This window comes from Taudactylus pleione, unplaced genomic scaffold (genome assembly GCF_031769625.1).
Source record: "Taudactylus pleione unplaced genomic scaffold, aTauple2 ptg000176l, whole genome shotgun sequence".
Taxonomy (NCBI): domain Eukaryota; kingdom Metazoa; phylum Chordata; class Amphibia; order Anura; family Myobatrachidae; genus Taudactylus; species Taudactylus pleione.
In genome coordinates, this window is record NW_028284578.1 from 2,810,632 (window position 1) to 2,954,810 (window position 144,179).

General features: G+C 46.8%; 1 long non-coding RNA gene across 1 annotated transcript; it reads left to right on the forward strand.

The window, feature by feature from the left end:
- The first annotated feature begins 214 nt into the window (after positions 1-214).
- Positions 215-77,936, forward strand: LOC148520519 (uncharacterized). Its single transcript, XR_015878868.1, has 4 exons — positions 215-303; positions 15,573-15,656; positions 42,172-42,282; positions 76,025-77,936. It is a non-coding gene; the product is annotated as an uncharacterized LOC148520519 (long non-coding RNA).
- Positions 77,937-144,179: the final 66,243 nt, after the last annotated feature.

Consider the following 144,179-nt stretch of genomic DNA (forward strand, 5'->3'; position numbering starts at 1 on the left):
AAATTGCTGATTGTCATTTGCTTTCATACCTTATCAGATTTTCATTCCAACCAATCAACTAGTTGGTGGTTGGACACAAATTCTTTACGTGTGTAGGCAGCCTTTATACTACTACTGACTATAATCTTACTGAAACCAGTTTTCAAAAGTAGGCAAGTATGTGTATAACTATATAAACAGCTTGTTCTGTAACCGCCCATTTGTCAGTGTCAGAATTCCTGTCCTAATCTCTCAGCTCATCATTCATCTTTGTGCAGAGGAAGAGCTACAGCAATCAGCATAGTCTCCGGACTTCATTCACAGGTAACGTCAACTTTTCTGCATCTTACTGTCCTCTTTTGTCATGTTTTTATCTATTTTGTTTTCCTCCATATTGTCTTATGCTTTTCAAGTAGGAGCCTTGAAAAGCATAAGATAGATATTGTGTGCAACATTTTATATATTAGTTTTATTTTGCACAAGGTTCATTCTGCAATCCCCCTTCTCTCTATCAACAAGTACGACATTATTTACAAAACGAGAATCATTTGCACAATTGTTTGTTTGAAGTTTAGTCACACCATTTATTTATGTTTCCATTTTCTGTGTGTATGTAATTCTCTGTTTGATTGGTGGCTAGTAGTGGAGTATTTCTCCATTACCGCTGCTTCAGGTCTGTTTGCGACCTTTGCTCAGTCTCCAGGAGCTCCTGCAGTTTTTCTAAGAGCAGAAATATCATCACTTGTGGGCTTGTTGCTGCATGTTCTTGCTTACGACAAGTAAGCTGAATGATCTTTTGATTATTCTTGTGTATTTAGGGCCTGATTCAGCTAGGAACGCAAGTGTGCGCACGCATTCGGCCGCTGCGCATATATGCTAATCAGTGCATACACATGGCAACTGCAGCATAAGATGCAGATGCCCAGCACTACTCAATGCCACCCACTTCCCTTTACTCAAAGCCTGAGTAGTCCGCAAGACAGCGGAAACATCGAGAATCATCGGAACCACACGCCTGTGTTTGCCCGACTACCCCCCGTCACCACCTACAAATGGTACTTCCTGTCAATCAATATCAGAAGAGTCTGCATACACACCGCGTTACCCGCTCGCACTGGCTAGTTTGCACACATGCAGTGTGATGTATACACATGCGCAGTGCAAAAACATCGGCTGGGTGCGTGCAAATTCTCATCTGTGTTCCTTGCTGAATCAGCCCCTTATGTCCTACTGTCTGCATTTCAAAAGACATTGATGGCTTTAATTTAATTAACACAACAGAGAAAACATTCAGATTCTAACTGTCATTTCTCTAGCACAGTCTTTGAAATGACAGAAGCTGATTGGTTGCTTTGGGCAACTTCTCCACTTTAACTCTCTCCAAGGCTTGCTACATCTCCCCCTGTGTTTGAAAAAAACTGACAAGCTGATTGAGTGGTACTTTATCTCTCTCCAAGGCTCGATAATTCCCGACTTGAATGTTTAAGACATGCTGTGTTCATCTAGAAGTGCAGGGCAAATGTAGCAAGATCCAGTACATACTGTATATCTGCTCGTGACAGTTTACAATCTAGAAAGGTGGCTCAGGTGGAGACAGTGGAATGAATGGGACACAGCTTGTAATAGGGTGAGAGTTTAGAAAACAGAGTGTTTAGCAGTAAAACTCTCCCGCTTTTTAAACTCGGCCAATGTAATAGAGTTGGAGAACAGGCAAACTCTCATCCAGATGTTTTCCCATTTTAAAGATAAAACTTCACCAATGTGAGAGGTTACTGCTAAACTCTCACCCTATTACATTTGGCCCCAGAGCTTTGAAGGACCCTGGGGGGGGGTACACAAACGTAACGCATCTGTAGGCAGTGCTGCGCATGCGCTGGTTTTACAGATGTAACAGCGCATGCACAGCACTGTTTCCAGATGCGATAAGGTAGTGTAGGCAGGGAAAAGTATCTATTTCCCGAAAAGCTGTCATCGCAAAAATTACAGCTATTCGGAATAAATACTTATGGAGAGGTGGAATGATGAATTCCACCTATAATTAGGTAGAACTCCATGCGAGTTCTAAAGCTAATTATCTCTAGAGAATTTTAAGGTTTAATGAATAGGCCCCCCAGAGAATGCAGGACAATGTAAAAATTATCTTTTTTGTTAATATGTCCCATCGATGTAGAACAATAGGCATCAGTGGAATGTGAAAAGGAGGTTAGGCCAGACAGCTTGTCCTTAACCAGGCTTGCAGGCTTATGGAGGAAAACAGCAGGAACAGATGCACCATCAGGCTGCTTACTCACTGTGTGATCCAGCGGGGTGCTTGAGCATCTAAGCGGTGATGAAACAACGTATAACCTCAGCCCTTTGGGCTGTAAAAATGTCCAGAGCTTGTGGGGCACATCCATGTACCCAGGACTGGTATACTGGTAGGTTAATTGTACCCAGAACGGAGGAAGACCTGCATGCGCAGTAGTGTAATCAGCAGAGCGGACTTGCTGTGAGAGTTGCGGTGGGTCGTAGTGTCCACCGGCTCTGGGCCAAGTGACAGAGGCAGCACACAGTACTGCTCTCCAAACAGCTTTGACTTTAGTAACAGTAATTCATTGGTCAGTTTAGTGAGGATACTGTAATTTTAGTGGAATGAAGAGGGAGGAAACTAAGGCCTGGATTAACAATGCGACAGGTGGAGATTCAGCTACAGGCCACCCATAAAAATGGCAAATAATACAGCGTGGAGGGCTCCGAGGCCAGAGCAGATGCAGGAGGAAGTATTTGAGTGCGGGGCCCTGGGAGCAGCGTGTGTTTGTGTCAGGCCATGGGGGTATTGTGTGTGAGGCTATGATTGCATTGTGGGTGTGTGAGGCTATGAGGGCATAGTGTGTCTGTGTGAGGCTATGAGGGCACAGTGTGTCTGTGTGAGGCAATAGGGGCAGCGAGTGTGTGTGTGTGAGGCTATAGGGGCAGTGAGTGTGTGTGTGAGGCTATAGGGGCAGTGAGTGTGTGTGTGAGGCTATAGGGGCAGTGAGTGTGTGTGTGTGTGTGTGTGTGTGTGGCTATAGGGGCAGTCTGTGTGTGTGGCAGTGGCGGAACTTGCACCAGGGCCCGCTGTGGTGCAGGGGCCCATAGCCGCCTGCATCCATCAGCACCGCTAACCCACCGCCAGTGTCCCCCGGCCCCACAGTATTTAAGTGTAGTGTGGACCGCAGTGAGAGCGGTCAGCACTACACAGTAACAAACACACCGCCGCCAGCGGCGGTGTATTTGTTATAGCAGCCAATGAGAGTCAGACAGACTATCATTGGCTGCTGCGTCCACGGAGGGAGCCGGGCTGGAGCTCACTCATGAGCTCTGCCTTCCAGCTCCCACAGTGGGTTATGGGAGAGATGTCATGACGTCTCTCCCATCGTGCAGAGCGGGAAGACAGAACAGCTGATGTTGGCAGACGCAGGAGCGGGGATTCAGGTAAGTGTTTTTTTTGTGTGTTTGTCCTATATATGTAGGGGGGCACTACATAGGGGGGGCACTGCTGAGGGCACTGTATAAGGGGCAGTACTAGTAGCATTGAATAGGGGGGATCACTACTGGGGGCACTGTATAGCGGGTACTGCATAGAGGGGACCATTACTGGGGTCAATACCTAAGGGGGGGGCTACTACTGGGGGCACTGCATAGTGGGGACCACTTCTGGGGCACTGTATATGGGGGACCACTACTGGGGGCACTGCATAGGGGGGACCACTACTGGGGGCCCAAAGCATATTTTGCACCTGGGCCCACCACTCTCTAGTTCCACCACTGGTGTGCGGCCATAGGGGCAGTGTGCGTGTGAGGCCATGGGGGCAGCGTGCGTGTAAGGCCATGGGGGCATAATGTATGTGTGTGTGTGTGTGTGTGTAAGGCTATGGTGGTACTAAGTATATGAGGGGCAGTGAATATGTGTGAGGTTACAGAAGTTGTGTGTGTGAGGCTATTGGGGCAGTGTGTGTGTAAGGCTATGGGGGCATAGTGTGTCTGAGGCTATTTTGGCAGTAAGTATATGATGCTACAGTATGGTGGCAGTAAATATGTGAGGCTATGGTAGCAGTGTGTGTGTCTAAAGCTATGGGGACAGTGAGTGTGTGAGGCTATGGGGCAGTGTGCAGGGACGGATTAAGGTTTGTGTGGGCCCCAGGGCAACTAAGTTGTGGGGGCCCCCTCCAAGTCACACAGAGCCTACCCCCTCCCCAAAAGCCCAACTCCCGGCCACATGAAGACAGGGGCAAACGTAGCATTTTTTTTGTGTGGGGGGGGGTGTCCTGTGTATAAATATATATCTTCTATATATTATTACTACATTTTATTTATAGGGCGCCACTAGAGGTCCGCAGTGCCGTACATACAGTAAAGGGTACACAGGACATTACAATACAGTAACCAACTTATAAACAGAGCACAAGTAACAATTAGCAACACAACTCTCCATACACAATACAGCTGGGAAGGTGAAGGCTGTCATAGAAGTGCTAGAGAAGAAGGCCGTGAGTCAGTGGGGAGGAGGACCCTACTCCTAGGAGCTTACAATCTAGGGGAGTGTGTGTGTGTGTGTGTATATATATATATATATATATATATATATATTGCGATAGGATCACTGGTAAAGTGGTCTGTGGCAGGTACATTTGTCCCAGATACCTGTCTTTTGTGTTTTAAACCCCCAGGAGAAAGTCTGCAGTATAGCAGGCTTGAGTTTCGGCTTTTTGAAAAGCCGGTTTTGGGACCTGGGGGTTGTGGGTGAGAGGAGAAGGAGGGCTCCACCTACGGCCACTCCAGGTTTTGGTTCTCGCAGCCTGGTAACAGGATTGTTAGTTTTCCACCTGAGAGTGGCCAATATAAGCCTAGTTTGTTTAGGGCTGATTGTCTCACCTGGGAGAGCAGGCAGGGAGTTTGCTCAGAGACACTTGGAAACCTAACCGTGAGTGTTGTGCTGTGCTTTTGTTGCTGGCGAGGGCATTAGGCCCTGCCAGGTTCTGGTAGTGAGGGAACTACCTGTGAAGTTAGTGCCCCGACAGGGCTAGGATTTATATTTATGTTTTCTTTATGTTTCTGGACATTGTACAATAAAGACTGGCGCCGACCAGCTTGTACTTGCATCCAGACTGGTGTGCTGCTTCCCTTTTGCTGTGTGTGTGTGTGTAAGGAAGGAGTCCTCTACCCAGGAGAGGGACCCCCTAACCTAACTGTGTCACAATATGGTGGAGAATGCAGGCACCCACACACACTGAAGTCTGCCAGGGGACACCAGTATATTCTGGTCATAATGGATTACGCTACCAGGTACCCGGAAGCGATCCCGTTGCGCAATACGTCAACCAAGACCATTGCCAGAGAGCTAGTTCATGTCTTTAGCAGGCTGGGTATACCTAAGGAGATACTAACTGACCAGGGTACACCGTTTATGTCCAGAGTCATGAAAGAGTTATGCCGCCTGTTTAAAATCGAACAGTTAAGAACTTCGGTTTATCACCCCCAAACCGATGGGCTGGTCGAGAGGTTTAACAAGACGTTAAAACACATGCTTAGGAAAGTGGTCGACAAGGATGGTAGGGATTGGGACTACTTATTGCCATATTTATTGTTGGCCATAAGAGAAGTTCCCCAGTCCTCCACCGGGTTTTCACCCTTCGACTTGTTGTATGGGAGACACCCAAGGGGGTTACTAGACATTGCCAAAGAGACATGGGAGGGGCAGTCTAGTCCTTACAAAACGGTGATTGAGTATGTTTCTCAAATGCAGGAGAGAATTGCTGCGGTAGTGCCGATAGTGAGAGAGCACCTGGAACAGGCTCAACAGGCACAGCAGAGGGTATACAACCGCAATGCTCGGTTACGCAGCTTTGCTCCTGGGGACAGAGTGTTAGTATTGGTTCCCACTGTGGAAAATAAACTTTTGGCTAAATGGCAAGGGCCCTTTGAAATCTTAGAAAGAGTGGGGCAGGTCAATTACAAAGTTTACCAGCCGGGGAAAAGAAAGCCGGAACAGATATACCATATAAATCTGTTAAAGCCCTGGAAAGATAGAACGGTACTGTCGGCCATCCGAGACCCTCCAGTAAGTCCAGGGCCCTTAGTTCCCGAAGTGACAGTGGCAAAAACCCTGTCGGCAATTCAACAACAAGAGGTCAAGGAGTTTCTGATTAGAAATAGGGTGCTGTTCTCTGACGTACCTGGGAAAACCTCAGTCATTAAACATGACATCATCACTGACCCAGGGGTTAAAGTTAATCTAAAGCCCTATAGGTTACCAGAAGCACAAAGAGAATCGGTGTCGAAAGAAATTAAAAATATGCTAGAGTTAGGGGTTATTGAAGAATCACATAGTGAATGGTCAAGTCCCATTGTGTTGATTCCAAAGCCCGACGGGAGTGTGCGTTTCTGCAATGACTTCCGAAAGTTGAACAGTGTTTCAAAATTCGATGCCTACCCGATGCCAAGAGTGGATGAACTGATTGAGAGACTAGGGACGGCAAGGTATTTAACCACTCTTGACCTAACCAAAGGGTATTGGCAAGTACCGTTAACCGAGAGCGCCAAACAAAAGACAGCTTTTTCAGCGCCAGAGGGCTTGTTTCAGTACAAGATGTTGCCCTTCGGGCTACATGGGGCACCTGCTACCTTCCAAAGAATGATGGACAGGATTCTAATGCCCCATAGACGGTATGTGGCTGCTTCTCTGGATGACGTGGTCATTCATAGTCCTGATTGGCAGTCTCACTTACCCAGGGTACAAGCAGGTTTGACAGCCAACCCAAAAAAGTGTTGTCTAGGCATGGAGGAAGTAAAATATCTGGGATACACCATTGGCAGAGGCCTGATAAAGCCTCAGCTCAATAAAGTTGATGCCATAAAGTGGGCGTTAGAGGTTCTCAGGTACTACTTGGTCGGAAGAAAGTTCAAATTGATCACTGACCATGCCCCTCTGAAGTGGATGTCTGAAAATAAGGACAGTAATGCGAGAATTACAAGATGGTTCTTGGCGTTACAAACTTTTAAATTTTCAGTGGAACACAGGCCAGGAAGCCAGCTGGCCAATGCTGACGCGTTGTCACGCGTTCATTGTTTGGGGGATTCAGTTGTTCCGCCCCACAGGTCGAAACAAAGGGGGGGGAATATGTGATAGGATCACTGGTAAAGTGGTCTGTGGCAGGTACATTTGTCCCAGATTCCTGTCTTTTGTGTTTTAAACCCCCAGGAGAAAGTCTGCAGTGTAGCAGGCTTGAGTTTCGGCTTTTTGAAAAGCTGGTTTTGGGACCTGGGGGTTGTGGGTGAGAGGAGAGGGAGGGCTCCACCCACGGCCACTCCAGGTTTTGGTTCTCGCAGCCTGGTAACAGGATTGTTAGTTTTCCACCTGAGAGTGGCCAATATAAGCCTAGTTTATTTAGGGCTGATTGTCTCACCTGGGAGAGCAGGCAGGGAGTTTGCTCAGAGACACTTGGAAACCTAACCGTGAGTGTTGTGCTGTGCTTTTGTTGCTGGCGAGGGCATTAGGCCCTGCCAGGTTCTGGTAGTGAGGGAACTACCTGTGAAGTTAGTGCCCCGACAGGGCTAGGATTTATATTTATGTTTTCTTTATGTTTCTGACATTGTACAATAAAGACTGGCGCCGACCAGCTTGTACTTGCATCCAGACTGGTGTGCTGCTTCCCTGCTGCTGTGTGTGTGTGTAAGGAAGGAGTCCTCTACCCAGGAGAGAGACCCCCTAACCTAAATGTGTCACAATATATATATATATATATATATATATATATATATATATTATATATACATACACACTAATACATACACACTAAAACATATATACATATACACACAGTAAACACAACACATATACATATACTCCATGACACATACACACAGAATCACTTACATTCATTCACAGACACTGAAGCAGTACACAAACATACCTTCACTTGATGCTGCAGGAGGTTGCAACAGGGCCGGGGACCTCGATTCATTAGGCCCCACCCCCTCGTAATGCCGCAATTTGCGAGTATATATGTCGTATGGGCTCCGCCCCCGATGTGGTGTCTAAGGGAGGGTTTCTAGGCATCCGCTAGTGTGGAGCCGGCCCCTCTCCTCCCTAGAAGAAAGCTGATGCAGCAGCACTGACTGTGCTGCTGCATTCAGTAGAACAGCCGCTGCTGCTGCTGCCGCCAAGCCTCAATCCAGGAACAGGAGTCGCTGGACATCTGTTCCTGTGTGGGGACCCCTCTTTGTGAGGGGCCCCCGGGATGACCGCCCCTGTCGCCTCCCCCTTAAACCGGCCCTGGCAGTGTGTGTGTATGTGAGGCTATGGGGGCAGTGAGCGTGTGTGAGAGGCTATGGGGCAGTGAGCGTGTGTGAGAGGCTATGGGGGCAGTGAGCGTGTGTGAGAGGCTATGGGGGCAGTGAGCGTGTGTGAGAGGCTATGGGGCAGTGAGGGTGTGTGAGAGGCTATGGGGCAGTGAGCGTGTGTGAGAGGCTATGGGGGCAGTGAGCATGTATGAGAGGCTATGGGGCAGTGTGTGTGTGAGAAGCTATGGGGGCAGTATGTGTGTGAGAAGCTATGGGGGCAGCGTGTGTGAGAAGCTATGGGGGCAGTATGTGTGTGAGAAGCTATGGGGGCAGTATGTGTGTGAGAAGCTATGGGGGCAGTGTGTGTGTGAGAAGCTATGGGGGCAGTGTGTGTGTGAGAAGCTATGGGGGCAGTATGTGTGTGAGAAGCTATGGGGGCAGCGTGTGTGAGAAGCTATGGGGGCAGTGTGTGTGTGAGATGCTATGGGGGCAGTGTGTGTGGCTGCCAATCAATTGACTCCTGTCAGAGGAGTAACAGAGCTCCCAGTGTGCTCTGCCCAATAGGTGATGTGGATAATGCCTCCCCTCATGGCTCAGCTGTTTCATTCCCACTCAGAGGAACCTCCCCGACTGGACACTAATGGAGTAGACTATTCTTACACTGACCACCACTGTGTAACATAAGTAAGTAAAAAATATAATGGTGGAGTTTGGTGGGTAGTCAGGAGGGCAGTGACAGTGGCAGTAAACAATTAAATAATAAATATACATAAAGTGAGGGCAATAATTCAATAAATATACACAGAGCTGGAGGGTCACTCACAGGCTAAAATTGTCTGGTGCTCAACAGGCATAGGAGCCATGAGCTGGACACACCATGGGGTGACCTGGAGTGACACCGTAGGGTGGTTTGGAGTAACGCAGGGGGTAGAACTGTAGTAATGTTGGGTGATGATTGCGGTTGTGAATGGGGAGCACAGCAAGACCACACCTCCTTCCATGAGGTTACATCCCTATCCAGGATCCCACATGTGTGTGTGTGGGGGGCATCAGCAAAAATCTTGCCTAGGGCACTAATTTGGCTAGGGCCGGCACTGCATGTGAGGCTATGGGGGCAGTATGTTTGTGAGGCTATGGGGGCAGTGTGTGTGTGAGGCTATGGGGGCAGTGAGCATGTGAGGCTATGGGGGCAGTATGTGTGTGTGTGAGGCTATGGGGGCAGTGAGTGTGTGAGGCTATGGGTGCAGTGAGTGTGTGAGGCTATGGGTGCAGTGAGTGTGTGAAGCTATGGAGCAGTGAGTGTGTGAGGCTATGGGTGCAGTGAACATGTGAGGCTATGGGGGCAGTATGTGTGTGTGTGTGAGGCTATGGAGCAGCGTGTGAAGCTTTGTAGGCAGTGAGTTTGTGAGGTTAAGGGGGCATTGTGTGTGTGAGCAGGCACGGCAAGAGCCATGTCAGGTCCAAGTAAAAGGGGGCATGACCTAATCATGGGAGGTGTGGCCATGTCCCCTTAGGCAAAAAAAAATTATAAAGATAATATTTTCGCTGGGGAGGGGGGGCGCTGTGACTCCCTTCAGCTCGGCGCATAGCCAGTGGGGGGCGCGACCAGTGTGATCGCTACCCCACAGGCATAGGAGACTGCTGCAGCTGCTACTTAGCAGCCACGAGCAGTCTCCCAATGCAGCCCAGCATACAGCAGCGTGGGCTGGGCTGCTGTGATGTAAGAGAGATGGGGGGTGGCTCCGGGGGGAGGTTAGGGTTAGGCACATCCCTCAGGATGGTTAGGTTTATGGTGCAGGGGGAGGTTAGGGTTAGGCACCCCCCTCAGGATGGTTAGGTTTATGGTGCGGGGTGGAGGGGGTTAGGTTTAGGCACCCCTGGGGCAGGTTAGGGATAGGCACTAGGGGGTGGTTAGGGATAGGCACCCCTAAAGGAGGGTTAGGGTACTTACATCACGCTGTCGGGATTTCCATCTGTCGGGCTCACAGTGTCGGGATTTGTACAGCCGCCGGCATTACAATCCCATTCCAATGAATGGATAAATATTCCCTGTAAAGCGCTGCAGAATATTTGTGCGCTATATAAATAACTGTTAAGAAATAATAATAAACGTTCTAGGCCATGTGACGTCACATAGGTGCCGTCCCACCACGTGGTAAGAGTGAGCTCTGTGAAGATGGCCCAGGAGCTACTATAGTCAGGACCAGTCCAAGACTTTCAGGTTCTTCAATTACAAAAACAGTCTGCTTCTGTAAAAGTATGCAACATGCTTTGCTGCTGGTGATGTTAATAATAACCCCACAACACCTTGCTTATTTGTTATCAATATTATGTCTTATAAAAAAAAAAATCGGACCTTGTACACTTTGTTTGTTTTTAGTTGTTTTCTCTGATCTGTATGTGTGTTCTTACTAATGGAATGTTTTAAAAATGATCTATCTATCTATCTATCTATCTATCTATCCCCATTAGCCATAACATTAAAACCACTGAAAGGTGCTCTGATACGCTAACTTTTAGTCACCATAAGTCACTAAGGGGAGAGGGTTAGGTATAGGGTGCGGAGGGGAGGTTAGCTTTAGGCACCAGGGAGGAAGGGTTATGTTTAACCCACAGCCTATTTAAATCCTAGCCAATCGCAGCAATATAAAGCGAGGGAGTGTGGCTTAATGACACAAATCATCAGGCCCGCCCCCAATTGCCACCATGCTGCTTCTCTTACCCGGGAGCAAAGCATGACATGTATGTTTAATTGTTTATAAATGTATAGATGTGTCCTCACACATCTTTGCTTCAGTTACACCAAAAAGCCCTTCTCGGTGCACAAGGTCCAGCGAGACTCTGATAGCGCCGGGCGTCTTTTTCACATCTTTTTTTTTTTGCTAAAATGTGTCTAAATCACAATGCGATGCGACTAGGATGCACCAGGAGACTGTGCTGATTAATTTGATATGTGACACTTTTATATCTGTGTGCGACTTAAGCTGGCCACACATCTAAAGATTATCTGTCCAACCAGCCAACTTGTTGATTGGTTGGAATGAAAATCTGGTAACGTATGGGAGTAACTGATGATCAGCAATTAGGGATGTGCGCCGGACCATTTTTGCCGGATTTGGTTCTAATTCGTCGTCCAGCTTTGGATTTGCATTTTTTGCCAAAATTCGCAAAAAAATCTAAAATGACATAAATTGGGATTTTTTTTCTTCCTAGAGTGTTATTTACCTCAATAACATTAATTTCCAGTCATTTACAGTCTGTTTAGACTACCTCACAGCTTAAATTATTGTTTTCACCATTATTGGCCAAGGGTTGCAGTGAGCTGACTGGTTACCAAGCGTCAGAGCAGCGGCGCAGTGGCACAGACACCACAGTTTAAAGCACATCTATGAAACTATGCCACACAGCAGTGGCAGAAATGAAAGGTAGTGCTAGATGGAATTGTCCTTGGGCTCTCCCACCCACCCTTATGTTGGATCTTAAAAAGGACATACACACTTTAACAAACCAAGCATTTCAGCGACAGGTACTGCTACTTTGTGGCTGAAGTGCTTGGTTTGTTTGGACCCCCACAAAAAATCTTCCAATCTACTAAAGGCAACAGGTCTACAGTGGCATGATGTCACCATCATTGCCATCCTCACCCTCATCAGTGTGTACATCATCCGATTCCTCACACAATATCAGTTCATCCCCGCTGGAATTCACCATTACAGAAGTATCTGTACTGTGACGTGATTGGCGGGAAAAATGGGCTTATGCCCTGTCACGGAGCTTGTATAATACACACAGTGGGCTATGCCCTGTCACGGAGCTTGTATAATACACTCAGTGGGCTTATGCCCTTTCATGGAGCTTGTATACACACAGTGGGCTATGCCCTGTCACAGAGCTTGTATAATATACTCAGTGGGCTTATGCCCTTTCAAGGAGCTTGTATACACACAGTGAGCTATGCCCTGTCTTGGAGCTTGTATAATACACTCAGTGGGCTTATGCCCTTTCATGGAGCTTGTATACACACAGTGGGCTATGCCCTGTCACAGAGCTTGTATAATATACTCAGTGGGCTTATGCCCTTTCAAGGAGCTTGTATACACACAGTGAGCTATGCCCTGTCTTGGAGCTTGTATAATACACACAGTGGGCTATGCCCTGTCATGGAGCTTGTATAATACACTCAGTGGGCTTATGCCCTGTCACGGAGCTTGTATTATACACACAGTGGGCTAAGCCCAGTCACGGAGCTTGTATAATACACACAGTGGGCTAAGTCCAGTCATGGAGCCTGTATAATACATACAGTGGGCTAAGTCCAGTCACGGAGCTTGTATAATATTATAAATACACACAGTGGGCTAAGTCCAGTCACGGAGCTTGTATAATACACACAGTGGGCTAAGTCCAGTCACGTATCTTGTGGCTGAAGTGCTTGGTTTGTTTGGACCCCCACAAAAAAATCTTCCAATCTACTAAAGGCAACAGGTCTACAGTGGCATGATGTCACCATCATTGCCATCCTCACCCTCATCAGTGTGTACATCATCCGATTCCTCACACAATATCAGTTCATCCCCGCTGGAATCCACCATTACAGAAGTATCAGTACTGTGACGTGATTGGCGGGAAAAATGGGTTTATGCCCTGTCACGGAGCTTGTATACACACAGTGGGCTATGCCCTTTCATGGAGCTTGTATACACACAGTGGGCTATGCCCTGTCACGGAGCTTGTATAATTCACACAGTGGGCTATGCCCTGTCACAGAGCTTGTATAATATACTCAGTGGGCTTATGCCCTTTCAAGGAGCTTGTATACACACAGTGGGCTATGCCCTGTCTTGGAGCTTGTATAATACACACAGTGGGCTATGCCCTGTCATGGAGCTTGTATAATACACTCAGTGGGCTTATGCCCTGTCACGGAGCTTGTATTATACACACAGTGGGCTAAGCCCAGTCACGGAGCTTGTATAATACACACAGTGGGCTAAGGGCCTGATTCAGAGCCGGACGCTATTTGCGCTCGCTCGTTCAGAAAAAGGGGCTGGCTATTTAAATTGACCGTTCGCTCTTTGCGGTCTGGTGACGCCTCTATGTCTGAACAAGCGAACGAAACATGCGGACGTTTTTTTGTAAAAAACGCCCCCTGGCCGCTCGCATCATACGTCATCTCCGCTATTTATTAGATTAATCGAGTACATCGAAAGGCGAATGAACTGCTCGCTATTCATGTGGTTGCATTTTCCTACCGCAATCATGCGAGCTGTTCTGGCTAAAAGACACCCAACTGACGTGGTCGATGACGCTGCTTTGTTAATTATGCACACCCTTAAAACGCCCGTTTTGACCTTTTGGCACGCCTGCGTTCGGATCTCCACTCCCCGTTTTCAAGCACCTTCCCCTGTTACCACCCACAAACGCCTCATCCTGTCACTCAAATTAGCAGGCATTCGCTATTTTGCGAGCACACGATTTTCGGCCGCACTGACTGGTTCGCGCATGCGTACTAAAACCCATACGCATGCGCAGATGTGCGAACATCGCTCGGAACGAACGAGCGGCCGCTTACGAGCGGCTCTGAATCAGGCCCTAAGTCCAGTCATGGAGCCTGTATAATACATACAGTGGGTTAAGTCCAGTAACGGAGCTTGTATAATATTATAAATACACACAGTGGGCTAAGTCCAGTCACGGAGCTTGTATAATACACACAGTGGGCTAAGTCCAGTCACGGATCTTGTATAATACACACAGTGGGCTAAGCCCAGTCACAGAGCTTGTATAATACACACAGTGGGCTAAGCCCACTCACAGTGCTTATATAATATAAAAACACACAGTGGGCTAAGTCAGACTTGCCTACCTTTAGGCTGTCCCTTCCGGGAGGGGACAGCCTGGACCACGCTCTTTACACATCAGGTGGGCGGAGCGGGGGGTGTGGCGGCTCAAAACGTCATCGTGGCCCCACCCCCCGCTGTGCAGAGCCCGTAATACAGACACTGTACTGCGGGGGGCGGGGCTTCGATGACGCGTTTTAACGCGAATCGCGTCATCTGATCCCCCGGGCTGCATACTATGTGGCCGCCAACGGGGGGGTGCGGGATGGCTGCAGCTGGTTCCGGGAGACTTGCCTGCCTTCCCGGGAGGTCGGGAGCGGCACCCGATTTTCGGGAGGCTCCCGACCAAATCGGGAGGGTAGGCAAGTATGGGCTAAGTCCAGTCACGGAGCTTGTATAATACACACAGTGGGCTAAGCCCAGTCACGGAGCTTGTATAATACACACACAGTGGGCTAAGCCCAGTCGCGGAGCACACAGTGGCAAGAACTACTCTCTCTAACTGTAATCTAACTCTAGTCTCACTTTTCCCCTCTCTATCACTAACTAACTAAGCGTGACTGTTCCGTCTGATACAGTCACGCGAAATGGCGCCGACAGCCGGGCGCCGCGCCTTTTATAGAGGCCGAACGTCACCCGGCTCTCGCGAGGTCTCGCGAGAATCCGACGCCGGCCGGGTGACGTTCGGCCTCAAGGTGGAATCCGAGTCAGGCGGGAACACCTGAACTTACGTTCGGGTGGACTCGGATTCCACCTGTTCGGAGCGGTTCGGATTCCTCAGAATCCGAACCGCTCATCACTATCAGCAATTTGCTCCTAAATGCCAGAAAACAGATGAAAATGGTCGTCAGACAAGTTTGTTAAATGTTTGATCTATACAATTTGTTCAAACAACAGTTTTTGTCCATTTTCCGGCATTTGGGAACAAATTGCTGATTGTCATTTGCTTTCATACCATACCAGATTTTCATTCCAACCAATCAACTAGTTGGCTGGTTGGATGAAAGTTGGTCTAGAGCAGTGTTGGCTAACCTTGACACTCCCGATGTTATGGAACTACATAACCCAGCATGCACTGCTACAGTTTTGCTATTAGGGCATGCTAAAACTGTGGCAGGGCATGCTGGGATATATAGTTCCACAACCGCTGGAGTGTCAAGGTTAGCCAACACTGGTCTAGAGTGTGGCCAGCTTTAGTCTCTGAATCTGTATGCAAAGTGCTACAATGCAGCGACTGCAGCTTTTTTCATGACAAGTTCCGTTTACAGATTCAGTCATGCACAGATCATAGTGACCAATGACTCCAGGGGAGTTATAAAGTGCTGTGAATCATGCAGGTGGCAGGACAATGCAAGAATGCCCCAGAATGGATAGGAGGGGAGGCATAGACGTAACTGAAAAACTCGAGTGTCTACATTTTAAATCTTTTTTTTATTATTTTTATTTTTGCAGCTGGCTGACGTGATTTTAATCCCATAAAAATGTCTGGCGATAAAAAAAATATACATTTTAAGAAATTAGCTGGAATCAGTAAAGGTAAGTAAAACAGGTACTGTCATTTTATTTATAACATCTTTAACTTTCCAATGAAGTTTGTGGATGTTAATATCTGCAAATAAACTACATAGCTCTGAGCAGTGGCGGTTCTAGGGGTGGGCTAACAGGGCAGTCGCCCGGGGCGTCGTCCCCTAGAGGGCGCCACTGAGTCCCCCAAAGGTAAAAAAAAAATAAAAAAATTCCCATAATAAAAAAACCCCACAGTGCCGGTCCCCCCTGCGTTGCCGGGCGCCCGCTGATATTTGTTATCAGCGGGCACCCAGCTCCCTCCCTGCAGCGGCAGCCGAAGCTCCCGCATAGAGCACTATGGGAGGGACGTCATGACGTCTCTCCAATAGATCCATGGTGGAGCCGCGGTCAGACCGGAGGGCAGCGGACGCAGGAGCGGGGCCTAAGGTAAGTATTGTGTTTGTAATTTTTATTTTTCAGAAGGGAGGCATGGGGGCATTACTACTGGGGGCATGTCTATAAGGGAGCATTACTACTGGGGGCATGTCTATAAGGGGGCATTACTACTGGGGAAATGTCTATAAGGGGGCATTCCTACTGGGGGCACTACTATAGGGGGCACTAATGGGGACATTCCAACTTTGGGCACTACTATAGGGGGCATTCCTACTGTGGGCACTACTATAGGGGGCATTATTACTAGGGATGTGCGCCGGACCATTTTTGCCGGATTTGGATTTGGTTCTAATTCGTCGTCCGGCTTTGGATTTGGATTTGGATTTGCCAAACTGCGGTGACTGGCTTTGGATTTGGATTTGGATTTGGATTTTTTTTTTCTTCCTAGAGTATTATTAACCTCAATAACATTAATTTCCAGTCAATTTAGACCATATCACAGCTTATAATATTGTTTTCAACATTATTGGCCAAAGGTTGCAGTGAGCTGACTGGTTACTAAGCGACAAAGCAGCGGCACAACGACACAGACACCACAGTATAAAGCACATCTATGACACATTGCCACACAGCAGTGGCAGAAATGAAAAGTAGTGCACCCACCCAGTGGGGTACGGCCAGCAGAGTAACAGTACTTGTTTACAAAGTGGGCTACGGCCCTAGGAGTCACAGTGCACAATCTTATTCGCATTACACCGCACATAGGGCCTGATTCACATTACACCATAAAGTAGTGTCTCTTATTTATGTTACGACACACAGTAGTGCCCCTTTTACACAATGCCCACAGTAGTGACCCTTTTACACAATGCCCACAGTAGCGGTGTCCCTTACACAATGTCTCCCAGCAGTGGTGCCCCCTATGCAGGCCCCTTAGTAGTAGGGTCCACTATGCAGTGCCCCCAGTAGAATGCCCCCCAGTAGTATGCCCCCCCAGTAGTATGCCCCCCATTAGCATGCCACCCAGTAGTATGCCCCCCCAGTAGTATGCCCCCCATTAGCATGCCACCCAGCAGTATGGCCCCCCCAGTAGTATGGCCCGCCCAGTAGTAGGCTGCCCCAGTAGCAGCCCCCCCCAGTAGTAGGCTGCCCCAGTAGTAGCCCCCCCTGTAGTATGGGCCCCCCCTGTAGTATGGCCCCCCCTGTAGTAGGGTGCCCCAGTAACAGGCCCCCCCCCAGTAGTAGTAAGCCCCCCAGTAGTATGGCCCCCCCAGTAGCAGGCCCCTCAGTAGTATGGCCCCCCCAGTAGCAGACCCCCCCCAGTAGTATAGCCCCCCCAGTAGCAGGCCCCTCTGTAGTATGGCCCCCCCAGTAGTATAGCCCCCCCCAGTAGCAGACCCCCCTCAGTAGTGCAGACCCCCCCAGTAGTATGGCCCCCCCGCACCCACAGTAGCAGACCCCCCCCCCCAGTAGCGCCCCCGGCCCTTGCACAAATAAAAAAATAAAAAATAAAAACTTACCTGTATCCCCGCTCCCGCGCCGTCCGCTCTGTCACATGCTGAGGAGGGAGCCGGAAGACGGAGCTCATGTGTGAGCTCCAGCCGGCTCCCTCCGTGCAGCAGCCAATGAGAGTCTGTGTGACTCTCATTGGCTGCTGTAACAAACACACAGCTGCCGCTGGCGGCTGTGTGTCTGTGTCTGTGTAGGGCAGAGCGCTATCACTGCGCTCTGCCCTACACGCGAGGAGACCTGATGTCGGATTCTCTAGTGAGAATCCGACATCAGGCGGCCACCGTTCGGCCCCGAACGGGGATCCGAGTCAGGCGGGGAACACCCGAACAGGGTTCGGGTGGACTCGGATCCCCAATGTTCGGAGCGGTTCGGATTCCACAGAATCCGAACCGCTCATCTCTAATTATTACTGGGGCACTACTAATGTGGGCACTACTATAGGGGGCACTACTACTGTGGGCATTGTATTAGGGGTACTACTACTCAGCACTGTGGGCCTTGTGTATAAGGGGCACTAATTTGGGCATTGTGTAAAAGGGGCATCACTGTGTGTCATAACATGAATAAGGGACTAATGTGTGGCGTAATTTGAATTGGGGATACTGTATTATAAAGGGGATTACTGCATGTGGCATAATGTGCTATACAGGGCAATACTGCATGTGGCATAATGTGTTATACAGGGCATTACTGCATGTGGCATAATGTGTTATACAGGGCATTACTGCATGTGGCATAATGTGTTATACAGGGCATTACTGCGTGTGGCATAATGTGTTATACAGGGCATTACTGCGTGTGGCACAATGTGTTATACAGGGCATTACTGCATGTGGCATAATGTGTTATACAGGGCATTACTGCGTGTGGCATAATGTGTTATACAGGGCATTACTGCGTGTGGCATAATGTGTTTATACAGGGCATTACAGTTATTCGCCACGAGGGGAGAGCTTGGGGTAAACCCACAGTGTGATGAATTGGGGGTGTTCCGCAAGGACACGCCCCCTTTCCGGAAGCGCATGTGCTATCAGCGCGTGCAGAGGAACGTCATCTACAAAAAGTTTTTTTTGGGGGGGGGGGGGGGAGGGGGGCGCAACTGTGAACTTTCGCCCTGAGCTCCATAATGTCTAGTACCGGCCCTGGCTCTGAGTCATACTTGCTAACTCTCCCTGATTGTCATGGAAACTTGCTGAAAAAGTTATGTAGCTGTTATATTTAAAAAAACAGAGATATATACATTCAAATTAGAGATGTGCAGGTTCGGTGTTATTCGGTTCTCATTGCCAAATTAGGGCAAGATTAGTTTGGATTTATCTCATTGGCTATCCAAAACACGTGAGAGTCAGGTAGCCAATATGATGCTGTTTATGAGATCCGAATAAAACTGAACCGCACATCTCTAATTCAAATGGGATCATTAGTATAAATTCCCAGCATTGGTCATAAGGCACAATGGCCCTCATTCAGAGCCGCTCGTTAACAGCAGTACGCTCGTTGCGTTCCGATGTTGAATAACCGCGCATGCGTCGGTATAACACTGCGCATGTGCGTACTGCAGATTGCGAGTTTTTTTGGACTCGTTCCTAAAATAGCGTACAGGAAGTGACATGTCAAATGTGATTGACAGAACAGGGCGTTTTAGGGTGTTGACGAGGGTGGAGATGGAAAAACGCAGGCGTGGCGAGGCGTTTTTGGGGCGTACATACATTAGCAGATGCGAGCGTAAAATGTGTACGGACCGACTCCTACGTCACTGGATGATCCTCTTTCCCTTCCAAATGCTCGCACAGCTTAGGGTCTGGATTACTCGACCACATTGGCGATGGCCTTCTCCTCCGTCCCGGGACTCCACGATGTTGTTGCGATTAATCGCGGGCGGGCAGAAAAGCAATTAGTGTTGGATTGAGAACCGGCTTGGTATGTGTTTTGAAATCAGTTTTTTGGGATAGCACAAAACGTACGCAGGTGGAACTCAGAGCTGCTAATGTCAGGATGACACAGTCAATTTGCGTACATTTGGGGGGGTTTATTTGGGCAGCAATTTGGTGGTATGGGCCTATTGTAACAATAATTTCATCATGTTTTCAGTTTCGCACCATTTTATTTGTGCCTCTTGAATTTGCCTAATTATATGATTTTTTAAACTTTCCTTAAAGAGCCCCTTTTTTTTTTTTTTTTTTTTTTTTTTTTTTTTGGCCGAGTTTTTGCCTTTTGGCCCAGGATTAAATGTAACCCATTTGTACAATAATTTCACAATCCAATGTCATTGTTTAATTTCCAATTTATTGCTCAAACAAAAAATCTTTTTTAAAAAATTTTGGGGACATCTTTTTTGCCCAAAGATATGTTCCCAAATCAAACAAATTGGCCCAACATAACTGTTGACATAAACATACATCAAAAAAATAAAAACATTTCACAAGAAAGGAGAGGGAAGTTTTGACCCGAAAGGAATATGAGCCAAGCACAGAAGGATTGTGGGAAAAGTCACCATTGCTGTCACCGTTTTTTCACCCGTTTGGATGGGGGAGGGAGGGCGCCAGACCGGGTCCGGGATGTCATCGGGCTGGCCTGTCCAGAGGCAGATGTTGTGGCCTCTGGACTAGGCACAGGGCTAGGCACATTTGGAGGATTGGCTGATGTTGTGCCAGAGGTGGAGGATCCTGATGTTCCGGCAGGAAGGGAGGTCGGCTCCACCATGTGCTGGCAAACGAGCTGCTCCAGGGCATTGGCGATGCGGATGTTGGTCCTGGTATTTTCCGCCAGGGCCTGACCAATGGTCTCGTTGGCCGCAGCATTTTGCTCCAGGGCCTCAGCCACCCGTAGCAGACTGGCGTCCATCCTCTGCAGAATCTCCGTATGGGAATCCGATTTGAAATTGAGTTCTGTGAGGAGGGCCACTGCCTGCGAGGGGGATTGTCCTGGACTGGCTTCTGCAGGGTCCTCAGCCGGATGTACTGGTTCCTCCCCTGCAGAGCCAGCAGAAATTCGGCGGCCAAGGCTCCCCTCTGGAGCAGACTCATCCGCCTGTGTCTCTGTTAGGAAAAAAGAGAAAAGCCTCACATTACAATCTACATATTGGCACAATAACATTTCAGAGTTGATGACATCCAAAGATTTACCTGGGACAACATGAGGAGCCGCAAAGTCTGGCATGTCCGTATCCATGTTGGACACGCCAAACACCTCCACAGGCTGCACACACCCCTGTGCCAGCTCTTCTAAATCCGTCAACTCCAATGACACAGGGGTGGGACCCCCACCTGTCCCCCTTGCATGCCTAGCCCTGTCCGCGAGTTTTTGTTTTAAGCGATATTTGAAGTCGCCCCATCTGTGGGAAAAAATGGAAGCCATTATCCTTTGGTTTAAAATGGGGTTTGTTTTTAGGGGGGGCAAGGGTTTACTTACCGCCGTTTGACATCCCGGGCTAGACGGACATAATCACCCACCCTATTGACAGCAACGGCTACCTCTTCCCACATTCTCCACTTCTGGCTTAGACTCATATTCCTGTCTGCCTGTGGCAGGATGTCCACACACTTCTGGATCAAAACCTCCATCTCCTTTCTTGTGAAATGTGGCTGCCTTTTTTTTTGGCCGCTTTGGCCGGAATACTGGGCCCAGCAGCCTCTTCCATGTCATCCTCCTCACCTATTTGTGTAAATTTACAGAATTCACAAAATCACAACTTGCCTAATCTTATGTTTCAAATTAATCATTGATACAAAATGCATGAAAGACTTACCGCCTGACTCTTGGGCATTTTTTCCCTGGTCTGTCGCCATGTCTGAGGTCCAAACAAGAAATACACCAGAATTTGAATGTGTTTTCGTGACGTATTTATACATGCGTCCTTATTTTGCGGCCGCATCATTGATTGTGCGGCCCTATGATCCCTCCTTAATTTGTGCGGGAAACGAAACACTATTTATGGCTTGGTGTGTCTCAAGTCGAGGTGGCGTTTTTGGATTGTTGGAGGTTATCTTGGCTGGAGTTTATTGATTGCGTAGAAAGGAGTTGGCGGTTGGAGATTCGTTTGTGGGTTAGATTTGCGGGTTTTTTTTCCGTTATCTTTGTTGGTTTATATTTTTGGGACCTCGTTTCTTGATTTGGTAAGTTTTGTGAAGTCTAACTTTGGTTCAATTGTTGTTTCATTGTGTTTCTTATTTTTTGTAATTTTTGGATCCATAATTTCTTCTATTTTAGATTTTGTTTATTTTAGACCCAAAAGACCTTTTGATTTTGACTCTTATATATTTGCTCTTGGTAAGTCCATTTTTTATCTTGTATTTGCAAACTAATTAGCGCATTTTTAGTAGTTACTCTTGTGACTTGTATTAGCGAACTAATTAGCGCATTTTTAGTAGTTACTCTTGTGACTTGTATTAGCGAACTAATTAGCACATTTTTAGTAGTTACTCTTGTGACTTGTATTAGCGAACTAATTAGCGCATTTTTAGTAGTTACTCTTGTGACTTGTATTAGCGAACTAATTAGCGCATTTTTAGTAGTTACTCTTGTGACTTGTATTAGCGAACTAATTAGCGCATTTTTAGTAGTTACTCTTGTGACTTGTATTAGCGAACTAATTAGCGCATTTTTTGTAGTTACTCTTGTGACTTGTATTAGCGAACTAATTAGCGCATTTTTAACAGCTTAATAATCATTCTAACTTTTTGGTGGTTTCTCTTTCGCTTTTTGTGCCAACATTTCGACCCATTTTGATGTACTGTGTTAAATGTCGCTTTGCTGTTTTGCTAAATGGGTGTTTGGCATATTTTAACTTTGGTCTAGCACAAAATTTGTAAACAAAAATGCACAGAGTGAAATGTGTCAAGTAATTTTGCTGTTTATTTTCAGTTTGGACGTATCATGACAATACCCCGGCATGTAAGCAGCAATGGATGGTATCATCAAGCTAAGTTGTTTTAATATAGTTTTGGGGTGGGTCAAAAGCCTTACTTTGAAATCTTTGAATTTCAGGTTGATCTGGGGCGGATTGTTCTGGCCATGCTCCCGGAAGCCGACCAACCTCAATCTCGTCCCAGGCATAGGCATCGTAGGCATGCAAGGCCCCAGATATTTAGAACACGTGTCACCCTTTTTGGAATGCCCGATGATGAGGTTTTAAGATGCTACCGTCTACCTCCCAAAATCATCATAGACACTCTCTCATTAATAGAAAGTGATCTTGAGCGGCAAATTGACAGTCCAACAGCAATACCACCACTTACGCAATTTATGGCGGTGTTACATTTCTGTGCCTCAGGATCGTTTCAAACAACGGTGGGAATAGTGGCGGGCATCTCCCAATCCTCCTTTTCCCGGATCCTGAGGGCAGTGATGGAGGCACTTTTCAAGCACCTCCATCATTTTATTCAAATGCCTTTGGATATGGGTGCCCTTAGTGTGGCCAAGGCCAATTTTTACCAAATAGCTGGCTTCCCACACATCATAGGGGTTGTGGATGGTACTCACATACCACTTCAGCCTCCAGCCCGGCTGGAGGCCATATTTCGAAACAGGAAACACTATCACTCCCTGAATGTAATGGTGGTATGTGATGCCTCCCTCCAGATCCTGTCCCTGAATGCTAAGTTACCCGGAAGTGCACATGACTCCTTCATCATCCGGCAATCAGGGATATGGCACAAATTAACCAACCTACAAGCTGGTGATGCGTGGCTTCTGGGTAAGTGGAGACCTTTAGTACATAACAATGTTAAGCTTGATACACAGTGTTCCTGATGTTGTCAATTCTTTTCCATAGGAGACAGTGGATATCCTTGCATGTCCTGGCTGCTCACTCCTTATTTGGCTCCCACACCAGGCCCACCAAGTGCATTTAATTCCGCACTTACAGCCACCAGGCAAGTGGTGGAGCGCTGTATCGGCCTTTTAAAAGGCCGATTCAGATGCCTCCACCGCTCTGGTGGCGAGCTCATGTATTTGCCGGATATGGTGTCGAAAATTGTGGTCCTGTGTGGGATATTTCACAACATCGCCATAAGGAGTGGTGTCCCAATGCAGCCAGAGGATGCCTTACCTGAGGATGGCCCCCCCGAGGTTGGTCGGAGGTCAGTATGTGGGGGGCCATACGCGATGATGTGGTGGCCAGATTTTTTAGGTAAGTTTTAACAAAACAGTGTTTAAACCAAATGTGTTTGTGTTTGTTTGCGAACATCTAATTTTGTTTTCTTTTTTTCAACATCTTCGGTTTGTTCACATAATCTTTGGCACTACAACGCTCACTACTTCATGCTACCCTTACCAAACCTGGATCTGGTCATTTTGGGAATATATTCTGGAACCCATATCGCAACGCCATGTTTGTGGAATCATTTTGGCATGGTCCTTCCTCAACCAGTTCTTGATTTGGTTTTTTTTGTTGTTTTTTTATTGGGTATGTGTTGTATTTGAGATTATCACTGTGTGTTTTTTTTGTGAGTGACCACTTTGATTTCTCAGTTATGTTGTGAATAAATGTTTGGAGAGTTAAATGTTCTTCCTTTTTTTGGACGTTACCAGCAAGTTTAACCAGGTTAACACACCTTACATTTGACTAAGGGGTAATCCAGTACTGACGCCAGTTGAGCAAAAATGAAATATGTTTTCAGGTTCCCAACCCACACCAAAAGGAAGCCTGTCCAATCATTTGGCTTTGTAAGATTCGCCTAAGCAGCTTGCCCACCAACTAGGAACCTGTAAAATGTAGAAATATCTAATTGACACTACACACAAAAAGGAAAATGACATTGTAACTGTTATGTGTTTCTTGAGGGTGTTTTACATACAAATACAAAACCCAATCTAATTTTTAAAAAATGAAAAACATTGCAGGAACAGTCTACTTATGTCAGGGTTAACTATCTTTGGTTTTGAAAAAACGAATGAGGCAGAACGTATATTAGAAATAAACAATTTATTTTGAAAAAGATAAAAACCAAAAAAAACTACTGCCGAAGGATGCCAGACAGCCGGTCAAGGGCCACAAGCACCCCAATTACATTTTGGCGCATGTGTGCCACACAATCTTCGACCTCTTGCCGACGCCTCTGTTCCTCTGTGGGTGAGAAAAGTGTGTGGATTAATCAAACAATAGGGAATCCACATTAAAAAAACAAAAACACAACGAAATCACTCCAAAACCAAAATTAAAAAAAAAGGGGTGCTGCAAAAATTACAAGGCCTATGTAGAAATACCCACAGGTGTGATATGTGTATGTTGAAATCAGCAGGAAGAGGTAAAGGCAAACTGCTAAATCACCAAAAACAACCCAAAAATCACGAATAAAGGAACGACACATGATTACATACAAACAGTTTGTGGTTAAAAAAAACGCAAAAGAAAAACATACCGGTAGCCAAAACGGCAGATCCCGAAGTCCCTCCATCTTCATCCTCGGAGGAGCCTTCATTCCCCAAAGAACGGGGCGGGGTTATCACGGACTCCGGGGAGGGGGTAATTGGAAGAGGGGTGGTTGGAGGAGAGGGGGAAGGGGGACGGAGGGGAAGGTGGCCCGACAGTTCCGGGAGAGGGTCTTGGAAGGCTTGGGAGGAGGGGGGAATAGGGGAATTATTTGGGGTGGAGTGTTGGCTGGGGGTGGGTGAGAGTGGGCGGGACTGCCGTCTGGCCGGACGGTGACGGCGTAGTCTTGCCTGTCCCCCTAAAAGATGTCAAACAAATTGTGGTTAGTTTCTGGCAAAATCCTGGCCAAATAACATTTTAAAATCACCCACCACCAACAAAAAACATGCAAATATGAGTAGAATGAATATATCAGAAATAGAGGGAAAACATGGTCATGCAGATATGAGGAGAATGAATAAATAGGACAGACATAAAAACATGCACACGCAGATATGATGAGAATGAAAAAATAGGACAGACATGAAAACATGCACACGCAGTTTGCCCCACAAAGACAAACATGAAAACCACAATACATAACACTTACTTTCCACTATCTGCATGCGAAAGCATGCCAGCAAGCGGGGCGTTCGCCGTTGCAGGTCAGACCACCTGCGCTCCAGCTGGCCGATGTTGCGGCGTGAGCCGAAGGAGCGCAGGCGGGCCCGTGCCTCCGCATACGCGGAACGCTTCTGCCGGTTGGTGATGGGTGGAGGCTGGCTGGTGATACGCCGATCCATCACCTCCGTTAGCACCAGCAGCTCGCGCCTGGTGAATGCGGAGGCTCTCATGATGTCAATGGTGTTTTTCTTAAAATTCATTTTTGATAAAGTGTGCCAAAAATTTCTGATTGGCTAATGTATCTTGGAAATTAACAGGAGCAATTTGATTGGTTAGTGTATGAGTCATGTGTTCGACAGGGCCAGAAATCTCTGGAGAGTTATGATAGGCTTGATGCAGTGACATGCGTAAGCAAATTTAAATAAAGAAATGAACCCCGGAAAATATGCGGGGATCCACAGCAATAGAACAATTGTTTCATTGTGGCTAACATGTTTTTTGAGCAATAAAAGCGAATGTTTAAGCCGTACGTATTCTGCGGGTAAACACAAACACGGACAAGAGTAAAGTTTCTTGCATTGTGTTGAAAAAAAAAAACCATTAAGCTAATTGATACATTGATTGGCATGATACGATTGATGGAGGTAGGCAGAATAAAGGAGCAGGTAATCGACATCTGACATGGCCACTTCCGGTTTATACTTGTGCGTGCGTTCCCTTCAAGCCATTTCGGGGATGTACGCTCGCTATTTCGCACGCTCGTTAGTTAGAGGAGGGGTCGTCTGAGTTTGGGGAGGATTTTTAGATGCGATCGAAAATACGAGCGAGCCCTTGAATTTAAATATTTTTGTACGTACGCCTAACGTACGTGCGCCCGCTTGCGAGTGGGTCTGAATGAGGGCCAATGATCCCTATGGCTAAATACAATCTCCCTGAGATGCTTTTTCAAATGTGGGCAAGCATGGCTTGAATGTATGTTACGGTAGTACATAAAGAGGTGCTTGAAAATGTATTTTTGAAGTACAGCGTGCTTTTGAATTCCACAAAAATGTAAAGAGCAACCTTGAGACTATTTTTTAACATAAACCTGTCATACATGTATATCTATGTGATCCTTTAAATCATATCTAAGTCAGGGCTAGGCAACCTGTAGTTCCCCAGCTGCTGTGAAACTACACATCCCAGCATGCCCTGCCACAGTTTTAGCATGTCCTGGGCCTGATTCAGCAAGGATCACAACTGCGAATACGCACGCAATTGGCCGATTGTTGCGTTCTGTGCATGCGTATGCATTGTAGTGCGTATACGCAAGCACTCCACTGCGATCGGGACTGCAATCGCAGTGGCTACGCAGACTCATTGCAGAGTGATTGACAGGAAGTACTGTTTGGGGGAGGTGACGGGAGGATGGTCGGAGAAACACAGGCATGCCAGTGCACTTGAACGCTGTTGCAGGGGCATGCATAAATTATCCACTGCACTGCCATACGCACAGGGGCATTTTAAGAGAGGAGGGACCCCATGTGCAGCCTCCATTTGGGCCCCCTCCTCTCTGTCAGTGGCTCAGCACGCTGTAGATTCTGGCTTTATGCCAGAATCTACTGCGCATGCGCGGGGCCCCGCGAAAATGGCACCCACGCCTACTTTCCCGGGGACGTCTTTTCTGCGGAGGTGCAGATCACTGGGAAAATGGCCGCCTCCATTTTCCCAGTGAGTGTTTGCTGCTCTACAGCGCCGGTCCGACGCTGCGGAGCAGCACTTCGGGAACTACAGAGAGGTAAGTATAAATACCTACGGGTGCAGGGTGTGTGGTGTGGGCCCCCTGCACCGCACACCTTGCACCCATTATAAAGACGCCTATGCAAGTATGATTTACGTAGCAAATCCTGAATAAGGTCAGAGCTTGTGAAAGTGTGCGTGAGGCTGCGATTGTACTCAATGTTACCGATGGTTTAGCAGTCTTGCTAAGTATTATGGATGTGTGTAAGGTAAGGTGGGCGTCCTCATGTTGTGCTGCGATGGCAGAGCGATCGCAGAAGATTAGCACATCTTCGCAGTGAGACTGACCCCCTAACCGTATAACTGTGGCAGAGGTTGACTACCCCTGGTGTAACCAAATTTTGCAAGTTCCAGTACCACATGAACACTTTGGGGCTGTTGAACGTAAACTAGCTTGGGGATCATACAGTATTTTGCTTCTTTTTTTTTTTTTTTTACTCGACGTATGCTCTGCAGCCAAGGGCACACAACCGTGGAGCAGAGTCCTATCTACACTTGATACACCTGAAGTGTCAGAGTTCAGCCTAGGATCGGCTATCTCTCACCTCTGTGCTGGCTTCCCCTGACTTTCTTGTGGTCAGATGTCTGGTGCAGTGAGGGGTGAGATGCTGAGTATTCTGTCTTGGGTGCTTTTGCAGACTTCCATGGTCGGCTGTGTGTTTTGGGGATCGGAGTTCCCATCATGGGCGCCGCCATGACAGTTCCCATCATGTGACAATCCTCCTAACCAATGGTAGCAAAATCTCAGTCAGCTGATGCTGTGCTCCAATAATCTGCTACCCCTGGGTATAAATCCGCCCCCAGAACTTCAAGTAACTGCTGTTCAACTTCTTTGTTCCTGTGCCTGTGTGTTGCTTCAGCCTGCTCACAGTTCTCTAAAGTCTCCAGCATTAGCTTCCTTGCTATTCTCAGTCTGAGAGTTAGTTCTTTCCTAGTAACCATGTTTTTCTATGTCTGTGTGTCTTTGTATATGTGCTACTGAGGTGTCAGATTACCTGCTAGTACTAACTAGCTCACAGCTGCCTCTTTCAGCATTCCCAGCCAGTCTACAGCTCTATGTTTGTCTATGTATATCTGCACCTGCATATGTAATTATTCCCAGTATATGAATGTGTCCAGCCTGCTCTGTGTTTGTCTGTGTAAGTCAGCATTTCTAGTTTTCCCAGGATCAGCCCTTGTCCACTCTGCTTTGTGTTTGTCTGTGCAGCCAGCACCAGCATTTCTAGTTTTCCCAGTATCAGTCCATGTCCACTCTGCTCTGTGTTTGTCTGTGCAGCCAGCACCAGCATTTCTAGTTTTCCCAGAATAAGCCTTTGTCCATTCTGCTTTGTTTTTGTCTGTGCAGCCAGCACCTGCATATTTAGCAAACTCCAGTACCTGCCAGTGTCCACATCTCCCTGAGCTGCTGTGCTAATCAGTTCCTGGTTTTCTCAGCGATTCTCAGTACATTTCTCAGTAATCTCATGCAAGCCGGTGATCAGGATTTCTAATTGTGTTCCAGTTTATCTCCAGTGTTCTAGCAATAACTTCATGTAATATAGTTTCCGTTCTTCTGCCATTCCCAGGTACCTGTCCAGAGGGCCGCGACCTGCTCACTTGGTGCAGCAAAAAAACATCCCAATTGGAGGGATCACTGGAGAAAACCACCAAGTGAGTTAGACTCTGCGCCTCTGGGCAGGTCTAGCCAAACCTGGGTTCGGCCATAACTAGGAGACCTAGTCCAGTCACTCCCCTAGTCACCCGAACCTCCCGGCTCACCGTCCTCTGGAGGAACACTTGCATCGGATCGTGACAGTTTGAACAGCCATAATGCAAGCGCCGGGTTCCAGGGTGAAGCAGGTTTTCAGGATTTACTCCTTCGTGTGACTGCACAAGAGACAGCTCTGCAACTCATGAGACAGCAGCTGCAAGAATTTTCTAGTCAAATGATGGTTATTCATTTGGTTCTAGCTGCTTTGTCCCCAGACACACCACAAGTTCTGCCAGTGAATTCTCCAGTTTTGTTCTGAAGTTCCAATTACCCCTACTGATGAAAAATTTTCTGTGTATGCTAGTGAACCTCTCAAGTGTCCTCTGGTTCCCCAATTATCTGATATTTGTGACCTTAAACCTTTCAAGAGTTTCTACTGGCTTCTAGAACAATTACAAAATCTCCATCCCAAAATTTTTCACGTTATTCCCAAGCTTCCTAGTGTTACTCGTGACTTGACTAATAGCCCTTCCAAGCAAACTACAGTAAAGCATCAAAGTTTCCTGCACCCTAAACTTACTGAGGTTGAACCTCAGCGACGCCGGGAACTGCATCTGTGTTTATATTGCGGTTATGATGATCACTTTCTTAAGGACTGTACTCTGCGCCCACTGAGAAGTGGTGGCAAGTGTGTGACTCCCAATGTCTGCGCTTTCAGTTCTCCCCATCATCCATCAGTGATTTCCGTTTCTTCAGTTTGAGATAAGGAGGTGATGTCCACTAAGCAAAAGAAAGTTCAAGTTTTCGATTGGGGTCCAGTTACAAGATGTTTCAACCCTCGTCTAAGAAATATTGGGTGGATATTTCAACCTTCTAAAGTCCAGGACACTACTCATTCCATTTCTACTGGTCCCAGCCTGGATTCTGCCTGTTCCGGTCCCAGCCCGGATTCTGTTTTTCCCAATATGGGACTCCAGTCAGTAGCCCCAGGAGGGGTCCCAACTTCCTTACCCCAAGTGAGTGTTTCAAGTCTCGCACCCCAGCAGGGGGTCCAAAGTCTCGCACCCAAAGAGGGGGTTTCAAGTCTCGTTCCCCAGGAGCAAATTTCAAGTTCCACACTCTTGGTGGAAGTTTCCACTGTCCTGTCTAAGAAAGAACATCAAGTTTGGCTGAATCATCCAATCATTGCGTTAAAGAATCTGTAAGTGGTTCCTTCTCAGTTCCTGAAAAGAATGCTGTAACTCAGGATGCCATAGTGTCCATGACCTTCGACGATGATGTGTCCCAGTACACTATATTGCTTAAGCATTATGATGCCCTAATGAAAAGCGACCCATCTTGTGGTATTACTCACACCAACCTCGTCAAGTTTCTTTTTATGCACTTTAGAGGTAAAGCCTTGGAGTGGGCTAACCCACTCATTGAGTCCAAGGATCCAATTCTACAAGACGTAATAGCTTTCAGTACAGCTCTGCTTAAAGAATTTGCTCCTATGTGTCCGTCTTCAGATACCTTTTCTGATAAAAATTCTAGAGTTGTTTCAGCACCTTCAGACATTAAACTCGCATACACCATCTTACTCCCTTCTCAAAATCATATGGTACAGGATCAATTAGTCCGAAAGAAGAAGACTCAAAGAACTATCAGAGACCAACAACATGATACCATGAGAATTGGTTATGTTTCCCTCTGCCAATCTTCGGAGTCCTCTAGGTTTTCAAGTCATATTAACTCCTCTGATCTTCCTTTGGACATGGATTCTGATTCTGAATTTGATCCTGTGCATGACAATACTTCTTTCCTTGACAACCATTTGGTATCAGACCATATTCTTCCTAGTTGTACGTTTCCCCAAGAATTACCAGTAAAGACTACTTTGCTGCAAAAGGAAAGTTCTTCAGCTACTGTTCTTAACACTATGTAAATTCCTCTAGGGACAGAGAGATGCTTGAAGGGATTAACCTTTTTGATCGTGGGATACTTGGAGTCCATAGAAAAGGAGGAAGCCAAGTTGTTAATTGAGAGTTATGGAGGCAAAGTTTCCGAGAAGATATGCAGTAAAATCAATTATCTCATTAATGGTCGTTTCGGTGGAAAATCCAAGCGAGAGAAAGCAAAGAGTCTTTGGGTCAAGGTTATTAAGGAAGAGGGCTTGTTTAAGTTGATTGACCTTATGCTCTCCAAGGAAATTTTTTTTGAGCAAATCACCTCAGGAAACAATATTTCAAACACCTTCTAGAGTTCTCAAAGTTTCAAGTTCTTGAAGATATCTGACAGGCTGAGCCAAGTTTTTAGAAGTTTTTCAAGTTTGCCCTGGAGTTTCAAGTTTTTTGGAAGCTTTCTTGTATTTCTGGAAGGAAATTTTGTGCAGGTTTTTGGTTTCCGGAGTCCACCCTAAAAGGGGGGGTACTGTCAGGGTTCAGCCCAGGATCGGGTATCTCTCACATCTGTGCTGGCTTCCCCTGACTTTCTTGTGGTCAGACGTCTGGTGCAGTGAGGGGTGAGATGCTGAGTATTCTGCCTTGGGTGCTTTTGCGGACTTTCATGGTCGGCTGTGTGTTTTGGGGATCGGAGTTCCCATCATGGGCGCCGCCATGACAGTTCCTCTAATGTGACAATCCTCCTAACCAATGGTAGCATGATCTCAGTCAGCTGATGCTGTGCTCCATTAATCTGCTACCCCTGGGTATAAATCCGCCCCCAGAACTTCAAGTAACTGCTGTTCAACTTCTTTGTTCCAGTGCCTGTGTGTTGCTTCAGCCTGCTCACAGTTCTCTAAAGTCTCCAGCATTAGCTTCCTTGCTATTCTCAGTCTGAGTTAGTTCTCTCCTAGTAACCATGTTTTTCTATGTCTGTGTGTCTTTGTATATGTGCTACTGAGGTGTCAGATTACCTGCTAGTACTAACTAGCTCACAGCTGCCTCTTTCAGCATTCCCAGCCAGTCTACAGCTCTGTGTTTGTCTATGTATATCTGCACCTGCATATGTAATTATTCCCAGTATATGAATGTGTCCAGCCTGCTCTGTGTTTGTCTGTGTAAGTCAGCATTTCTAGTTTTCCCAGTATCAGTCCATGTCCACTCTGCTCTGTGTTTCTGTGCAGCCAGCACCAGCATTTCTAGTTTTCCCAGAATAAGCCTTTGTCCATTCTGCTTTGTGTTTGTCTGTGCAGCCAGCACCTGCATATTTAGCAAACTCCAGTACCTGCCAGTGTCCACATCTCCCTGAGCTGCTGTGCTAACCAGTTCCTGGTTTTCTCAGCGATTCTCAGTACATTTCTCAGTAATCTCATGCAAGCCGGTGATCAGGATTTCTAATTGTGTTCCAGTTTATCTCCAGTGTTCTAGCAATAACTTCATGTAATATAGTTTCCGTTCTTCTGCCATTCCCAGGTACCTGTCCAGAGGGCCGCGACCTGCTCACTTGGTGCAGCGGAAAACCAAATCCCAATTGGAGGGGTCACTGGAGAAAACCACCAAGTGAGTTAGACTCTGCGCCTCTGGGCAGGTCTAGCCAAACCTGGGTTCGGCCATAACTAGGAGACCTAGTCCAGTCACTCCCCTAGTCACCCGAACCTCCCGGCTCACCGTCCTCCGGAGGAACACTTGCATCGGATCGTGACATAAAGCAGCGTAACTGGGCTGTAATGACTAAGGCAATGCGCAGAGAAGGCCTGTTGATGGATTTGCGGGCTATGCATAGACCAGTTATGTACATACGCCTGTTTTCGAACTGATCTTTTCCAATGATGATAGGGCTATTTATAACCAATCGTATGAATAGGGGCAGTCTGACCAAAGAAATGCATGCAACTCTGCATATGGGCCAATATACCTATTTACTTCCATGCACACAGTACCTGCCAACTGGCGTTCAACTATTTTGATTAGTAAATATTATGAATTTCTTTTCTCTTTCCTCCAATAACCAAATTATGGAATTAATTTGTTTCTTTACATGGATTCACCTGATGATTTAGTATAGGAAATGGGTCAGTAATTTAATCCATATGCCATATATCAAAGTCCAGGGCCGGATTACGGTCTGTGGGGGCCCCTGGGCAAAAAACATGTGGGGGCCCCTATTAAATGTGGACAAACTGGGGGTATGCACAATGGGGACCTCAAGCAGAGCCCACAGTAGTGGTGCCCCTTATGCAGTGCCCCGTATGCAGAGCCCACAGTAGTGGTGCCCCTTATGCAGTGCCCCGTATGCAGAGCCCATAGTAGTGGTGCCCTTTATGCAGTGCCCCAAGGAGTGGTTCCCCTTATGCAGTGCCCCCTATGGAATACCCCCAGTAGTCATGCCCCCTGTACTCATGTCGACAGTAGTAATGCCCCTTATTGTAGTGCCCCAGTAGTAATGGCCCTAATGCCTCCAATAGTAATGGTTCCTGTAGTAGTGCCCCAGTAGTAATGCCTCAAGTAGTAATTTCCCCTGAGTAATGCCCCCCAGTAATGGTGCTCCCAATAGTCATGCCCCCCAGTAGTCATGCCTGTGTGGTAGTGCCCCCAGTGGTAATGCCCCACTTTCTGAAATCCGAACCCCCCCGAGCCCCCCCGATCCGAGGCCGATCCCAGTCAGGCTCGACTTTTCCCGCCTGACTTGGATCTGAAATCGAGGCAAAATGTCATCATCCTACCTTCCGGGTCTCACGGGTTTTGGATTCTATATAAGGTACCCGCGTCGGCGCCATTTTCTCAGTCGGCTGTAGACAGTGAAGAGGAAGGGTGGGAGTTAGGGCTGGCTGGGCTGTGTAGTGTTGTGTAGTGTAGTGCAGTGCAGTGCAGTGTAGTGTTGTGCTGTGCTGCTGTTGTCCATAGGGGCTGTGTCCACTCCTCCAAAGTCCATAGGGGCTGGCTGTGTTGTGCTGTGCTGCTGTTGTCCATAGGGGCTGTGGGCCTGATTCAGAGCCGGATGCTCTGAATGAGCGCCCGCTCTGAATCAGGGCGTTTTTTTTTTTGTTTTGTTTTTTTTTGGAGCGTCCTCCTGGACGCTCGCATAGCTGTGGGTTACCACCCACAGCTTATGCGAGCGTCCATGATTATGGTCGCAATGGTCAAGACCATTGCGACCATCGGGCTTGCGACGAGACCCTGCGGTAGGGTCTCGGTGACCGCAAGCCGCGGAGTGATTTTGGCTCTATCAGAGCCAAAATCACTCCCACTGACATCACTAGTGATGTCAGTGGGGCCGGACCCAGACGGTAGGCATACCCATGGGAACGCCTCCGTCTGGTATCCACGCCCCAGAACGCCCACCAAAGGGGACGTGCTGACACTCAACATCGACAGCACGCCCCCTTTGGTGCGAGACCCGGAGCGACAGCTTGGCTGTCGCTATCTGGGTCTCGCGCATGCGTACGACGGAGCTCCATCCGTCGTGCGCATGCGCACTAGGGCACCATCGACCCGCTTGTGAGCGCTCAGCGCTCGCGAGCGGGTCTGAATCAGGCCCTGTGTCCACTCCTCCAAAGTCCATAGGGGCTGGCTGTACTGTGTTGTGCAGTCAGTTGTCCATAGGGACTGTGTCCACTCCAAAGTCCTGTGCAGTGTCCCAGTCCTAAAGGGGTGCAGTGTCCCAGTCCTAAAGGGGTGAATTGTGTGCACTGTGGCGGCACGTGCAACAACAAAGGAGCAGCGCCAAGCGTGCGCCTGTGTCCCATAAGTAAAGGGCCGGCTCGCTTGTCCGTTAAAGGGTGCTGTAACCCCCAAAGTGCACTCCAAAAAAATTAAAAAAATATTTTTTTTTGTGAATTGTGTGTGCAGTAGCCGCACGTGCATCAACAAAGTAGCGCCAAGCGTGCGCCTGTGTCATAAGTAAAGGGCCGGCTGGCTTGACCATTAAAGGGTGGTGTAACCCTCAAAGTGCGCTCCACAAAAAATAAAAAATTCTTCTTTTTTTTCTGTCTTTGTGAATTGTGTGGGCTGTAGCTGCACCTGCATCCTCAAAGCAGCAGCGACAAGCGTGCGTCTGTCTGTTAAAGGGTGGTGTAACCCCCAAAGTGCACTCCAACAAAAATAAAACATTTTCTCCTGTGTTTGTGAATTGTCTGCACTGTACGTGCATCCTCAAAGCAGCAGCGCCAAGCATGCGTCTGTCTGTTAAAGGGTGGTGTAATCCCCAAAGTGCACTCCAACAAAAATAAAATATTTTCTTCTGTGTTTGTGAATTGTCTGCACTGTACGTGCATCCTCAAAGTAGCAGCGCCAAGCGTGCGTCTGTCTGTTAAAGGGTGGTGTAACTCTCAAAGTGAGCTCCACAAAGAATAAAAAATTCTTTTTTTTCTGTCTTTGTGAATCGTGTGCACTGTAGCTGCACGTGCATCAACAAAGGAGCAGCGCCAAGCGTGCGCCTTTGTCCCATAAGTAAAGAGTCGGCTGGCTCATTTCTTAAAGGGTGGTGTAACCCACAAAGTGCACTAGTCTCCAACAAAAATAAAAATGTATTTTCTGTGTTTGTGTGCGCCTTAGCAGCACGTATATATCAATATAATATAAATGGAGGACCAAACTTTCTCAGATAAAAATAAAATAGGGAAAGATCAAGAACCACTTCCTCCTAGTGTTGAAGCTGCTGCCACTAGTCATGACATAGACGATAACATGCCATCAACGTCGTCTGCCAAGGCCGATGCCCAATGTCATAGTAGAAGCCATAAAAAAAAAACATTTAAATCATCTGAGGAGAAACGTAAACTTGCCAATTTGCCATTTACGACACGGAGTGGCAAGGAACGGCTAAGGTCTATCCCTATGTTCATGACTAGTGGTTCAGCTTCACATGACGATGGAAGCCCTCCTCCCGCTAAAAAAATCAAACGAGTTAAGCTGGCAAAAGCACAGCGAAGAACTGTGCGTTCTAAGAAGATATCACAAATCCCCAAGGAGAGTCCAAGTGTGGTGGCGGTTGCGATGCCTGACCTTCCCAGCACTGGACGGGAAGAGGTGGCTCTTTCCACCATTTGCACGCCCCCTGCAAGTGCTGAAAGGAGCACCCACAGTCCACTTGCTGATATGCAAATTGAAGATGTCACTGTTGAAGTACAACAGGATGAGGATACTGGTGTAGCTGGCGCTGAGGAGGAAGTTGGCGAGGAGGATTCTGATGGTGATGTGGTTTGTTTAAATCAGGCTCCGGGGGAGACAGTTGTTGTCCGTGGGATGAAAAAGCCCATCACGGTCATGCCTGGGCAGAAGACCAAACATTCCACCTCTTTGGTCTGGCAATATTTCTATCCAAATCCGGACAACAACTGTCTTGTCATATGTACCATATGTAAAGGTGAATTAAGTAGGGGTAGGGGCGTTAACCACCTAGAAACATCCTCCCTTACACGGCACCTACAGCGTGTTCATAAAAAGTTACTGTCAAGTTCAGAAACTTTGGCTAAGACCGTAAGCAGTCCAGGGACACCTAAATCCCGTTGTCCTGTTGTATCCAAGCGCCTGCAAACCACACCGTCAACTCCCTCCTAGTCAATTTCTTCCTTAGTCAGGATCGGAAGTAGCCCTGCAGGCCATGTCACTGGCATGACTGACTCTCCTATCTGGGATTCCTCCGGAGGATCCTGCATTGCTACACTTACTGCTGCCGCCGCTGCTTTTGCTGCTGCTGGGAGTCGTTCATCATCCCAGAGAGGAAGTAAGAACACCACTACTTTTACTAAGCAATTGACCCTCCAACAGTCCTTAGCGAGGAGGATGAAGTACGACTGCAGTCATCCTGAAGCAAAACTTATAACTGAGGCCTTGACTGCTATGTTGGTGTTAGAAGTGCGTCCGGTATCCGCCATTAGTGCAGTGGGATTTAGACAATTGATGGAGGTAGTGTGTCCCCGGTTCCAAATCCCGTCTAGACTCCACTTCACTAGGCAGGCGATACCGAGACTGTACAGAAACGTCAGAAAAAGTGTCCCTAATGTCCTGAAAAATGCGGTTGTACCCAATGTCCACTTAACCACGGACATGTGGACAAGTGGAACAGGGCAGACTAAGGACTATATGACTGTGACAGCCCACTGGGTAGATGTATCACCTTATGCAGCAACAACAGCAGCGTCACCAGTAGCAGCATCTCAGAAACGCCTGCTCGTTCCAAGGCAGGCTACGCTGTGTATCACCGGTTTCAGTAAGATGCACACCACCGACAACCTCTTAGAGAAACTGAGGGAAATCATCGCCCAGTGGCTTACCCCACTTAGACTCTCCTGGGGATTTGTGATATCTGACAATGCCACCAATATTGTGCGGGCATTACATCTGGGCAAATTCCAGCACATCCTATGTTTTGCTCACACAATAAACTTGGTGGTGCAGAATTTTCTGAAAAGCGACAGGGGCGTGCAGGAGACGCTTTGGGTGGCCCGAAAAGTCTTGAACCTGCCCCGCCATCACCTGAGGCAAGAGGTTGTGACGTGGTGGAACTCAACCCTCTATATGCTTCAGAGGATGGAGGAGCAGCAAAAGGCCATTCAAGCCTATACATCCACCTATGACATAGGCAAAGGAGGGGGTATGCACTAGGGATGTGCAGGGTCGGTTCTACTCGGTTCCGTTCGTTTTTTTTTCTAGAATCTTATTGGGTTTCAGCTGTCACGAGTTTTGGATAGCCAATAAGATTCGGTAAAAAAAACCGAACGGAACCGAGTAGAACCGAGCCTGCACATCCCTAGTATGCACCTGACTCAAGCGCAGTGGAGAATGATTTCCGTGTTGTGCAAGGTTCTCCAGCCCTTCGAACTTGCCACACGTGAAGTCATTTCAGACACTGCCAGCTTGAGCCAGGTCATTCCCCTCATCAGGCTTTTGCAGAAGCAGCTGGAGAAAGTGAAGGAGGAGCTAAGATGGAGCGATTCCGCTCAGCATGTGGGACTTGTGGATGAAGCCTTTCATTCGCTTTGCCAGGATTCCAGGGTGGTCAATCTGTTGAAATCAGACCACTACATTTTGGCCACCGTGCTCGATCCTAGGTTTAAAGCCTATGTGGTGTCTCTCTTTCCGGCCGACACAAGCCTGCAGAGGTGCAAAGACCTGCTGGTAAAAACACTGTCAGCTGAAGCGGAACGTGACATGTCAACAGCTCCTTCTTCATTTTCTCCCGCAACTGGGGCTGCCAGGAAAAAATTTAGGTATCCTAAGCAACCTGCTGGCGGTGATGCAGGGCAGGCAGGACCAAGTTTGGACATCTGGTCCGGACTGAAGGACCTGGCAACAATTTCTGACATGTCTACTGTCACTGCATATGATACTGTCACCATTGACAGAATGGTGGAGGATTACATAGGTGACAGCATCCAAGTAGGCATGTCAGACAGTCCGTACCTCTACTGGCAGGAAAAAGAGGCAATTTGGAGGCCCCTGTACAACTACAAACTGGCTCTATTTTACCTGAGATGCCCCCCCTCCAGTGTGTACTCCGAAAGAGTGTTTAGTACAGCCGGGAACCTTGTCAGCGAAAGGCGTAGGAGGTTGCTTCCACAAAATGTGGAGAAGATGATGTTCATAAAAATGAATTATCAACTCTTTCAGGGAGACCAGCCTCCAGAACGTACAGAGGGACCTGTGGTGGTGGATTCCAGCGGGGACGAATTAATACTCTGTGAGGATGAGGATGTACACAACACTGAAGAGGGTGAGGAATCGGTGGATGAGGAGGATGAGGACAACATCTTGCCTCCGTAGAGCCAGTTTGTGCAGGGACAGATTAATTGCCAGCTTGTTTTGTGGGGGCCCAAACGAACCAATCATTTCAGCCACAGTCATGTGGCAGACCCTGGCACTGAAATGATTGGTTTGCTAAAGTGTGCATGTCCTGTTTATACAACATAAGGGTGGGTGGGAGGGCCCAAGGACAATTCCATCTTGCACCTCTTTTTTTTCTTTGCATTATGTACTGTTTGGGGCCTAGTTTTTCAAACTGCCATCCTGCCTGCCACTGCAGTGTCACTCCTAGATGGGCCACGTGTTTGTGCTGCCCACTCGTGTTGCTTAGCATAGTCATCCAGCTACCTCGGTGCAACCTTTTGGACATAAAAACACTATTGTGAGGTGTTCAGAATAGACTGGAAATGAGTGGAAATTAAGGTTATTGAGGTTAATAATAGCATAGGAGCAGAAAAACCAACACATTCTGTGATTTTAGCTGTTTTTATGCTTTTTTAAAAAAAAAATACAGATCCAAAACACAAAACCCAGAACCCAAAACACGGAAGGGTGGTTTTGGCAAAACCAATCCAGATCCAAAAGACGAATAAAGATCCAGATCCAAAACCAAAACACAAAACACGAAAAGTGGACGGTGCACACCCCTACTCAGAAGTAATGCCCCCCGAATATTGTCCCAAGTAGTAGTACTCCCTGTATAAATGCCCCAGTAATAATGGCCCCTGTATAAATACCCCCAGTAGTAATGCCCCCAGAGTATTGCCCCCAGTACTAGTGCCCTATGTAGTAAAGCCACTTGCAGAAAATAAAAATAAGACCTAATACTTACTTTGAGCCCCGCTCCCGCTGCCGTCCAGTCCGCTCGGCTGCTCCAGCTCCTCTGCACTATGGGAGAGACGTCATGACGTCTCTCCCATAGTGCTCTGTGGGAGCCGGAGCTTGAGCTCCAACTTCCGCTGCGTGGAGAGAGCCGGGCGCCCGCTGGATACAAAATCTCAGCGGGCGCCGGGCAAATAGTTCTCCTTGCAGCGCCGGGCCGGAGGAGGCGGAACTGGTTCAGTCTCCTCCGGCCCTTTACGTGTGGAGGCCCAGAGACGACCGCCCCTGTCGCCCCCCATTAATCCAGCCCTGTGAAAGTCTAATAGCTTGATATAAATGATGCATGGTGTTGGTCTATTACACTCCTGTCCTAATTTAGAGCTAAATGTAAAATTGTGACATTTTCATACATGCCAAAACGCGCACCTACTTAGGTCTCTGTGGCTGCATAGGGACCTAAATAGTGGTGCGCGAGCGGTGCCACCGGCCAGGGCACATGGCCCTGGGGGTGGTACCATTGTCAGCAAATGGCACCTACTTTTTGCTCGCATGGTGTCTGGAACTGCACCCTGGCAGTGGTAGAGCTGCTGTAGAACTGGCCAGAGCTGTGGCTCTGAATCAGATCCTGTGGAAGCAATGTGCCGTTCTGCAGGAAAAGTAGTGGTGTTGAGCCTATCACAGGCTTGCCTGCCCTCCTGATTTGGCCAGGAGCTTCCCGAATATCGGGTGCCGCTCCCGGCCCCCTGGAAAGACAAGCAAGCATCCCAGGGGGCGCCAACTCGTCCATCCCCGCACTAATGATAGAAACACCCGCAGCAGGCGGGAGCTGGTGACGCGATTCACACTGAATCGCGTCATTGTGGCCCCGCCCCCTTCTTCACAATGCCTTTAATTTCGGCCTCCAATACAGTGTCATTGTCCGGCCCCGCGCCCCACTGCATACAGGCATGCAGCTCCCTTCCGGAAGGAGGGAGCTGAATGTCGTTAAGTATGGTCTACCATATATGGTGGATGTGACATCCTGGCAAACTGAATTGCCCCTGTATAGGGCTAATTTTATATGTAACCAAAATAACTGAAAAGGTGCAGGTTAGGAGCAGTGCAAATGGCACTTCATAGACCAAATCACTACCACTTTAAGAAAACCTCTATAATAATTTTCTTGTAAAATTCTGCAAATACATAGCATGCATGAATCGGCAGGGACGTCTGGCATGTTTGTGGGTTTAAAAATGGTAATGCAGTGCAACTAGAAAGTACAAAGTACTTCCCATATAATTATATAGATGACTTCCAATCTCTGGAACCTCAAAAGCAAGCAAAGAATCTAAGGAGTTTATTTATCAATTAATATTTGCAGGACATCTTTTGTAGCTCCTGTCCCTGTGTGTGATTCATGACGGTGAACAATCATTTCGAATTTCAGATAGCGGCAATAAGAAATTATCATTTTCAGGTCTATAACTTAATAATTAATAAATATGCCACTAAGTCTGCTGCAAATGTGCATTGTGCACCCCTTTATTTCATTTAAATAATACTTTTTAAAAAGTAATTGCTCTATCTAGCTCTGTGCTTCCCCTGCCCCGACCTTGTGAAATTGTGATGTCACGACTAGGGGGTGGGGCCATTGGGACCAGAAAGAAGCAAAGCACCCAGAGTGTCCTCTCTAAACCCGGCCAGTGTGACCAGAACGTCCTAAGGAAGGTCCAGGCAGCTCTCTAGGCTGCAGGCTTCTGTTCCAGGCACCCTGATCCTGATTCCTGATTCAGACTTGTCTGCTATGCCAATATTTTTGTAGTTGAATAATAATTGGCAATCTGCGCATGCGCCATATGGCACATGATTCAAGGTACCATAGTCGCTCACAACTACTATTTACTCACAGTGTGATTGACAGACAGGGATCGTTTGTGGTAGGTAACAAGGAATGGCAGCAAAGTAACAAGACGTCGTAACGGTTTGGGGGCATATCCTGCATCTGCGATTCCGTATGCAGGACAAATGTCTCCGGCTCCCCAGTTCCCGCAGCCATTCTGCAAGACCATAGGGTTTCTTAGAAGTGCGATAATCTAATGATCTGCGACAGTGCTGCATTTGTGTACGCAGATGGTTGGCTTTACAAAGCCGCAAGTGTGCGTCTAAACACATCTCCTGGCGTCTGTGACATTAGCATATTTTTGGACAGTAGCTACATACAAATTCGCAGCTGCGGTGGCATTAGCGTAACAGCTCTGAATTAGGCCCCCTGAAAGCAAAATACTGGTGCTACTAGGGAGTGGTGGTGTTACAGCCCTGATCAGGGATGGACTTCTGGCAAATGCTCGGCCAGGATACTGAGAGACGAGGGTGTGCCACGCTCCCTATACGCAAGGGCTGATCTGGAGCCCCAGTCTGTCTCTGGCACTGATCCACCCAACTCCTCCCATTTGCTGGTGCAAGATTTTGGAACCGCAATCACAATCATCTTGACATGCAGATCCATGTGCTTCCGCCCAAAACTAGGCACACCTGCATAAATATAGGCATGTCATCAAAGGGCAATTGTGTTGTGGATTTCCACTCTTAATGACCTTCTGTTTTTGTTGTTTTATCCAGATAGTCACAATAAAAGCAGCCCATGAACTGCATTGTATATAATTTAATACACACATTATAAATCTAAAATATATGCATTTTTAAATATGTATATATTTTTTCTCCATCAAGTCTTCCATGGCTATGCAGCAAGTTTCAAAAGACGTGAGGTGCAGAAAGAAAAGGAAGGAAAAAAAGAGTCTAAAAAAAGCCCTGTGACAGATGAAGCAGATTCCAAAACAGGTGAGAATGTTTATGGATAGCTCAAATGTACCAAAAACATTCAAATAAATGAATTTGATAACGTAAATGCAGAGACAAGAAGAACAGAATTGTATGTTGGTGCACTTATGTATATAAGGGCCTGTCTGGGAGGACAGATAGGTGCGCTCATAGGTGTTGCTTTCACAATCTCCCTAAAATGCTTTTTCAAAAGTAGGAAAATATGATCTAGACAAATGAACCTGGCAACTTGCATTAGCGACACCCGTTGACATGGGCCCTGTTCGGTAGTTGGCGGTGGAATGTAGATGTGGCCAAAGTACAGTAAGTAAGTTAAGTGAAGTGCAAGAAATATGGCTGGTGAAACATTACATATGCTCCTAAATCTAAAACATTGGTACAAGTGGGATCCGGTCAAAATCCTGACAGTTGGGATGCCTGCAGAGCAGCAAAAATCACAGGGTAAATGGTGGTGGGCATTTTCCCGGTGACTTGTGAAGGTGCAGCAGAGATGTCCGTAGGACTAAGGCATGGGCGCCATTTTCCCAGAGACCTGCCAGAATCTACTGCGCTGCCAAAGAGGACAGGGCCCGCACTGAGGCGATCGCAACTACGTACACAGATCGAGAAATTGTAAGCCATTGTTCAATCGTATGCACTGCGATCACGCACGCAGACAGGAATCCATCGCAGAGTGAGTTACAGGTCATGAGCGTTTGGGGTGGTGACAGGGGAGTGGTTGCAGAAATGTAGAGGTGCCTGTCCGTTTGAACGTCGTTGCATGGGCGTGCATAAATTAGCCACTGCAAATGCCTACGCAGCTTGACAGCCTTCTGCGTGCGACAAGACTTGCAATTTCTGCGACGGGTCAGAGATGCTGTATTTGTGCGCGAGGGGTCGATGTGCTTCGGTGTTACCGATGCATATGCAGGACTGCGAGGTATGATGGATGTGAGAAAGCATCTGTGGGCGTCTCTATGCTGGCTGAGTGGTGGCAGGCATTAGCATTTTTCGCAGCTGCATTGTGAGCGATTACACAGCTGCAATCGCATTGCGATCTGTGCTGAATCAGGCCCTGAGTCTGCACATGGGCCCTCTCCTCCTGCATAGTGTACTGCGATTTTTAACATTATTTTGTACTCACAGTAAAGTCACATCCCCTGTTGTATTCCTGGCACATCTGCCCCTGTTACTTGCATGGGGAGGAAGTATAATTTTCTATCTTGGCAGAGTTGGTTTCATTTTGCAGCTGCAGCCAACTCAGAATCGGTAAGAATGTCCAGAAGACTCCTGAACAGGCTTGCCTACCCTCCCGATTTGCCCTGAATCCTTCCGAATATCCCACCGGAAAGGCAGGCAAGCCTTCCGGCATCTACCAACCCTCCCGACCTCCCCCCAGAATAAACTAGAAATCCCCGTGCATGAGGGGCGGTGACGCGAATTGAGCTGAATCACGTCATCATGGTCCTGCCCCCTGCTTCGCAATGCCGAAAAATAATGGCATTGTGAAGTGGGGGCGGGGCCACGATGATGCAATCATGCGGCTCCACCCCCAATGTGTCACAACTGCCCGGACACGCCCCCCGCTGTTAGCCGAGAATCAGCTCCCTACCAGAAGGAGGGAGCTGATTGTCGGCAAGTGTGCGCCTGAATTTACAGTTGAGTTCCCCAGAAGGCGGTTTTCTCGTATCGCGCCCACTTCTTAGTGAAGTGATTGATGGGGAGGGGGGGGGGGGGGATAATGCCGGTAATCACAGGACTATGAGGAGAAGAAAAGCCCAATATGACATGATTCTATGATAATTGCATCATTAGGCCACACCCCTTGCGGAAAAATGTCCTAAATCACTAGTGCCTCAAATATAATTGGCTGCTATAGTCCACTGGTCCACTTATCTATTCTTTACACTGCATGATACATCTCCCTGTGACTGTGTTGCCAGCAAGTCCTGGTCCAAGGCTAAGGATTCTAGTAGCAGATTCATCAAAATTCAAAAATACAGAGCAAAAAAAAGCTTAATAAAAAAAAATGTAATAATTGTAATATACATGCAAAGGAAAAAAATGTTTATTTTAACAAAAAGGTTAATAGAAAGCTGAGAAAGTCTGTTGTGTGTTATACCACGAGCTGGGATAATGTCGTACAGAGGTCGCATGACGTTTGTTAGCCTGTTACATGGGTGGGATGTGTTTTAGGGATAGTTTAGTTAAGTTATTAGAGAGCTGATTTGCTATTGTCATTTTGACTGTATAGCAATTTATTGTGCTTGTTATTTTTAGTTGACTTTCCTTCTCTGCTTTCTATTCTATGTTCCCTATTTCATTTCATTCTGAACCTACCAGCTCTGTTTTTCTCCTGCTTATTCTTTTCCTTTCCCATTGTCATCTTTTTTTGTTCTTCTCCTTTCTCACTGTCAACTTTACTTTCTCCTGCCTGCAGTGGCCATGCTGTTCCCTCCCCCTGCTCACTTTGTTAATAACCTGAGGAGAGGGGCGGCCTCCAGACCGAATTCCCTGGCAGCCCCCCCTTGGTAATATAAATTGCGCTGCAGTCGCCAGTGGCTTTCAGGAGACTGGGTTCCAGGTGTCTCTCACTGCCTCCGCCATTTTGTGGTTCCTGTTCAAGGGAATGAGGGGTTGTGGCCTTTGCAGCCACCACTAGATGCTAGCCCTTCCCCAATTTCTAATTCATGATGCCCTCTGCTGGTGATGTAGGACATTTCATGTACGTATTCTTTACTGCCCTGCAGCAGGTTTCCAGTGATTAAATTGTCCCTGCACTGCCTGGTGCTGAGGTACAGGAGGCAAACTTACTTCTAAATGTATCCAGGTTTAAATTGGTTGGGTAGCGCTAGATTGTAATGCTTGCCCGTTATAGGCAAGACTTAGAAGCGTTTCATTTGGCAAGGTGTCATGTTTTTTGTTCTTGTCGTTGCTTGTAAGTTTGTCTTTCCGGCTCGTACTTGCTACTTGTTGCCACCTTTCCATTTTTGCCTGACTGGACTGTTGTAATTTGGACTTAATTTGGCATAATTGATATTATAAAGTCCCTCAGCAGTTTTCTTTTTAAGTTGCTCTGGGCAACTCTTCCACTTGTCCTCTTTGATACATCTCCTCCACAGTCTCCATAACTGCTGCACAATAAAGCATCCCATAACCTGAAATGTGTGTGTGGGTACACTTAAGGTGCCTATCCATTAGGCGACCTGAAAGATTGAATGTCTAGCGTAGCCATGTGCGATGCCTGCACTGAACGGCATTCATTGAACGTCTTTCAGTGCAGGATCCCGACCTCCTATCTCAGAACATGGGGAACCTGACGAGCATCATCAGATTGACCAGCATGTTCCGAAGATAGTCTGGGTCGGCAAGGACTCACCGTGCCCGCGCATTGCTGGTCATTGCCGGCTATCCATTACACGTCTTTGTGAACAATGTGACCATAACCTCCTGGTGTTGGTCGGATTGTTCACAAAGTCGTGTAATGGATAGGCCCCTTTACTGCACAAGAAAATAAAATACCTCTGTTTGAACGAACACTGCATGACTGCAATTGCAGGAAGGGCATTCAGCGGGAGGGGAACTCATACAAATGACCCAGGGAAATCAGCCAGTACATTATAAAAAAACTCTAAACAATAGCGTTTTTCCGTAATAACAGCCTTTTCAATTGCTTCTATAGCTGTTAAAACAATTATAGCTAGAAATAGATTTAAACCTCACTGACCTATTCCAAAATGCACCTGTGATGTGCTCTTATAGAGGCAGTGGTTTAAAACATTTACTAGTCATTAATGAAATTACTTATTGTACTTCTACAGTACATTTAGTTCTGGCTGCTCCAAGTGGTTTGCTAAACTACCTGCAATTATCTCTTGGCAAGTGATACATTTTTGGCCCCCACAAAAATCCAAATAAACCATGTTAAAGCACAGACAGTATTGCATCAACACTTACATCATTTATTTTTATTATTATTAATATTATTTTATTTATTTGGTGCCAAAAGAGTTCCGCAGCGCCTTACAAATTACATAAACAAATGAGCGAACAAAAAAAACAGTGACTTACAGTACAAAACAATGCAGGACAAGAAAATGGCTTATAAACATTACAGCTTTAGCGATATAACACTCAAATTAGCAAATTAGAGTGTTAGGTGCCTTTGTGGGGAGTTAGGAGTAGATGATAGTAGGAGGGAAGAAGCACATGAGTGAAGAGGGCCCTGCTCATGAGAGCTAAAGGTGCCCACACACATACCGATGTGATCTCAATCACACAATTTGTACGATTCCCCCTGAACTCTCCCCGGGAGCTCCCTGGCAGTCCTGCACACGATTTGGACTGAAAATGCTGCCAATTGGACACACAATCTATCGTGCCTCCTAACTACTCCAGTGCATCCTGGCTTGAGATTGTCAGATCTGCCCTACAGCACGGCAGATCTGAAGATGCGATGTGCGACCTGCGGGGACGCGCATCGCATCCTGATCGTGAGTGGGGACTCACGATTTCTTCATGATTTGGCCATATTTTACACTATCAGTCGTTCCAATGCGTCAGGAATCGGCCAGATCGGGTAAAATATCGCTATGTGTGTGGGCACCTTTACGTTTTAAAGGGGAGGGGCAGACAGACAGGGGTGACACAGATGGGGTAGATTGGGAGGAAGGAGCATGGAGCAGCAGGTTAAAATGAGAGCTGGAAGGCTTTGATGAAGTATGTAGTGGGTCTTGAGAGTCAGTCTGAAGATTTGTAAAGAGGTGGAGAGTCTGACAGGGAGAGGGAGAGAGTTCCAGAGGTAGGAAGCAGAACTTGTAAAATCTTGGAGGCGGGAGTGAGAGGAAGTAATCAGCTGGCAGGAGAGGGGGCATGCAGTAGTTGAGCGAAGTGGGTGGGAATGTGAAGGGATATGAGGTCTGAGATGTAAATGGGAGAGGATTGGATAAGGACTTTGTAAGTGAGTGTAAGAACCTTGAATTGGGTTTTAAAGGGGAAGGGGAGCCAGTGTAGGGTTTGTAGGTATGGGGAGGCAGATGTAGAATGTTTGGAGAGGAAGTTGAGTCGAGCAACAGTATTGAGGACAGATTGGAGTGGAGAGAAGTGGGAGTCAAGGAGGCCAGATAGGAGAAGGTTACAGTAGTCCAAACTGGAAGTGACCAATGAGTGGATGAGGGTCTGATCCTGGAAATATTTTTGAGATGGAAATGGCAGGACTGCAAGAGGTACTCAATATATGGTTTGAAGGCGAGGGAGGAGTCAAGGATAACTCCAAGACAGCACACTTGGGTGTTAGAGGAGATCGTTGTGCCATTAATAGATAATGAAATTGTGGAAAGTGAGTTTATGCGGGAGGGTGGGAAGATGATCAGCTCAGTCTTAGACATGTTAAGTTTAAGAAAGTGCTGGGACATTAAGAAAGCGATAACAGAGAGACAATTTGAGATACGAGAGAGGGGGAGAGGTCATTTGAGGAAAGGCAGAACTGCGTATCATCAGCATAGTTATGATATTGGAGACCAAGAGAGCTGATGAGTTCACCTAAAGTAGATGTATCGTAGAAGAATAGGAGGGGTCCAAGAACTGAACCTTGGGGAACACCTACCATTAGTGGAAGTGGGAGAGGAGGAGTCATTAGAGGAGACAGAGAAGGAATTGATAGAGAGGTAGGAGGACAGCCAGGAGAGGGCAGTTTCAGTGGAGTAGAAAGAACGGAAGTCAGACTGGAGTGGGTCAAGCAGGGAGTAGGTGGAAAGAAAAGCGGTTGTAAACAATATGCTCAAGGAGTTTGGAGACAAAAGAAAGGAGAGAGATGGGTCGGTAGTTGGAGAGAGTGTTAGGATCAAGGGTAGGTTTTTTAAGAATGGGGAAGACAAGGGCATGCTAGAAAGCAGAAGGGACAGTGGCCCTCATTCAGAGTCTGTCGTAAGCAGCCGCTCGGTCGTACGCCTAACGACCGCAAAACTGAAAAAGGAATCGATCGCACGGCCGGTCGGTCGCAACCAAAGTGACGCCCATACGTGAATAATGCACCTCCTCTAGCGAGCAAGTCAATCGTTGTCAGTCATTGTCAGTTGCTGTATGTTAATTTTCTTCTGATGGTTGCGGCCGCTTATGTTGTGTGCAAATTACACCAAAAATTAACAAAAATTAACAAAAAAATGCATAGCATAAGCCATCCCCATGAAATATATTTATTCTTATTATTCGCTAATGCAAACGCAGCTGAATCAATTACATGCCAATTAGCAGTATTATTAGCTGCAACAAATGATTATTAGCTGCTTGCAATGTGTGGCTCAAAATAGAAGCATCACTCCTATCATCAGTAACACTCAATAGTATCGATTGTACTCTGGGGCTTGAGAGAGCACGTACCCAACCTCAAGCTGTACGATCAGCTAGGCCTAGAGTGATGTTTTACTACTTCCGGCCTTCTATGTCGTCGCAGCAGGAAATTTATGTACGCCCTGAAATCGGTGAGGAACGCCTGCGTTTTTAGACCACCACTCCCGTCAACACCCACAAATGGCCTTTCATGTCAATCAACTCTCGGAAGCCACTTCCTGCTCTTAAGCCGTACGATCTACAGCATTTTGGATCGAAAGGTCTCGTATGCACATGCGCACAACTAACCGTACACATGTGTGGTTTGGAAACACCGGATGCGTACGACCGAGCGAGTGCTAACGACTGACTCTGAATGAGGTCCAGTGTCTGATGAGAGGGACACAACTAGGGCAGTGCAGCCGGTGCCGCCACACAGAGCACAGGATGCCCTGGGGGCGGAACCAGCCGCCACTGCAATTTCTGGCCTCCATTTACCAACAAAGGCAAATACCAGCGGAATTTTTTGTTTAGTATCACTGTGATACTAACGAAAAATTCACTGATATTTACCAATATTTACCCCTTCGGCGAAGTCCAGAAAAGTCCTCGTCCATGAGCGCTAAAGGGGTTATGCTTCGTTGGCAAATCAGGACCTCTTTGTTGGGTGCCCACTGTCATATTATTACTTTCTCTGCTCTCACTCCGGAGCTCTGCCTCCCGGCTCCTGTACTGTGTGTGGGGAGAGATGTCATGACGTCTCTCCCAAGGTGCTGAGCAAGGAGCCGTTAAGCAGCAGGTGCAGCAGGGCGGATTTATACTTATGTCTTAGCTCACAGATTGGAAGCTGGTGTGAGAGTCAGTCGGGTACCCCGACTGTGAACTACATCTACATGCTATTATAAGGGATATGTTGTTAGCTGTTTCATGTCCTGGATATTCATCAGATCAAAAATTATCCTCCAATTATGGAGAGGACTAGAAATTCCAGCATGCCCTGACTGTTCGGGGGAAAGGGGGGGAGTGCAGGCTTCTTTAATTGAGGTCACAGTGGAGAAGCAGGTTGAATATGGGGTTATCGGGAAAGATGCATACTGTCGGTGGCATCACAAGGGCGGTGCGGGCCGCACCCGGGTGTCCCCCACCGAGGGGTGACACCAAAGTGCCGACTCCTCCTCAGTGACAGACACCGGCTGCTGCACTGTAGCATTACATGCAGCACTCGGCTCCTGACACAGCGAGGGAGCAGGCACTGCAAATAGACTAAAACGGGGGTTTGGGTTGTGAGGCCACGCCCCTACATGTATGGACATGTCCCCTTTTTAACAGCGCTAGTCTTCTCCCCACACCAGGTGCCACCCTAGGGAGGGACGCCACTGTATTCTCTTTGGCACAGTGCACCAAAATGGCTAGTTACTGTCTGATCTCTGACTTCTAAAAATCCATTATGGAGAATTCTAAATGCAGAGCTGGCATAAAGTGGGGAGGTACAAGGTAGTCGATATAAGGGAAGACATAAAAACAAAAGGTGGGGAACAAAGAACCTAGATGATTTGCAGTCTATTCTGTATAGGGAAAATGGAAAGGACTTTGCAAAAAAGGATGACTGATCATAGTATGGTTATTCATAAAAGCTGTAATAAAGTCAACTACAGACTGCTACCAATTAACAACCATTTTTCACAAATAAAACCCAGACTACCTACTTTTTCTCCATGATTGTAGATACAGTACTATTCTGCTATTACCTTGTGGAAGAGACAGGCGCTATAAAGTAATGCAACTGGAAGCTAAATTGTTTAATAAATCCCTTCATTTATAATGTCATCTGTGGCCACAGCCAGAGGGGAGAGGCAGTGTGTGTGTGGGGGCATTTTTGCTGCCTATCAGAGTGTGGTGGGCAGTCTATTTAGTTGTTTGTTGAATCAGCAACTGCCTCATGCATGGTGTCATATTTATCGCTGAAGAAAAATATAGTATGTACTAGTATTTTGGACCCGTCATTCGTCATACGCTATTGTGTCTGGGGCTGCACAGTTTTATATTGTATTCTCTACCCCATTCCTCCCAACATTTTACCTTGTCTCCACTTATTCCTCTCTTCCCTCTCTCCCAATTCTTTCTTTCTCCTCCTTCTCCTGCTATATTCTCTCTGGCCTTATATTCTTTTTCCCTCGCTCCCTATATATTTTCTCTCTTTTCCCCTATATTGTCTCATTACTCCCCCTCCCCTATATTATCTGTCTGTCCCTCCCCCCTATACTCTCTCTCCCCCCCCAGTATATTCTCTCTCCTCCAGTATATTCTCTCTCCCCCAGTATATTCTCTCTCCCCCAGTATACTCTCTCTCCCCAGTATAATCTCTCTCCCCAGTATATTCTCTCTCCTCCAGTATATTCTCTCTCCCCCAGTATATTCTCTCTCCCCCAGTATATTCTCTCCCCCCCAGTATATTCTCTCTCCCCCAGTATATTCTCTCTCCTCCAGTATATTCTCTCTCCCCCAGTATATTCTCTCTTCCTCTATATTCTCTGTCTCCCCAGTATATTCTCTCCCTCTATATTTTTTCTCTCTCCAGTACATTCTTTCTCTCGCCCCAGTATATTCCTTCTCTTGCCTTAGTATATTCTCTCTTTTTCCAGTATATTCTCCTTCTTTCTCTCCTCTATACAGTATATTCTCACTCTCTCTCTCTCCATAGTATATTCTCTCTCCCCTATATTCTCTTTCTCCTCAGTATATTCTCTCTCCCCCATATGTGCTCGCTCTCTCTCCATAGTATATTCTCATTCTCTCTCTCTCTCTCTCTCTCTCTCTCTCTCTCTCTCTCAAGTATATTCTCTCCCCTATATTTTCTTAAGAATTACATACATTTATTACTTCCAAACTTATCAACCTTGATTAGCTTACTTAACCTTAACTGCAAATAAAGACACAGACACCATAGCTTGGCTAAAAAAGGTCACAGCTTTTATTTATAATTCAATCAACTAACCTAACCGGGGTGGCAAAGAGACGCTGCAGACTCAGTTCTAGCTTTTTAACTTACTCCAAAATACTCAGGGAACGACTAACCCGTCCCCCCTTTCAGACGCACTTAAACCGTGAGGGTCTCACTTCCCTCCTGGGCCAATCCGAGGCGCTTTGTGCAAAAACGCCCAGGTCCCCCCGTGCGGAGCAGGACAAATTTGCCTTGTACATCGAGAGCAAGTGCTCCCACAGTTATCTTGCGTCCCATAAAGCCACTGAGCTGCAGCGTACTCCCGCTAAAGCTAGGCCCTAATAGAGACTGGCCCGCCACCCAAAAAGAACTAACCAAGAAACGAAAACAAATCCTGAACAAAAAGATTCATACCCATGCCGTTCAAATGCACACCATCATGACGAAAGAAACGTACAAGATCACCCTCGAAAAAGCCATGACGCACAACCAAGCCACCTATCGACACGACATGCTTAGACACTGCCACATTCACCTTCCTCCGCGTTCTATCCAAAGCCCCAAACTTTCTCACTCCTCTCCACGTCAAGCGGGGTGTCATCTCAGACCACACAATCTGAACGGATGGCCATTTTGTACGAATCGAATCCACAATCTCACGCAGACTCACAATTAAACCCACACCTGTAAGCTGACCGACATCATTCCCACCAACGTGAAGAACCAACCATTTGGGCATTCCCCATTTTGCCATCGCAGAAACAATCAGTGCCAACACACCATCCACACGCAAACCTCTCACTCCAATCCAACGCACTTTCCGACTACCAATTGGCAAGCCACTAGTCCGACCCGAGACATGCTTTTCCGCCAAAAAAATGTATGAGTGGCCAACCAACCACACCTGTCCGTCTTCTTTTGTCAACACTGTAAAAGAAGAAACCATAACATGAGAAACCACACCCAACCTGGATCAAAACGACACAACTTAAGAACAACACAGAGCAACTAACTAGCAGGGATGCCAAAAAAGGGGGAAACAGGAACCCGAGTGAAGAAAAAACAAAAAACCTACCCGTGAACCAAATTGGGCCAGATCATGGCTAACGGGAGGAAAATTAAAAAACCCCCTCACACCCCCAATTGTTGAACGCTAACCGTTCAACAATTGGCAGGTAAACAAAGTTTTCGGGTTATCGCAAGGTGCGCACCTACAACTTGTCGCAGCGCACATACTTCTTATAACTCCCTGACTTCCAACGCCCCACCTTTTGAATATCCGAAGGAGATGCCCCAGCGCGCGCTGCACAAGTGGCTGCCCCTATTCGAAATGAATGGGTGCCGTAAGCTGTATGATCTAAACCCAACTCTGTTAAACTTCGCTTAAATACCGCAGTGAACTGAAACTTTGTGAGAGGCCTAGCATCCGCATGAACCAACCACTGCCTCCCCCCAACTGGGCGCACCAACATGTACTGAGATGCTAAATGAACCGGGCAAATATTGCAATCCTGCTGCTGCGCAAGCGTGACCCATTTACCCCTACCTGTCTGATCTGTTTTAGAGAGGCGAAGCTTACAAAGCACTGCTGCATCTCTAAAAACAACCCGGAGGACTCAGATAAACTATTAACTGCCACTAATTCGCTAACCCTGAAAGCTCCAAAAAATACAGAAGAAAAAGCTAAACGAAAAAGAGCAGCCTCAAACGCACCAGAAGTTACCTTCTCCATAACCTTAAGCAATGCTGCCAAAAGCTGGGTGTCCACCGGCCGACGGGAATCGGCGCGAGCAGGAGCCTGCCTCGCCCAACCTTTCAGAGCCTTAGCAAGAAGAAAAGACCTGGTTGGGTCGTGCAAACCTTTAAATTCGCAAAAAAAAGAGACTCTCGCAAGTGCCGACCCCACGTAGGCCCTGGACCTCCCTTGCTGATATCTCTACCAAACAAAGGATGACAGCAACTCCTTCGGAGACTTACCCTCCGAATCTTGGCACGCGCAGTGACTGCTCCAATCCCGCCATGCGGCCAAGTACTTGCGGAGAGTTGATGGAGCGAGCGATTGCATCGCCAAAGCCTCTAAGCCGGCCTGATGATCTGCCACACAAACGGGGGGCATATCAAACCAACAGCAGAAGCAGACGGTGCAAGCGCCCGAAAACGTTCAAATTGAAAACGAGACAATGCGTCTGCAATCTCGTTAACAACACCAGGTACATGACGAGCTCTAAAACGTATGTTGGCCTCTAAACAGCGCAAAAGTAAATGACGAAGCAAACGCAAAACTAACGGAGAGGACGATCGCTGGTTGTTAATGGCGTGCACCACTCCCAAGTTGTCGCACCAAAAAATTACATGCCGGTTACTCAGACGTGCTGTCCAGAGCTCCAAAGCAACGACAATTGGCAACAGTTCCAAGAGCAACAAATTACTAGTTAAGCCTTCGTCGCGCCAAACTAAAGGCCAAGCAGTAGCGCACCATTCCCCATTGAAAAAAGCCCCAAAACCAGATGATCCAGCCGCATCAGTATACAGTTGCAATGACCCATTTGCTACCGGAGGCGCTGGCCAAATACGTTCGCCATTGAAATGCACCAGAAACTTGGTCCAAACCCGAAGATCTTCCTTAATCTCCGATGACAAACGAATATGATGATGCGGCTGTCTCGACCCAGCAGTGGCCCTCTCCAATTTCCTACAGAAAACCCTGCCCATGGGAATTATGCGACAAGCAAAATTAAAGGAACCCAGCAGTGACTGAACTCCACGCAATCTTACCGTGTCCACTGCAAAACAACTCGCAATCTGTTCCAACAATCTAGCCACTTTGTCGCTCGGTAACCTACAACAACCCGCAACCGTGTCTATCTCAATTCCCAAGTACGACAGGCAAGAAATGGGACCCTCCGTCTTATCTCGCACAATGGGAACCCCTAAAACGCGAAACAGAGCTTGTGCAGAAAAGAGGAGGTCTGCACAGACGTCGCTCTCTCCTGGACCTATGAAGAGAAAGTTATCCAAATAGTGCGCCACGCCCGCTTGCCCTGTGCCGGCATGAACACACCAGTGTAAAAAAGAGCTGAATTTCTCAAAATAGGCACAGGAAACCGCACAACCCATAGGCAAACATTTGTCGACAAAGTAACCTGACTAGGGTCTGGGTGCAACGGCAATAAACGGAAGGTTGACTCAATGTCTAACTTAGCCAGCAGCGCGCCCTGCCCAAAACTGCGCACTAAACCTAATACTTCGTCAAAACTTTGATATTTCACTCTACAAAAACTATCTGGAATGGCGTCGTTCACCGAACACCCATCCGGATATGATAGGTGTTGGATCAAACGAAACTTCCCAGGGGCCTTCTTGGGAACCACACCTACCGGAGAGATACCAAGATCCTGCAACGGAGGAACAGGGAAAGGACCCTCCATCCTCCCCAGCAGCACCTCGGCCCTAACTTTAGCCTGCAAAACTTCTGGGTAGTCCCTGGCCGAGCGCAAGTTATGGGGAGACCTGACCCATAAAGGACCCATTATTGGCAGAGAAAAACCGAACGAAAAACCTTCTAACAAAAAAGAAGCGTCCTCCTTATGAGGATATAAATCCAACCAGCGAGCTAGTGCAGCTAAACAAATAGGCAAATGAGCCTTAACCAGCTCATTTTGATCCCTCACGATCTTGGGTGGCATTAGCAGACCCTCTACGGCAATCTTTGGCCGGATGTTCCCCCCCACAGAGACGACAGGAGTGATGAAAATGACAGGACGACCCCCATGTACACCGGGAGTCGTTGAAAGCAAAACATTTGCCCTGCATAACTCCCGTCGCCCCCGGTTTACCAGAAGCATAACCCTTGCGAGGATGCATCATGTCCAAAGGGGGCCGACGCTGCTGCGACACCTCTAACCACACCTCTACGTCCTTTGCTCCGAACTGAATAATCTTGCTGCTATCATGCTTTCTTCTAAATTGCACGTCGTATTCATGCCATGCCAAGGCCCGCGAACGGACAAACATGTCCAGAACTAAGAAAAAATATACTTCACTATGTTTACATGTTCGTCCGCTCGCGTCTCCAAATATCAGCATGCCCTTCAACCAACTGGTGAAACTACAGAAAGCCTCCTCGCCCATACCCCCCACCTTCTTAGCCTTTTTCATATCCTCGTGAGTGTAAAGAAGTCGACAAATTTACCTTCGCGAATTCTCCCCCTCACACTTTTTCGCAGGCCGCGAAGAACGGCGGTGTTCGCACAATGCACTGAATCAGCCCCTGCCGCCACTGTAGCTAGCTCAGCACTAACGCCCTGTGCAGCTGTACTCACTGACTTCTTGGCTAAACGCCTAGCAACCATTCTGGCTATTTTACGCGGACACGCAGGGGAACCAGAAAAATGAGAAGAAGAGGAAGAGTCAGACATAGATGAACAAGAAGAATCATGCTCACCAGCACCAGAGGGACCCGGAACAGCTTCCTCGACTTGTTCATTCATCGTGGCCGAAGACTCGCCTGTCGGTCCCTTCTCCACGCCCACCGGATCAGCAGATGCAACATTGAACGGTTCGCTTGAAGGAGCCTCGGTCATTCTTTGATTATCTGCAACCGGGGTAGACTGAAGAACAACAGGACCGGAAGGCACTACCGCCTGCGCAGGGGGGATGGGAATGCCGGGCGTAGGAGGAAGGGGTGCAGGCGTGGCTATCAGACGAGCCGGAGGCACCAGCGCAAAGTCGGGCGTCGCGGGCAAACTGGTGGAGGTTTGACTATACATGACAGGCGATGTGGAAGGTAGCATCAGCATGGGGGCCGATGATGCGTTCTGCTGTGAAATTGGCAAATAAGGGAAATAAAGCTGTGGATGAAACCCTGAGAAAGGGTAAGATCCAAAAGTGGCCCCAGAGTAGTTGGGATAAAAAGGTGAAGAGGACACAACTGAGGTGGAGGGATAAACGGGGGGAGCCGCCCCGGAGCTCCATGAAGCCTGACCCCAGGAGGAGCCGGCTACTGACAAGGGGGGCGCATTATAAATGGGGGGTGGGGCACTGATGGCGGGGAACCATGGAGTCTGATAGGTGGAAGGGACAGCTTGCCTTGGCTAACAATGGGCAGGGTGAGGCTGGCTAATTATGGGGCTGTGTAACTGCCTTACTGCCGCAGGGGTGCTGCTCAAAATGGCCGCCGGGGTTAAGATGGCCGCCGGGCCCGACATGCAGACCAGGCCGGCGGGACCACCCGTTCCCCGGGGACCGAAGCCTAATGCCCCCACGTGACCCGCGGCACTAACCGCCGGCGGGCCCAATGCAGAGTACCCAGCGGGAGACGCAAGCACTCGCGCTCCCGCAGCATAAGTGGCAGCCGCCGCGTGGCTGATAGGCGCCGGCAAGGAGCATCCATCGGATGCTCCCGCCGGAGCCGCATGAGGGGTGTGCCGGCCCGGGGAGGCTGCCGAGGGCACAACCTCCGCCGGGGATGCGGGACCCGCGAGAGCCACTGGTGCAGCCGCACCAGCGTGTCCGGGCGGAGGGGGAGCCGCCGGGGAAGACGGCTGAACCACAGGGGAGGTGGAAGGTGAAGGAGGACGCGGGGAAAGAACAGGTGGGGAAAGGGGGGGCGCGAACGCGCAGGGGGCAAGCTGAGGGGGCTGGCATAATCAGCCAGCTGACGGGGTGGGGGAGCAGAGCGACGTGGGCGAGGCATGGTGTAGTAGGGGGATAAGCAAACTAAGCTAAATTGACTATTTGCAACAGAGGCAGTGATACTTAGCTTGTTTCAAAAATTCCTGCAAAGAGGCTGATCCCAAGGACCACAGGCTCCTATATAGGCCACTATAACCACTCCCCCAAACTATATTACTGGCCCTTGGAAGCAGCTGATCACATCCAAACTAACATCAATTTACCCAGCAACAAGGCTGTCATTCAAACACCCCGTCATTAAAAAACTAGTAATCTTAACACTCCTCAATCCTATTCATATTTCGTCATCCATTCTCTTCAGTATATTCTCTCTCCCCATACGTGCTCTCTCTCTCTCTCCCTTTTATTCTCTCTTTCTCCTTAGTATGTTTTCTCTCCCCCATATGTGCTCTCTCTCTCCATAGTATATTCTCTCTCTCTCTCTCTCTCTCTGAAGTATATTCTCTCCCCTATATTTTCTTTCTCCTCAGTATATTCTCTCTCCCCCATATGTGCTCTCTCTCCCAAGTATATTCTCTCTCCCCTATATTCTCTCTTTCTCCTCAGTATGTTCTATGTCTCTCCATAGTATATTCTCATTCTCTCTCTCTCTCCTACAGTAAGTACAGTATACTCCCTCTCTCCCATGTGTGCTCTCTCTCTCCATGGTATATTTTCATTCTCTCTCTCTCTCTCCCAAGTATATTCTCTCTCCCCTATATTCTCTCTTTCTCCTCAGTATGTTCTATGTCTCTCCATAGTATATTCTCTCTCTCTCTCTCTCTCTCTCTCTCTCCTACAGTAAGTACAGTACACTCTCTCTCCCATGTGTGCTCGCTCTCTCCATAGTATATTCTCATTCTCTCTCTCTCTCTCTCCTACAGTAAGTACAGTATACTCTCTCTCTCCCATGTGTGCTCTCTATTCATAGTATATTCTCATACTCTCTCTCTCCTACAGTAAGTACAGTATACTCTCTCTCTCCCATGTGTGCTCTCTCTCTCCATAGTATATTCTCATTATCTCTCTCTCCTACAGTAAGTATACTCTCACTCCCCTATATTCTCTTTCTCCTCACTGTTCTCTCTCCCATGTGTGCTCTCTCTCTCTCCATAGTATATTCTCTCTCTCTCTCTCTCTCTCAAGTATATTCTCTCCCCTATATTTTCTTACTCCTTAGTATATTCTCCCTCCCCCATATGTGCTCTCTCTCTCTCTCTCTCTCTCTCTCTCTCTCCATAGTATATTCTAGGGGTGAGCAGGTTCGGATTTCTGAAATCCGAGCCCCCCCCCCCAATCCAGGGCCGATCCGAGTCAAGTCAGGCTCGACTTTTCCCGCCTGACTCGGATCTGAAATCGAGGCAAAACGTCATCATCCCGCCTTCCGAGTCTCGCGGGTTTTGGATTCTATATAAGGTACCTGCGTCTGCGCCATTTTCTCACTCGGTTGTGGACAGTGAAGAGGGAGGGTGGGAGTTAGGGCTGGCTGGGCTGTGTAGTGTAGTGCTGTGCTGCGCTGCTGTTGTCCATAGGGGCTGTGTCCACTCCTCCAAAGTCCATAGGGGCTGGCTGTGTTGTGCTGTTGTTGTCCATAGGGGCTGTGTCCACTCCTCCAAAATCCATAGGGGCTGGCTGTACTGTGTTGTGCAGTCAGTTGTCCATAGGGGCTGTGTCCACTCCAAAGTTGTGTGCAGTGTCCCAGTCCTAAAGGGGTGCTGTAGTGTTGTCCAGGGGGTGCTCTGTCCATCAGGGGTGCTCCCCCAGAGTGCAAAAAAAATAAATATTTTTTCTGTGTTTGTGAATTGTGTGCACTGTGGTTGCACGTGCATCAACAAAGGAGCAGCGCCAAGCCTGCGCCTGTGTCCCATAAGTAAAGGGCCGGCTGGCTTGTCCATTAAAGGGTGCTGTAACCCCCAAAGTGCACTCCAAAAAAATTAAAAAATATATTTTTTTGTGAATTGTGTGCGCAGTAGCCGCACGTGCATCAACAAAGTAGCGCCAAGCATGTGCCTGTGTCATAAGTAAAGGGCTGGCTGGCTTGACCGTTAAAGGGTACTGTAACCCCCAAAGTAGACTCCAAACCAAATAAAAAAATATTTTCTGTGTTTGTGAATTGTGTGCGCAGTAGCCGCACGTGTATCAACAAAGTAGCGCCAAGCGTGCGCCTGTGTCATAAGTAAAGAACCGGCTGGCTTGACTGTTAAAGGGTGCTGTAACTCCCAAAGTGCACTCCAAACCACCAAATAAAAATATATTTTCTGTGTTTGTGAATTGTGTGCACTGTGGCTGTACGTGCATCAACAAAGGAGCAGCGGCAAGCGTGCGCCTGTGTCCCATAAGTAAAGGGCCGGCTGGCTTGTCCGTTAAAGGGTGCTGTAACCCCCAAAGAGATGTTCGCACATCTGCGCATGCATATTGGTCGTAATGCGCATGCGCCAACCAGTCAGTGTGGTCGGAAATTGAGCGCTCGCAAAATAGCGAGTGCCTGCTAATTTGAGTGACAGGAGGCGTTTGTGGGTGGTAACAGGGGAAGGTGCTTGAAAACGGGGAGTGGAGATCCGAATGCAGGCGTGCCAAACGGTCAAAACGGGCATTTAAGGGTGTGCATAATTAACAAAGCAGCGTCATCGGCCACGTCACTTGGTTGTCTCTTAGCCTGAACTGTTCGCATGATTGTGGTAGGAAAACCCAACCACAAGCACTGCGAGCAGTTCAGACGCCTTTCGATGTACTCGATTAATCTAATAAATAGCGGAGATGATGTAGGATGCGAGCGGCCAGGGGGCGTCTTTACAAAATAGCGAGCTCATGTTTCGTTCGCTCGCTCGCTCAGACATAGAGGCGTCGACAGACCGCAAACAACGAGTGCTCAATTTAAATAGCTGGCCCCTTTTTCTGAATGAGCGAGCGCAAATAGCGTCTGGCTCTGAATCAGGCCCTGTGTGTGCAGTAGCCGCATGTGCATCAACAAAGTAGCGCCAAGCGTGCGCCTGTGTCATAAGTAAAGGGCCGGCTGGCTTGACCGTTAAAGGGTGCTGTAACCCCCAAAGTGCACTCCAAACCAAATAACAAAAATATTTTCTGTTTGTGAATTGTGTGCACTGTGGCTGCACGTGTATCAACAAAGGAGCAGCGCCAAGCGTGCGCCTGTGTCCCATAAGTAAAGGGCCGGCAGGCTTGTCCGTTAAAGGGTGCTGTAACCCCCAAAGTGCACTCCAAACCAAATAAAAAAATATTTTCTGTGTTTGTGAATTGTGTGCACTGTGGTTGCACGTGCATCAACAAAGGAGCAGCGCCAAGCGTGCGCCTGTGTCCCATAAGTAAAGGGCCAGCTGGCTTGTCCGTTAAAGGGTGCTGTAACCCCCAAAGTGCACTCCAAAAAAAATAAAAAAATATATTTTTTTGTGTTTGTGAATTGTGTGCGCAGTAGCCGCACGTGAATCAACAAAGTAGTGCCAAGCGTGCGCCTGTGTCATAAGTAAAGGGCCGGCTGGCTTGACCGATAAAGGGTGCTGTAACCCCCAAAGTGCACTCCAAACCAAATAAAAAAATATTTTCTGTGTATGTGAATTGTGTGCTCTGTGCGTGCATCCTCAAAGCAGCAGCGCCAAGCGTTCGTCTGTCTGTTAAAGGGTGGTGTAACCCCCAAAGTGCACTCCAACAAAAATAAAACATTTATTTCTGTGTTTGTGAATTGTCTGCACTGTACGTGCATCCTCAAAGCAGCAGCGCCAAGCGTGCGTCTGTCTGTTAAAGGGCGGTGTAACCCTCAAAGTGCGCTCCACAAAGAATACAATTTTTTTTTTCTGTCTTTGTGAATTGTGTGCACTGTAGCTGCACATGCATCAACAAAGGAGCAGCGCCAAGCGTGCGCCTGTGTTCCATAAGTAAAGGGCCGGCTGGCTCATTTCTTAAAGTTTGGTGTAACCCACAAAGTGCACTAGTCTCCAACAAAAATAAAAAAATATTTTCTGTGTTTGTGTGCGCCTTAGCCGCATGTATATATCAATATAACATAAATGGAGGACCAAACTTTCTCTGATAAAAATAAAATAGAGAAAGATCAAGAACCACTTCCTCCTAGTGCTGAAGCTGCTGCCACTAGTCATGACATAGACGATAACATGCCATCAACGTCGTCTGCCAAGGCCGATGCCCAATGTCATAGTAGAGGGCACATACTATCCCAAATGACAAAGTTCAGGAAAATTACCTTAAAAAAAACATTTAAATCATCTGAGTAGAAACGTAAACTTGCCAATATGCCATTTACGACACGGAGTGGAAAGGAACGGCTAAGGTCTATCCCTATGTTCATGACTAGTGGTTCAGCTTCACATGACGATGGAAGCCCTCATCCCGCTAAAAAAATCAAACGAGTTAAGCTGGCAAAAGCACAGCTAAGAACTGTGCGTTCTAAGAAGATATCACAAATCCCCAAGGAGAGTCCAAGTGTGGTGGCGGTTGCGATGCCTGACCTTCCCAGCACTGGACGGGAAGAGGTGGCTCTTTCCACCATTTGCACGCCCTCTGCAAGTGCTCAAAGGAGCACCCACAGTCCACTCGCTGATATGCAAATTGAAGATGTCACTGTTGAAGTACAACAGGATGAGGATACTGGTGTAGTTGATGCTGAGGAGGAAGTTGGCGAGGAGGATTTTGATGGTGATGTGGTTTGTTTAAATCAGGCTCCGGGGGAGACAGTTGTTGTTGTCCGTGGGATGAAAAAGACCATCACGGTCATGCCTGGGCAGAAGACCAAACATTCCACCTCTTTGGTCTGGCAATATTTCTATCCAAATCCGGACAACAACTGTCTTGCCATATGTACATATGTAAAGGTGAAATAAGTAGGGGTAGGGACGTTAACCACCTAGGAACATCCTCCCTTATACGTCACCTGCAGCGCGTTCATAAAAAGTTACTGTCAAGTTCAGAAACTTTGGCTAAGACCGTAAGCAGTCCAGGGACACCTAAATCCCTTTGTCCTGTTGTATAAAAGCGCCTGCAAACCACACCGTCAACTCCCTCCTCGTCAATTTCTTCCTTAGCCAGGATCGGAAGTAGTCCTGCAGGCCATGTCACTGGCATGACTGACTCTCCTATCCGGGATTCCTCCGGAGGATCCTGCATTGCTACACCTACTGCTGCCGCTGCTGCTGCTGGGAGTCGTTCATCATCCCAGAGAGGAAGTAGGAACACCACTACATTTACTAAACAATTGACCCTCCAACAGTCCTTAGCGAGGAGGATGAAGTACGACAGCAGTCATCCTGAAGCAAAACGTATAACTGAGGACTTGACTGCTATATTGGTGTTAGACGTGCATCCAGTATCCGCCATTAGTGCAGTGGGATTTAGACAATTGATGGAGGTAGTGTGTCCCCGGTTCCAAATCCCATCTAGATTCCACTTTACTAGGCAGGCGATACCGAGACTGTACAGAAACGTCAGGAAAAATGTCCTCAGTGTCCTGAAAAATGCGGTTGTACCCAATGTCCACTTAACCACGGACATGTGGACAAGTGGAACAGGGCAAACTAAGGACTATATGACTGTGACAGCCCACTGGGTAGATGTATCACCTTATGCAGCAACAACAGCAGCATCACCAGTAGCAGCATCTCAGAAATGCCAGCTCGTTCCAAGGCAGGCTATGCTGTGTATCACCGGTTTCAGTAAGAGGCACACCACCGACAACCTCTTAGAGAATCTGAGGGAAATCATCGCCCAGTGGCTTACCCCACTTAGACTCTCCTGGGGATTTGTGATATCTGACAACGCCACCAATATTGTGCGGGCATTACATCTGGGCAAATACAGCACGTCCCATGTTTTGCTCACACAATAAACTTGGTGGTGCAGAATTTTCTGAAAAGCGACAGGGGCGTGCAGGAGATGCTTTGGTTGGCCTGAAAAATTTCTGGCCACTTTCGCCATTCAGTGACTGCGTGCTGAAGACTGGAGCGCCAGCAAACACTCTTGAACCTGCCCCGCCATCACCTGAAGCAAGAGGTTGTGACGCGGTGGAACTCAACCCTCTATATGCTTCAGAGGATGGAGGAGCAGCAAAAGGCCATTCAAGCCTATACATCCACCTATGACATAGGCAAAGGAGGGGGTATGCACCTGACTCAAGCGCAGTGGAGAATGATTTCCGTGTTGTGCAAGGTTCTCCTGCCCTTCGAACTTGCCACAACTTGAAGTCAGTTCAGACACTGCCAGCTTGAGTCAGGTCATTCCCCTCATCAGGCTTTTGCAGAAGCAGCTGGAGAAAGTGAAGGAGGAGCTAAGATGGAGCGATTCCGCTTGGCATGTGGGACTTGTGGATGAAGCCCTTCATTCGCTTTGCCAGGATTCCAGGGTGGTCAATCTGTTGAGATCAGACCACTACATTTTGGCCACCGTGCTCGATCCTAGGTTTAAAGCCTATGTGGTGTCTCTCTTTCCGGCCGACACAAGCCTGCAGAGGTGCAAAGACCTGCTGGTGAAAACACTGTCAGCTGAAGCGGAACGTGACATGTCAACAGCTCCGTCTTCATTTTCTCCTGCAACTGGGGCTGCCAGGAAAAAACTTAGGTATCCTAAGCAACCTGCTGGCAGTGATGCAGGGCAGGCAGGACCATGTTCTGACATCTGGTCTGGACTGAAGGACCAGGCAACAATTTCTGACATGTCTACTGTCACTGCATATGATACTGTCACCATTGACAGAATGGTGGAGGATTTCATCGGTGACAGCATCCAAGTAGGCATATCAGACAGTCCGTACCTGTACTGGCAGGAAAAAGAGGCAATTTGGAGGCCCCTGTACAAACTGGCTATATTTTACCTGAGTTGCCCCCCCCTCCAGTGTGTACTCCGAAAGAGTGTTTAGTACAGCCGGGAACCTTGTCAGCGAAAGGCGTAGGAGGTTGCTTCCACAAAATGTTGAGCAGATGATGTTCATAAAAATGAATTATCAACTCTTCCAGGGAGACCAGCCTCCAGAACGTACAGAGGGACCTGTGGTAGTGGATTCCAGCGGGGATGAATTAATACTCTGTGAGGATGTACACAATACTGAAGAGGGTGAGGAATCGGTGCATGAGGAGGATGAGGACGACATCTTGCCTCCGTAGAGCCAGTTTGTGCAGGGACAGATTAATTGCCAGCTTGTTTTGTGGGGGCGAAACGAACCAATTATTTCAGCCACAGTCGTGTGGCAGACCCTGGCGCTGAAATGATTGGTTTGCTAAAGTGTGCATGTCCTGTTTATACAACATAAGGGAGGGTGGGAGGGCCCAAGGACAATTCCATCTTGCACCTCTTTTTTTTCTTTGCATTATGTACTGTTTATGGCCTAGTTTTTCAAACTGCCATCCTGTCTGCCACTGCAGTGTCACTCCTAGATGGGCCACGTTTTTGTGCCGCCCACTCGTGTCGCTTAGCATAGTCATCCAGCTACCTCGGTGCAACCTTTTGGACATGAAAAAACACTATTGTGAGGTGTTCAGAATAGACTGGAAATGAGTGGAAATTAAGGTTATTGAGGTTAATAATAGCATAGGAGCAGAAAAACCCACACATTCTGTGATTTTTGCTGTTTTTATGCTTTTTTTTCAAAAAAATACAGATACAAAACCCAAAACACGGAAGGGTGGTTTTGGCAAAACCAATCCAGATCCAAAACACGAAGAAAGATCCAGATCCAAAACACGAAAAGTGGCCGATGCACACCCCTAGTATATTCTCATTCTTTCTCTCTCTCTCTTTCTCTCTCCCAAGTATATTCTCTCTTTCTCCTTAGTATGTTCTATGTCTCTCCATAGTATATTCTCATTCTCTCTCTCTCCTACAGTAAGTACAGTATATTCTCTCTCCCCTATATTCTCTTTCTCCTCATTGTTCTCTCTCTCCATAGTATATTCTCATTCTCTCTCTCTCCTACAGTAAGTATATTCTTTCTCCTCAGTATATTCTCTCCCCCATATTTGCTCTCTCTCTCTCCCAAGTATATTCTCTACCCCTTATATTCTTTCTCCTCAGTATGTTCTCTCTCCCCAATATGCTCTCCCTCCATAGTATATTCTCATTCTCTCCTACAGTAAGTATATTCTCTCTCCCCTATATTCTCTCTTTCTGCTCATTATGTTCTCTCTCCAATATGTGCTCTCTCTCCATAGTATATTCTCTCTCGCTCTCCTACAATAAGTATATTCTCTCTCCCCTATATTCTGTCACAATCCTGGCTAGTTTTTACCTTTTGTGACTTACCTCTGCCAGCTGCTCCATGGATCTGTTTGTAATTCTCCTGGGACATCTGCTCTGGCTGAATCATGCTGGCTGTTACATCTCTGTGTGTGCAGAGCTCTCACCTCCCCACACTGATTAAACACCTGGACCCTGCTCTGTCTGTGAGCATTGCTAGTCTTAATTGGAATCACAGGTGTGGTCCTGATTCTCAAGGGCTGCAGAGATGAATACTCCCTCTGCATGCTGTGCCTTGCTCCACTCTGAATGCCACTGCCAGACCACCTGTCTGTATCCACCAATCGCTGCCAGACTCTAGGTATATAGATCCTCCTCTAATAGCACTCAGTGCTTGAACATCTCGTTACGTTCCGTGGTGTACTGCTTGTGCTATAGCTGTACCTCTGTGTGCCAGTATGTCCCAGACTCCTGCTGGTTCCTAGACCAGTGCTATCCGTAAGCCTGCTGCGTTCAGCTATTCACGCTACCAGACTCTCACCTACGGCTCCCAGGCCGCTCCTAGTAGCTTCCACGCTACCATCTCTCACCCACGGTTCCCAGGCCGCACCAAGTAGCTTCCACGCTACCATCTCTCACCCACGGCTCCCAGGCCACACCAAGTAGCTTCCACGCTACCAGCGTCTACCCACGGCTATCCAGCCGCTCCACGTAGCCACCCAGCTACCAGCGTCTACCCACGGCTATCCAGCCACTCCCCGAAGTCATCCAGCTACCAACGTCTACCCACGGCTATCCAGCCGCTCCACGTAGCCACTCAGCTACCAGCGTCTACCCACGGCTATCCAGCCGCTCCACGTAGCCACCCAGCTACCAGCGTCTACCCACGGCTATCCAGCCGCTCCACGTAGCCACCCAGCTACCAGCATCTACCCACGGCTATACAGCCGCTCCACATAGCTACCCAGCTACCAGCATCTACCCATGGCTATCCAGCCGCTCCACGTAGCCACCCAGCTACCAGCGTCTACCCACGGCTTACCAGCCACTCCACGAAGCCACCCGGCTACCATCGTCTACCCACGGCTACCCAGCCGCTCCAAGTAGCTACCCAGCTACCAGCATGTACCCACGGCTAACCAGCCACTCCACGTAGCCACCCAGCTACCAGCGTCTACCCACGGCTAACCGGCGCGTTAACGTAGCCATCCAGATACTTGCCTTCCTGCCGGTCCCAGTCCGGTTCCTCCATGTCCACTAACCTCACGGCTCATTAGCTGCACCAAGTAGTTTCCGTGCTACCATCCATCTGCAGGCTCATCTACTGGTACCCCGACCAGCTCAGTCAGCCTACCTGCCGGTCCCAGTCCGGTCCCTCCAAGTTCCTTCTGGTCTCATTCCAACGTCTCCAGTTTCCAGTTCCAGTCACTCATCACCAAAGGCAGTTCTCACTGCTACCCACTTCTTATAATAAAGAGCTATTCATGTTAACCATGGTTCCAGTCCAGCCGGCCTCCAGTGATTCCAGCTCATCACCTGATACAGGTAACTCGCTAGCACCAACTGTGACAGTATGTTCAAGCCTAACGATGGTGGCGGATCAAGCACCTAATCCTGGATCAAGTGCTTTCCGTAAGCTAATCACTCGTTTGGTTTCACAGGAGGCGGTACAGCATCGAGTACTACAGCTTCTGCAAATTCTGACTAACCGGCTAGATGATACCCAAATCTTACCTGAACCCCTAACTACTTTCCATCAACTGCTGGAACAGCTACAGGCTCTACTCAACAAAATCTTTCAGATCATTCCTGAATTTCTTAGAGCTACCTCTGTCTCAACTAAAAACTCTGTCTTGGAATCTCTAAGAACCAAAGATTCTTCCATGCCAAGTAAAGTGAGAAAACGAAGTTACCCGCGCTCCAAGCTCTCTGTATCTGAACGCCAGCGGCATAAAGATTTACATCTCTGTCGCTATTGTGGAGCTTCTGACCACTTTATCAAAGGCTGTCCCCTTTGCAATTCCAGCAGTATAACTATGTGTCAACATCTCAATGCCTGTTCCGGTCCCGTCCCGGATTCTGCCTGTTCCAGTCCCGTCCCGGATTCTGCCTGTTCCGGTCCCAGCCCGGATTCTGCCTGTTCTGGTCCCGTCCCGGATTCTGCCTGTTCCGGTCCCAGCCCGGATTCTGCCTGTTCCGGTCCCAGCCCAGATTCTGCCTGTTCCGGTCCCGTCCCGGATTCTGCCTGTTCCGGTCCCAGCCCGGATTCTGCCTGTTCCGGTCCCCGCCCGGATTCTGCCTGTTCCGGTCCCAGCCCGGATTTTGCCTGTTCCGGTCCCAGCCCGGATTCTGCCTGCTCTTGGAAGGGGACTTCAGTTGGCTACCCCAGGAGGGTCCTCAAGTCTCGTAACACAAGAAGGGGTTTTGAGTCACTCACCCCAGGAGGAAATCTTTGTCCTCGCATCCCAAAAGGGGTGTTCATATTCCATACCCCAAAAGGAAAAGTCGAGTCAGCTTCCCCAGAAGGGGATTTTGGGTCCCATACTCCAACAGGGAGTGTCAAGTTCTGTACTCCAGGAGGGGACCTTAAGTCTCTCACCCCAGGAGAGGGTTACAAGTCTCATGCCCCAGGAGGAGGTCCCAAGTTTCGCACCCCAAGAGGGGGTCCCAAGTCTCACACCACAAGAGGAGGTCCCAAGTTTCACACCCCAAGAGGGGGTCCCAAGTCTCGCACCCCAAGAGAGGGTCCCAAGTCTCGCACCCCAAGAGGGGGTCCCAAGTCTCACACCACAAGAGGAGGTCCCAAGTTTTGCACCCCAAGAGGGGGTCCCAAGTCTCTCACCCCAAGAGGGGGTCCCAAGTCTCGCACCCCAAGAGGGTGTCTCAAGTCTTGCAACTCAACAAGGGGTCCCAAGTCTTGTACTCCAAGAGGGGGTATCAAATCTCGCACCCCAGCAAGGGGCCTCAAGTATCGCACCCCAGGAGGTGGTCTCAAGTCTCATGCCCCAGGAGTGGGGTCCAGGTTCCCGTTCCCAGGGAGAAGTGTCATGTACTACTAATCCTGATCATAGCTCCTGTTCAGCATCTCCTGAAAATATCGTTCCAGAGGATGACAGTTTCTGTAGCCTGTTCTCAGCCTCGAATGTTGAAGCTGCTGTGTCTGGCTCTTCAGGACTCCTTCCAGTTCCTTTAGTTGGTCCAAGTACCGAACAGCTGTCAACTTCAGTTGTTTTGATTCCTCAACAATCAGAGCATCCTCAAACCTCTTCCAGCCCTGCACCTGAATGTGCTCCACAATCCTCGAACACACAAACTTCATTGGATACTCCAGGATACATATATTTTGATGGGGACTTATCGCAATACTTTGCATTACTGATGCAATATGCTGCAATCATGGAAGCAGATCCAGCTTGTGGTATCACTCCTACCAACCTTACTAAGTACCTTCTCTCTTCCTTTAGAGGTAAGGCATTGGACTGGGCCAATCGTCTCATCGAGTCTAAAGATCCTGTGCTTCTAAAAATAAAGACTTTCAGTGAAGCTGTTATTAAAGAATTTGGTCTTAAACCTGTCAAACGAAATTCTAGTGAAATTCTCAGTTCTGAAAATCGGTCCAAGCAGTCTGTCGGTCCTACTAAAGAATCATCCTCTGCTGAGTCCTCCACTTCCCTGAACATGAGATGTGTGCCCACCTCCTTGTCCTCTTCATACTGCGGTAACTCCCAAAACACCATCAAAATTGGTTATATTTCGCTTAGTTCCTCCCAGGAGTCCTATCAATGTTCAAGTCCTACTAAACCTTCGATTTTACCTTTTAGATACTGACTTGGAGTCTGAACTCGATCCTACATATGATAATTCTCCATTCCCTGGAAACCATCTGCCATTTGACCCTGTCCTTTCCAGTCATGTGTTTCCACAGGAGTTACCAGAGATCCCATGTCCGTTGGTTGGCACAAAACGTTCTCGCAGCAGAAAGAAGAATCGACGAAGGTCTTGAACCATCCCCTTTGAAGAATTTCCACTCCTGGTATCCCAATAAATGTAAGAATTAAGAGGATGTCTAAAGAGATGTTTCTAGAGTGATAGTGCCCCTATGTTTGAAGCTCCTGTAATGTCATGTTTGGAAGAAAGTTTTTCAGTTTCCTGGATGTCTCTATCCTATGTATTTATTTGGGTGTTCAGAGTCCACCCATGAAGAGGGGGGTACTGTCACAATCCTGGCTAGTTTTTACCTTTTGTGACTTACCTCTGCCAGCTGCTCCATGGATCTGTGTTTGTAATTCTCCTGGGACATCTGCTCTGGCTGAATCATGCTGGCTGTTACATCTCTGTGTGTGCAGAGCTCTCACCTCCCCACACTGATTAAACACCTGGACCCTGCTCTGTCTGTGAGCATTGCTAGTCTTAATTGGAATCACAGGTGTGGTCCTGATTCTCAAGGGCTGCAGAGATGAATACTCCCTCTGCATGCTGTGCCTTGCTCCACTCTGAATGCCACTGCCAGACCACCTGTCTGTATCCACCAATCGCTGCCAGACTCTAGGTATATAGATCCTCCTCTAATAGCACTCAGTGCTTGAACATCTTGTTACGTTCCGTGGTGTACTGCTTGTGCTATAGCTGTACCTCTGTGTGCCAGTATGTCCCAGGCTCCTGCTGGTTCCTAGGCCAGTGCTATCCGTAAGCCTGCTGCGTTCAGCTATCCACGCTACCAGACTCTCACCTATGGCTCCCAGGCCGCTCCTAGTAGCTTCCACGCTACCATCCCTCACCCACGGTTCCCAGGCCGCACCAAGTAGCTTCCACGCTACCAGCATCTACCCACGGCTATCCAGCCGCTCCACGTAGCCACCCAGCTACCAGCGTCTACCCACGGCTATCCAGCCGCTCCCCGAAGCCATCCAGCTACCAACGTCTACCCACGGCTATCCAGCCATTCCACGTAGCCACTCAGCTACCAGCGTCTACCCACAGCTATCCAGCCGCTCCACGTAGCCACTCAGCTACCAGCGTCTACCCACGGCTATCCAGCCACTCCACGTAGCCACCCAGCTACCAGCGTCTACCCACGGCTTTCCAGCCGCTTCCCGAAGCCATCCAGCTACCAACATCTACCCACGGCTATCCAGCCGCTCCACGTAGCCACTCAGCTACCAGCGTCTACCCACGGCTATCCAGCCGCTCCATGTAGCCACTCAGCTACCAGCGTCTACCCACGGCTATCCAGCCACTCCACGTAGCCACCCAGCTACCAGCGTCTACCCACGGCTATCCAGCCACTCCACGTAGCCACCCAGCTACCAGCGTCTACCCACGGCTATCCAGCCGCTCCACGTAGCCACCCAGCTACCAGCGTCTACCCACAGCTAACCAGCCGCTCCACAAAGCCACCCGGCTACCAGAGTCTACCCAGCCGCTCCACAAAGCCACCCGGCTACCAGCGTCTACCCAGCCACTCCACGTAGCCACCCAGCTACCAGCGTCTACCCACGGCTATCCAGCCGCTCCACGTAGCCACCCAGCTACCAGCGTCTACCCACGGCTATCCAGCCGCTCCACGTAACTACCCAGCTACCAGCATCTACCCATGGCTATCCAGCCGCTCCACGTAGCCACCCAGCTACCAGCGTCTACCCACGGCTAACCAGCCGCTCCACAAAGCCACCCGGCTACCAGCGTCTACCCACGGCTACCCAGCCGCTCCAAGTAGCTACCAACGTCTACCCACGGCTATCCAGCCGCTCCACGTAGCCACCCAGCTACCAGCGTCTACCCACGGCTAACCGGCCGCTTCACGTAGCCATCCAGATGCTAGCCTTCCGGCCGGTCCCAGTCCGGTTCCTCCAAGTCCACTCACCTCACGGCTCATTAGCTGCACCAAGTAGCTTCCGTGCTACCATCCATCTGCAGGCTCATCTACTGGTACCCCGACCAGCTCAGTCAGCCTACCTGCCGGTCCCAGTCCGGTCCCTCCAAGTTCCTTCTGATCTCATTCCAACATCTCCAGTTTCCAGTCACTCATCACCAAAGGCAGTTCTCACTGCTACCCACTTCTTATAATAAAGAGCTATTCATGTTAACCATGGTTCCAATCCAGCCGGCCTCCAGTGATTCCAGCTCATCACCTGATACAGGTAACTCGCTAGCACCAACTGTGACATATTCTCTTTCTACTCAGTATATTCTCTCTCCCATATGTGCTCTTCCCCCCTCTCTCTCTCCCTCTTTATAGTATATTCTCATTCTCTCTCTCTCTCTCCCAAGTATATTCTCTCTCCCCTATATTCTCTTTCTCTTCAGTATGTGCTCTCTCCACAATATGCTCTCTCTCTCCATAGTATATTCTCACCACAATATGCTCTCTCTCTCCATAGTATATTCTCATTCTCTCTCTCCTACAGTAAGTATATTCTCTCTCCCCTATATTCTCTTTTTCCTCAGTATATTCTCTCTCCCATATGTGTTCTCTCTCCATAGTATATATTAATTCTCTCTCTCCTACAGAGTAGGAGTATATTCTCTCTCCCCCTATATTCTCTCTTTTTTCTCCTCCGTATGTTCTCTCCCCAAAATGCTCTCAAAGGGGCCTATTCATCAAAACATAATTATCACATGTGATAATTATGATTTGAACTCGCTGCGAGTTCAAACTCAGCTTAGGAGGCATTCATCATGCCTCCTGCCCTAAATGATCATGGGCCCCATTTACAAACTAAATATAACCCCTTTAGCACCTTCTTGCTGTATTTAGTAAACAGCGGTAATCTAAGATTACCGCTGTTTGTACAGCATCGCTCTTGCCATCTAAAAGATGGAGAGTGATGCGGGCCCCATTGCCAGGAATGGAGACCCGGCGGTGCCTTTCCGGCTTCAACAAAGCCTTCCAGGCACTGCCGGGTCTCCCTGTCATGCACATGCGCAGACGGACCGTCGCGCATGCGCATGACCCTGGAGCCCCGTCGCTGGCAGCGTTAAGCTGCCAGCAGCTCAGCAGAGGACCTCGTCGAGGACGAGGATTCCGCTGGACTTCGCGGGACCTCGCCAGAGGGGTAAGTATTACTAAATAATAAATACCAGAGGAACTTTCATTTGTATCACAGTGATACTAAATGAAAATTCCCGCTGGTATTTCCCTTCGTTTGTAAATGGGCCCCACTTCCAAAAAACTGCTGTTTCTGTGAAGCAGTTTTTCAGAAGTGAGAGACTTTTCTCTTGTCCCTCTTCAGTTTTCACTGCCTGTCTTCAAGCTGCGCATGCGCAGCTCGAACACAGGCAGCAAAGAGAGACTTAACCCCTTCCTTCAACTAACCTTGCTGGCGTCTTGTAAAGCTGCCGGCTACTCCTGTGTCGCCCGGAGCCTCCCCACCGCTGAGAACATCCAGATGCACTCTCTTCCTGCCGTGGCCGCCGGAGACTGTGTGTTCCCCCCTCTGCTGAGACCTGCTAGATCCTTGTCCCCTGCCGCAGCCGCTGTAGGTCCCCCGCCGCGGCCGCTGGATCCTGTGCACCCCCGCTGACCGAGTATGGTCCCCACCGCCGCTGCTGTGCGGGGGACCTACTTGCCTAAGCTGTTGCCGGAGACAGCCGACCCCTCGTCATACCAGCTACCCCTGTAGGATAACCGCCGCCGATGCTGTGCCCTCTCCTGGCCCCGGCTCTCAGAAGGACTGCTCTAGGAGCCGGGAGGGAGCATCAGGCAGGTGAGAGAGCACAGCAGGGAGGGATCTTTTCAGATCCCTCTGCTGTATCGGATGCTATTCGCCACCTCAGAGTGGCGAATAGCATCACTGTCAAGTTCCGAAAAAAAAACTTTTTCGGAACTTGATGAATTTCATAATTTCTGTCGAAATTATCGGGGGAGAATTGTAACCAGGAGATATCTGTGATATTTCCTGCGTTACATGATTGATGAATGGGGCTGACACTTATATTATACAAAATTAGGTGAATATGTTATTTTTCACCTGCTTTTGTATAAATTAAGTGATGATGAATAGTTCCTTTCTCTCCTTAGAATAGTCTCATTCCTTCTCTCTCTCTCTCCCAAATATATTCTCTCTCCCCCCTATATTCTTTCTCTCTCTTGCATAACGCAAGTAAAGATGTGAATCTAGCAGTCATCTGAGAGTCAACCAAGTTGAACAACAGGTAATTCATTCCAAAGTCTACAGTCCCAGAAATGAACTTGTTTAAAGGTTCAGCCACATCGTTGATGAAGATGCCTCTAAGAAAGAAAAATAGCTACAATAGTATAATAGCATAAATACCTTAGGGCCCCATTTACAAACGAAGGGAAATACCAGTGGAATTTTCGTTTAGTATCACTGTGATACAAATGAAAATTCCACTGGTATTTAGTAATACTTACCCCTCCGGCGAGGTCCCGTGAAGTCCAGCGTAATCCTCGTCCTCGACGAGGTCCTCTGCTGGGCTGCTGGCAGCCTAACGCTGCCAGCGACGGGGCTCCAGGGTCATGCGCATGTGCGACGGTCCGTCAGCGCATGTACAAGACAGGGAGACCCGGCAGTGCCTGGAAGGCTACGTTGAAGCCGGAAAGGCACCACCGGGTCTCCATTGCCGGCAATGGGGCCCGCAAAGATGGTGAGAGCGATGCTGTACAAACAGCGGTAATCTTAGATTACCGCTGTTTACTAAATACAGCAAGAAGGTATACCCCCTTTAGCGAGCGCTAAAGGGGTTATATTTCGTTTGTAAATGGGGCCCCTAGCATGGAACAGGTTCAGAAATTCCACATATTTCTATACAGGGGTAAGTGAAAAGGCCCCTTCATTAGGTAGATGCTCTGAAAGAAGGAAAGTCAAGTGTGTAATAGAGTAAAAAGTTTTTCATATCAGAATTTCCAGCAATAAAATAAAATAATTTGAAGTACCTTAATAAAGCATGAATCAGGCTAACCTGTGTTATCTTCATAGCTCCAAGCAAATTCCCTCCAGGTTATCCAAGAATCACCCACATAGACAATATACAATTCCTCATAAAAGGAGACAATGGTGTAATAGTATCATGCAAATCAATTTAATGGCAAAACACAAAACACAATAAAATGCCCTTACGTCAGATACATTAAATCAGAGCTTATCTTTATGTTACCAGTGGTCTCTGGCCAGGAAAGTCCAATGTTGGTGCTAAATCCTGTTGGTGGAGATACGAATTGAGGAATCCCAATGCATTTATTCTAAACAGGATTTATACTGTATAGCCAATGTTTTCTCAAGGGTGCCAGGATAAAGTAGATCCTTCCCTGTCATACTCCTGAGATTTGATATAAAAATGTTTAGAATAATACAAAGAAGATATTTATAACTTATAAACATCTCCTTTGTTCATTGTAATCATTTTTATAGTTAACACTCACCAGTTTTGTGGAGCTCCCTGGGACTGCAGCAGACGAGAGATGAGGCAGCCACAGTTCAGCCTCGCTTCTGTTTAAGGGAGGGGGGGTCAGGCGTTCTTTGAGCACTGATGGACACCTTTGATGTGCTATGTGACCTGGAAGTGCACTTTAGTGTTTAGAGAGCGGAGCTCAGTCAGCAGCAGCAGCAGAGAAGACACAGTGATGCAGGTAAGAGAATCAATGGTCACTGAAGCTTAATGTAGTGAGGGGAGAGTTACAGTGAGTAGGGGGTGAGATAGGCTCCCATCTCCATGTGTGCCTCCCCAGCCACTGAGCTCACGTTGCGTCGCTGGTACACACTGAGCAATGTGTACCCAGCTGATATGTTGGTAGCGATGGTGGACGGCACCGGCCAGCTGAGTAAGCTTCAGCATGTGAGGCCAGTAAACTACATCCATGGATGCAGATCCTGGCCTTTCCACTTCTTGAAAATGGGGGAGACATGCCACCATTTCCGGGAACGCCCCTGCACCACCCCTTAAGTATTCTGATGCGTTCTGTACCACTGTCAAGTGGATCTCAACAGCATAGAAAGTAATGGGAAGACCCCTAGATAATAGGATAGCTTAATTGATAAACAGTAAAAGTTACTTCAAAGTAAACTTGTGACTAAACTTGGGAACGCCTATCGTGCATGTGGAAACGTACAGCACATTGCCCAATATACAGAAATCTTGCCTATAAATTGCTTGAGCAGTAGTTTTCTGGTTGGTCGTGCTGGGAGAAGGGGGGGAGAGGTAGCCTGTACAGTGAACATACAGTGAAAAGTATGTGAAGTGGATTCACAGGGACAGAGCTTTGTTGCAAGCTCTGTCCCTGCATGAGATTTTTGATACATCATTGTGATGTATTCAAATATCGCATTGTGATATTGGGTGAATTTATCACAGCCAAATCGCAACTTAGTAGCTCCCCATGCACTATGAAGATCTCTGCATATATGAATGTAGGACGATATGCACAGTCAGAACACAGGAGGAAAATAATAAAATATGTTTGAACATGAATAATGGAGAAATGGAATAATGAACAGAAAATAAACCCACGACAGGTTGTAATTTATGTAATAGGCAGCTTCTGAGTTTACATAAGTGTTATGTAAAAAACACTGTGCACAAGTTCTAGTCAGTATTATGTAATGAAGGATCTGTAATAATCTGCAGTGAAGCATAGGGCATAAGCTGATCCCTCTTTTTTTTTCTTGTCTTTAGAAAGCTGAGCTGTGGAACCTGATGTCACAAGCAGAGAAATGTTTCCTCAGAGCACGACATCTGTAATAAATCATATTTTTTTATCTAAGTCACTTGTCAGTCACAACAATGAAGCCTAAATCTGATTTGGATTAGAATCTACAGAAGATCATGCTTTAAATTCCCTGGACTGGATTACTTTCTGTACCTCCCCTGTGGACAAAAAGACAGTCAAGACTACAGTACCTTATGTGACTCCCGTCATCAAGTTGGTGGGACAAGAAGTATAAATCAGCACTTAAAGTTTTCCCTTTTAAACAATGTTTCCTTTCACCCAGGACAAATATAATTATGCTGTATAATAGAGATGAGCAGATATTTTGGTATTATTTGCAAATTCATATTTTCCAGGATTTATAATCTTTGATTCAAAATTGGATGATGAGAAGTAATTCTGCTGTGTGGCTGTGTGGTGTGATTGGAGTACATGATCTGGGAACATTTAAGGCCAAAGTCTATTAGTGAAACATGTAAAAAATTGAACTTGATGGAAATTAAGAAGATTTTCTGAAACAGGATTAAACATTTTGCTCATCTCTACATGTATGTCACTTATCTCTAGTTCCTGTATAAACAAGTGCATTTGTGTACAAATGGGAGCAGGGCGTTACAAAACTCTCTATGGGGCCTATTCATTAAACCTAAAAATTCTCTAGAGATAATTAGGTTTAGAACTCGCATGGAGTTCTAGCTAATTATAGGTGGAATTCATCATTCCACCTCTCCATAAGTATCTATTCCGAAAAGCTGTCATTTTTTCGATGACAGCTTTTCGGGAAATAGATACTTTTCCCTGCCTACACTACCTTATCGCATCTGGAAACAGTGCTGTGCATGCGCTGTTACATCTGTAAAACCAGCGCATGCGCAGCACTGCCTACAGATGCGTTAAGTTTGTGTACACCCCCCGACCCCTCCGCTCACCTCCCCCCCCCCGACTTACCTGTCCGCGCAGCAGCCTCCGGCTCCGTCCTGCTGGTCTGTCATGTGGTTTCCCAGCAGACCACATGACAGATTAGAAAAAAAAAAACTTTTTTTTTTTTTCTAAACTTTTTTGTGCTCTGCTGGGGAGCACACATGTCCGACCAGCCTCCGGAGCCTGAGGACGGAGCAGAGCGCCGGAGGGACTCGTCGGGGGACCTGCACACGCGGATACAGATAAGTCGATTCTACTATTCGCCACCTCACAGTGGCGAATAGTAACTGCATCAAATTCCGAAAATTCATAATTTTCGGAATTTGATGAATACCACAATTTCCACATCCCCATACTAATGTATGGGGAGTGTGGAAATTAACGCAGGGGAACTTAGCAAGGAGTTATCTGTGATATCTCCTGTGCTAAGTCTGTTCATGAATACCAAAATAACGTTATTTAAGGAAAATGTCCTTAAAAACTTTATTTTAGTGTTGATGAATAGGCCCCTATGTCCTCAATATGTTTGCATTTGTGTTAATATGCTGAAATATAAGAAAAATCATTCATGATTACCATAAAATTGTCTGTTCTTCTCCAAAATCAAATAAAACTCCCTTACTCTAAAAACATAATTGTAAATGGCTGACTCATTCCATCATCCGCAGGGTGAGCCGTATCAAGCACCTACTGCAAACATCCGGATTCGCCAAGCTGCGTCGAACATGGGACAACATCAAGTAGAAGCTATCCTCACCGGACTGGACCCATGACTGGGGGTTATACGCGGGTGTTTTTTCATTAAAAATAAAAAGTACTGTTCTTAGGAAGTGCCTTCTGAATCAAGGGCATTATAATGACTTTTGCAGACTTTATGCTATTTGGATACTGAATTTATATACTGTATAAAGGACGATTTTGTAGATGATTAAAAAATTGAAATTATGATTATGATAACATACACTGGGTTTAAAATAACAGCACGTGGTTTAAAAACAATTCAATTAAATTAGATTTTTTTTAAACTGTTTCCTTCTAGAAACAAATTCTTCATTTACACATGTCAGCAGGTGCACAATAATTACAATTAGTGAGGACCTCCGCTGGCCAGCCTCTTCAGCCATCTCTAATAGACATACAGTCTGACAATGCGTTAAAAACATTACATGATGGCTGCGACACTTCGAATCTGGGGCCTGTTGACATATTGAGGTCTGAGACAAATTGTTGCGACTTCTAACCATCAGATCTATCTCGCCAGTAATGTATAGGTACCGGCATACTGACACATTATCTATCGATCGATCGATCGATCTATCTCTTGTAAGCAAAATAAATTACTAGGGTTGTTTCACAATTAAAAGGGTTACTACTAGTGATAAGACTGCCTATGTGTGGGGAATCCTATTTAACTGTCATGGCAGTTCTTGTACCACTGCTATACCTAAAATCCTTTTTAAAAAAAATTTGTTTTTTTTTTTTTTCATTTAAAAATATATTTTTTATTGTATTGTTTCTTTGCTTTTTCTTTGTGTTAGTGTGTATGTTTATATGTGTAGGGCTCCATGCTGCAACTTCTGCGTCCACTGGGCAGATGTAGTGTGGGGGGGCTCGGTGAGTTGAGGAGGGAAGGGCCCTGCTTATTTAGTTTGTACTGGGCCCCACAATTTCTGATAGCAACCCTGCCTCTGAGCAGGGAATTAACCTTATGTATGACCCTGACAGGATTTGCTATATTTGAGACAAAACTGAATTACATGTTCCCCAATATAAATATATTTGACCCTCAAGCTCTCCCCACATGGCATAATAGATGGCGTACGCCCGGCGGAGAGCGGTCACTGCAAATTTTCCCACCCGCGGGACACTGCAGCCCGTTAGTCGGGAAAGCACAGGGCAGACTATTTTAGCAAGGCGTCGCTAAAAGGGCAGGGCGCATTTTGCCTCTTTAATGTCGGGCAGGGCATGGCGCTAAAACAATGGGAACACTATAAAAAATATGTTATCATTCACATCAGTCCCTGTCCCAATGGAATTTACTATCTAAATTCCCTACCCCACACGGTCCACTTTGTCAGACATCAGTTAACCTACCAGTATGTTTTTAGGCTATGGACGGTACTGTAATTGGAGCATCCAGAGGAAATCGACGCATACATACAAGCTCTGCTACTACTCATCTGCCCTGACAATATTTCATTCATAATTTGCATTGGGCCCGATTCAGAGGTACACGGAAATCACACACCATGCCGATGATCACTTAGCTGGGCAATTTTCTGCTGCTGTGCATGCGTGTAATATTCTGAACATCTCCACGTTGCATGTGTTACCCTGAGTATAAGCGCAAAGCCGTTGTTGCGTACGTGGGACATGGTATCAGAAACCGAGAGTCAAATTGACGGGAGTTCCTGGGTGGTGACTGGGTGGTGACAGGGTGGGTGAACTAACAAAAAAAAATCTCAGTCATGCGGGTGTGTAATAGGCGTGTCAGTGAAAGCAGCTGTGTTCTTAGTCGCACAGCCGCAGCCAGAGAGGACATTTTCAGATGGAAACACTGCACCTGCCATAGGTCAGGTGCAAGTGTCGATGGTCCGACGATGGTGGGCACAGTGGTGGATTGTCCAGAACTATCGGCGGTGTTGCAGACTGCACGGGCAATAAAAGCGGGAGTCTCAGGGTTTGCACATTCTGGCGCACGTTAGTCCACAAGGCGGATACTGAAACTAATATTTGCATATTATTGCCCACATGAATCCAGCAAAATACATAGCCACAGCCGCCAGGGCCGGATTAAGGCTCACATGGGCCTGGAGCTGAAAATGTTCAAGGGCTTATACTGAGAAGGGGAGGAACTGTGATCGGTGCTGTGTGAGAGTGGTCAGAGTCACCTTGGTGTGTACACCCCCTACACTATGAGATACAATGTCTCCCTAACTACATAGAAATAGGAAAATTGCTTTTTTTTTGTGGGGGGATGGGGGGGGACTAGAAAAACTATTTAAATACTTAAAATGTATGGCCAGTTAGGCACCTGGTAATCATGCTGTCATGTTGATGGGCCTATTTTTATGTGGAGGCCTGGAGCTGTAGCTCCGTCCGCCCCATTGTTAATCTGGCCCTGACAGCCGCGACTGTGTGTACCTCTGAATCAGGCCTAGAATCTATTGCCTGCTGCTCTAATCTCACTCTCAGGAATGGTATTAAAGTACCAACGGCTCTTTAGCCACCGGTTCAAATACCACCTACGTAAACCCGACAGCAGGAGATTCCGACGCGACTAGGTAAGTAATCTAACCCTACCAAACCCTGCCCCCCCCAACCCTAACCCAACCTTAGTGGTGCCTAAACCTAACCTTCCCAGGGGTTGCCTAACCCTAAGTCCCCCCCAGTGGTGCCTAACTCTAACCGCCCCCTTCTGGCAACCTAAACCTAAGTCTCCCAGGGGGTGCCTAAGCCTAACCTCCCCCCGGGGGTGCCTATCCCTAATCCCCCCTCCCCGCACGCTAATACTAACACTCCTGGAGGGGTGCCTAACCCTAAATCCCCCCGGGGGTACCTAATCCTAAACACCCCCATCCCCGGCTTACCTGCATACTTAACCGCCATCTGGACGTTCGGTTTCCTGGCCATCGTGATGCCGACGCCAGAGTCCTGATGTCCATCAGGATATCGGCGTTGGCATTATGCCCGCGCGGTGGAATTGCAGCATCAGTATTTCGACTGCTGGCAACCTGTCCACCGACATAATAACTGCATCCCCCCTCTGAAATCAACTGCTGATTGGCTGGCTGTGCGAGAGGTATGTCAGAGCAGGTGGAGATTGGTGCTCATTAGTACTTACTTTTTTGACATTCTTTTACTGCAATGTAACTTTTTTATACTGTAATATCTTAAAAAAAAGATAATTTTAAATGCTTAAATCAATTGACTTTGGGCGTGATTCACTACGGATCGCAATAATGCGTACAAACGCGTTCCACTGTAGTAACAAGCGAATCCATTTCGATCGCAATGCAAAGTCAGCACAACATAAGGACGCCCAATTCCCCTACACGCACATCTGTAACGGTTAGCAAGACTGCGAAAACATCAGTACAATCAAGTACCAGCGGACCCACACGCAAAGTTAAGGCAGGTCAGACCTCACTCAGGAATTGCTAACTTCAGCGCACTTTATGAGGCCTCAGGCTGCGTAAGGCAGCGCAGTGGATAATTTATGCATGCACATGCAACGGCGTTCAAACCCACTGGCGCGCCTGCGTGTGGCCAACCACCCCCCATCACCACCCACAAACGGCACTTCCTGTCAATCACTCTGTGATGAGTCTGCATAGCCACTCCGATCGAGGTGGCCAGATCATGCACGTGTACTGCGATGCATATGCATGCGCAGTACGCAACAATCGGCCAATCGCGTGTGTCTTAGCAACTGCGTTCCTTGCTGAATCAGGCCCTTAGTAGCATGAATAATTACAAAAGGTTCATTAGAAAATTAATATATTATTTCCATTAAATACTGTATCTAAACAAAGTTATAAAAGCAATTTATCAAGTCAAGTAAAAATTATCAATTAGAAATTGTTAGTATATGATTTACATTAAATAGAAAAATTACAAAGAGAAAGGAAGTTTACAAAGTGAATTGATGTATATTTATATATATATATATATATATATATATATATATATATATATATACCTAGTGCCGGACCAGACACCTTTCAGAGTATTGCTTTATATACTGTAAATAAATGTATTGATACGAGTTATTCAGAAATATATAAATTTATTAAAATATATCATATAGACTAATACCGGTATACAGATAGTAGAATACAACATACTGTATATCATGCATACCAAAAAATTAACATAAACAGGGAAAGGAAAAAATATTCCTAAAAGAAAAAAAGGATAAATGTTGCTGCAGTGATAAAATGTCACTTTGGGCTCTATTTACTACAATCCGCATTTTGAATGCAAATTGTAGTGTGATATTACCAAATGAATTCGCATTGCAAATTCAGCCAATATCACAGGGATTTACTAAAAATTCCTTGCAGGGACAGAGCTTGTGATAAAGCACTGTCCCTGCGAATCCCCTCCGCACACTTATAACAGTATTTTTGCAAAAAATACTGTGACAAGTGCCCGCACATGCGCCGACCATCTGCCGCTAAGCCCCGTCCCCTGTCCCTAAGCCCCGCCCCCCGCGATCGCGACCCCCTCTCCCTTAATTACACATCGGGGCTCAAGTGATGTCCTCCGTGGCTCCGGTCAGCTTACATCCTATCCTGCACTGGGACACGGTCAGGTGACCGGGCCCCAGTGCAGGATGGGAGACCAGCTGACCGGAGGCAGGACATCACCGGAGCCCCGATCTCCGGTCCATGGACTCTGGTAAGTAGTTTTTTTTTTACCATGTATCGGCGTGTGATCTGTTTAGACCACACAGCTAATCACAGGGCCGGCTCTGGGCTCTGCTCTGCCCGTTAGAGCGGAGCAGAAGTCCGGTAACCGGGGAAGACCCTGGATAACGCCACCTCCAGGTGGCATTATTATCACAGGACTTTCCCCGGTATTTTTTCATAATTTATTTTTAGTAACTTTGGCCAGATCACATTTCCCATTACAATTATGGGAAATGTGATCTGCTTACTAAAAATAAGTGATAATTAGGGCTTGGAGTAGAATTTTACGAATTCTACTCCAATTGCCCTCTAGTAACTTTAGGTGAAACTAAAATAATGTGAAAAGGATGTGAAAACACCCTTTTTCACTTTATTTTAGTAAAAATTATGTTAATAAATAGAGCCCTGTTTTAAAACATGTAAAAGCAGTGGAGTCCTCACTTGATGGTAGATAGGGTCATCTTAAGAATAATACACAAGTGCTCAAGATTCTGGAAGAAATCAAATGGGAGAGAGACTTCTTACTAGCCACATGCGATATGAAATCATTATATACCTGCATAAATCACCAAAAAGAATGCAAGAAATGAAGTAAATTTTTAGAAGAGACCTCAGATCTACAACACACACACATAGGGGCATATTCAATTGTGTGCGAGAATATACCCCTAAGTGTTAGGCTCTTTGTGATTTAGGGCCTGATTCATTAACGATCGCAACTGCGATTACGTACGCAATCGGCCGATTGTTGTGTACTGCGCATGCGTATGTACCGCAATGCGCAAAGGCTCCACTGTGATCGGAATGCGATCGCAGTGACTATGCAGACCCATCGCAGAGTGATTGACAGGAAGTGAGTGTTTGAGGTGGTAACGGGGGGTGGTCGGCGAAACACAGGCGTACCAGTGCGTTTGAACGCCATAGCAGGGGTGTTCATAAATTAGCCACAGCGATGCCATAAGCAGCTCGGGCTTTCACTGCGTGCAATGAGGTTAGCAATTTCTGAGTAAGGTCAGGCCTTGTGCCAGTGTGCGTGAGGCTCCTATGGTACTCGATGTTACCAATGGTTTCGCAGACTTGCAGAGTATTACGGATGTGAGTAAGGGAAAGTGGGCATCCTTATGTGAGGCTGCAACGGCATAGCGATAGCATTCATTAGCATAGTTTTGCACTAGAACTGTGTGCGTAATTGCAACTGCAATCTCAATAGCGATCTGTAGTGAATCAGGCCCTTGGTTGTGACTGTCTGGATTGTAGAGCTGTTTAGTCCCTGTACCTGTTATTTTTGTATTGCATTACTTTTCCCAGTTGCTTTGTGGTTCTTTATGTCACCTGTTCATCATCTTGCGTATCAGCTACTATCAGTCATCTGAAGTAGTGACTTCCTGGTCTGTTATTAACCGTATATCCTGCTCATCTTGTCTGTCTCTCTGTTCCTTGCTGTTTAGATATTATATATGTGTGTGTGTGTGTGTGTGGGGGGGGGGGGGTGGTGCTTGCTTATGTGTGTATGATATATGTATATATGTGTGGGGGGAGTGCTGCTTATGTGTGTATGATATATGTATATATGTGTATGTGGGGGTAGTGCTGCTTATGTGTGTATGATATATGTGTGTATGATATATATATATTAGGGGTGTGCACCGGCCACTTTTCGTGTTTTGTGTTTTGGTTTTGGATCTGGATCTTTCTTCGTGTTTTGGATCTGGATTGGTTTTGCCAAAACCACCCTTCCGTGTTTTGGGTTCTGGGTTTTGTGTTTTGGATCTGTATTTTTTTTAAAAAAAGCATAAAAACAGCTAAAATCACAGAATTTGTAGGTTTTTCTGCTCCTATGCTATTATTAACCTCAATAACCTTAATTTCCACTCATTTCCAGTCTATTCTGAACACCTCACACCTCACAATAGTGTTTTTATGTCCAAAACGTTGCACCGAGGTAGCTGGATGACTATGCTAAGCGACACGAGTGGGCGGCACAAACACGTGACCCATCTAGGCGTGAAACTGCAGTGGCAGACAGGATGGCAGTTTGAAAAACTAGGCCCCAAACTGTACATAATGCAAATAAAAAAAAGAGGTGCAAGATGGAATTGTCCTTGGGCCCTCCCACCCACCCTTATGTTGTATAAACAGGACATGCACACTTTAACAAACCAATCATTTCAGCGCCAGGGTCTGCCACACAACTGTGGCTGAAATGATTGGTTCGTTTGGGCCCCCACAAAACAAGCTGGCAATTAATGTGTCCCTGCACAAACTGGCTCTATGGAGGCAAGAAGTCATCCTCATCCTCCTCATCCACCGATTCCTCACCCTCTTCAGTGTGTACATCCTCATCCTCACAAAGTATTAACTCGTCCCCACTTGAATCCACCACCACAGGTCCCTCTGTACCTTCTGGAGGCTGGTCTCACTGGAAGAGCTGATAATTCATTTTGATGAACATCATCTTCTCCACATTCTGTGGAAGCAACCTCCTACGCCTTTCGCTGACAAGGTTCCCGGCTGCACTAAACACTCTTTCGGAGTACACACTGGAGGGGGGGCAACTCAGGTAAAATAGAGCCAGTTTGTACAGGGGCCTCCAAATTGCCTCTTTTTCCTGCCAGTACAGGTATGGACTGTCTGCCATGCCTACTTGGATGCTGTCACCGATGTAATCCTCCACCATTCTGTCAATGGTGACAGTATCATATGCAGTGACAGTAGACATGTCAGAAATTGTTGCCAGGTCCTTCAGTCCGGACCAGATGTCCAAACTTGGTCCTGCCTGCCCTGCATCACCGCCAGCGGGTTGCTTAGGATACCTAAGTTTTTTCCTGGCAGCCCCAGTTGCAGGAGAAAATGAAGAAGGAGCCGTTGACGTGTCACGTTCCGCTTCAGCTGACAGTGTGTTCACCAGCAGGTCTTTGCACCTCTGCAGGCTTGTGTCGGCCGGAAAGAGAGACACCACATAGGCTTTAAACCTAGGATCGAGCACGGTGGCCAAAACGTAGTGGTCTGATTTCAACAGATTGACCACCCTGGAATCCTGGCAAAGCGAATGAAGGGCTTCATCCACAAGTCCCACATGCCGAGCGGAATCGCTCCGTCTTAGCTCCTCCTTCACTTTCTCCAGCTGCTTCTGCAAAAGCCTGATGAGGGGAATGACCTGACTCAAGCTGGCAGTGTCTGAACTGACTTCACGTGTGGCAAGTTCGAAGGGCTGGAGAACCTTGCACAACACGGAAATCATTCTCCACTGCGCTTGAGTCAGGTGCATACCCCCTCCTTTGCCTATGTCATAGGTGGATGTATAGGCTTGTATGGCCTTTTGCTGCTCCTCCATCCTCTGAAGCATATAGAGGGTTGAGTTCCACCGCGTCACAACCTCTTGCTTCAGGTGATGGCGGGGCAGGTTCAAGAGTGTTTGCTGGCGCTCCAGTCTTCGGCACGCAGTCGCTGAATGGCGAAAGTGGCCAGAAATTTTTCGGGCCACCCAAAGCGTCTCCTGCACGCCCCTGTCGCTTTTCAGAAAATTCTGCACCACCAAGTTTATTGTGTGAGCAAAACATGGGACGTGCTGGAATTTGCCCAGATGTAATGCCCGCACAATATTGGTGGCGTTGTCAGATATCACAAATCCCCAGGAGAGTCTAAGTGGGGTAAGCCACTGGGCGATGATTTCCCTCAGTTTCTCTAAGAGGTTGTCGGCGGTGTGCCTCTTACTGAAACCGGTGATACACAGCGTAGCCTGCCTTGTAACGAGCTGGCATTTCTGAGATGCTGCTACTGGTGATGCTGCTGCTGTTGCTGCGTAAGGTGATACATCTACCCAGTGGGCTGTCACAGTCATATAGTCCTTAGTCTGCCCTGTTCCACTTGTCCACATGTCCGTGGTTAAGTGGACATTGTGTACAACGGCATTTTTCAGGACACTGAGGACACTTTTTCTGACGTTTCTGTACAGTCTCGGTATCGCCTGCCTAGTGAAGTGGAATCTAGACGGGATTTGGAACCGGGGACACACTACCTCCATCAATTGTCTAAATCCCACTGCACTAATGGCGGATACCGGACGCACGTCTAACACCAACATAGCAGTCAAGGCCTCAGTTATACGTTTTGCTTCAGGATGACTGCTGTCGTACTTCATCCTCCTCGCTAAGGACTGTTGGAGGGTCAATTGTTTAGTAAAAGTAGTGGTGTTCCTACTTCCTCTCTGGGATGATGAACGACTCCCAGCAGCAGCAACAGCAGCAGCGGCAGCAGTAGGCGTAGCAATGCAGGATCCTCCGGAGGAATCCCGGATAGGAGAGTCAGTCATGCCAGTGACATGGCCTGCAGGACTACTTCCGATCCAAACTAAGGAGGAAATTGACGAGGAGGGAGTTGACGGTGTGGTTTGCAGGCGCTTGGATACAACAGGACAACGGGATTTAGGTGTCCCTGGACTGCTTACGGTCTTAGCCAAAGTTTCTGAACTTGACAGTAACTTTTTATGAACGCGCTGCAGGTGCCGTATAAGGGAGGATGTTCCTAGGTGGTTGACGTCCCTACCCCTACTTATTTCACCTTTACATATGGTACATATGGCAAGACAGTTGTTGTCCGGATTTGGATAGAAATATTGCCAGACCAAAGAGGTGGAATGTTTGGTCTTCTGCCCAGGCATGACCGTGATGGGCTTTTTCATCCCACGGACAACAACTGTCTCCCCCGGAGCCTGATTTAAACAAACCACATCACCATCAGAATCCTCCTCGCCAACTTCCTCCTCAGCGCCAGCTACACCAGTATCCTCATCCTGTTGTACTTCAACAGTGACATCTTCAATTTGCATATCAGCAAGTGGACTGTGGGTGCTCCTTTCAGCACTTGCAGGGGGCGTGCAAATGGTGGAAAGAGCCACCTCTTCCCGTCCAGTGCTGGGAAGGTCAGGCATCGCAACCACCACCACACTTGGACTCTCCTTGGGGATTTGTGATATCTTCTTAGAAAGCACAGTTCTTCGCTGTGCTTTTACCAGCTTAACTCTTTTGATTTTTTTAGTGGGAGGAGGGCTTCCATCGTCATGTGAAGCTGAACCACTAGTCATGAACATACTAGGGATCGACCTTAGCCGTTCCTTGCCACTCCGTGTCGTAAATGGCATATTGGCAAGTTTACGTTTCTCTTCAGCTGATTTAAATGTCTTTTTCAAGGTCATTTTCCTGAACTTTGCCATTTGGGATTGTATGTGCCCTCTACTATGACATTGGGCATCGGCCTTGGCAGACGACGTTGATGGCATGTTATCGTCTATGTCATGACTAGTGGCAGCAGCTTCAGCACTAGGAGGAAGTGGTTCTTGATCTTTCTCTATTTTATTTTTATCGGAGAAAGTTTGGTCCTCCATTTATGTTATATCGATTTGATATATACGTGCGGCTAAACACAGAAAATAATTTTTTTTTTGGTTTGGACTGGAGTGTACTTTGTGGGTTACAGCACCCTTTAACGGTCAAGCCAGCCGGCCCTTTACTTATGACACAGGCGCACGCTTGGCACTACTTTGTTGATGCACGTGCGGCTACTGCGCACACAATTCACAAACACAGAAAATAATTTTTTTTTGGTTTGGACTGGAGTGTACTTTCGGGGGTTACAGCACCCTTTAATGGTCAAGCCAGCCGGCCCTTTACTTATGACACAGGCGCACGCTTGGCACTACTTTGTTGATGCACGTGCGGCTACTGCGCACACAATTCACAAACACAGAAAATATATTTTTTTTTGGTTTGGACTGGAGTGTACTTTCGGGGGTTACAGCACCCTTAATGGTCAAGCCAGCCGGCCCTTTACTTATGACACAGGCGCACGCTTGGCACTACTTTGTTGATGCACGTGCGGCTACTGCGCACACAATTCACAAACACAGAAAATAATTTTTTTTTTGGTTTGGACTGGAGTGTACTTTCGGGGGTTACAGCACCCTTTAACGGTCAAGCCAGCCGGCCCTTTACTTATGACACAGGTGCACGCTTGGCACTACTTTGTTGATGCACGTGCGGCTACTGCGCACACAATTCACAAACACAGAAAATATATTATTTTTTTAGCACTTGGGGGGAGCACCCCTGATGGACAGAGCACCCCCTGGACAACACTACAGCACTCCTTTAGGACTGGGACACTGCACAGGACTTTGTAGTGGACACAGCCCCTATGGAGAACTGACTGCACAACACAGTCCAGCCAGCCCCTATGGACTTTGAAGTAGTGGACACAGCCCCTATTAACAACAGCAGCACAGCACAACACAGACAGCCCCTATGGACTTTGAAGTAGTGGACAACAGCAGCACTACACTACACTACACTACACTACACAGCCCTAACTCCCACCCTCCCTCTTCACTGTCCACAGCCGAGTGAGAAAATGGCGCCGACGCGGGTACCTTATATAGGATCCAAAACCCGCGAGACTCGGAAGGCGGGATGATGACGTTTTGCCTCGATTTCAGATCCGAGTCAGGCGGGAAAAGTCGAGCCTGACTCGGATCGGACTCGGATCGGGGGGGCTCGGGGGGGTTCGGATTTCAGAAATCCGAACCCGCTCACCCCTGATATATATATGTGTGTGTGGGGGGAGTGTTGCTTATGTGTGTATGATATATGTATATATGTGTGTGTGGGGGGAGTGTTGCTTATGTGTGTATGATATATGTATATATGTGTGTGGGGGGGGAGTGCTTGCTTATGTGTATATGATGTGTGTATGTGTGGGGGGGTGCTTGCTTATGTGTGTATGATATATGTATATATGTGTGTGTGGGGGGAGTGCTTGCTTATGTGTGTATGATATATGTGTGTATGATATATGTATATATGTGTGTGTGGGGGGAGTGTTGCTTATGTGTGTATGATATATGTATATATGTGTGTGTGGGGGGAGTGCTTGCTTATGTGTATATGATGTGTGTATGTGTGGGGGGGTGCTTGCTTATGTGTGTATGATATATGTATATATGTGTGTGTGGGGGGAGTGTTGCTTATGTGTGTATGATATATGCAGTGGCGTGACTAGGGTCTGCGGAGCCCAGGGCAAGTTTCAGATTGGCGCCCCCCCACACACACACTCCAAAAATATCTTGCGCGCCTAAGGCGCGCGCCAAAAATATGGGTGTGGTCACCTACCAGAGTGGGCGTGGCTACTGAATATGGGGCGTGCCAACATGACACGACACCCATATTTTCACACATTCCTTTACATTCCATATGCACCTTACCTCTGTCTGCGGTGGTTTCTCACAATGTGGAACCTCTGAAGAAATGTATCCTCCCTGGGACGATGGCGTCTTCAGTCAGTATTCACTATTCATGTAGGTCACATCGTCCGGAAGATGCCTGTTCGTGTGGGAATAATAACAAAGTCATCATCATACAACAGCGGCTCAACCAGTCTCGTGCCTCCTGTGTAACTTCCTTTCCCCTGCGTCTCTCAGCCACACCATCATCCCACTGCATCATCTGTTAGCCACACCATAGCCTCCCCCCTGTGTCGTCTCACAGCACACCATCACCGCCACCCTGTGTCAACTCTCAGCACACCATCATCTCCCCCCTGCCTCATCTCTCAACATACCGTCACCTCCCCCCCTGCGTCGTCTCTCAGTCAGGTGATCAGCTCCCTCCGTGCGTCGTCTCTCAGTCACACCATCATCTTCCCCCGCATTCTCTCTCAGCACAGACACACTGACACAGATATATATACACACACACACTGACACATGTATACACACACACATACACATATATATAATATATATATATACACACATATACACATACATACACACTGACATATACACATACAAACACACTGACATATACACATACATACTAGGGGTGTGCACCGGCCCCTTTTCGTGTTTTGTGTTTTGGTTTTGGATCTGGATCTTTCTTCGTGTTTTGGATCTGGATTGGTTTTGCCAAAACCACCCTTCCGTGTTTTGGGTTCTGGGTTTTGTGTTTTGGATCTGTATTTTTTTTAAAAAAAGCATAAAAACAGCTAAAATCACAGAATGTGTTGGTTTTTCTGCTCCTATGCTATTATTAACCTCAATAACCTTAATTTCCACTCATTTCCAGTCTATTCTGAACACCTCACACCTCACAATAGTGTTTTTATGTTCAAAAGGTTGCACCAAGGTAGCTGGATGACTATGCTAAGCGACACGAGTGGGCGGCACAAACACGTGACCCATCTAGGAGTGACACTGCAGTGGCAGACAGGATGGCAGTTTGAAAAACTAGGCCCCAAACTGTACATAATGCAAATAAAAAAAAGAGGTGCAAGATGGAATTGTCCTTGGGCCCTCCCACCCACCCTTATGTTGTATAAACAGGACATGCACACTTTAACAAAGCAATAATTTCAGCGCCAGGGTCTGCCACACGACTGTGGCTGAAATGATTAGTTCGTTTGGGCCCCCACAAAACAAGCTGGCAATTAATCTGTCCCTGCACAAACTGGCTCTACGGAGGCAAGATGTCGTCCTCATCCTCCTCATCCACCGATTCCTCACCCTCCTCAGTGTTGTGTACATCCTCATCCTCACAGAGTATTAACTCGTCCCCACTGGAATCCACTACCACAGGTCCCTCTGTACGTTCTGGAGGCTGGTCTCCCTGGAAGAGTTGATAATTCATTTTGATGAACATCATCTTCTCCACATTTTGTGGAAGCAACCTCCTACGCCTTTCGCTGACAAGGTTCCCGGCTGTACTAAACACTCTTTCGGAGTACACACTGGAGGGGGGGCAACTCAGGTAAAATAGAGCCAGTTTGTACAGGGGCCTCCAAATTGCCTCTTTTTCCTGCCTTACAGGTATGGACTGTCTGACATGCCTACTTGGATGCTGTCACCGATGTAATCCTCCACCATTCTGTCAATGGTGACAGTATCATATGCAGTGACAGTAGACATGTCAGAAATTGTTGCCAGGTCCTTCAGTCCGGACCAGATGTCCAAACTTGGTCCTGCTAGCCCTGCATCACCGCCAGCGGGTTGCTTAGGATAGCTAAGTTTTTTCCTGGCAGCCCCAGTTGCTGGAGAAAATGAAGAAGGAGCTGTTGACGTGTCATGTTCCGCTTCAGCTGACAGTGTGTTCACCAGCAGGTCTTTGCACCTCTGCAGGCTTGTGTCGGCCGGAAAGAGAGACACCACATAAGCTTTACACCTAGGATCGAGCATGGTGGCCAAAATGTAGTGGTCTGATTTCAACAGATTGACCACCCTGGAATCCTGGCAAAGCGAATGAAGAGCTTCATCCACAAGTCCCACATGCCGAGCGGAATCGCTCCGTCTTAGCTCCTCCTTCACTTTCTCCAGCTGCTTCTGCAAAAGCCTGATGAGGGGAATGACCTGACTCAAGCTGGCAGTGTCTGAACTGACTTCACGAGTGGCAAGTTCGAAGGGCTGGAGAACCTTGCACAACACAGAAATCATTCTCCACTGCGCTTGAGTCAGGTGCATACCCCCTCCTTTGCCTATGTCATAGGTGGATGTATAGGCTTGTATGGTCTTTTGCTGCTCCTCCATCCTCTGAAGCATATAGAGGGTTGAGTTCCACTGCGTCACAACCTCTTGCTTCAGGTGATGGCGGGGCAGGTTCAAGAGTGTTTGCTGGCGCTCCAGTCTTTGGCACGCAGTCGCTGAATGGCGAAAGTGGCCAGAAATTTTTCGGGCCACCCAAAGCGTCTCCTGCATACCCCTGTCGCTTTTCAGAAAATTCTGCACCACCAAGTTTACTGTGTGAGCAAAACATGGGACGTGCTGGAATTTGCCCAGATGTAATGCCCGCACAATATTGGTGGCGTTGTCAGATATCACAAATCCCCAGGAGAGTCTAAGTGGGGTAAGCCACTGGGCGATGATTTCCCTCAGTTTCTCTAAGAGGCTGTCGGCGGTGTGCCTCTTACTGAAACCGGTGATACACAGCATAGCCTGCCTTGGAACAAGCTGGCGTTTCTGAGATGCTGCTACTTATGACGCTGCTGCTGTTGCTGCGTAAGGTGAAACATCTACCCAGTGGGCTGTCACAGTCATGTAGTCCTTAGTCTGCCCTGTTCCACTTGTCCACATGTCCGTGGTTAAGTGGACATTGGGTACAACGGCATTTTTCAGGACACTGAGGACACTTTTTCTGACGTTTCTGTACAGTCACGGTATCGCCTGCCTAGTGAAGAGGAATCTAGACGGGATTTGGAACCGGGGACACACTACCTCCATCAATTGTCTAAATCCCACTGCACTAATGGCGGATACCGGACGCACGTCTAACACCAACATAGCAGTCAAGGCCTCAGTTATACGTTTTGCTTCAGGATGACTGCTGTCGTACTTCATCCTCCTCGCTAAGGACTGTTGGAGGGTCAATTGTTTAGTAAAAGTAGTGGTGTTCCTACTTCCTCTCTGGGATGATGAACGACTCCCAGCAGCAGCAACAGCGGCAGCAGGAGGCGTAGCAATGCAGGATCCTCCGGAGGAATCCCGGATAGGAGAGTCAGTCATGCCAGTGACATGGCCTGCAGGACTACTTCCGATCCTGACTAAGGAGGAAATTGACGAGGAGGGAGTTGACGGTGTGGTTTGCAGGCGTTTGGATACAACAGGACAACGGGATTTAGGTGTCCCTGGACTGCTTATGGTCTTAGCCAAAGTTTCTGAACTTGACAGTAACTTTTTATGAACGCGCTGCAGGTGCCGTATAAGGGAGGATGTTCCTAGGTGGTTAACGTCCCTACCCCTACTTATTTCACCTTTACATATGGTACATATGGCAAGACAGTTGTCCGGATTTGGATAGAAATATTGCCAGACCAAAGAGGTGGAATGTTTGGTCTTCTGCCCAGGCATGACCGTGATGGGCTTTTTAATCCTACGGACAACAACTGTCTCCCCCGGAGCCTGATTTAAACAAACCACATCACCATCAGATTCCTCCTCGCCAACTTCCTCCTCAGCACCAGCTACACCAGTATCCTCATTCTGTTGTACTTCAACAGTGACATCTTCAATTTGCATATCAGCAAGTGGACTGTGGGTGCTCCTTTCAGCACTTGCAGGGGGCGTGCAAATGGTGGAAAGAGCCACCTCTTCCCGTCCAGTGCTGGGAAGGTCAGGCATCGCAACCACCACCACACTTGGACTCTCCTTGGGGATTTGTGATATCTTCTTAGAACGCACAGTTCTTCGCTGTGCTTTTGCTTTTTTTAGTGGGAGGAGGGCTTCCATCGTCATGTGAAGCTGAACCACTAGTCATGAACATACTAGGGATCGACCTTAGCCGTTCCTTGCCACTCCGTGTCATAAATGGCATATTGGCAAGTTTACGTTTCTCTTCAGATGATTTAAATGTTTTTTTCAAGGTAATTTTCCTGAACTTTGCCATTTGGGATTGTATGTGCCCTCTACTATGACATTGGGCATCGGCCTTGGCAGAGGACGTTGATGGCATGTTATCGTCTATGTCATGACTAGTGGCAGCAGCTTCAGCACTAGGAGGAAGTGGTTCTTGATCTTTCTCTATTTTATTTTTATCGGAGAAAGTTTGGTCCTCCATTTATGTTATATCAATTTGATATATACGTGCAGCTAAGGCGCACACAAACACAGAAAATATTTTTTTATTTTTGCTGGAGAGTAGTGCACTTTGTGGGTTACACCACCCTTTAAGAAATGAGTCAGCTGGCTCTTTACTTATGGGACACAGGCGCACACTTGGCACTGCTCCTTTGTTGATGCACGTGTGGCTACTGCGCACACAATTCACAAACACAGAATTTTTTTTTTTATGAGGTTTGGAGTGTACTTTGGGGGTTACAGCACCCTTTAACGGTCAAGCCAGCCGGCCCTTTACTTATGACAAAGGCGCACGCTTGACACTACTTTGTTGATGCAGGTGCGGCTACTGCGCACACAATTCACAAACACAGAAAATATTTTTTTATTTGGTTTGGAGTGTACTTTGGGGGTTACAGCACCCTTTAACGGTCAAGCCAGCCGGCCCTTTATTTATGACACAGGCGCACGCTTGGCACTACTTTGTTGATGCACGTGCGGCTACTGCGCACACAATTCACAAACACAGAAAATATTTTTTTATTTGGTTTGGACTGGAGTGTACTTTGGGGGTTACAGCACCCTTTAACGGTCAAGCCAGCTGGCCCTTTACTTATGACACAGGCGCATGCTTGGCACTACTTTGTTGATGCACGTGCGGCTACTGCGCACACAATTCACAAACACAGAAAATATTTTTTTATTTGGTTTGGACTGGAGTGTACTTTGGGGGTTACAGCACCCTTTAACGTCAAGCCAGCCGGCCCTTTACTTATGACACAGGCGCACGCTTGGCACTACTCTGTTGATGCACGTGCGGCTACTGCACACACAATTCACAAACACAGAAAATATTTTTTTACTTGGTTTGGACTGGAGTGTACTTTGGGGGTTACAGCACCCTTTAATGGTCAAGCCAGCCAGCCCTTTACTTATGACATAGGCGCACGCTTGGCACTACTTTGTTGATGCACGTGCGGCTACTGCGCACACAATTCACAAACACAGAAAAAATATATTTTTTTTAGCACTTGGGGGGAGCACCCCTGGCGGACAGAGCACCCCCTGGACAACACTACAGCACCCCTTTAGGACTGGGACACTGCACAGGACTTTGTAGTGGACACAGCCCCTATGGACAACTGACTGCACAACACAGTCCAGCCAGCCCCTATGGACTTTGAAGTAGTGGACACAGCCCCTATTAACAACAGCAGCACAGCACAACACAGCCAGCCCCTATGGACTTTGAAGTAGTGGACACAGCCCCTATGGACAACAGCAGCACAGCGCAGCACAGCACAGCACAACACTACTCTGCACTACACTACACTACACAGCCCAGCCAGCCCTAACTCCCACCCTCCCTCTTCACTGTCCACAGCCGAGTGAGAAAATGGCGCAGACGCGGGTACCTTATATAGGATCCAAAACCCGCGAGACCCGGAAGGCGGGATGATGATGTTTTGCCTCGAATTCAGATCCGAGTCAGGCGGGAATGTCGAGCCTGACTTGGATCGGCCTCGGATCGGGGGGGCTCGGGGGGGTTCAGATTTCAGAAATCCGAACCCGCTCACCCCTAATACATACACACTGACATATACACATACAGTACATACTGACACATAAACACACACTCAGGGCCGTAGGGAGGGTGGTGCGGCCGGTGCCTCCGCACAGGGCGGAATCCTCTAGCGGCACTGGCCACGAACTGCTCGACTCCAGAGAGGTCTTCAGAAAGTGACCTGCAGTGCTGTGCGGCGCACACCAGCGATGCCGGCGAAGATCCCCGTCCTCCACCCACCTCCGAGAGGAAAAGGTAAGCGCTCAGGGGGAGGAGGGGGGTGGGGGTGAGCGAGAGGGGCAGAAGTGCAGCACAGGGCGTACTGCCGTCCTGCTACGGCGCTGCACACACTGACATATACACATACACACACTGACACATATACACACACACTGACATATATTCGCACTGACTCATATACACACACACACTGACATATACACACTGACATATACACATACAGTACATACTGACATATATATATACACACTGACATATACACATACAGCACATACTGACACATATACAATGCCCTGGCTGGCGCCCCCCTCTGCTGGGCCTGCCACGTCGCCCAGGGCACAAGCTCGACCCCCCCCTAGTTACGCCACTGGATATATGTATATATGTGTGTGTGGGGGGAGTGCTTGCTTATGTGTGTATGATATATGTATATTTGTGTGGGCGGAGTGCTTGCTTATGTGTGTATGATGTATGTATATATGTGTGTATGATATATGTATATATGTGTGTGTGGGGGGAGTGCATGCTTATGTGTGTATGATATATGTATATATTAGGGGTGTGCACAGGCCACTTTTCGTGTTTTGGTTTTGGATCTGGATCTTTCTTCGTGTTTTGGATCTGGAATGGTTTTGCCAAAACCACCCTTCCATGTTTTGGGTTCTGGGTTTTGTGTTTTGGATCTGTATTTTTTTTTAAAAAAGCATAAAACAGCTAAAATCACAGAATTTGTGGGTTTTTCTGCTCCTATGCTATTATTAACCTCAATAACCTTAATTTCCACTCATTTCCAGTCTATTCTGAACACCTCACACCTCACAATAGTGTTTTTATGTCCAAAAGGTTGCACCGAGGTAGCTGGATGACTATGCTAAGCGACACGAGTGGGCGGCACAAACACATGGCCCATCTAGGAGTGACACTGCAGTGGCAGACAGGATCGCAGTTTGAAAAACTAGGCCCCAAACAGTACATAATGCAAAGAAAAAAAAGAGGTGCAAGATGGAATTGTCCTTGGGCCCTCCCACCCACCCTTATGTTGTATAAACAGGACATGCACACTTTAACAAACCAATCTTTTCAGCGCCAGGGTCTGCCACACGACTGTGGTTGAAATGATTGGTTCGTTTGGGCCCCCACAAAACAAGCTGGCAATTAATCTGTCCCTGCACAAACTGGCTCTACGGAGGCAAGATCTCGTCCTCATCCTCCTCATTCACCGATTCCTCACCCTCTTCAGTGTTGTGTACATCCTTATCCTCACAAAGTATTCATCCCCGCTGGAATCCACCACCACAGGTCCCTCTGTACGTTCTTGAGGCTGGTCTCCCTGGAAGAGTTGATAATTAATTTTTATGAACATCATCTTCTCCACATTTTGTGGAAGCAACCTCCTACTCCTTTCGCTGACAAGGTTCCCGGCTGCACTAAACACTCTTTCGGAGTACACACTGGAGGGGGGGCAACTCAGGTAAAATAGAGCCAGTTTGTACAGGGGCCTCCAAATTGCCTCTTTTTCCTGCCAGTACAGGTACGGACTGTCTGACATTCCTACTTGGATGCTGTCACCGATGTAATCCTTTAACAGACAGACGCACGCTTGTCGCTGCTGCTTTGAGGATGCAGATGCGGTTACAGCCCACACAATTCACAAAGACAGAAAAAAAAGAAGAATTTTTAATTTTTTGTGGAGCACACTTTGAGGGTTACACCACCCTTTAACAGACAGACGCACGCTTGTCGCTGCTGCTTTGAGGATGCAGGTGCGGCTACAGCCCACATAATTCACAAAGACAGAAAAAAAAGAATTTTTTATTTTTTGTGGAGTTACACCACCCTTTAACAGACAGACGAACGCTTGGCGCTGCTGCTTTGAGGATGCACGTACAGTGCAGACAATTCACAAACACAGAAGAAAATGTTTTATTTTTGTTGGAGTGCACTGTGGGGGTTACACCACCCTTTAACAGACAGACGCACGCTTGGCGCTGCTGCTTTGAGGATGCACGTACAGTGCACACAATTCACAAACACAGAAAATATTTTTTTATTTTGTTTGGAGTGCACTTTGGGGGTTACACCACCCTTTAACAGACGAGCCAGCTGGCCCTTTACTTATGACACAGGAGTACGCTTGGCGCTACTTTGTTGATGCATGTGCGGCTACTGCGCACACAATTCACAAACACAGAAAATATTTTTTTATTTGGTTTGGAGTGTACTTTGGGGGTTACAGCACCCTTTAACGGTCAAGCCAGCCGGCCCTTTACTTATGACACAGGCGCATGCTTGGCACTACTTTGTTGATGCACGTGCGGCTACTGCGCACACAATTCACAAACACAGAAAATATTTTTTTATTTGGTTTGGACTGGAGTGTACTTTGGGGGTTACAGCACCCTTTAACGGTCAAGCCAGCCGGCCCTTTACTTATGACACAGGCGCACACTTGGCGCACCTTGTTGATGCACGTGCGGCTACTGCGTACACAATTCACAAACACAGAAAAAAATATATATTATAATTATTTGGAGTTCACTTTGGGGGTTACAGCACCCTTTAACGGACGAGCCTGCCTGCCCTTTACTTATGACACAGGCACACGCTTGGCGCTACTTTGTTGATGCAGGTGCGGCTACTGCACACACAATTCACAAACACAGGAAATAATTTTTTATTTTGTTTGGAGTGCACTTTGGGGGTTACAGCACCCTTTAATGGACAAGCCAGCCGGCCCTTTACTTATGACGCTGCTCCTTTGTTGATGCACGTGCAGCCACAGTGCACACAATTCACAAACACAGAAAATAATTTTTTATATTATTTGGAGTGCACTTTGGGGGTTACAGCATCCTTTAACGGACAAGCCAGTCGGCCCTTTACTTATGACACAGGCGCACGCTTGGCGCTACTTTGTTGATGCACGTGCGGCTACTGCGCACACAATTCACAAACACAGAAAAAAAATATTTTTTTTTTGCACTTGGGGGGAGCACCCCTGATGGACAGAGCACCCCCTGGACAACACTACAGCACCCCTTTAGGACTGGGACACTGCACAGGACTTTGTAGTGGACACAGCCCCTATGGACAACTGACTGCACAACACAGTACAGCCAGCCCCCTATGGACTTTGGAGGAGTGGATACAGCTCCTATGGACAACAGCAGCACACCACAACACAGCCAGCCCCTATGGACTTTGGAGGAGTAGACACAGCCCCTATGGACAACAGCAGCACAGCACAACACAGCCAGCCCCTATGGACTTTGGAGGAGTGGACACAGCCCCTATGGACAACAGCAGCACAGCACAGCACAGCCAGCACCTATGGACTTTGGAGGAGTGGACACAGCCCCTATGGACAACAGCAGCACAGCACAGCACAACACTACACTGCACTACACTACACTACACAGCCCCTATGGACTTTGGAGGAGTGGACACAGCCCCTATGGACAACAGCAGCACAGCACAACACAGCCAGCCCCTATGGACTTTGGAGGAGTGGTCACAGCCCCTATGGACAACAGCAGCACAGCACAGCACAACACTACACTGCACTACACTACACTACACTACACAGCCCCTATGGACTTTGGAGGAGTGGACACATTTCAGAAATCCGAACCCGCTCACCCCTAGTATATATGTTCAGCCAGCACCCACCGCACCCCCCTTGTGACGCCACTGTTTGGCATAACATGCTACATAGGGCCTGATAGAGCAATTATTTGTATACAGGACATGTGTATGAGCCACACTGCACATGTACAAAGTGAGATTACCAGCGACGGTCGCAGTGAGGACTTGGATGCAGTGTGATTGATGGATCGGTTGTGGGAGGTAACGGGGGGATGGGGAGGCAATAGCAGGTGTGTCTAGGCCGTTTTGGGGGTCGTATCTCAGCCTGTGATTGTGAATTTGTACACAGTGAAGGCTCTGGTGTGTGCTTACTTGTGACAGACATTCTGAACGACCACAGGGTTACTCAGAAGATGCATGGTATGACTGATGGTGCATGTTTATATACAAGCAACGGTTTTCAGACTCCGCTAGTGGGCGTCTCATTACAAACTCCTGCGGCTGTGACATTTGCATACTACATATAGGGGAAAATAAAAGTTCATGTCAAGTCAGTAATATTATTTTTTTGCATATGGAATGGAATGGCCCCTGTATTGTATATCAGTCATTAGAATGGTTCATGTATTGTATTGTTTATCGGTAACTAGAATAGTCTCAGCATTGGTCAGATGGGGCTGGTAGGTGATGTATCCATAGCTCTTTTACATAACAGTTTGTTCAAATTGCAACAGCTATTTAAACCACACCCACATTAGGCAAACCACACCCACATTAGGCAAACCACACCTACAACCTTTTTTATTACACCCATTTCTCTATTGCACGCACTGGTAGAAAAGCCATTTGTTTGTGTCTGCCCCCCAGGCTGAAAGTTGTCAGCCAGCCCCTGCTGCCAGGTCACCTTGTGATGTCATAGTGGCAGCTGATGATGTCACTATTGGAGGTGTGATGGGTATAACAAGGCAGCTGGATGCTTCCTGTGTCATATCTGATATTGCTGGACTAGTGACAGTACAGATATTTTTCTTCTCATTTCTTAGTGGATAAAATGATTTTACGATGAAGAAGGCTGGAAATGACCATCCTAAGCACCATCAAATGACTGTAAGTATCTCTTATAGAGCCATGGATGGTTAATGATAATAGATCACTGTTATATTATTTCATATAAGTTCAAAGTAGGGTTAGATACATTAGTTTTAAACACTCCCTTTTTCTTTGTATTTATACTATTTACTATTAATAACTGTTTTTCTTAGTAGCTTTCCAGACTTTCTAATAATTATGTTAAGGTTCTGATTTCAAATTATTTAAAATAAAAGCAAAAATATTGTGAAATGCTGTTATACAAGGGGAAGTGCATCTATATCACTGTTTGGGTTACTTTATATTAGTGGTCTTTGCCACTATAGGGAGATAACCTTGGCATTAAAAATCCTGCATTGTTTTTATGTCTGTTTCATTATTTAACAGGTCGCTCTGCGCATCCGTCCGTTTAATAGGACAGAGGCTAAGAGCAGCGCCCGATGCATTGTACACCAGCTCGGGCAGAAGGTAAGAAAATGCTAATAACATTATTTTAGTTTAAACAACTGAATTAGTTTAACACAATTAATTATAAAATTGTTTTCTTACCAAAACATTATTCTTAGATTTATTCGTTGTAGAAATTTTTCTGTACAGCTTATTTATTTATTTGATTCTTTACATTATCTATCTATCTATCTATCTATCTATCTTGAATGCTATCCACAGTCCCTATATACCCATGACCTGCTACTCAGATAGTGCCAGGTGTTACCTCTCTGTACACAAGAAATTAGGAAATCATGGACCATTGCTGGACTATGCAAATACTGTGCCTTCTGCAAAACACCATTGCAGGGCTCCTCAGCTGCTCTTCCCTGTTAGCAGCCAGATGAATATGTTTGTCAGACAGGGGTGTGACCCCACAGACCAGTAGAAAGTGGTGAGCTCTATTCTTGTGGCTTCCTATTGGTCTGCGTGGTCACACCCCCCTAGGCTGCATCGGCTATTGCTATATCCTCTGAGGATAGTGTGAGGAGATGTGTCTATGTTTATACTGCAGAGAGGCTGGACAACATCTTCCATCTCACCCTATCTGCCCAATCCAGGGCTCTTGGTTCAGTAGGGAAAAAAGATGTCATGCACATATTTTATGGACAGTAACATATGGCAATTCCCTCCAATAAGGAGGTTATGCTGAGAATTGTAGTTCCACAATAGGTAACAAACCACTTAAGACACAATCCAATAAGTTATTATTATAATATATCTTACTTACAGTAGGAAGGACCGCCAAGCTTATGAGTTAGACCATTCTGTGTCTTAAGGGCCTAAGAACCAGTGACCAGAAGAGTTTATATAGATATCAGTAAAATGTTCCTGGAAACTGTGCTGAAATGCCTACAAATATGACTCTATACTCCCAGATCACGTTCCCATGTGTGACTTTGCTTTTATCCAGTAATATAAACTGGACTTAAGATCTTCTGCTCCTGCTGCAGAGGTGCTTATAGAGCCTGGTGACATATAGTGAACAGGTCTTCTCTTTCCTTACAGACAGTACTACTGCAGGACCCTGGCGAGGATCCTGATGACGTCCTGCGTTGCTGCAGGACCAGGGAAAGGACGTTCACCTTTCATGAAGTGATTGATCAAGCAGCTACCCAGGTGATTGTAATCCTAAATTATTTACAATGAATAATAAAAGTTAATAGTATATATAACAGTAGTCAGGGACATTCAGCGCTGCTCATGCTGCATCTTGTTAGGGAGTAAAATAGCGCATGAGAACAATTTATCATCATATGTGAATGTAGCATCAGCCAGTAATGCTTGTACAGTTGTCATTTTTCCTTATTCAGTATAGGGCAAATTTTTTAATTTTTATTGCATTATTGCTTATGTGTAGCATCAATAAGTGTGTCTCATTTCAGGATCATGTTTATCAGTCCACAATGAAGAACCTAGTGGATGATATAATTTCGGGGTACAATGCTGCTATATTTGCATATGGCCCAACAGGTAATATTAATGTTATTAATACATAAGTCTAATTGTTTATATTGTATGTGTAAAAGTAGTGAGCTGGTGAAATGAGTGGTGGTAAAACATGTAGACCATCTGTACTGTTAGTAATTGTGAGCTAGTAATAGCCTCATGGGCTGTGCAATTATCCAGGTGGTTCCAGAAAGTGAGGCGTTAGGTACATGGCACAATCCGGATCTGAGCACTGAATCCTCAGTCTAGTGATCACAGATACAGGATAATAGAAATCCTCAGTCTAGTGATCACAGATACAGGATAATAGATGAACATTTAAATTGAAAACATCCAATAAGGCACAAGTCATAGTTCTGAAGGATAACGCTTCTATTTGAGGCATGGTAATAGCATGAGAATGGTGACAAGTGTGGTAGTTAGAAGGTAAATCTCATTTACCAAAATATTGTTATAGGTCTGGTCTATAGTCTAACAATATATTACACTATAGCTGTACTGGTAAAATTGTATTGGATCACATAACTATGTCACAATGTTGTTTTGTGTTTAATAAAAAGCTCCGAAATGTGCATATATTAGATTTTTATATAGCATCTTAAATTATATTTACATTTTAATGGTTACATTATCAGCTTGTGATAGGCTGTGGTTATCACTGCTTCTAACACTCACTGAGCAGGGAATAGGTGCACCCATCACCAAATGTGGAGGCAGCATTTTCTGGGAGAGTGACCTGATGAGCAGCATTTTATGGGCAGAACAAATATAGAATAGTGCACAGTCCATCCATTCACTAACAAGTGGTGACATCCCTGAGAGAGTGACCTGATGAGCAGCATCCTGATGAATATTGGTTTAGTCACATGATGTCTGTCACTGTTCGTTACTGACATGACACATTGTATAATTACATATCTGTCATTCTTTCTTGTAACGTCAGTGAGTGTATGCCTAATACCTTTATATTTATCACAGGCACCGGGAAGACCTTTACTATGATGGGCAATGGCCATGAGCCCGGAGTGATATTTCGCACTCTGAAAGATCTATATAAGACCATCGAGGTGCAGAGAGGGCAGAATAAGTTCTCAGTGTCAGTGTCCTATGCTGAGGTAAATATGAGGAATAAGTGTTTGGTTTATATTCTATGTGTCTTATTTAGAGGTGGATGGAGCTCTGGGGGTTTGCATAAGATATGCATTTACATAGTGCGCATGTACGGGCAGCGGCGAGCTTACATAGGGCAAGTAAAAGGCAGCACAATTATACATGACACAAAGGCAGATTTTGGGTTACGTGTCTATTGCCGGGGCTGGAGGGTCAGCTGCAACTACACAGAGTGATGATAACTGTTAGCAGCGCTGTCCTCTGATTGGCTGATTGTGTATCTACCCCATCAGCTGATAGTAGTAGATTCATTAGAATCCCGGCTATGTTATATGGAGTCACTGCAATATATTCACATTACTTAATTAATACCACTAGCCTAGGACTACTGCAGGACACAATCATCTCATTTCAGTTTTGAATGAGGTAACAACAGATGTTTGTATTACTATTATTATTATTATCCTTTATTTGTATAGAGCCACAAGGGTTCTGCAGCGCCTAACAAAGTATATTAACAATTGAGCAAACAAGAAAACAGTGACTTACAGTACAAGACAATGCAGGACAAATACATTGTATATAAATATTACTGCAACAGTGGTCATAACACTGAAATAAGTAGCACGGTTGCAGAAGTCAAGGGTTAGGTGCTATAAATAATAGTAAGGGAAGGAAAAGCACATGGGGAAGAGGGCCCTGCTCATGGAAGCTTACATTCTAAATGGTAGGGGAAGACAGACAGGGGTGACACAGATGGGATAGACAGTGAGCATGGGACAGAGTGTTAGGATGAGAGATTGAAGGCTTTGATGAAGATGTGCCTCTTGAGAGCCATTTTGAAGTTTTGTAGAGAGGTGGAGAGTCCAACAGGGAGAGGTAGCGGATTCCAGAGGTAGGGAGCAACATGTGCAAAATCTTGGAGGCAGTCATGGGAAGGAGTAATCATTTGGCAGGCGAAGCAGCGTTCATTAGTGGAGCAAAGAGGGCAGATAGGAGTGTAAAGGGAAATGAGGTCAGAGATGTAACTGGGAGAGGATTGGGTGATGACTTTGTAAGTGAGTGTGAGGAGCTTGAATTGGGTTCTGAAAAGGAAGGGCTTGTAGGAGAGGGGAGGCAGATGTAGTACATTTGGAGAGGAAGATGAGCCGGACAGCAGCACTGAGGACAGATTGCAGTGGAGAGAAACAGTTGTCAGAGAGGCCAGATAGAAGAAGGTTACAGTAGTCCAATCTGGAGATGACCAGTGAGTGGATGAGGGTCTTAGTAGCATTCAGGGATATTTTTGAGATGGAAATGGCAGGACTGGGAAAGGTACTGGATGTGTGGTTTGAATGTGAGGGAAGAGTCAAGGATAACTCCAAGACAGCGCACTTGGGAGCTAGAAAAGATGGTTGTACCATCAATAGATAATGAAATTATGGGTAGTGACAGTATGTGGGAGGGTAGGAAGATGATCAGTTCTGTTTTAGCAATATTAAGTTTAAGAAAGCGCTGGGACATCCAGGAAGAGATAGCAGAGAGACAGTTAGAGATACGAGTAAGGAGAGAGGGGGAGAGGTCAGGGGTGAAGAGGTAGATCTAACTATCATCAGCATAGAGATCAAATTGGAGGACAAAAGAGCTGATGAGCTCACCTAAAGAGGACCTATAGAGGGAGAATAGGATAGGTCCAAGAACAGAACCTTAGGGGGTGGTAATGCAGCTGTAAACAATATGCTCAAGGAGTCTGGGGAAAAAGGGAGGAGATAGATGAGTTGGTAGTTGTAGAGAGTGCCAGGATCAAGGGTAGGTGTTTTAAGAATGGGGGAAATAAGGGCATGCTTGAATGCAGAGGGGACAGTGCCTGATGAGAGGGAGAGATTGAGGAGTGGGCAAGATGGGAACAGGTAGAAGGAGAGAGTATTTAAAATAATTTAATTTTATCTGCAATCACTATCTGTGTACCCTATATGGAACATGCCACTTAAGCATTTATTAGTTGTGTAAAAATAGGGTAATGCTACTTAATAATGTACTAATAACACTATAAATCCACATCTCTACACCATCTCTGTGTTATTGTGCACTATACACACTCATTACACCTGACATAGACCTGCAGCAAATGCTGTATATCAGCTGGATGCATCTTGAGATGATTCTGGCCTAAAAAATGCATGAAATAAGCTTTGTATGTGTCCTCTTTATGTACATTCTGCACACATATGTGTCTAATTATAAATGATCCCCCTACATATAATAACATGTAATTGAGAACAACTAGCAATTACCAGGCCCGTTACAATGTTTGAGGGGGAAACTGAGACCCCCTACTCTTTTTTGAAAATTCATGGGGACTGGCACAGAACTGAAAGCTAAGATGGGCCCCTGCCCTATATGTGCATTCCCCAAAAAAACATCCTTCATGATATACAGCATCTGGAGAACCACAAGTCACCCAAACCCTTTCCAGAGAGTAAATGTCGTGCTTGTACTGCAGACAGTGATTATTCCTTGTATTGCAGAGAGTGATTATTCCTTTATTACATTTTCAGGTCTACAATGAAACCGTTCGGGATCTACTAAGACCGTCCTCTGGATGTTTGAACCTTAGAAAGGATCCCTACGGCAACACCAAGATAGAAGGGATTGCAGAGTTCTTCCCCAGCAGTCCTGAAGAGGTGACTATCATTAGTCTGTGCTACCCTTATGCAGCGTCCATGCTTCACCGCTAGTCATCCCTGGCTATATTATTATTATTATTATTATTATTATTATTATTATTTTCCTTATTATTATTATTATTATTATTATTATTATTATTATTTTCATCATCTTTTATTTATAAGGCACCACAAGGGTTCTGCAGCACTGAACAAGGGGGATACAAATAACAATAAGTTATAGAAGTACAGACTAATATAAACAGGGTGGCTGTCTGTAAAGAACCTATTAATGTGTGAATGAATAAGCAGAGCTCATGAATATGTGATCGCTGGTGTAGTGACCCTGCTATAGCTATAACACATGGGCAAGTGTAACTTTATGAGAGTGTTGGTGCATCTATATTACTTTCTTTTTCAGGCCATCGCATTACTGACTAAAGGGAATAAGCGCCGCTCTAAGGCAGCCACAGCTGCCAATAAGAACTCATCCCGCTCCCATGCTGTTTTGCAAGTCACCGTAAAGCAGACAAGCAAGGATGGAGTGTGCACGGGCCGGCTGTACATGGTAGACCTGGCGGGATCAGAGCGAGCATGCCAGGTATCACTTGTATTTTATATAACATTATCATTTCATTGTATGTCCCCCTGCAATGCCAAAGAGGTAAATATCGAAAGAGTTTGCTATCCTTCTGCAGTGTTCATACTTCACCACTAGTCGTCACTGTCTACATAGAGAATATTTGTCAGTCACATCAGTCCCTGGCACATTGCAGCTTACATTCTATATTCTCTAACACACACACATGCATACACACACACACACACACACTTTTTTGGCCAGCAGCCAAGTAACCTGCCAGTATGATTTTGAAGAAAACCAGAGTACCTAGCAAGAACCCACACAATCACAAAGCAGAACATACAATGTTTTTTTAGGAATATAGAAAGTTACTAAAACTGCACTATGCTAAATGCTTTGGTTTTGCACCAGTGAGCACAGATAGTCCGCCCAGAGCACACCTGGGTGTGAGCCTACTATAATGCTGTAAGGGAACGCCTCTGCAACCTAGAGAACAATCACCAGATGTGCACTGTGCAAGATTTTGTTCCAGTTCTGCTCTGTATAATGATGAGCAGTGGTGCACCAATACCATACATATTGTGCTAGGGACACCTTCACTCCTCCCAACTCCTCCCCTTTGCCTTTATATTCTTCAACTCCTTCGCAAATGCCGCCACCTTGCTTGGTAAAGTTAAATACTGATGGAAATCTAGGTGCACTCGCACACAGAGCTGTAACAGGGCATAATTGCACCCTGTGCCACCCCCGCCCCCTGAGCGCACCATGTCATGATGTTGCATTTACTGTATGACATCATTAAGTCATGCAGGAGGGCAGTGCTTGGCAGCTCCAATAAGCACAGTGCTGGCTGAGTGTCCTCAGGACGCATGATGGGGTGCATATACTGTGCCCATCTGGAGTGTCCACAGGATGCTCCATGGGTGCTGCAGTAGCAATCCTGACTGCAGGGTTCCAGGCACCCTGCTAGCCAGGAACAAGGGCCGTGGGGTGGCACTGGTGGCCCATAGCTAGTTATTACCCTGCTCACACAAATTGAGGCACATGATGAGACCAAAGCTGCTCTTGCACTGAGCAATGTAAATGACAATTCATTTTGTGTGTAATTATCAGAGAGCTAAGTAGTAAGTAGTCCTAGGGTAGTCCTTGTCCTGTATTCTGAGGTGGCATGAAGAGTAAGCTCTTTTCTTTGATTAAAGCTCTTATGAACGTTGTAATTTGTTTTTGCATCTTTTTGTAGTGGAAGAGTTATAACAGAGCCTTTCATGTTTATAGCTCTTTTTTCTTGTATTTGTAGTACTCCCTAAGCGTGGCCTTTCTAACTTTAGAGCGGTGATTCCCAATCTGTTACAGGCCACCACCCCCTTGGTTACATACATTTATTTCTGTGACCCCCACCCACTGAGACCTTACTCATAACAAATTATATAACATTTTGATTAAAGTCATTTTTTAATTGATAACATAAACCAGTATCAAATTAATGATACTAATAATGGAATTAAATTTTTTGTAGTAGCTTGGGTTAAATTACATGCAGTAAGAAAAGCATTTTGGCCAATATTATAATACAATAGTTTATGTGTTTGTACCACATCCATACCGTGACTGATGTCAGATGTGTCTTCATTATCTTTTCTGTTTCTATATCAGACTAAGAACACTGGGCAAACCCTGAAAGAAAGTGGCTATATAAACCGCTCCCTTCTGGCCCTAAGGAATTGCATTATGGCGCTACGCAAGAGACCAGGCAGCCATATCAATTATCGGGACAGCAAATTGACCTGGCTGCTAAAGGTATGCTATTACTATGAGATTTCCTATATACATATGACAATACAACTGTACCTGATGTCAGGGATAATGATAAGAGAGAAGGACCCTGTGTACAGTCTCCAGGCAGGTCTCCCCCTTCTCTTACAGGCACATGCGCTATATACTCTGGCACTGCGCTTTCTCTACTGAGCATGTGCAGAACTTTATAAATATGGCACCCATGTAATTTTCCTGGTGACTACATTGGTGATTACAGCAGCATTGGCAGAGTGTTAAGTATACGTTATGAGTGCAGGGTGTGCGGTGTGAGACCACTGGACATGTGCACCGTATACCCTGCACCCACTATAGATCCACCCAGGGGCGTATTTATAATGGGTGCAGGGTGTGCGGTTCAGGGGGGGCGCACTGCACACCCTGTGCCTATATTTTTTTTTATATTTACCTCTCCAAAGTCCCATGGAGTAACGCTCCATGGTAACACAAAACGCATGGAAAATGGCCACCGTGGCCATTTTCTCAGCATTTTTAGCATTTGCTGGAAGAAGTCACTGAGAAAATGGCTGCCTCACCATTTTCCAGGTGACATGCGCATGTGTAGTAGACTCCAGGCACACTCTATTGCCCAGAGTCTACTGCTGATGGCAGCCGGGGAGAGAGGAGGGGGCCCCAGAAGGGGAGTGAATACGGGCCCCCTCCTCTCTTACTAAGCCCCTGGATACACCCATGGCTGATGTATAAGTAGCATTAGTCACTTCTTAGATATCTTTTTGGGATACATGCATTAGGAATATGAATGTGAGTTATCAGACAGGGCCATTAAGAGACTTTATAATGCCCTGGTACTAAAGGAGTGTGTGGTATAGTCAGCGCCGGTGAAAAGTTTCTGGGCGCCCTAGGCAACATTTCACCAAACACCCCTGCTCCCTCCAATTCATAATATGCCACGCATCAGTCTCCACAGTTAGATAACATGCCACACAGCAGCGTCCCAAATTCATAATGTCCTATATAGAATATTACACACAGCAGAGCACCAAAATCATAATGTACCTAATAACACTGCCGCCAATTCCTAATATGCCACTCAGTCATGAATTATGCCATTTTTTTTTTGTGGACTCAGCGGTGCCCACCAGTGGCCGGCGCCCTTAGGAGGCTGCCTAAGGTTGCCTAATGGTAGCTCCGGCCCTGGGTATAGTGTATGGGAGTGTGGCCACAACTCATTGTAAATGCTGAGGTCCTGTGTACAGGGGATGTGGCAACAGCATCCACGTCGGAACCCCAGTCATCAGGAATATTGCTCCTAACAGATTGTTCTGTTGTTTTATCTCAGACAATGGCTGCAAACAACCATTTTATTAGTAATTTGTGCAATTATTTGTTTCTCACAAACATAGTATAAAACCATAGTAGTAGATCTTTAAACTGCTCATTACAATGTGTAAGGATTCCTCAGTGATCTCCCCTATAACCAGAGCTTTATCTATCACAGGGAGCACTGAGTGGCAGGAGCAGAATGGTGATGATCACACACATCAGCCCTGCGGATGCTGCCTATGAAGACTCTCGCAGCACACTCACCTATGGGAGCAAGGCCAAGCACATCAAAACAGTGGTGAGCAGCCCCCAAGGGGTAACGGCATATTCATCTATGTTACTGGGTATAACTGTGGTGGAACCCGAGATTTATTATTAAATAAAATAAAAATTATGAACATTCAAAATCAGTTCTATTAGAAGATTGGTTGGAATGTGATCTTTTACTTTCTATTAGAACTTCAGCTGCCAATTAAAAATATGTTAAAAATATTTACTAGAGGCTCAACCAGTCATAAAAGCTACACCTGCGGTATTACATGTCTGTGTGAGGACACGTAGGTTACCCATCCATAATCTCCTGTCTCCCTGTTTTCTCTGAGTGTGTCGGTGCCCAGTAGCTAACTCTTTGCTGTTTACCCTTCCTCCTGCAGGTCGAGAAGAACCGTGTTTGTGCCCACCACAAAATCCCTGAGGCTACAGGAGAAGACAAAGTACAGCTGAAAGACCCTCGTCCTCCAGGTATTCTTGTTTCATTTAATGAAAAGATTAAGAGGTCGGTTTATCATAATTATGCACTAACAATCTGCATCACCACTTATCACAGCAATACATATTGTAGTTACACCACAAGTTACCATGCTGGGTGGTTGGGAGGTGTGTACATATGCTGGTCTTGCAGATTAGGCAAAGGAAGCAACTGATCTAGGAACAATAGGAAGAAATAGGGGTTTACACTTCCAAACTATTATCCATTGACTAACTGAAGCAAAACATATATATGACATAGTAGTGACTGTACTATTTCTGTATTCATTTGCACAGAGCCAGCCCATAAGGACCATAAGGATAAAGCGCCCAGTTCCAGTAACACTGGTCCTATGAGACACTCTGAGTAAGTACTTTGTGCAGATATCATATGAACAATATGTAACAATGTGATTTATGGACAGAAATGTAAAGTGATGAAAATTTGTGTAATTTATAGATAAGAATATATGTTGATCATAATCATAATACACCATAATATCTAGCTATGGGTATTATATTATATTAATCTTAGATAGTGTTACATTCTCTTGGAGTCTTTTAGGTGCAAATGTGTCTGTTTTCTCTTTTTAGGGCTTTGCAGCCTAAATTGTCATCCATGGTCCCTATGGCAAGAAACCACCTGGCAGTACCTGATGCTGTGGACTACATGCCAAGAAAACACCTGGCAGTACCTGAGGCTGTGGTCCCTATGCCAAGAAAACACCTGGCAGTATCTGAGGCAGTGGTCCCTATGCCAAGAAAATACCTGGCAGTACCTGAGGCTGTAGTCCCTATGCCAAGTAAATACCTGGAAGTACCTGAGGCTGTGGTCCCTATGCCAAGTAAATACCTGGCAGTACCTGAGGCTGTGGACCCCATGCCAAGAAAACACCTGGCAGTACCTGAGGCTAAGGTCCCTATGCCAAGAAAATACCTGGCAGTACCTGAGGCTGTGGTCCCTATGCCAAGTAAATACCTGGAAGTACCTAAGCCCATGATCCCTATGCCAAGAAAACACCTTTCAGTACCTGAGGCCGTGGTCCCTATGCCAAGAAAACACCTGGCAGTTCCTGAGCCCGTAGACCCCATGCCAAGAAAACACCTGGCAGTATCTGAGGCCGTGGACCCCATGCTAAGAAAACACCTGGCAGAACCTGAGGCTGTGGTCCCTATGCCAAGAAACCACCTGGCAGTACCTGATGCTGTGGACTACATGCCAAGAAAACACCTTGCAGTCCCTGAGCCTGCAGACCGCATGCTAAGAAAACACCTGGCAGTACCTGAGGCTGTGGTCCCTATGCCAAGAAAACACCTGGCAGTACCTGAAGCAGTGGTCTCTATGCCAAGAAAATACCTGGCAGTCCCTGAGGCTGTGGTCCCTATGCCAAGTAAATACCTGGAAGTACGTAAGCCCATGAACCCTATGCCAAGAAAACACCTGGCAGTACCTGAGGCTGTGGACCCCATGCCAAGAAAACACCTGGCAGCACCTGAGGCTGAGGTCCCTATGCCAAGTAAATACCTGGAAGTACCTGAGGCCGTGGTCCCTATGCCAAGAAAATACCTGGCAGTACCTGAGGCTGTGGTCCCTATGCCAAGTAAATACCTGGAAGTACCTAAGCCCATGATCCCTATGCCAAGAAAACACCTGGCAGTACCTGAGGCTGTGGACCCCATGCCAAGAAAACACCTGGCAGTACCTGAGACTGAGGTCCCTATGCCAAGTAAATACCTGGAAGTACCTGAGGCCGTGGTCCCTATGCTAAGAAAACACCTGGCAGTACCTGAGGCCGTGGTCCCTATGCCAATAAAACACCTGGCAGTTCCTGAGCCCATGGACCCCATGCCAAGAAAACACCTGGCAGTACCTGAGGCCGTGGTCGCTATGCCAAGAAAACACCTGGCAGTACCTGAGGTAAGTGCTTTCAGTGTTATTGTGGTTACTGACCTTTTCCTTATGTCCTAGTATTTATATATCTCTTTGTCATACAATGTAATGCTTATTACTCTGACATTTACATCTTATATTACTCCACAATTGTCACAATTTATACACAATATGAGAAAAGCAAAATAGGTTTCTTGTAATACAAATGATCTTGCATGATCATAGTCCATTATAATTGTAAATGAAATAAAAATAATTGGTAGTGGACAAGTCCATGGCCGTGATTCAATTCAAAGCGATGATGAATATCCCCAGAGGGGAGCTCCCAGAGCTGTTCAATTTAGCCTGATGTTTGGTCCGACTAAAGGATTTCTTCTCGCACCCTCTTGGGGGTGCAAGGAGAACCCCGACAAAAGTGCGCTAACAGTCTCGCAGCCAGCACTTTAGTCGGAGAATGATGGTTCTCGGGACTAATCACTCATGTTAAGTAACAAGAACCGCCATTCTCTGACTTATCAGTGCGCTGAGTTGAGTCGCAGCCAATAAGATCAGCTAAATATCCAAAAATGTGAACACAGACATGAAAAACCTCCAAATAAAAACTAGTACAACAAGTTTATTCCAATTATATATAATATATCTAGTCATCCATTGTAGTATTATAGAATTAAATACTGAAATTCTATTGGAAATTCAGCTGCCAATTAAAATATGTTAGAAATATCTACTACAGGCTCAATCAGTCATAAAAGCTACACCTGTGGTATTACATGTCTGTGTGAGGACACGTAGGTTACCCATCCATAATCTCCCTGTGTACTCTGAGTGTGCCAGTGCCCAGTAACTAACTCTCTGCTGCCCACCCTTCCTCCTGCAGGTGAAGGCGCACCATCTTAGTCTGGCCTACAAGATCCCTGAAGGCGCCAGAGCCACCAATGTTCAGCTGATACTCATCCGCCAGGTATTCTTGTACCATGTAATTAAAAATTTAAGGGATCTGTTTATCATAGTTGTGGACTAGCAATCTGCACCACAGCTTATCAGAGCAATACATATTGTAGTTACCCCACAAGTTACCATGCTGGGACAGTTGGAACGTGTGTACATATGCTGGTCTTTACAGTTGGACATATTTGTGTGTAAATGGAGATAAGGTGGTGCCAATCACTCGATAACAATCCTCCATTTCAAAATGCAGCAAGTGATTAATAAGCAATAAACAGTAAACAATAAAGATGATTAGGGCTTAAAGAAAAGAGACTAGAAACTGTCCCCCCTTTTTTTATATATTAGGGTGTCAGCTGTAAAGTTTTAGACGCACAGGATGAGTGCTATGAATAGTGTGTGGATGAGTGTACTGTTCAGCGACTAACCAGTTTCTAGTAAATTAATTATATAAATATGCCGTGTTAAATCAGTAAGAATCTGTGTTTAGGCAAAGTTTTTACAGTGCAAGTACATTATTAAAGTGAGTAAATACATAAGGCAGTGATGGATGAAAACTTAAATATAATTATAAATATAAAAAAATAATTTTAATTTATACAATTATGTAGTCTAAAAAATGGGTATGCAATTAAAACAAGTGAATAACCCATACAAGAGAAATGTAAAACCAAGGGGGAGGAGTATATGTTCTGACCAATGGAGAAAGGATGGGATAAACTAATAAAAACAGGAATTCATAGGATAAAATGACATATGAGGGAAGAAAAATACTCTGTGTAGACGTTTACATAAATAAATAAATGGATAAAAGTAATGAATCAATCAGCAAAATAAGAGACTGTTCTTATCTGTATCAGCGTAAAGTTCATGAGGCAAGAGGGATCAGTACCCAACGTGTTTCGTCTGTGAGACTTCTTCAAGGTTTAACCCATCCTTTCTCCATTGGTCAGAACATATACCCCCCCCCCACCTTGGCTTTACATATCTCTTGTATGTGTTATTCACTTGTTTTAATTGCATACCCATTTTTTTAAATCTGTGGAATGCAGCCTGTTCCTTACATTAATGGGGTCTCTATGCTCCTAATTTGTGGGAACACATATCTATCTATCTATCTATCTATCTATCTATCTATCTATCTACCTACCTACCTATCTATCCATTCATCTATATCGATATAGATATATTGGACTTGATTCAAAGGTGGACGCAGTTACAGCCACGACTGTGACTTTATGTTAATGGCATGACCGATGGGCTTCCTACTGATACACCCACCTAATGCATTACAAAATCCGTCACCGATGTACCATGAGTTGCAATATCAACACAAGAGCAGCCTTATGTAGGCACAGAATGTCTGTCGGAGCCCTGACGCTGATGCCAGTGTAACTGTGTCTTCGGCCTCTATCTGCCTAGCCCCCCCCAGAGACACCCCCAAAATACCCCCAAAACCGCCTCTCTGTGTCTAAATTCGCTCTGCATCCACCGGCGGTAACAATTGGGATGTATGCGCAGTGCGACTCAGACACACGTGCAGATGTAATAATGAGATAATTATGTTTATTAAATTTCCCCTTTATTATTAAATAAAACAAACATTATGAACATTCAAAATCAGTTTTATTAGAATATTGGTGGAATGTGATATTTTACTTTCTATTAGAACTTCAGCTGCCAATTAAAATATGTTAAAATATCTACTACAGGCTCAAACAGTCATAAAAGCTACACCTGTGGTATTACATGTCTGTGTGAGGACACGTAGGTTACCTATCCATAATCTCCTGTCTTCCTGTTTTCTCTGATTATATCGGTGCCCAGTAACTTAAGGCCCCTATACATCAGAGATTGATTGTAGCAATCGTGCAATTTGCAATCAATTGTGTATAAAAATCTTTCCCTTTTTCAATCGATTGCAGATTGCAGAATTGCCACAATCGATTGAAAAAGGGAAAGATTTTTATACACAATCGATTGCAAATTGCATGATTGCTGCAATCAAACTCTGATGTATGGGAACCTTTACTCTCTGCTGTTTACCCTTCCTCCTGCAGGTGGAGAGGAACCATGTTTGTGCCCCCCACAAAATCCCTGAGGCTACAGGAGAAAGCAAAGTGCAGCTGAAAGACCCTCTTCCTCCAGGTATTCATGTATCTTATGATGAAAAGGTTGAGGGGTCTGTTTATCATAGTTGTACACTAACAATCTGCATCACCACTTATCACAGCAATACATATTGTAGTTACACCACAAGTTACCATGCTGGGTGGTTGGGAGGTTTGTACATATGCTGGTCTTTACAGTTACAGATTAGGCAATGGAAGCAACTGATCCATGAACAATAGGAACAAATAGGGGTTTATACTTCTAAACTATATTCCATTGACTAACTGAAGCAAAACATATACCAGACATAGTAGTAACTTTACTATTTCTATATTATTTTTCATAGAGCCAGCCCATAAGGACCATAAGGACAAAGCGCACAGTTCCAGTATCACTGGTCCTATGAGACGCTCTGTGTAAGTAATTTGTGCAGATATCACATGAACAATATGTAACAATGTGATTTATGGATAGAAATGTAAAATTCTACAAATTTGTGTTATTTATAGATATGAATAGATTGTGATGAAGTATTTTTTTAGCTATTACTATATAAATGTTAATCATAATACACCATAATATCTAGCTATGGGTATTATATTGTACTAACCTCAGCTATAGTTACATTCTTTTGGAGTCCTTTAGGTGCAAATGTGTCTGTTTTCTTTTTTAGTGCTTTTCTGCATAAACTGCCCCCTGTGGTCCCTATGCCAAGAAAACACCTGGCAATACCTGAGGCCATGGTCCCCATGCCAAGAAAGCACCTGGCAGCACCTGAGGCCGTGGTCCTCATGCCAAGAAAGCACCTGGCAGTACCTAAGGCCATGGTCTCTATGACAAGAAAGCACCTGGCAATACCTGAGGCCGTGGTCTCTATGCCAAGAAAACACCTGGCAGAACCTGATGCTGTGGTCCCTATGCCAAGAAAACACCTGGCAATACCTGTGGTAAGTGCTTTCAGTGTTATTGTGGTTACTTACCTTTTCCTTATGTCCTAATATTTATATATCTCTTTGTCATACAATGTAATGCCTATTACTCTGACATTTACATCTTATATTTCTCCACAAGTGTCACAATTTATAAACAATATGAGAAAAATAGGTTTCTTGTAATACAAATGACCTTGCAAAAACATAGTCCATGGCCGCGATTCAATTCAAAGCGATGATGATAATCCCCAGGAGAGAGCTCCCAGAGCTATTCAATTCAGCCTGACATTTGGCCCGACTAAAGGGTATCTTCTTGCACCTTCTTGGGGATGCGAAGAGAGATCTGACAAAGGTGCTCTAACAGCCTCATGGCCGGCAGTTTGGCCGGTGAAGGTCGGTTCTCACGACTAAACACCCATGTTAAGTCACGAGAACCGCCATTCTCTGACAACGCGCTGATATGAATCACGGCCAATACGATGAGCTAAATATAGACATGTGAACAAAGGCATGAAAAACCTCCAGATAAACCAAGTAAAACAAATATATTCCAATTATATATAATATATATAGTCATCCATTGTAGTATTATAGAATTAAATACTGAAATTCTATTAGAACTTCAGCTGCCAATTAAAATATGTTGGAAATATCTTCTACAGGCTCAATCAGTCATAAAAGCTACACCTGTGGTATTAATGTCTATGTGAGGACACGTAGGTTACCCATCCATAATCTCCTATCTCCCTGTGTACTCTGAGTGTGCCAGTGCCCAGTAACTAACTCTCTGCTGCCCACCCTTCCTCTTGCAGGTGAAGGCGCACCATCTGAGTCTGGCCCACAAGATCCCTGAAGGCGTCAGAGCAACCAATGTTCAGCTGAAACTTGTCCTCCAGGTAGTCTTGTACTATGTAATTAAAAGTTTAAGGGATCTGTTTATCATAGTTGTGGACTAACAATCTACATCACAGCTTATCGCAGCCATACAAATTGTAGTTACCCCACAAGTTACCATGCTGGGACAGTTGGGACGTGTGTACATATGCTGGTCTTTACAGTTCTGCAATATTTAAGAAAAAAATAAAAAAGGCTGCCTTGTGGTATGCTGTAATGGAGGGGTGTATACCGCATAGGACTGGAATGCAGATTAGGCAAAGAAAGTGACTGACCTGGGAACAATAGGAACAAATAGTGGTTTATACTTGCAATTGAATAACTGATGCAAATCATATACCAGACACAATAGTAACTGTATTATTTCTGTATTCTTTTCCATAGGACCGGACTGGAAGGGCCATAGGCTCAGTTCCAGGGACATTGTTCTTATGAGATGCTCGTACGTACTTTGTGCTGATATCGCATGAACAATATGTTACAATGGGAATTAGCGAGTTCTATTTAAATGTTAATCATATACCATAACAGGGCTGTAATTAGGGTGGTGCGGCCGCTGCCTCTGCACAGAGTGCAAAGTGCCCTGAGGGCAGAACCGGCTGCCTGACACAATCTCTATATGCCACTGGGCGCCCACTGCTATGTATTAGTAGCGGTGCACCCGGCTACCTTACTGCAGCTGCAGCCTTGCCTGTCACTCTCTGGTTGCTCCGCCTCATGACCCATCTGCAAGGACGGGAGAGATGTCATGACCTCTCTACTCAGCTCCCACAGTTCCAAGAGAAGCTGTTTGCTGGAAGCTGGCACATGGTCCTTCTTGCATAGGGCACCACAATGTCTAGTTACGGCTCTGCCATAATATCTACTGTAGTTATGGATTCCATTCATATACTAATCTTTGCATCTCAGTAACTATCATAGAGCATATTACATTTTACTGAAAGTGTCACTGTAATGTATTTCTATTTCTGTATAATAATATACAATAACTGATGAGTATAAAATGAGGAGGACAATGTTCCTATGAAGTGAATCAGCCTCATTAAGTTGTATAATGTTCTCATGGAGTCATTTAGGTACAATGGTGTCTGTTTTCTCTTTTTAGCATATATTGCCCCCTGTGATCTCTATGCCAAGGAAACATCTGGCAATACCATAAGTGCTCTCAGTGTTATTGTGTCTACTTTCACTTTCCTTATGAGCTAGCATTTATACGGGTTGGGTATGGGATGCTGGCACTGGGGATACCGGCAGTCAAATTCCCGACACTGGCATCCGGACAGGGTTAGAATACTGATACCTGCCGGTAAGTATCCTAACCCTCCCTCCATGCACCCAAAACCTAACCTCCCCCGTAGTGCCTAACCCTAACCCTCCCCCTAGTGCCTAACCCTTCCCTCTAGTGCCTAACTCTAACCCACCCCCTAGTGCCTAACCGTCCCCTCTAGTGCCTAATCCTAACTCTCCCCCCTAGTGCCTAACCCTTCCCTCTAGTGCATAACACCTAACCCTCTCCCCTAGTGCCTAACCCTTCCCTCTAGTGCCTAACTCCTAAACCTTCCCTCTAGTGCCTAACCCTAACCCTCCCCCCTAGTGCCTAACCCTTCCCTCTAGTGCCTAACTCCTTACCCTCCCCCCTAGTGCCTAACCCTTCCCTCTAGTGCCTAACTCCTAACCCTCTCCCCTAGTGCCTAACCCTCCCCCTAGTGCCTAACTCCTAACCCTCTCCCCTAGTGCCTAACCCTCCCCTCTAGTGCCTAACCATAACCCTCCCCCCTAGTGCCTAACCCTACCCTCTAGTGCCTAACTCCTAACCTCCCCTAGTGCCTAACCCTCCCCTCTAGTGCCTAACCCTAACCCTCCCCCTTAGTGCCTAACCCTCCCCTCTAGTGCCTAACTCCTAACCCTCTCCCCTAGTGTCTATCCCTCCCCCCTAGTGCCTAACCCTTCCCCCTAGTGCCTAACTCCTAACCCTATCCCTTAGTGCCTAACCCTCCCCCTAGTGACTAACTCCTAACCCTCTCCCCTATTGTCTATCCCTCCCCCCTAGTGCCTAACCCTTCCCCCTAGTGCCTAGCTCCTAACCCTCTCCCCTAGTGTCTATCCCTTCCCCCTAGTGCCTAACCCTACCCCCTAGTGCCTAACTCCTAACCCTATCCCCTAGTGCCTAACCCTCCCCCTAGTGCCAAACTCCTATCCCTCCCCCCTAGTGACTAACCCTTCCCCCTAGTGCCTAACTCCTAACCCTCTCCCCTAGTGCCTAACCCTCCCCCTAGTGCCTAACTCCTAACCCTCTCCCCTAGTGCCTAACCCTCCCCTCTAGTGCCAAACCCTAACCCTCTCCCCTAGTGCCTAACCCTCCCCTCTAGTGCCTAACCCTAACCCTCCCCCTAGTGTCTAACCCTCCCCCTAGTGCGTAACTCCTAACCCTCTCCCCTAGTGCCTAACCCTCCCCCTAGTGCCTAACTCCTAACCCTCTCCCCTAGTGCCTAACCCTCCCCTCTAGTGCCTAACCCTAACCCTCCCCCCTAGTGCCTAACCCTTCCCTCTAGTGCCTAACTCCTAACCCTCTCCCCTAGTGCCTAACCATTCCCTCTAGTGCCTAACTCCAAACCCTCTCCCCTAGTGTCTAACCCTCCCCCTAGTGCCTAACGCCTAACCCTCTCCCCTAGTGCCTAACCCTCCCCCCTAGTGCCTAACTCCTAACCCTCTCCCCTAGTGCCTAACCGTAACCCTCCCCCCTAGTGCCTAACCCTTCCCTCTAGTGCCTAACTCCTAACCCTCTCCCCTAGTGCCTAACCCTCCCCTCTAGTGCCTATCCCTAACCCTCCCCCTTAGTGCCTATCCCTCCCCTCTAGTGCCTAACTCCTAACCCTCTCCCCTAGTGTTTATCCCTCCCCCCTAGTGCCTAACCCTTCCGCCTAGTGCCTAACTCCTAACCCTCTCCCCTAGTGCCTAACCCTCCTCCTAGTGCCTAACTCCTAACCCTCTCCCCTAGTGCCTAACCCTCCCCTCTAGTGCCTAACCCCAACCCTCCCCCCTAGTGCCTAACCCTCCCCTCTAGTGCCTAACCCTAACCCTCCCCCTTAGTGCCTAACCCTCCCCTCTAGTGCCTAACTCCTAACCCTCTCCCCTAGTGTCTATCCCTCCCCCCTAGTGCCTAACCCTTCCCCCTAGTGCCTAACTCTTAACCCTATCCCCTAGTGCCTAACCCTCCCCCTAGTGCCTAACTCCTAACCCTCTCCCCTAGTGTCTATCCCTCCCCCCTAGTGCCTAACCCTTCCCCCTAGTGCCTAACTTCTAACCCTATCCCCTAGTGCCTAACCCTCCCCCTAGTGCCTAACTCCTAACCCTCTCCCCTAGTGTCTATCCCTCCCCCCTAGTGCCTAACCCTCCCCTCTAGTGCCTAACCCTAACCCTCCCCCCTTGTGCCTAACCCTTCCCTCTAGTGCCTAACTCTTAACCCTCTCCCCTAGTGCCTAACCCTCCCCTCTAGTGCCTAACCCTAACCCTCCCCCCTAGTGCCTAACCCTCCCCTCTAGTGCCTAACTCCTAACCCTCTCCCCTAGTGTCTATCCCTCCCCTCTAGTGCCTAACCCTAACCCTCTCCCCTAGTGTCTATCCCTCCCCCCTAGAACCTAACCCTTCCCTCTAGTGCCTAACTCCTAACCCTCTCCCCTAGTGTCCATTCCTCCCCCCTAGTGCCTAACCCTTCCCTCTAGTGCCTAACTCCTAACCCTCTCCCCTAGTGCCTAACCCTCCCCTCTAGTGCCTAACCCTAACCCTCCCCCTTAGTGCCTAACCCTCCCCTCTAGTGCCTAACCCTTCCCTCTAGTGCCTAACTCCTAACCCTCTCCCCTAGTGCCTAACCCTCCCCTCTAGTGCCTAACCCTAACCCTCCCCCTTAGTGCCTAACCCTCCCCTCTAGTGCCTAACTCCTAACCCTCTCCCCTAGTGTCTATCCCTCCCCCCTAGTGCCTAACCCTTCCCCCTAGTGCCTAACTCCTAACCCTATCCCCTAGTGCCTAACCCTCCCCCTAGTGCCTAACTCCTAACCCTCTCCCCTAGTGTCTATCCCTCCCCCCTAGTGCCTAACCCTTCCCCCTAGTGCCTAACTCCTAACCCTATCCCCTAGTGCCTAACCCTCCCCCTAGTGCCTAACTCCTAACCCTCTCCCCTAGTGTCTATCCCTCCCCCCTAGTGCCTAACCCTTCCCCCTAGTGCCTAACTCCTAACCCTCTCCCCTAGTGCCTAACCCTCCCCTCTAGTGCCTAACCCTAACCCTCCCCCCTAGTGCCTAACCCTTCCCTCTAGTGCCTAACTCCTAACCCTCTCCCCTAGTGCCTAACCCTCCCCTCTAGTGCCTAACCCTAACCCTCCCCCCTAGTGCCTAACCCTCCCCTCTAGTGCCTAACTCCTAACCCTCTCCCCTAGTGTCTATCCCTCCCCTCTAGTGCCTAACCCTAACCCTCTCCCCTATTGTCTATCCCTCCCCCCTAGTGCCTAACCCTTCCCTCTAGTGCCTAACTCCTAACCCTCTCCCCTAGTGTCTATCCCTCCTCCCTAGTGCCTAACCCTAACCCTCTCCCCTAGTGCCTAACCCTAACTCTCTCCCTACCCCACTATTTACCTTGGAGATGCCAGTACCAATAAATTACAAGAAGAAAATATCCAAGTGACTACCAATTAAAAAGATTTTCCTGTAGATAAAAAGATCTAAAATGTATTTGCCTCCAAAATTAAGAAGATCTCATTAAATGACAAATTACAAATATTTTCTTGTGGATTCCATGTACTGTATAACACAATCCCATTGGATTACAAATTAAAAGCTGGGATAAAAAATTACTGTTTTTTTACATGACTGAAACTATGATTGCTTACACTTTGTATTCTCACTATTATGTTAAAACATAAACATTTAATTCTTCCTATAAAATGATGATCTGAAACTTTAACTTAATTCCCTTTAGATCAAGACTACAGCTCGTTGTAGCGCACGTTCTCCATCTGGAATGTGCCCAGAGAAGGTGATGAAAAGATCCGCTTGGGCCGAGGCCATCACCTTGCTGCATTGTCAACTAACACCATCGGCCACTTATCAAAATAACATTTTACCCATTAAATAAACATCATTGATGATTTTAGTGGTTTCAATTCATTGCATTTCACAATTGAATTTTATTGTATCCTTATTTACTGTATTTACTTTATTGTATTCTTGTTACATAACATTGTTCTTAGATCTCATAATATTTATGTTAGGGCAATACCAGCAGAGAGATGATAAGACCATTAGAACCGTAGGTCTTCACCTTTAGCAAGCTGCCCTTCCCTTACAGCAAGACGTGGCTAACCCCTGGGGATTATATGGTCTACATTTCCCATCCCACAAACACACTGCTACATAGTAGGTTTTTGGACTGTGGGAGGAAGACGAGGCACCTGGAGCAAACCACATAAACATGGGGAGAACATAAAAACCACACACATACATATAGTGCTCATGTCAAAATATAACCCATGACCCCAGTACTGTGAGGCAGTAGTGATAACCACTGTATATTCATGAGAAGGTAGTCGCTAATTTACCAGTAACAAGTAACATCACAGAGGCATAAGGCTCTGGCTCCTGGTGACTACACAGACTGAATTAGCATTAATATGTACAGGGCCGGCACTACCATTAGGCAGCTGCCTAGGGCACCAACACCTGAGGACAGGGGCAGATTGGGATAGAAAACCAGCCTGGGAAATTTATAGATGCGGCCCTAATGGGGGCGGGGTCTGTTGAGGGGGTGGGGTCTGTCGAGGGGGTGGGATCCCTCTTCATAGGGCCTGATTCTGAGTTGGATGCAGTTGTGGCCTTTCTTGCGTCTTTTACTGCAATTGCATCTGTGACTCTATGCTAATGCAGCTACAATGCCCTTCCATGGTGTATAGCCAAAAATGCAAGGACTGAGACAGTCACTTTCAGTGTCTACAGATGCTACCCATCATGCTTTGTGCATCTTTAGTTGCCACCAGAGGTAGCACCATTGTAACTTTCACCAGTCCTATGCTAAGTGTAGATCGTACAGTATGGCCTCTAATGTCAGCAGTTATTATTATTATTATTATTATTATTATCATTTATTTATATGGCACTACAAATGTTCCTCAGCGCCTTACAAAGTACATAAACAAGTTGTAGACAAGCGACTAACAGAACAATACAATACAGGACCAGGACATGGATAATATATATTGCTACATTAACGACTATAACACCCAGATAAGCAACAGAGCATAAGCAACCAAGTGTTAGGTGCCCTAGTGGTAAGAAGTAGATGAAACTAAAGTAGGGAGAAGCACAAGAGGGTAGAGGGCCCTGCTCGTAAGAGCTTACATTATAAAAGACGCAATTCAGCGTCTCTATATACAACCACTTTTAGCGACACGACCATGTCACTCCAACAACTCGCCCATACTACGTTACATCTACGTCTGATTAGCCAACCTCCTGCTACCGCCCAGGAACACCTAATACATTTCTAATACACTTCTTGGTGCATGTGTCTGAATCTGTACTGCAACTCTGTATGAACACAATTGGGACGCATGCGCAGTGTAACTGAGATGCATTTGCAGACAAAAAACATTGTATAAGAAAACAATAAAATACATTATACCCACAATAAAAAAACACATTGGCCTCAATAGGAGGGGGGGGGGTCTGCGATCACGGGGGGCGGGGCTTAGCACCGGGGGATGGGGCTTAGCACCGGAGGGGGGTAGCTGAGGCGAATGGTCGGCGCATGCGCGGGCACTTAATCACGGTATTTTTTGCGAAAATACCGTGATAAGGCTCCGAAGGGGATTAGCAGGGACAGAGTTTTATCGCAAGCTCTGTCCCTGCAAGGGATTTGTAGTAAATCCCTGTGATATTGCCTGAATTCGCAATGCGAATTCACTCGGTAATATCACACTACAATCTGCATTACCAATGCGGATTGTAGTAAATAGAGCCCAATGACCCATACAGTAAACAATAAAGCACACTGGCCCCCACTGAAAAAAAAATATTTCCAAAATGAATATTACTTGAGAAGATCAAAACATACCAGCCAAAGTTCAAAGTGCTTTTGCACTATATGTATCACAGTGAAGGCAGCAAATAATTTATAATGCATTTAATATTCAAATAGTTGTCAAAGGGCAAATATTTATACAGGGCAACCATAAAACATGAAAAAAAATCAAACCTATCGAATATCATAAATATGAGATTAGATAGCCTTGTCCGTTGTTGTATCACATCAAATAAAGTACATCTGGAATATTATATCTCATCACATTAGGTACACATATTCATATGTATTAAGAAGAAAAAATATCCTGTGGATGAAGAAAAATTTACTCAAATGATACCTCTAATATCACCATTTAAAGACATAAGAGATATTAATTGCACAAATAACCCAAATGACAACAAATGTCAATTGCAAATATACAAATTGCTGTCAATTATATAAAAAGTGACTCAGGGGCCTATTCATCATCACTTAAGTTTCAGAAGAGCAGGTAAAAATGCACATTCTCACCTGCAACTGTAAAAATGAAGTTATCGGGCCATTCATCTAGAAGGTAAAGCAGGAGATATCACAGATACACTATCTCCTACTTACCTTCCTCTTGCGGAATGGCCCGCTGTCCACATAGTATGGGGACAGAATTCATCAAGCTCCGACATCGTAATCATGCAATCGCTCAGTAATCCTGCACAAATCGTGCACTTTTATGTCGGAAACGACCAGCGATGCGCACTCCTGCTGGTCGTTTCCGACATCGATCATCGGGTGAACATGCCGGTCATTCTGTCGATAACAACAGATTGGGCATGTTCACAGATGGTGGAGGGTGCCTACAGTGAACAATCAATCGTTCAGTGTAGGCACAGCACAGACTGTGAAACAACTGCACCATTACAATGTCATAATCGTGCAGTCGTTTTTTGGTCTGCTAGTGGATATGCGGCATAACACTGCTAATGTTTTGGAACACAACAAAATAAAACTTCTGCATTTGAGGCAACGCCACCACCTGGTGGCTGCAAGTGAGAAATACACAGGATTCCATTTAAATACAAAGGGCCCTATTTATTAACATTATTTTTAGTAAATTAAAGTGAAAAAGGGTGTTTTCACACCCTTTTCACATTATTTTAGTATCACCTACAGTTACTACAGGGCAATTGGAGTAGAATTCGTAAAACTCTACTCCAAGCCATAATTATCACTTATTTTTAGTAAGCAGATTGCATTTCCCATAATTGTAATGGGAAATGTGATCTGGCCAAAGTTACTAAAATAAATTGTGAAAAAATACTGGGGAAATCCCTGTGATAAGGAGGTGGCGTTATCCAGGGTCATTCCCAGTTACCGGACTCCTGCTCTGCTCTAACGGGCAGAGCAGAGCCCAGAGCCGGCTCCAGTGATCAGCTGTGTGGTTTAAACAGTCCACATGCTGATACACTGTAAAAAAATTTAAAAAATTAGTAAAAGAAAAATACTTACCAGAGTCCAGGGGCCGGTGCTCGGGGCTCCCGTGATGTCCTCCCTCCGGTCAGCTGGTCTCCCATGCTGCACTGGGGCCTGGTTGTCACCTGACCGAGTCCCAGCGCAGGATGGGATGTCAGCTGACCGGAGCCATGGAGGACATCACCGGAGCACCGATCAAAGCAGGTAAGTATAATTAAGGTAGAGGGGGTAGTGCGGGGTGGAAGTGGGGGTCACGGGGGGGTCCGCGATTGCGGGGGCAGGGCTTATCGGCGGGGGCGGAGCTTAGCGACGGTCGGTCGGCACATGCGTCGGCACTTGTCACAGTATTTTATGTGAAAATACCATGATAAGTGTGCGGAGGGGATTCGCAGGGACAGAGCTTTATCGCAAGCTCTGTCCCTGCAAGGGATTTTTAGTAAATCCCTGTGATATTGCCTGAATTCGCAATGCGAATTCAGTCAGTAATATCACACTACAATTTGCATTCAAAATGCGGATTGTAGTAAATAGAGCCCAAAATTAGACTTTGGGGACAATTTAGAAAGCAGCAGTTTCTGTAAGCTGCTGCTTCCCGGCGGGTTGAAGTGAGTTTTTAAAGTGGCACCCGCAGTCAGAGTTAAGCATGCCGGGCTTTACACTGACTGTGGGTGCCATTTTAAATACAGACCCGCAATCCGCCGGGAAGCAGCGGCTTACAGAAGCTGCTGCTTCATAAATTCTCTCCTTTGTACTCAAACTGTGATATGACAAGTAAGAAGTGACATATTTTACCTAGGGGCTGCAGGGCAACAGCCCCCCCAACCACCACCCTGCCCCAGTAAAATCTACTACTATTCCCCAGTAAGCCCCCGGTCTCCTAGTCCAGACTCCAGCTGGCAGTGGCAGACTTCACATTGGAAATGCTTTCTGCAGGATGTAGTCACCAGAATACCGGTGCCGGAATCCCGACAGCAGTCGGAATCCTGACCGCTGGCCTCCTAATGGTAAGGATAAGGGTTAGGGAGAGGCTTAGATTTAGTGGTTAGGCACAGTGGCGTAACTAGGGGGTCAAGCAGGGCATGTGCCCCAGGTGCTGGTGGATCAGCGGCACGGGCGGGTGTGTGTGTGTGCCAGCCATAGTCTAGGTCATTGGTTTAAAGGCAGTGTAGTTCGGGGCACTGTATAAGGGGCACTACTGGTGGCACTGTATAAGGCTGCACTACTGGGGCTACTGTATAAGGGTGTACTACTGGGGGCACTGCATAGGGGGACCACTACTGGGGGCACTGTATAAGATACACTACTGATGGCACTGTATAAGGGTGCACTACCGGGGCACTGTATAAGGGGCACTACTGGAGGCACTGTATAAGGGGTGCACTACTGGTGGCATTGCATAGGGGGACCACTACTGGGGGCACTGCATAGGGGGACCACTACTGGGGGCACTGTATAAGGGTCACTGTATAAGGGGCACTATTGGGGCACTGAAAAAGGGCACTAATGGGGGCACTATATAAGGGTGCACTATGGGGGGCACTGTATAAGGGGCACTACTGGGAGCACTGCATAGAGGGGACCACTACTGGGGGCACTGCATAAGGGGCACTACTGGGGCACTGCATAAGCGGCACTACAACAGGGAGCACTGTATAAGGGTGCATTACTGGGGGCACTGCATAAGGGGCACTACTGGGGCACTGTTTAAGGGGCACTACTACAGTAGGCACTGTATAAGGGGCACTGCTACTGGGAACATTGCATAAGGGGCACTACTACAGTGTGCATTGCAAGAGGGGCACTACTACTGGGGGCAATAAGGTGCATATGGAATGGAAAGGAATGTTCCCAGAGTGACGAAAAATGGTGGTGTCATGTTGACATGCCCTCATTTTTTAGTGGCCATGCCCCTTGTGGAATGTGGCCTCAGTTATTTTTCCAATTGCATATACTTGGGAGGGGTGTCTCCATTTTTTAACTTGCCCTGGGCACCAAATACCTTAGTTACACCACTGATTATGCAATAAGGGGAGGGTCATGCTGCTGGGTGGGTAAGGGTTAGGGGGAGGCTTAGATTTAGTGGTTAAGCACAGTGGCGTAACTAGGGAGTCAAGCAGGGCACGTGCCCCAGGTGCTGGCGGATCAGCGGCACGCACGGGGGTGTGTGTGTGTGCCAGCCATGATCTAGGACAGTGGTTTCAAGTCAGTGTAGTGCGGGGGCACTGTATAAGGGGCACTACTGGTGGCACTATATAAGGCAGCACTACTGGGGGTACTGTATAAGGGTGTACTACTGGGGGCACTGCATAGGGGGACCACTACTGAGTGCACTGTATAAAATACACTACTGGTGGCACTGTATAAGGGTGCACTACCGGGGCACTGTATAAGGGGCACTACTGGAGGCACTGTATAAGGGTGCACTACTGAGGCACTGTATAATGGGTGCACTACTGGTGGCACTGCATAGGGGGGCCACTACTGGGGGCACTGCATAGGGGGACCACTATTGGGGGCTCTGTAAAAGGACACTAATGGGGGCACTGTAAAAGGGCACTAATGGGGGCACTATATAAGGGTGCCCTACTGGGGGCACTGTATAAGGGGCACTACTGGGCGCACTGCATAGAGGGAACCACTACTGGGGGCACTGCATAAGGGGAACTACTGGGGCACTGTATAGGCAGCACTACAACAGGGAGCACTGTATAAGGGTGCACTTCTGGAGCACTGTATAAGGGGCACTACTACAGTGGGCATTGTATAAGGGGCACTACTACAGTGGGCACTGTATAAGGGGCAGTGCTACTGGGGACATTGCATAAGGGGCACTACTACAGTGGGCATTGCAAGAGGGGCACTACTACTGGGGGCAATAAGGTGCATATGGAATTGAAAGGAATGTTCCCAGAGAGATAAAAAATGGTGGTGTTATGTTGACATGCCCTCATTTTTTAGTGGCCATGCCCCTTGTGGAATGTTGCCTCGGTTATTTTTACAATGACCTTGCATAGACTTGGGAGGGGTGTCTCCATTTTTTAACTTGCCCTGGGCACCAAATACCTCAGCTACACCACTTTTTAGGCAATAAGGGAGGGTCATGCTGCGGGGTGGGTAAGGGTTAGGGGGAGGCTTAGATTTAGTGGTTAGGCACAGTGGTGTAACTAGGAGGTCACGCAGGGCACATGCCCCAGGTGCTGGCATATCAGCGGTCCGGGCGGGGGTGTGTGTGTGTGTGCCAGCCGTGGTCTAGGACAGTGGTTTCAAGTCAGTGTAGTACGAGGGCACTGTATAAGGGGCACTACTGGTGACACTGTATAAGGGTGTACTACTGGGGGTACTGTATAAGGGTGAAGCAATGAGCATTGAGCAATTTTTTGCAATCTGCGCATGTATATGAGTCGCAATGCGCATGCACGCGCCAGTCATTGCAATGGGAAAGTGCTGGCCCGTAACCCGCAGTCGAGCCGCTATTTTGAGTGACAGATAGTGACGTTTGTAGGTGGTAACAGGGGAAGGTGCTTGTAAATGGGGGTGTGGATGTGCAAACGCAGGCGTGCCCGACCATCAGAATGGGTGCATAATTAGCAAAGTAGCGTCATTACACACGTGACTGGGTTGTATTTTAGCCTGAACTGCTCACAATGTTGTGGGAGGAAAAGGCTACCACAGGTGCTGCGAGCAGCTCTGATGGCTCTCGATGTTCCCGATTGATCCTACAACTGCTGGAGATGACGTGTGTTGCGAGTGGCAAAGGGGCATCTTTATACAGGTGCGAGCGCATAGTGCGGCCGCTTGCTATTACTTAATGGGCGGCTTTACGCAACGCAGTGCGAGCACATGACTTAAATAGCCAGCGAGCGGCCGCAAATAGCGTCCAGGTCTGAATCAGGCCCATTATCCGGACTTGGAATATCAGCACCTTTATCACCGGGACTGCAGGCCAAGGATTCCACTACTTGTGTTGGACTCTTAAGCAGACCAGAACCATCGCTAATCCTCATAATTGTTGCCATAAACCGGTAATGACATTTTAATTAGCTGGACAATCATTTTCCTCCAGACCCCATTGAGTTACCAGAACTGTACAGAGTATTCTAGTACCCAAGTGTCCATTCAGAGATATACCAATACTAGCTTCATATATTTATATATCTAGGTTCATTATTGCTTGTTTTGCACATGCCAGCTGATTTATTTATACTTGTTTCTCATATGATATTAAATGAGGTTAGGGTACTTACCTGCCCCTGTCTGGATCTTCATCCTTTCGGGCATCTGCTGTCGGGATTTGAACCGGCGACATTTCAATCACATTCCAGTTGACCTGATGGGTGGTTCACACATATTGTCCTGGCTTTGCTGTGGTTCTTGTGACTACCCTCACACGTAGACCAAACACCATGTAATATGTGCTATGCCGTGGATCAGCCACAAGTCCTGTAGAGGCTGAGCTCTTCCTCCTTTTCTTCTATTTCCCTTCATATGTTTACCAACCCTCTGCATGGATGAGGCTGGTGACATCTATTGTAGGAGCTATTAATGTAATGTGGGGCATGTGTATTTATAAATGTTAATGATTTAATAGGCTTATTTACTGCATTAAAATGTTATTAATTTAAATGCAGGGGTGGGAAGGAGGATTATGTGTTTAATGTGAGCACTATTGATTTAATTTTGGGGCTGGCAGGGGTGTATCTACCTTTTGGACAGGATGGCATTCGCCAGGGGTGACGGCTGAGGGAGGGGCACCACCCAGTGGTGCCACCCACGGCCAAGGGGGAACTGTTTTTAACTTTTAATTTATGCTTTGTTTCTCATATGATATTAAATGATGTTTAATACTTTTTACTATTATCATTGTTTGTAGCGCTGTTTCTATTATATTGTTCCTCTATATACAGGAGACTGACCATCTCCTAATAACAGCATCTTGGAGAAACAGCCTTAGCAGTGCCCTATATACTACCTTTAGTAATTTTCCAAGTACCCTAACCTCCCCTGACCCCCCCTAACCCTCCCTTAGTGGTGCCTAACCCTAACCTCCCCCCGTAGTGCCTAACCCTAACCCCACCTTACTGCTCCCTAAACCTAACCCTCCCGGGGGATTTGCCTAACCCTAACCTCTCTCTGGGGGTGCTTAACCCTAACCCTCCCCCCTAGGGGTGCCTAACTCTAATCTCCCCCCCCAAACCTAACCCTGCTAGACTCCCTAATCCTACCCCTCCCCCCTGCAGCTAACGCTAAGAGCGCCCCAGACTTATCTTCGTTTGGGATGGCATTCTCGGCATTCCGGTGAGATTATCATAGGTGTTGGTATTTCAACACCTATCATAAATCCCTAGCCAGCATTCCGCTGTTGGGATTTACATAACTACGTCCCAGGTCGACCCCCATTCCTAGGTCTAAAAAAACATAACAGATGAAAACAGCCTTAGGTGGATCCATGACTTGCCATGGGCTTATCAGTAAGTCCTATTGTTTGTTAACATTTATTAACAATTATTTATATATTGCCAACATATTCCATTGTGCTATGACCGATACTTCCCTGCTCCATAGTATAGCAAGTAAATAAAGAGAATAAGTCAATAAAGGAAAGAAGGGGAAAATTGGAGAAAGATGATTTGCTTATTAATTAGCAGAGACTTAGGAGCAGTGGTGAATTTACCTAGGGGCTGCCCCCCCTTTCCAGTATAATATGCTACTTCAATGAGCCAGTTGCAGCCCGTGACTGCACTGGCTACACTGTGAGTGGAGGTGGTTTTCATTGGAAGCGCAACCTGCCAGTCACGCAAAGGACAGGCAGCTCCAGGGGGGGTGTCTCCTCCCCCTGGGACTGCCAGTCCAGGCTGCGATTAGCAGATAGCAGCTTCCAATGGAAGCCGCTGCTCTGCCTTTCAGACAGCCCTACACAGCTTTGCACCCGTCCTGGTGCCTGCCAGATTCATTGCGCAGGCGCCGGGACCCGACCGGCCACGGCCAGACCAGCAGCAGTGGCAGCCCCCCTCAGGTAAGAGTGTAGGAGCAGCTTAGGAGTGAAGGTAATTGACTCCATTTTTGTGAAATTTCAGCAATTATAGGTGGACGCAGTGTTGATATTTGCGCAGTTGAGCGAGAATATGCTACTTGATATGCGCAAAACGTCCTGGATACCCCTACAGGTCAAGCGTACCACTGGGAGTATGTAGAGATCGCTGCCGGTTATGGAATCGCTCCCATTAGATCCGGTGTCAGAAAGCCATGGACTTTCCTGGAGGTGACTGGGAGGCGGCTTGAAGTGACCACAAAAAGGTTGTATCATGGGTGTGTTATGGAAGTGTCACAGGCAGGGCCACAGAGACTGTGTTTAGACAAAGTTCAGGTCACTGCACAAGCCACAGGGGGATCATAAGTGTCGATGGTAGAGATGACCGGTTCGGATTCTGTGGAATTCGAACCGCTCTTAACATAGTGGATCGGAGTCCACCAAAGCCACTGCTCCAGTGTTCCCACCCTACTTTGAGGCCGAACGTCATCCTCCCGACATCGGATTCTCACGAGACTTGGATGACGTACGGCCTCTATATAAGGCGTCGCGCCCAGGACTCGGCGCCATTTCACTGTTACTCGCACGCTTGGCACTACTCTGCACTAGAACTTAGAAGTGGCTGTGTCCAGACGAGTGACTAGAGGCTGTGCTGTAATAATAAGTGACTGTGGGGGAACACTACACACTGATGTACGCTGCGCTACTCTGCTCTGCTAAAGTGGCTGTAGTAGCCTGTGTCCTGACTCCAAACTCCAGTGGCTGTGCTATGTTAACTGTTAAGTGACTGTGTGGGGGTCACACTGCATGCTGAATGTATGCTGTGCTACTCTGCTACTGATTAAGGTATAAAAAAAAAGGAAAAAAAATGTATTATAAGTAGCCCTTTGTGTATAAAAGCACCGTGACTCCTTGGGCAATAGCCCTCTGTGTGTATAAGCACTGTGACTCCTTGGGCAATAGCCCTCTATGTGTATAAGCACTGTGACTCCTTGGGACTTAACCCTCTGTGTGTACAAGCACATGCCCTCTGTGTATAAATTAAAAGCACCGTGACTCCTTGGGCCTTAGCCCTCTGTGTATACAAGCACTGTGACTCCTTGGGCCTTAACCCTCTGTGTATACAAGCACTGTGACTCCTTGGGCCTTAGGCCTCTGTGTATACAAGCACTGTGAGTCCTTGGGCCTTAACCCTCTGTGTATACAAGCATTGTGACTCCTTGGGCCTTAGGCCTCTGTGTATACAAGCACAGTGACTCCTTGGGCCTTAGCCCTCTGTGTATAAAAGCACTGTGACTCTGCATGTCCTTTTTAATATCCAACATAAGGATGGATGGGAGGGCCCAAGGATAATTCCATTTTGCACTACCTTTCATTTCTGCCACTGCTGTGTGGCAATGTTTCATAGATGTGCTTTAAACTGCGGTGTCTGCGCCGCTGCTCTGTCGCTTAGTAACCAGCCATCTCACTGCAGCCTTTGGCCAATAATGGTGAAAACAAGATTGTAAACTGTGAGGTGGTCTAAATTGGCTGTAAATGACTGGAAATTGTTATTGAGGTTAATAATACTCTAGGAACAAAAAAAAGGACAAATTTTAGCTTTTTTGTAAAAAATCCAAATCCAAAACCAGTCACGGCAGGTTTGGCAAATCCAAATCCTAAGCTGGACAACGAATCAGAGCCAAATCCAAATCCAGCAAAAATGGTCCGGCGTACATCCCTAGTTGATGGTGTGCAGATGGTAGGGTGTTTGTGTTCACCGGCTGATTTGCACTGTTCACGGCCATCGATAGTGGGTGTCTCAGGGCTTACAATGTCTGGTGCTAGCAAGCAGTGGCATAACAAGGGGGGTGCGGGGCGCACCCGGGTGTCACCTGCTGTGGGGTGACTCCAAGGTGCAGACTCCACCTCAGTGACAGGAGCCAGGTGCCGCACTGTATTAATAAGTGCAGCACTATACTCCTGACAACTGCAAGGGAGCCGGCCGGCACTGCACACAGTGCAGTCCGAACCTCCGGCACCCCCCCTGCCCCCCAGTAATAACGGGAACACAGCACCCTCCCTGCCCCCTTCCCACGAGGCCACGCAGCCTTTTCGGTGGCATGTGGCTTCATCGCGTACACAGCATCCCTCCCCGCACCGGGTGACAGCGGGGATGGACGCCACTGCTAGCAAGTACAGAAGGGGAAGGCTGAGACTAGCATTTGCATACTATCGCAGCTGCAAATCCAAAATAATGCTGCATATGCATTAGCCTCCACCTCTGAATCAGGCCCTCAATGCAATTAAATTTGCAGGATGTAAATAGATTGCGTCTGAATGAAAAAAAACAAACGGAAAACCACCTGCATGAAACATGCCTGACCGCAAGTCACCAACCCAAATTTTTTAATGTTGAAATTGCAAGTCATCTAATGTAATAGCCAGTAAGAAAAAGTCGCTGAACACTGGCAGTGCTGCTGGCCAGCAAGATAAATGCATTTGCAGTTCACCTGGCAAGGCTCTAATCCCTCGTTCACTGCCTGTTGGCACATGGGGGACAGTAGAAGCTCAGCACCTATTGGTACGATTCTTTTCCCCACTGTAATTTATCTAATGCATGCAAATTGCGGTAAACTGTACATATTTGGCTGGTCGCTATTTATGTTCCTGATGTAATGTTAAATATATTTAATGAATTTTATGATGAAAGCATAATGTGATCGGTGGTGTCAAAAGAGGCAGATGCGGGTGTGGTTAATCCATACTTGCAGACTATCTGGCTGCCCCTTCCGGGAGGGAGCAGCCAGATCAGCATGACTGGGGGGGCTTGGCCAGCAAACAGGGGCGAGGCCGTCCAGACGACAAGTGTTTGCGGGCGGGGCGGGGGGCGGAGCCACGCAAACACATCATTTTGGCCCCGCCCCGCTACACACAGCCGATATTACAGGCAGTGTGAAGCAGGGGGCGTGGCCAAAATGACGCGATTCCACGTGAATCGCTTTCACCGCCATATCCCCGCTGCGGGGGCTTTACATGTAAATGCGGGGGGATAGGAGGGGTCGCTGGCAACCGGGAGGCTTGCCTGCCTTCCTGGGAGGTCAGGAACGGCACCCGATTTTCAGGAGGCTCCCGACCAAATAGGGAGGGTAGGCAAGTATGGGTTAATCAGTGCGTTCACCCTTCCTGCACATCAGGCAGGCAGAGCAGAGGAGACTGCTCTGTACCCATCGCAGCCCAGCACGCAGCAGCATTTGATGGACTGGGTAGAGAGGCTGCTCATGCTGACAGCTAAGAAGAGTGGGTGGAAGTGGTTAGTGTCGGACCGGGGCCCCCGCAGAGCCCCTTCAACAAGTCCGGACCCTGCTTTGCTGGAAATCTCAACATTGTATAGCGGTGGGCGGAGCTGCGATGCGCCCCACCCCCGCACTGCCTACCATTACCTCCACCATACCCTCTGCAGCGCCAACCTGGCTGCCCCCTCCCAGATTTCAGCAACACGCTGAAGGGAGGCGTGGCTTTGTTGAAAGGAGCGTTACCTCATCTCACTAAGCCATGCCCCCTTATGTGTGCCAATCTTGGGGGTGTTGCCGCCTCCCATTCTCGGCATACAGTGGGCTTCCCCAGCGCTCCTGCAGCTGCTGGGGCAGCCCACATCTCTCCCTGCCTCTCTCCATTTCACGGTGACACCATCCCACGGGGTGACACCAAAATAGCAGAGCAGCTCTGCTATTTTGGTGTCACCCCCTCGGATGGTGTCACCCAGTGCGGCCCGCACCTACCTAGTGATGCCAGTGTTGGCAAGTATGCTTCAGTATGATTTGGGTCAGCCACAGTGGTTGGTAACTATAATAAAGTAAATAGTAAGTTCACATCACTTTTGATCTCATTATACAATATGTTTATGTCTGTCACAAACCGTTCCTATTGCTGGTAACAGCCTTTGATTTTTTATACTTTTTTTTTATATTAAAAGTTACGTTTTATTATAATATATACAGTATATTATTGTGTTCCCTCAAGTGAGCATTAATTTTCCTCTTTGTGTGTTTGTTTCAATAAGTATTTTAAACTTTTAAAAATAAGTATGAGAATGCTAGTACCTGTAGTAGTTCTTGAGAATGTATGAAGCAACTTTCAGTCACACTTTCCCTTCAGTAGTGTCCTGTTTTGTTATAGTATGTGTACATCGCCATCTACTGTTTCTCTAATGTAAAGCAATTTTTTTTGAGGACATGTATATTAAGTACACCATAGGTAGCTTACAGAAACAGTTATTATTATTATTATAATTTTTTATTATTATTATTATTATTATTATTATTATTATTATTATTATTATCATTTATTTATATGGTGCAATAAGGGGTCCGTAGCACCTTACTGAGTACGTCAACAGAAACAGTATGAACAAAACAAGAAAAAAGTCACATTACAAAACATTGCAGATCATTGAGAAGATTAATGAGCATTTCTGCAGCAGCAGTCATAGGGTCTGATTCAGACCCGCTTGCAAGCGGGTCGATGGTTGTGCATTGCGCATGCACGGCGTGCGCAAGCCCCGTAGCGAGAGAGAAAGTCTCTCGCTCTGGGGCTCGCTACAAACGGGGTGGCTGTCGATGTTGATCAACAGCTTGCCCCATTGTGTAGGCGGGGTGGGGGGGTGGCTAAACAAACGGAGGCATTCCTGAAGGAACGCCTGCCGTTTGTGGGCGGCCCTACTGACATCACCAGTGAGATGGTAATAGAGGCAGAAGGAGCTGATGAGCTCACCTACAGAGGATGTATAAAGGAAGAATAAAAGGAGTCCAAGAACAGAACTTTTGGGGAACACCTACAGGTAGTGGAAATGGGAGAGAAGTGGAATCATGAGAAGAGACAGAGAAAGAGCGGTCAGAGAAGAAGGAGGACAGCCAGGAGAGGAAATTATCATGCAGACCGAGAGAGTGAAAGATTTGGAGGAGGAGAAGGTGCTCCACGGTGTCAAAAGCAGCAGAGAGGTCAAGGAGAGGTCAAGGAGAATGAACACATCATAGTGGACCTTGGATTTGGCATCAAGAAGGCCATTACTAACTTAGTGAGGGCAGTTTCTGTGGAGTAGAGAGGATCAAATGGGTCAAGTAGGGAGTGGTACGAAAGAAAGGGAGTGAGATTGTTGTAGACAAACCGTTATCTATAGCTCGTTTGCAGAAACAGTCATGAGTTTTAGATTTCTATCTCAAACTATGTACTTATTTTTTTTTTAATAAATAACAAATTCAACTTTTGATCAAACCAATCTTGGATATATTGAAACTAGAGATGTGTCCGAACCCCTGTGTTTTAGATTTGGTTCTAATTAATTGTTGTGTTCTAGTTTTGACAAAACCACCCTCAAGTGTTTTGGATCTGGATTTTTTTTTTATGATAAAAAACAGCTACATTCATGTAATTTATTTATCTATTTTTGTCCACTTCACAGCTTTTAATATTGTTTTCACCCATATTGGCCAAAGGCTACAGCGAGCTAGCTGGCTAAACTAAACGACAGGGCAGCAGCACAAACACATGGCAATTTATAAAAATAACATAGCACATTTAGGAAACAGAGTGGGACTGCAGTGGCAGACAGGATGGCACTTTAATATAAAATACTGTATACAATGCTAAGTTATAGAATGTTTTCATTAATCAAGAACTAGCTCAGTGGCCTGAGGGCAGTACAGGGAAATGGAGGTGGAATATGAAATGGAAGGCAGGTAAAAAAAGAAAGACTGATAGATTGATTGAATAATTAAAAAAAATGAAAATGGAGACGTGGCCTTTGCGAGAGCTGTTTTGCAGCAAGTGAGAAGAGGCCATAAAAGAATACAATGTTAATAGCCAAGGATACTTGACAAGGTATAATACTACTCCCTCCTTCCTCCTTGGGTAACACACCCCTGTAGTACATTTATGAGGTGTACCAGAGAGTCTGAGTATGAGGAGAACTAGCTCAGAGGCCCGGGGCCACTACAGGTAAATGGAGGAGTATTTAGTGGAAGGCAGGTAAAAAAGAATGATAAATTGATTAATTTAAAAAATTTAAGTGATGACGTGGCCTTGTATCTTCTTGTTCATATTGCCAAATAATACTAGATATGCTCTATAATTCTGTTATTTTTTTTAATATTTTGTGAGGCACCACATTATTTCTGATTAAAAATGTGTTGCAAATTAGTAATGTGTTAGAGCAGTAATTACTTAAAATGTTTGTCTATATAAAAAAGTTTATCACCAGTGCCCCAAACAGCACATAATTAAAAGAAAATTGGTGCAAGATGGAATTGTCCTTGGGCCCTTCCACCCATCCTTATGTTGTATAAATTACATGCACAGCTTAACGAATCAAGCAGTTCAGTGACAGGGACTGGCACTTTTGTGGCTGAAGTGCTTGGTTTGTTTGGCCCCCATAAAACAAGCTACCAAAGGACTTAATGCAGCTAACAGCGTTGTTAATCATCTCTACACTGGAAAGATATCATTATCATCCTCATCCTCCTCACCCTCATCTGTGTTAACAACATCATCACATAATATTAGCTCATCCCCACTGAAAGCCCCCTTGCAGAAGTTGTGTACTTTGTTGCATTTGGCAGCAAAGGTATTCCTCATAGAATTTGTAGTTCATTTTTATGAACATGAGTTTTACATTTTGAGGAAATAGCCTCCTATGCCAATCACTCGCAAGGTTACCGGCTGTGCTAAACACTTTTTCCAAGTACGCACTGGAGGGTGGACAGCTTAAGTACACCAAAGCTAGTTTGTACAAGGGACTCCAATTTGCCTTTTTTTCCTCCCAGTAATCAAAGGACTGTGTGACATTCTAATTTGTACATTGTTATTAAAATAATCCTCCACCATTCTATTGATGCTTAGTGTATCAGAGTGAATCATGGTAGAGGTGTCAATAATTGTGGGTAAATATCTTAAACCTGACCAGATGTTAAAATGGTGTTTCACTTTGGTGTGTTGAGTTGACTCATCATCCACACCCCCAGTGGGTACCTTGGAAAAGGTCAGCTTTTTTCCTGGCAGCAGCATTTGCAGGAGAAACTAAAGCAGGAGATGTAATTGTCTCATTGTCATTTGAGCTGACGACATGCTAGCAAGGAGCTCTTTGCATCTGTTAAGATCTGTGTCAGTTAGAAAGACATTACTTACTTAAACCCAGGATCAAGCATGGTTGCCAAAATGTAGTAATCCAATTGCAAAATCTTGACATCCCTTTGGTCCTGGCGAAGTAAATAAAGAAGTTGATCAATAAGTTCAACAGTCAACTCTTTTCATCTCATCCTTCAGTTTGTCTAGCTGCTTTTCCAGTAGTTTTAATTAAGGGAATCACTTGACTAAAGCTGGCAGTGTCTGAACTCACTTCATTAGTTACTACTTCAAATGGTTTCAGCAGCTTGCATAAAATAGTGTGTATTCTCCAGTGTGCTGGACTAAAGTACATTCCCCCCTCCTCTCCATATGTCATGGCTTATTGTGTAGGCTTAGATGGCTTGTTGCTATTCCTCCATTTGTTGAAGCATATAAAGGGTGGAAATCCACCTGGTCATTACCTCTTGCTTCAGTTGGTGGCATGGCAAATTGCACTGTTCTTAAAGCTGCTGTAATCATTTCAATTTTGAAAGTTTATTGTGTGGGCAAAACATGGCACATGTTCAATTCACTCAGTTGAAAGCTCACACAATGTTACATGCATTATTGGAAATAAAAAATCCAAGGAGAGTCCTAGTGGGGTAAGCCATTTTGCTATGACATCTCTGGTGGACAGGTTGACCCCAGTATGCCTCTTAGTAAAGCCAGTGATACAGAAAGTAGCCTGTCTATGAATGAGCTGGTGCTGTGTGTTAGATACTGCTGTGAAGTGGTGTTGTGTGTTAGATACTGCTGCTGACAGTTGGCTGTCACAGTCATATAATCTTTAGTTTGACCAGTACCACTTGTCCACATATCTGTGGGAGAGTGGGTAGTGGGTACAAGTCACTTCGAGGCCAAGAACTAGTTTATTTTTAATGTCCTGGAACAGGCCAGGAATAGTGATCCTTGTAAATGAAATCAAGATGGAATTTGGTAGTGGGATCACAGGACCTCAATTAAACTGTCTAAATCCACATGCGGGTGTTAGATGCAGATCTAATGCTAGCATAGCCATCATGGTTTCAGTGATCCACTGTGCAACTGGATGGCTGCTTTCATACTTGCTTCCTCTTGCAAAGGATTGTTTCACAGTTGTTTGATACTGGTCTTCTTGGTCTCCTTCTAGGACAAAAAGAATCACCCCCAACAGCAGCAGCCCTAGTGCACAAGGATTTTTCTCCAGAATAGGGGAGGAGTCAGTCAAGTTTTGCAAATTGGGTGCAGGAGGACTACCTTGGATCATTAACGAGGAGATTGCTGATTAAGGTGTTGATGGTTGGGATTGCATGTGCTGAGAGCTGCTGGACTGCTTGTAAGGATAAGATATTTTAGATTTTTCCAAATAATTTGCATGAACTTGCTGCAAATGACTTAACAGGAAGGAGGTTTCTAAATGGTTAACGTCCCTACCTCTACTTCACAAATGGTACAGTTGGCTTGACAAATGTCAGGATTTGGGTAAAAATAATTCCACATGAAAGAAGTGGCTTTTTTTGGTCTTTTGCCCATTCATGACAATGGCCTCTACTTATCATGGACTGCTGCCACTGGTGGCTGACTTACTTTTACACAAACAATATCCTCATCATCAGATGCACAAATATCACCCTTATCCTGTTGAATTTCTAAGTCACCATCTTTTACTTTTACTGCTGCTCATCCCCACATTTGCAGAGGGTGTGGAAATGGTGGAATGAGGCTTCTCTAAGAGTACAGTGTCAGAAAATTGTCAGACTCACACATAGAACTCAAGGACACTCTTAAAGTGCGTACACACTGGACGATATTACAGAGCGATTGCACGATCGTGACATCATAATCGTGCAATCACTCAGTAATCATGCACAAATCATGCACTATAATGTCAGAAATGACCAGTGATGCGCGCTCCCATTGATCGTCTCCGACATTGTCCATCGCCTGAATATGCAGGCCAATCTGCCGATAATGACAGACTGGCCATGTTCTATTAGAGCCGGAAGCTCACTGGGGCTTGCAGCAGATGAGACCCTACCACAAGGGTCTCGTCGCAAGCCCGATGGTCGCGACCATCACCTGGCCGCTCACAAAAGCTGTGGATGGTCACCCACAGTTTAGCGAGCGGCCAGGAGGCAGAGTTTTTTTTAAAAAAGCAGCCTCCTTGATTCAGAGCGAGCGCTCGCTTTTTGCGAGTGGCTCTGAATCAGGCCCTATGTGCAAATTTTTCTGCTACTATGGTACATTTTACTGAATATTGATTGACTTGAATAATGTCTTTTCTAATTTCACCAGTCTACTCTAAAGTGTCTATTTATCAAGGTGAATGTGTCAATTATACATTGAGGAAACTTGAGGAAACAATAGTTTCTGCACGCTTTAAATAACATCCATTCTTCATTGCTGTCGCGATTTGGTGAACAAAAGCCATCACTAGATGGCAATAGGCAGCTGAACCCTACTCCATCCTACAGGAAGGGTTCCGAACTATAGATAGACAGCAAAAAGGTAGACAATGTCTAGATAGACATCAGCTGTTGAAGGTCGACGGTATGTAAGAATGTCGCCATGTACAAATGGTCGACAGGATTAAAGGGTTGACACATGATTTATTAAATGAGATACCTCTATCTCAGTACTGTATATCTATTCTATTCATGTGTGAAAAGGAGGGTAAATAATAAATAAAGACATTACGGATAGATTACACTATACAACAAATGAATACTTTTAATTTGTTTCCTTTCTAAAAATATTCATACATTACTAATTTGAGGTCAAGAAAAACTAAAATGATTTCATAATGTTTTTACTAGCTCTATTCTTTGAGCTACACTACTTGCACTATACTGTATGTACATTGGTAATATATTCATAGTGAAAAGCTATTTTAAAATAATCTGATATTTTCTTGATAGAAAATAAATAACAGTTGTTTTAATTCAATCAATCACAATAAGAACACAAAACGAAACAAACATACAGCATACGAAACAAACATACAGCATACGAAACAAACATACAGCATACGAAACAGACATACAGCATACGAAAGTACAATCTAATATAGTGGCCTATTCATGGGGGTGCTTTCTCTTTGCTTGTCGCTTGTAATCCTCTTCTGGGGCATCTCTTGTCACTGGGCCTGATTCAGGCCCGCTCGCGAGCGCTGAGCGCTCGCAAGCGGGTCGATGTTGGCCCAGAGCACATGCTCTCCATCGTGCGCATGCGCGAGACCCGGATAGCGATGGGTAAGCCGTCGCTCCGGGTCTCACTACAAAGGGGGCGTGCTGTCGATGGTGGGAACGCCTACCGTCTGGGGCCGGCCCCACTGACATCACAAGTGATGTCAGTGGGAGTGCTCTCGGCTCTGATAGAGGCTTGTGGCAACGAGACCCTACCACAAGGGTCTCGTCACAAGCCCGATGGTCGCGATGGTCTTGACCATCGCGACCATCCTCCTGGCCGCTCGCTATAGCTGTGGGTGGTCACCCACAGCTATACAAGCGGCCAGGAGGCCGCTCTAAAATTAGCGTCCGGCTCTGAATCAGGGCCACTGTCCAACAGTAGTGATTCACCTACCCTGATATCTTTGTTCCATTGCTGAAATGTCTTGGTGGAATCGCTCACTATGCTTGTCACTCAGTGCACCACAGTTATCTTGTGAGGGTAATCCCGTGAATCGCATATATTTGAATAGGGGAGGGGACAAATAACTGATTCATTTAATTGGGTCATTAGGCCCCTGCGCGGAATGCAGATTGCTGGTAAGATTCTCTCCATTCTGCCCACTTCACTAGGAATACCCCTACATCATAAATGGGCTATATCTCGGAACTCAGAGCTAACTGAGAGCTTTAAATGTCATATTCATTCTTTGCATGCTGAAATCAATTAGAACTAACTATATTAACATCGGAAACATTTTCATTGTTGTGCAATGTTATCGATACCTGCCTGAACACACAGCTGTCTGCACTGAATACTCACTGTATCCTGAGGGTAGAGGATGATGAGTTTCAGAGTTCTGGGGTTGGTGCTTTGAGGCATGGAGTCACACCAACCCACAACCAATGGGTGAGAAGAGAGGGGAGGGGATGAGTGGTGCAGAATTTAAAGAGGGCCCTGAAATTCACAATGGCAAATAATCGCTCGATCCAGTGGCGGAACTCTCCATTGTCACTCAGCCGTTCCAGGCACTGCTGAGGAGCTGCATGGAGAAGGAGCGCCGCTGATCGGCGCTCCTTCTCTACGGTCTCCTCCACCACCTTCTCAACGCTCTCCCCCACCGCTGGCAGCCGGGGGGACGGTGCTCACTCCTGAACTCCGGATTCCGGGTCCCGCAGTGCACTGCGGGGGGGGCTTACTACTGGGGGCATTACAGGGGCCTTACTACTGGGGGCATCATATGGGGGCACTACAGGGTCCTTACTACTTGGGGCACTATTGGGAGCACTACAAATGGGGGCACTACAGGGGCCCTTACTACTACGGGCACTTCAAGGGGCATTACTACTGGGACACTGCAGGGAGCATTACTACTGGGGGCACTACAAGGGCTTTACAACTGTGGGCACTACAGGGGCGTATCTATAATGGGTGCAGGGTGTGTGAGGAACACGCGCCCCTGGGTCCAGGGGGGCCCCGCACTGCACACCCTGCACCCATAATATTACTTACCTCTCTGGAGTCCCACGTCGGCGCGGGGGTCCGGCGCTGTAAAACGGCTGAAAAATGGCTGCGGCGGACATTTTCCTGTCATTTACGCATGTGCAATACAGGGAAAATGGCCACCGTGGTCATTCTCACGGTGACCTGTGCATACACTATAGACTCTGGGCACACTCTAGTGCCCAGAGTCTATAACCCTGGCGCTGGCCGTGCACAGCTCAGTGCGCTGCCGGCCGCCGGGCGGAGAGGAGTGGGCCCGTGTCGGGGACTGCACACGGGCCCCCTCCTCTCTAGAAATGCCCTTGACAGGGGCCCTTACTACTGGGGGCACTGCAGGGGGCATTACTACTGGGGGCACTACTACAGGGGGCATTACTTTTTGGGGCATTATTACCAGGGGCATTACTACAGGGGGCATTATTACTACTGGGGGCACTGCATAGGGGGACCACTACTGGGGGCACTATATAAGGGGCACTACTGGG